The sequence below is a fragment of the Helianthus annuus genome, chromosome 16, assembly GCF_002127325.2.
Source record: "Helianthus annuus cultivar XRQ/B chromosome 16, HanXRQr2.0-SUNRISE, whole genome shotgun sequence".
NCBI lineage: Eukaryota > Viridiplantae > Streptophyta > Magnoliopsida > Asterales > Asteraceae > Helianthus > Helianthus annuus.
The window spans coordinates 133375298-133519476 of record NC_035448.2 but is presented as its reverse complement, the minus strand read 5'-3'; the positions used below and the strand labels follow the sequence as shown (position 1 = coordinate 133519476).

Genomic DNA, 144179 nt, shown 5'->3' with positions numbered 1-144179 from the left:
TTGGATATTCATTTCGAATAGGATTTTCAATTTGATGATGAAAAGACCAAATGAATATCATAGAATTTTAAATGAAAGAATCTTTAGAGGTACACAGGAATATAATATGAATTTGTGTACTCTTATCTTAACACATAATTGTATTAAGATTGTTTAAGATAATGAACCCACAGAAAATAAATAAATAAATCCGTACATCAGGTGTGAAAATGAGATTAGCTCAAGCTATAAATTTATTACGATGCCACAAGGTGTCGTAGTAATCGAAATAATAATAGCGGTGACTGAATGAGTTCACCATGCTTGAAACCAAATGAAAGTTCAATGAAGTAAATCCGAATGTTTGTTTTAAACAATTCTAATAGGATTTCTGATTGAAAATGAAACAATTGAATAATGTTTTTCGATCAAAAAGATCAAGAAATACTCGATCGATGTTGTAGGAATTGTTAAGAGATACACTGAGATATGACATGAATTTGTGTATCATTATCTTAGCACACGATTGTGTTAAGATTGCTTTTATAGAATAAACTAACAGAGCGGATTTAATATAAATAAATAAATAATTAAATCCGTATATGATGTGTGCAAACGAGATTAGCGCAAGCTTCAAATGTTGTGAGAGCATCACCGCAAGGTGATCGTGATCAAAGAAATAATTCCATGAAGTCGAAGGTCAAACAAGCATGTTATGGTTCAAGAGAATTGAAGTGCTTGTTGGTACTATTTTGAATATGATGGCCTCAATCCATCATATGGGACCTTGAATTGAATACGTATTGCGAGCAAGTTCAAACAATTGAACTTGGTTTAAATAAAACGAGTTCATGTATCAAATAAGAAAGTTTGGACATGGTCACAATAAAAACCATGTATACCATTCAAAAGAAAATCGAGTTTTTCATGAAATTCATCGATTAGATATCAAAGAGTCATCGTTTTGCAAAAAACGATTTACAATGCAAAGATCAAGTATAGCGGAACGATATGTGAATTTTAATAAAACAACAAATTGGAATGAAGCCCTCCTATGGTCTTCATAACTCAAACGAACCATATGCGCAACAAACAGTGCATGTGTAACGTGTGGATTTACCAAGAAATGAAATAGATCAATATTCGCTACTATGAAAGAAATCCTCATGGTATGATGACCATTAGGGGAAGTAGAAACGTGAAGGTCAACTCATTATATGCAGAAGTCAGGATTTCAACGAAAGAAATATAAGAACTTTATCTGGAATTCATGTGATAACCGTTGTTAAGTGATGTTATCATGGAATGTCGAATATGCATATTTTGTCGTCAATGAAATAGGGGAATTGTACCGATATGTGACTTCTTTTGTCGCGTCAATAATTATGACTCTGATTAGATTGTGCACCGATGGTTGTAAAAATCTTGTTCTATCGTACCTCAGCGAGATTCATGTTGTTTGTAGGATCATGTGGCAAAGCGCTGCTTTTTGATTAGTAGTTCTTCTACTGACGGGATTAGCATTGGTGTTGTCGTTCCCCATGATATTTTCCAAATGTCTTGCCTCGAAAGTCGTGTGTGATATACTTCGACGTCTGTGGTCGTATAGTTTAAGTTTTATGTGTTTTCTTGTGTACTAGCACAACTTTACATGCTTCTTACTTGCGATAATAGTTTATGGTAACACATTGGAATTTCTTATACTTTTGATGGTGTCCCAACTTAAAGGGTTTCCGTCGATTATTTTGTCACATGAGTTACGAGACAGATGATCAAACGAAATAATGTTTGATATTGGAATTAAAGATATAGGCAAGAGATTCTTGATAAAGAAATCTAGATTTATTATTGACACATATGCTTGTGCTTTATTACAAATTATCAATTGTTATAGTTTTTGGAATTCCTTATAGATATACATGTCTATATAATCATATATTTCACATGCTGTAATATACATACCCTTAGTAAGGTCCATGTATTTAACAAATTCTTATTTCCAAAAACAAGTCAGATTATTAGGTCATGATACTATTTAGGGAAATCTTGTCACTTGTTTTATATACCCTCTTACCCGGTTCTAGCCGGAGAGGTAACCCCGTTATATCCGGACAAGCTAGAGAATCTGCTACACCATACCCAGTCTTGCCAGAGAAGAATTTTGTATTTCCCATAAATAGTATTTTTCTTAAATCATGATTTGGAAAGTGCATTATGACTTTCAACAAAGACTAAGCAAATTAGTCTACACATGACGGATCATGTTCTAGAACAAAGTAGTACTAATAAATAAGAAATAACAGTGATCAAGTGTTATTGCTTATTTATTATACTTGCAACGTTCTAGTAATCATCCTCACGGTATACCAAAATCCCTCACACTTTATTTATACAAGTATTTAGCTTATCTTGGAGCTTATACTAAGGCATCTTTTCTTAAGTTCAAGTCTAATTGCTATCATGTGTGCTACCAGTTAATAGTAACTCCCTAACTCTTTTATTTAGGCTCAGGTATTATTATCACAACACCTATTGGCTTATATCAGTGGCTCTGATACTACCCTCTGTCACATCCCCCGACCCCACCCTGGACGGAAATCGGGAACCGCGAACAGCCAAGTGGTACCGGTGGTTACTTTGAAAGTATTGCAGCGGAAATTTCATCAGGACCATGAGTTAGGAAAAATATCAGAGTTTTAGAAATACCGGATTTTATTAATTAAATAGATGGGATAAAACCATGTTTTGAAAGGTAGCTTTAATATGGGATAAACCCGAATACATAAAATAACTTTTCTTAATTTAATTTAATTGCTAAATTAAGCCACTTCTGTAAGCCTTTTTGGTGCCGTATCCAACTCTTATTCCGTTCTACTGTAATTACCTGAAACGCGTTTTAAAAAGGTTTTGTCAGCAGGAAATACTGAGTGAATCATTCTTTTTGTCTAAAACGACGCATTGTTATAATTTACAGTATTAAGAGCGATTACAATGTTTATATCTATCAACCATCTACCCACGGTATTTGTCACTCGACCACCTATTGGCTATCTCGTTGTCCAATGGTGTCTGTGACTATGGTCATATCACCCCTTGGCTAACCCGTTGTCCAATGGTGACGGTTATCAAGTAATGTATACAAAACCCCACATACCGGCTGTAGTGGAAGACTACAAAGACTTAATCCCTGTAATTATAACTTTGAAAACAAACATGATTTTGAAAGCAAGTTTGGTAAAAAGAGAATGACTCACGGTATAAGCATGATTTAGCAAGCTTCTTGATTCTATTCCTTCTGATAATTAAGCGTATACTTTATTGTTCTGAATCTTCTGATGATTTAACAGCTTGTTTGATTGTAAGTGTGTAGTTGGAAGTATTCTGGTAGTTAAACATATAGTTTAACAGAATGGAATACGTATTGGTGTAAAACCCAAATCAAACCTAACGGTAGTCACGAGATTCGAACCTTCACAAAATTCACAAAGTATAACACTTTGGATTCCGTTACCGAAATTCACAAAGTATAGCACTTTGGCATTTGTTAGATGATTCCTGAATCGATCGGACAGAACATCGCATCGGTGACTATTGGTTAGAACACTAACGTATAGAGAGAAGAATAGAAGAAATGAACAAAGGAAATGAATTCCTAAGCTTCCTATTTATAGGTAAGAAGTATGAAACTTCTAGGAAGCTTCCTATAGCTTTTCTAGGAAGCTAGCTATACATTTTCTAGGAAGCTTCCTACTCACATATATCTATCCTCTTACACCTTCCTAACACCTTCCTTTGATATTATCTATTTTATATTTATATATATATATATATATATATATATTTCATGTATATCTATTTAGGTGTTTAATAAATCTTACTTAGCTGATTAATTAATCTTACTTGGTTTAATTAATCTTGCTTAATCTTAATTAATCGCACTTAGCTTAATTAATCTAGCTTAGCTTAATTAATTTCGCTTAGCTTAGCTTAATTAATCTTGCTTAAATAATTAATCATACTTAACTTAATTAACAGATTAATTAATCTACTCAGCTAACTTAACTGCTAAGTTTATTTAACTATTAAGTTTACTTAGCTATTAAGTATTCTAGCAGCTCCCTGCTTACGAGTTCTAATTTCTAGATACAATGGAACTCGTATCAGTGTATTAACTCAACTCAACTTTAACGACAATCACGAGATAGAAACCCTCACAACGAATGACAAAGTGCGATACTTAAACATCCATCGAATTCACGACGAATGACAAAGTATAACCCGAGTTTGAGCAGAACTTAAACATCCATCAGATAGTTTCAATCGATCGGATATTGAATCGTAGCAGCGATTAGAGTTATTACCCTAATAACGGGCAGAGTTTCGGGATTTTTAGAAGGTATAATCCTGAGCTACTATTTTCTGTAATAAAAGCTGAAGGAAAGAAAAGAATTGAACAGTTTGAAACGTAGCAGTGATCGAGTTAATACCCTGTAGTCGTAGCAGCGTTTCCCTATGAGGAAATTCGAATTTTGGCAGAAAGAAACGATTTTGAATGAAGTTTTCGAGCACAGAAGCAAAGTCCCATGTCCAGGCTATTTATAGCTGAAATTTGAGTTTTACGCGGCCCGCGTAAGCCTTAACAAGGCTTTTACGCGGCCCGCGAGAGAGTGTGGATCAGATCGGGGTTGGTGAGTCATCGAGGGTCTTGACGCGTGTAAAGACAAGTGGCCTTTATGTATATCCGGAGACCTTCAAGCTGTCGCGGCCCGCGTAGACTACCATTATGTCTTACGCGGCCCGCGTGGACTCCAAATTTCTTGATTTCTTGGTTTTTCACAAGGATTAGGGTTTCAGGGGTCTGGGTTTCCACTTATGGAGCGTTTTTTGGACATTCTTGTGCGAGTCGTTACAACACTACTCCTGCGTGTCTTGTTAATCTTCCAATCAGTAACCTCTACTGGTTCTTCGACAAAGTGGAGCGTGTCGTCAATATGAACTTCGTCGGCAGGAATGACAACTGTCTTTTGAGTTGGACTCTTTTTCAGGTTTGACACATGGAATGTATCATGAACGCCATTAAGTTCAGCAGGTAAGTCCAACTTGTATGCTACAAGCCTAATCCTTTGCAGGATTCTGAATGGGCCAATGTAGCATGGATTCAACTTCCCACGCTTTCCAAAGCGTGCCACACCCTTCCAGGGTGAAACCTTCAATAATACCATATCTCCCACCTCAAATTCCAAAGGTTTCCTTCTTCGGTCCGCATAACACTTTTGTCGATCGCGAGCCGCCTTGATGCGCTCTCGGATCTGTGCAATCTTGTCTGTCGTTTCCTGGACCAATTCCGGACCAACTAGTTGTCTATCACCCACGTCAGCCCAGCAAATCGGTGATTGACATTTGCATCCATAAAGAGGTTCGAACGGTGCGGCTTGTATACTTGCATGATAACTGTTATGTTCTGAAAATTCGACCAATGGTAGGTGAGTGTCCCAACTTCCACCTAAGTCCATTACGCAAGCTCGCAGCATGTCTTCTAACGTCTGAATCGTTCGTTCACTCTATCCGTCTGTCTGCGGGTGAAATGCTGTACTCAGATTCAACTGAGAACCAAATGCTTCTTGAAAGGACTGCCAAATCCTTGAGACAAACCTTCCATCTCTATCAGAGATGATTGAGAGAGGCCCTCCATGTCGTGCAACAATCTCCCTCATGTATATCCCAGCAAGCTAACTTGTGTTGTCTTTTTCCCTGATGGGCAAGAAGTGCGCAGATTTCGTTAAACGGTCTACTATTACCCAAATCGTATCGTGACCTTTGGGTGTCCTTGGCAGTTTCGTTATGAAATCCATTGAAATCTGTTCCCATTTCCATTTGGGTATTTCAGGTTGCTGTAGAAGACCTGAAGGCTTTTGGTATTCGACTTTTACCTTGGCGCATGTTAAACATTTGTTAACACATACTGCAACATCGCCTTTCATCCTGGGCCACCAGTAGAAATCCTTAAGGTCTTGGTACATCTTATCCGCACCGGGATGAATCGAGTACCGCGACTTGTGAGCTTCATCGAAAATGACCCTTTCTCAATCCACCAAACAGAGGAACCCAAATTCGTATCATGAAGCATAAAGTTCCTTCCTCGTTTGGTACCAACTGCTTCTCCATCCTACGGAGGTACTCGTCCTCAATATTCCTTTCTTTGAGAGCTTCTCTTTGCGCGGCACGAATGCGCAATGAGAGGTCTGTCTGGACAATCATTTCCAAAGCCCTAACCCTTATGGGCTTGATCCTTTCTTTCTGACTTAGGGCATCGGCGACCACATTCGCCTTCCCTAGATGATACTTGATTTCGTAGTCGTAGTCGTTCAACAGCTCTACCCAGCGTCTTTGCCTCATGTTAAGCTCCTTCTGGTCAAATATATGCTGCAGGCTCTTATGATCAGTGAAGATTGTACATCGCGTACCATACAAATAATGTCGCCAAATCTTCAACGCAAATACCACCGCGCCTAACTCCAAGTCATGCGTGGTATAATTTTTCTCGTGGACCTTTAACTGGCAAGAAGCATATGCTATAACTTTCTGTCGCTGCATCAACACGCAACCCAAACCTTGACGCGAGGCGTCACAATATACCACGAAATGGTCTGTTCCTTCGGGTAGCGATAAGATCGGTGCATTACAAAGTTTGTTCTTTAACAACTGAAACGCTTCTTCTTGTTTGTCTCCCCAATCAAACTTCTTGTCTTTCTGGGTAAGGGAAGTCAAAGGTTGAGCGATTTTTGAGAAATCCTCAATGAACCTTCGATAATAACCAGCCAAACCTAAGAACTGTTGGATCTCGGTTGGCGTCATTGGAGTCTCCCAGTTCTTTATCGCTTCGATCTTTGTGGGATCCACATGGATTCCATTTCCATTAACCACATGTCCAAGAAATTGGACTTCGCGTAACCAGAACTCGCACTTCGAGAACTTGGCATACCACTTCTCCTTTTTAAGTAGCTCCAAAATGGCTCTAAAATGCTGTTCGTGCTCGTCCTTCGTCTTCGAGTAGATCAAAATATCATCGATGAACACAATCACAAACTTGTCGAGGTACGGCTTACAAACTCAGTTCATCAAATCCATAAAAACGGCTGGCGCGTTTGTCAACCCAAACGGCATCACCAGAAACTCGTAATGTCCATATCGAGTTCTAAAAGCTGTCTTGGGAATACTTTCCTCTTGAATTCTCAACTGATGATATTCTGATAACAAATCGATCTTTGAGTAGAAACTTGATCCTTGCAGCTGAACAAATAGGTCATCAATTCTCGGCAGAGGATATCTATTCTTGATTGTCAACTTGTTCAGTTCCCGGTAGTCAATACACATGCGAAAACTACCATCCTTCTTCTTAACAAACAAAACTGGAGCTCCCCAAGGTGAGAAGCTTGGCCTGATGAATCATTTGTCTAACAACTCCTGAAGTTGCGCCGACAACTCCTGCATCTCTGAAGGCGCAAGTCGGTAGGGTGCCTTAGCCACAGGCGCGGCACCTGGAACTAAGTCAATGTGGAACTCGACTTGTCTTTGTGGCGGTAATCCTGGCAAGTCTTCTGGAAAGACTTCAGGATATTCCTTTATAACTGGGATGTCTTCGATCTTTGGCTCAGCGGCTGTTTTATCCACGATGTGTGCCAAGAAGGCAACACATCCCTTCTGTAAACACTTTCTAGCTTTCAGACAGCTAATGATTCTCAGAGGCGTATCGCGCTTTTCTCCATGGACTACAATCGTCTCTCCATCTGCCATTGGGATGCGGATGATCTTCTCGTGACAAACAATCTCAGCTTTGTTGCTTGACAACCAATCCATCCCTACCACCACGTCAAAACTCCCCAACTCAACTGGTAGTAGATCCAAAGTGAACTCGCGTTCTCCCAGCTCAATTACACATCCTCGGACGACTTCATTCGCTTCAACTAGCTTTCCATTAGCCAGTTCAATTGAGTACAGAATGTCTAATTTACTAGCAGTTAACCCAAGCATGTTCTTAAATTCTAATGATACGAAACTATAATCGGCACCAGTATCAAACAGAACAGATGCAAAACGTTGGTTTATAGGGAACGTACCAGTGACAACGTTTGGATCCTGGCACGCTTTCGTTGCGCCGATGTTGAATACCCTTCCACGGGCTTGATTCAGTTTGGGGCATTCCCTCTTAAAGTGCCCAACGTCTCCACAATTAAAACACCCCGGTCCTCGACCATTTCCATTTCCATTTCCACCTTGAGTGTTGTTTTGGTTGCGATTTCCACTCCCAGCTTGGTTCGCAACATTCCCACGGTTTCCACTTCCGCCATTTCCTCCCTGTTGGCAGTTTCCATTACCATTCCCATAACCTCGATTACCACCACGCCCAGCACCAGTTCCGACCCAACACGTATCCTTTGAGTGGCCAGTCTTTCCACATGACTCGCATTTCCTCAATCTGCATTGGCCAGAATGGTGGCGCTGGCACGTATCACACTTGGGCAGAGTGCCCATGTAACCCTTTCCTTTGTTTTCAACACCGGTTGTGGCTCTGGCCGGTGTTTGACTCACCCTTCTTGCTCACATTACTGGTACCTTGCTTGAAGTTGGAAAATTTTCGTTTGTTTTCACCAGACGACTCCACATGAGTCTCCTTCTTCTTCGGTTCAGAAACTGAAAACTTGTTCAATCTAATAGCTTCCTCAGTAAGTGCCACACTGAGATCAATGGCTTCCATGATCGTTGCAGGCTTGGACGTGGTAACCATACTCATGATCTGGGGTGCCAATCCCCAAATGAAGCGCTCAACACGTTTAAACTCGAGCGTGACCATGTACGACACCACATGGGACAAATCGTGAAACCTTTGAACATATTCAGCAATCTTAGAACCCTCCATTCTTAGGTGCCAGACTCAGTCTCTAGCTTCTGTATTTCAGCACGCGAACAATACTTCCTCCTCATGAGCTCCTCCAGCTCATTCCATGATAACGCATATGCTGCCGCTTCTCCTAAAGTTTGCACTTGCCGATTCCACCACGATAGGGCACCATCCAGAAACAGTCCTGAGATGTAGGTCACTTGTTGCTCGGCAGCACACTTGTTCATCCTTAGGACAGAGTCTGTCTTTTCAGCCCACCTGACAAACGCAACAGCACCTCCAGTGCCGTCAAAATTCACGGGCTTACAGTCGAGGAATTGCTTGTAGGTGCACCCTGCACATACGTTAGAATTTACAAATGGTATTAGCGGACGTGCTAGAAATATCTAAATGTATCGTAATATATCTCAAACGACTTAACATTACCATTGGGTGGATTGTTATTGCCGTTGTTGTTCGAGATATTTCCACTTGGCTCTGCATGGGAGGTTGCATACTGGGCTATAGCCGCGGCGATTATCCCTTGGAGTTCCGCCTCGGTAGTAGGCATGCGCGGGTCGCGTCATGGAGGCATCTTCTAAAAGATGATCATATCGGCCAGGTCATAGTAAATAATATGCATACGTAATAACATTCATCAATCACACAACATCACATGTTATAACATAAAGTAAATAACTCAACAAAGCATATAGTGAGAACGTTGCCATTGAGCTTTCAGTAATCACGACCACAATATTGTTTTCACAAGTTTTATAGTACATCATACATCCAAATGATATCATGGGGTCACATCACCCTCAAAATACAAGTCAAACTACACCTATCATATACAAAAAGTGTGATCTCTCAAAAGTCTTCGTAAGCTGGCTCAATCACGACTTTCTCACCAAAATGATCGACCTGCATCAAACCAAAAATATCTATGCTGATGGCGGAGGAGGAGGAGGAAAATGAGAGAAAAGCAAGCGATGCATGTGCATCTAATCCTCCTCTAAGGCACGACAGACGCGCAGCAAATATGCAATTTGCTGCTCAGATGTCAAGAAACGAACATCTGAATCGGGGGAAGGCGGACGGGGAGTGTGTGGTGCTGCAAAGGGGGTCTGACAGTGACAAGGCGGACATCGAGCTCTCTGTAACTCCTGTATACGACGGCTCAGTGCGTCCTGCTGTAGCTGCAGTGACGCAAGTATATCCTCCGTATTGTACCCCACATGAAATGGGTGGTACGGGTCAGATAATCGCATAACATGGGGCGTAGTCCACAAAAATGGCTCGCCTGTTGGTGCACTACATCTGTCGACTTCGTCTTGGATCGAGTCTTAGTCTTAGAGTGTTAGATCAGGGCACGTAATACGAGAAAACAGGAGTTTGTATGTATTATAGATCAGGGTTTCGCTTTTAGTGACATAGGTAGAGGTTCCGCTTATTTGTCACTTTATAGTTTCGCTTTTATGTCACTTGGAGGTTTCGCTCATACAGTATGTATGTTGGAGCGAAACCCCATACCCTATATATAGGGTCATTGGAGCGAAACCTAGTAACAGTCCCTTGTAACTCATATCGAAGTGCTGCCGGTTTGAGATTTGGATGTAAAACTATCATAAATCAATACAGAAAGGTGTTTAAAGTGATTTGCTAGCTGTTTCTAAGTCAGATACTTGTTTTCCGCACCTGTATCTGATCAAAACTCCTCTGAACGACTCATCCGGGTTGGAACCCGATCCTACAAGTGGTATCAGAGCTTCAGGAGGAGGAGTTCTGAAGAAAATAGCTGGAATTCATCGAAATTTCTTATTTCTACACATTCTTTCTTCAGCTCAGAAAGTTTCACCGGTCAAAATCAGCTCAAAATTTCATGGATTGTGCGTAATAGGATATAGACAAACTTTTCAGCAACAAAAAATGGGAAGAAACTTCAGTGCAATATTGTATTAAATCTTGAAAATGATCAAAATTATTCTGAGGAAGTTGCTAAAAACCACATGTCTTTATTAGGAATGGTTTTAGAGTCTTACAGTTGTTTTGTTGCAGGTCGTATTGGAAATCCAATGCTAACAAAGGAAGATTACGACGAGATAGATGCTGAAGAGATGGAGCTGATGGACATAAAGTGGTGTTTGGCTAGCGTGTTACGGAGAGCTGAGAAATTTAAGCAGATCACGGGGAGAGATGATCTTCGTGAGGCTAATGTTTCTACTTTAGGTTTTGACAAATCTAAGGTCACTTGTTTTCGTTGCAGGGAGAAAGGACACTTCAAGAAGGAGTGCACCAACCGCGAAGCAAGTGGGGCTCAGAATCCTTTCAACAACAGTAATGATTACTATCGAAAAGCCATCTACCATCAAGTTGCTCAATAACCATCTCAACAGAATCAACATCAAGCACAAATGGCACATGGAAGACCTATAATTGAAGATTCTGGAAAGAGAGCTTGTGTGGGTAATCAAGATTGTTTGAAGAGAAAGGATGGTAGTGCCTTAGTAATTGATCAGGATGATGAAAAGTTACCCGAGGGATTTAGCTGGGAAAATTTTTCTTGGGATAACTACATTCCTGATCAAGCTACAGCTTGCACAACTTTTGTTGCCAAAGTTGAAGATGAAAGTGATGATGATACTGAGTACTATGCTAAACAGATGGCAAAACATTTGAAGATGTTAGCAAAAAGTGACAGTGAGGATGAGAAGGCAAAGAAGAAAAAGAAGAAAGTAAAGACACCGGTTAGCAGTGATGATGAAACTGTACCAGTGGTGAGAAGAAAAGTGAAAGAAATTCCAAAGTTCGAGATTAATGAAGAAGTCATTGCAAAGAAAAGTCCAATAATTTGTGAAAATTGTGAATCTGTAAAGAAACAGAACAGTTCATTGATCCACAACATGAACAGATTAAAAGAATCATATGATGTGTTGAACAGGGCAATGAATATGTACAATGACATAAGTGAAGAGCAGGCTACAGCAATGAAAACACTTCAGGGAGCGTTCATGGTCAAGCAAAAAGTTGTGAACAACTATATTGAGAAGTGTGCTGAACTCGAACAGAAACTTGAACTTCAAAGAATTGAAACTGAAAGAGTTAACCGATTGTTGAAAAGTTACTCATGTTCATCTTATGTTATTGACAGGATTTATCCGACAGCTAAAAGTTTAAAGGCATTTGAGGACAATGATGTAACTGAAGAAAAGGAAGTTTCAAAAGAAAAGGTTGAAGAAAAGACTCCAGTGAAAAAGACTAAAAAGAAGAAAGACACTGAAAAGAAGTCATTTGGTAAGAACCAAGGTGTCAGTTACAACAAGTGTCCACCCCCTCTGGAAAATGGATATTTGGCTAGAAATCCAAATGATGAAAGACTCAAAAGGGCAACAAACTTACAGTGGGAGTCGGAGTCATCAGTCAATCTTCCAGAAAGTATTGATGTCATGTTTACATCATCTGACACTGATCAACAATCTCAATTGATGAAGATAGTGGTGGATCATATGTTAGAAAACGATGAAACAGAAGAGTCAAAGTCGGAGTCCGCGTCAGAGTCAAAGTCTGAGTCAAGCACTCCGGGTCAAAAAGATAAACAGGACAAAATAGTTTATGACAAAGAATTCCTGTTATCAAAATCTAATTTGGATGATGGGTTGTTTAAATTTGCTTACACTTTGAATGATTCTGACAAATTATATTCTGATGAGGAATTTCCAATAAGAGGTGTCAAAACTGAACTGATCAAAAAGGTTTTTAAACTCACAGAAATTAACATTTCTGAAATAAAAGACTTATGTCTTAATGAAAAACCTAAACCTTACACCTCAAAAGTACAACAAAGTTTAAATAAGAAAAAGAGTTACAGTCCCGATTCAGGTTTTCAAAAGAAATCTAACCATAACGGTAATTTTAAAAAGAAAGGTCTTGGTTTTACTCCTACAGAAAAACAAAAAAATGAAAAATATGTTCGTGATTTTAAATCAAAAATGACATTTGTTTCAGGAACTTCATCTGAAGAAGAAGAAAATAAAGATTTCTGGAGGCAGTCAAACAATGAATTCCTTGCAAAGAAGCAAGATGAGTTGAAGAAGATGGTTGAGCAGAAGAAAGATACGAGAACCTGTTTTCGTTGCAACACTGTTGGACATATTGCCAGAGATTATTCTAAGGCAATTCAATCAAAACAGGGAGTATCTCGTAAACTCAAAGAGAAAATGGTTGAGTTTGAACCACCAATTGATAGAGCAAAATTGTTTAAAAATTCTACATCTGAAATTGGTGAATGTTCAAACAAGTTTTATAAGAAAAAAGCTAAATCTGACAACCAGAAATGGGTTGTTAAGAAAGTTGTTGAAAGCTCTAGCGATGATTCTAATAGGTTAAAATCAGAGGAGCTATCTTCTGGCGATGAATCTGACTCCACAAAGTCAGATAAGCCACATGTTGTAACAAAAGATGAAGCTGGTTTGAAAAATGAAGAATCAGTTCCGACTGTGAATGATGAGGATTTTCCATCACTTGGGGCTGAGAATTATAAAAACAAAATTGGTAAAGTTGAAATTTCTAATCAATTTTATAATGATAAACAGGAATTTGATGCTGAGAAGGTCTTTAACCCCAAGGTAAAACATATCTTTGGTAAGATGATTGATTGAAAAGTCAAAGGGGTTAAAGAATTTTATGAGAAGAAGAGGAAAGGTAAGAAACCGAGTGATGGTGACTCGGTGACACCCAAGGCTGGTCAGGCTTGGGTGGATATTTTCTTCGACTAAAAACCTGACTTGCCGGAGCTCCCAGGTTGGTAAGCGAGGAGCAGGTATCGGCATCTTTCTTGAGAAGTTTTATTCGGTAATGTCAATCATACAAACGGTAAAGAGGTTTATTTGTGTTTGTTTTACAAGTGATTAGAAGATTTGGTTGTGCATAACTTGTGTATATGGTAAATCAAGGACATTAGTATGTACTTACATTTTCCTACAAGTGGTTGAAAGACAATATGATGAACCACATCCCCGAACCTTGTTTTGATCAACCTACAAGTGGTAAAATCAATCAAACTTATTTTCCGGAAAAACCATTTTTATTAAAACAAACTTAAGTGTTTTGAAATCTAAATGGGAAAATAGTTTGTTGATAGGGGGAGTTCTGATTGTTTATGTCAAATGAATGATGATTTGATGTGATTTGATATCAGTTATCATATTTCTGTACAGTTTGGTTTGAATTGTATTCTAGTGGGTCAAGAGCTTAGATAGTTTTCAAATTTCTGTAATGTGTTTGCATTTTAGGGGGAGTAGAAATTTTTTCAGAAAATACAAAAACATTAGAAAATTTGAAAAAGCCTAAAACATTAGAAAATCAAAAACGAGTTTTGTTGTAAAAAGAGGAAATGATAGTACATCAGTGGACAATCACAACACGCTAAAGATTTGAAAAGTTAAATGTGGTAAACAATCTTACTGCGGATGTGTCAGTAGATTTTTGCACATTTAGTAAATTGAGACGAGATATAAACCTAAATTTAAACTTGCTTAATTCGTGGGTAACTATTCTTGAATATATGGGTAACCCCCGAAATCTTGTTTGAAAGGTCCCTCTTTCTGAGATACTAGGTCTTTATACTCAGTGATATCTGGGGTATTATTCCGGGACTTCTGCTGTATGGAAGTACTGACCTAGTCCTCGAATAATACTTTCTGCAAAAGCTTTGAAATATAAGCTCGCCCTCAGCAATCTGATTAAACATTAAAATTGATAATCTTTGCTGTTGTAACAATAGATCCTCTAAAGGGGACCCACCAAAAGTCGAAGCCGTCATCTCTCTGCGTATACGGAAGTATCGACCTGAGCTCTCACGGCCCTCGCACATAACCCCTTTACAGATATCATTTGTGGTATACTCACCTGTAAGACTAAACATTGGGATCTGGATACGGGAGTATATTCAAGTGGAGTGCTACTCAATTAAGTTCAAGTTTCTAAAACATTAATATCGTATCTCGAATAAATTGAAATTTGTGTGAAAATTTAAAGTGGATCAATATACTGACAATCTAGGTAAATTGTTTAGAACTTAAAATGTTTAAAGCTTAACGGTGTTGGTGATTTGTCTCAAAACTGATATGATCCTCTTACACGAACTCACAAAAATAATGTTTATAAATAGTTCATTTCTGCATTTATTTTCTTTCAGAAAATCCAAAAAGATTTTTGGTGTGTTTTAGCATAAATTTTGATAAGTCAAAAAGATTTTCGACAACTGATATTGAAAAGCTGATTTTCAAAATTTTAAGTGCTAAACATGATGAACAGATGGTTTGGGAGAGCATGTTGGTTTGATAAGAAAAATGATATAGTTGAAAGTGGTTCATCAGAAATGAATTGATGTATTTCTTTGTGATAAGTTTCAAATGTTGTTTATATGCTTAAATGTTTATCATAAAACTTATGTTTGTGGTAGAGTTTTATGCAGGAGGAGTCAATATTTGAGGGGGAGTACATGTTAGTGATGATGAACTTAAAGATGTCAACATCTAAGAGAAGGAGTTTGTTGATGATAAAAGAGAAAGAGACGAAGATAGAGAGAGAGAAGCCCAGAGACTGATCAAGACTGAAGGTACGAAGACACGACATTGTCAAAGACTCGATGAACGACTCGTCAACATCTGAGGGGGAGTTTGTTGGTGCACTACATCTGTCGACTTCGTCTTGGATCGAGTCTTAGTCTTAGAGTGTTAGATCAGGGCACGTAATACGAGAAAACAGGAGTTTGTATGTATTATAGATCAGGGTTTCGCTTTTAGTGACATAGGTAGAGGTTCCGCTTATTTGTCACTTTATAGTTTCGCTTTTATGTCACTTGGAGGTTTCGCTCATATAGTATGTATGTTGGAGCGAAACCCCATACCCTATATATAGGGTCATTGGAGCGAAACCTAGTAACAGTCCCTTGTAACTCATACCGAAGTGCTGCCGGTTTGAGATTTGGATGTAAACTGTCATAAATCAATATAGAAAGGTGTTTAAAGTGATTTGCTAGCTGTTTCTAAGTCAGATACTTGTTTTCCGCACCTGTATCTGATCAAAACTCCTCTGAATGACTCGTTCGGGTCGGAACACGATCCTACATCGCCCGATGGTATGGGTGATGGTGCAGTATGGGGGAACTGGGACATAAAAGGTACTGATGACGGTATAGATGGAGCAAAAACAGGCGGCTGCCTCGATGAACCCTCCCCAGGACGACGTGGCGGTATGTCCTGGAGGAATGTGATGGGAAGATCAGTGCGGTGGACGTCAGTGGTGTGTGGGTGGAGTTGTGGAATCTCAGTGGGTGCAGAAACTGGTGCTACTGGAGGAGTGACAGGTAGCACAAACGGTGGGTAATCATCATCCTCGATCCACCCGTTACGGGTGTCAGCATAACGAGGATCTATGAGAGCGGCGAAAGGTGCACGGTCAACCAATGCCGGCACGGGGTCAGGTAAAGGTGCATCAACAATAGGATCATCCACCAATGGTGGTGCAACAATGTGAAGATCAGCAATGGGTGGTACAAAGGCTGGTGCATCATCAGGAATAGGGTCATGCTCCGGTGCATGATCAGGAGCAACAACATGCTCTGGGACCATGACAGGCTCAGGGTCAACAAGGTCCATATCAAAGTCAGCAGGGATGTCAAACAATGGATCAATAGGAGCCACTGGCGCCTCTAAGGGCTGGTCCATATGAATAAACTCGATATCATGATCAGGATCGAAATCAGGAGGAAAAACTGGATCAAAATCATCATCGACCTCATGGTCAAACTCAAACTCGTGTGCCGGACCAGGTGCAGCTAACATCGCTACGTCAGGGTTAGCGTTAGGAGAGTGATGCTGCACACCCTGGTCGTGCAAAGAAGCAGATGCTACAGACTCCAACGAGTCTGGAACAGGCGAACCAAGAGGAGCCTCCTCTACAGGGGCCTCAGCAACAGGAAGGATAGCATCAGCATCAATCGGGGCCCCGCCCTCATAGTCGTCCTCAGGGGGACCCTCCTCGAACAGATCAATGTCGTCATCAGATACGACATCGAGTGGCATATCCGCCACGGGGAAAACAGCAAGCGGAACGGGAGCAAGGATCACCGCAAGAGGGAGATCCCCAGCAGGAATGCCATCAGCAGGCTGAATCTCAACTCCGATGTCTGGCAGAGCGAACGGCTGAAAATCATCGTCATCTGTACTCGTGGTGTCTGACGTATACACGTCTCCCTCTGATGGTATCTCATCGTCTGACACAATCGCCATGAGGTCCACTGTGTCTGATACTCCTGTATCTGAAGATGATGGCATGGTGTCTGTAACACAACCACACATATGCACATATATCAACATGAAATCAAATAAACATGTAAGTCACAATAAAGCAAACAAGTAATCCTCCTAGTCTCCCTAGACTACCCTCCCAGTCTCTCAGACTGAACTCCCTAGCCTCTCAGACTAACTCCTTAGTCTCTAAGACCAACTCCCAGTCTCTAAGACTAAACCTCCCCAATCTCTAAGATTGAACCCTTCAGTCTCTAAGACTGAACCTCCATCAGTCTCTAAGACTGAACCTCCCCAGCCTCTAAGGCTGAAATCCCTCAGTCTCTAAGACTGAACCATGAATTTTGAAAAAAAGTATATTTGTGCCTTTTTGTTTGTAAAAATATTTTGTACCCTGGATCTGGACGTTTTAGTGTATGCAATGTAAAAATGTTTTCGTGAGAGCCCTAGTGATCATAGTCTAGACTCGAGAAAGAGTCCTAGTTCGCTATGATCGAAGCTCTGATACCAAGCTGTCACACCCTGGCTTTTCCGGAAGCGTGGGTTTATTTGGTGTGACTTCTTAATACCATAGCAACAATCATAACAATGCTATATGAAAATAAAACACATGATAGTCATCCATTCATTAAGTTTTAAAAGTTACCACAACATCATTGTTTTAAAAGTCGACACATAAAACAAAATACAACCACGACATAATTAAAACATGTTCACATGACACCACAAAAGACTTGACTAAAAACATGGTTTAAGACTTGTAACCCATCCAGGCAAGGGTCACACCTCCTAAACCTGGATGACATCATTATTCTCTACGTAGCTTGATACGATTGCACACTTCACCAGATCAACTAATTTCCTGAAAGACATGTAGTTTGAAAAATCAACAAAAGTTGAGCGAGTTCATGTAAAAGTGAGTATGTATAAACCTTTCATGTATGAATAAAAGTCCCTGGTATATAGCAATAAGGAAAAAGAGATCACCAATAGGTTGCAAAGCCACTGGTATGTGTGAAGAGGTGCAGGAAAACTAAAACCTAGCAAACTTGTTATCGGGCTTCGGCTGTAAGACACAGTCACCTCTATGGGCCGCCCCGGCCTCACGGGTGTGGGCTCGCTACACCCAAATAGATCTATCACTCTTGTGTCCCTCGGTCCTAACAACGAGGATTAATGGTCTTAAGTGTTGTACTCACCCCTCACATGATCTAGTAGTAAACCCTCCCTACGCTAACCATACCATGTAAATAAATGTTTGTAATAATTTTCGCATGTATTTCACCCCCGAGGTATAAAACTGAAAACAGTAACGAGAAAAGGGGGAACATGAACTCACAGAAGCGCGTATCCTGTAACGTCAATCTCAAACTCGATCAGCTACCTGGCGACCTACAACGTACTAATGTCTATTAGACGAACGGGCCGTGCCTTGGCTTAGGGTTTAGTGTTTTGAGTTGCGTTACTTTTATATTATTCTTGTTAAAATAATAATAATTATTTTAACTTAACTTTTGTTTTTAGGAAAAATAGTTAGGCAACTATTTCGTATCCACACTTCTCAAACATTTTATATGTGTATTTCCTTCCCAAGGATGGGGGTATTTATACATGTATACTTGTAATTCCGAAAAAATATATTTTAAGTCCCACTTAGAAAAATATATTTAAATTACTTGTCTTAAAACATCTTAATTCAAAATATATATTTTTTCCCAAAAATATTATATTTTACTTCATAAATTTTCCAAAATAATATTCTACCAAAAATATACGTATAAGAGTTTTTTTTCCGAAATATTACATAAGTGACGGTTTTAGCGTTTCGCGTTGCAATAATAAATGCGTAACTTCAATATTTATTCCGTGAGAATTTTAGTATTATTTTGGAGTCGTAATTTTTATGGTATACAATACTTATATTATTTTATCCTAAAAATAATATATCTAGTGCACAGAATAAACAAACAATCACACAAGCGTTCTAGTATAAAATATATATTCTACATATATATTTATCAAATTTTATTTACGAAAATCAACCTCCGGCATTTAGTATTTTTGTAACAAAAATCATGGCGAAGTTTATTTTGAAAACCAAGTTAAAAATATATTTGTAACACTTGCTTAGGAAAATACTTTCTAAGTGTTGAAATTTTAGAAAAATTTCGCCAAAGTTTCCTTTGTAAATGGAGGCGTCCATGCTTACTAGCATATCATTTTCTTTTGTAAAATCATTCAATCAATTCTCAATCATCAACATACAACCTCTATTTACTAAACTTATCAAAAACAAGCATAAACTATAAACTCATGAACTTGAATATTTATAAAAACATGTAGTAACTTACTAGCATTCTTAGTAAGTCTTGTTACCTTCCAAAATGTGATTAGTTCTTTAAAAACTTCATTTTTAAAGAGTTTGTATTTTCACAACTTCTAGTCATATTTTCTGAAAATATTTCTTTGTGAAATTTTCTAATTACACAAGTGTTTCTACACTTGTTTACTCACCAAAAATGTGATTAGTTTATGTAAGATCCAAGTTTTAACAAAACTCATACCTTTCACTTGGTTCTTTCGAAAAACCACTCATGGATCTTTAGATCGACAAGTTTACAACCTACTTTGATCTTTATTTTTTCAAGATAACATTTATTTATTCAAGTTCATAGTTTATGTGTGGATGTTTCCATCATCCTACACATCTCTAACTTTCACATCTTGCTAGATCATGCTTTTAATCATGATCTAGCAAGTCCATATGATGATCCATATAATTTCTACTAACAAATAACATTCAACAAGCATCATAACACAAGAATAACATGATTTCATCAACATTTTAACCATACTTCATCACAAGTTAGTTTATGTTCCAAGACTTTGTTTATGGTTCTTTAGAGTTCTTATCATTTCATCATTCTTTTACTATTAACCATCAATAACATGAAGAGGATGAAGATCTAAGACACTTAGCACTAGCACAAGGCTAGGGGAGTTCAAGAGTGTAAAAGTGATGGATAAAAGAAGATGAAAGAGGTCCTTGAGCTTCCGAACACACCAAGCTTGCTTGTATGATCTCTTGCACCTTTGGATGTATGTGGATTGCTTTGAATGAAACTTGAAGGTGGTGATGGTGGTGTGTGTGGTTTCAGCCGAACAAGAGGAGAAGGAGGGAGAGATAGTTGCAAGTGTTGTGTGTTTGATGGTGATAAGAATGAAGATCCTCAAGTCCTTCTTATAATCCTCCAACCCTTATTAACCCATGTATAATATGCCTCATTATCCAACTACATAATCTAATATAATAATCAAAGAAATCCATGGGTGGGGACACCCATGGTGACCGTCTCCAATGGGGGGGGGGGTATAGGGTTGGGTTTCAATGGACGGTTACTAATCTAGTTAGGATTCAATGATATAGTTAGTGTGTTATGGTGTGTTATCAAATATATAGTGTGTTAGGGTGTTCGGGGACCCTAACTAGCTCAGAAAAATAAAAACAATGTGTTTGTCAATATTTTTGTGTTCCGGGTAACGTCCGGTTGTTTGGTTGGGTATTGTCCGTTAAAGTGCTAAATTAATCCATAAGGTGTCTTTTATATTACTTTTAGTGACACATTTAATTCCCAACACTTTGGAAAGTATCTAGGACTATTTTGCTAAGTTTTTGCACTTTACTAGCATAGTTAAATGCTGAATTTTGTTTATTAAGTGCAGAATTCTGCATTTAAAGTGTGTTATAGGCACTTCCCGACACTATAACTATCACCTAGTGACGCAATTTTATGGTCCTCACTTCCCTACACTCCCTACTAGTGTAGTACCCTGTCTCTGGCTCATACTGGCCTCAAAACATTGTCTGTCTAGGAGCTGGTATTGTCAGCATGTCTCTGGGTTATCCGCTCACTGTCTTAACTGTGCTCTGTGCATCAAGTTTGTCACTAATGTTTGTATGAAATAAATGAAGTGACAGTATGAAATGTGATGCATATGTATGTATGTAACAGAAAACAGAAAGCAGTTTAATCACAGTTGTAATCAAGCACAGTCAATAAGCACAAATTAAATATTAATTAAGTGTACGGATACCTGTAAATGTGAGGGTTGTCACACACTAAGAGACGTTTGAAAGCACGTGCAGTGGTGGGTGTAGAAGCCAAAGCGGCGATATCACAGACCTTTTCTGTAGTGCCGTTTAGTTTTGCTCAGTTTTGCGATTTTATGGTTGGCGATTTAGTCTTGTGGCTCTCACTCAGGTTAGACATTCACATCCTCGTTTGTTGAATAGGGAACTAGGGTGTATTTGCCAATTTGAATCTCTTGTTTAGGGATTATGCTTATTTCATTATTTGCTGATTTTAAGTTGTTGAATTAGGGCTAATATGTTGATTTTAAGTTGTTGAATTAGGGCTAATTTGTTGATTTCATTTTGTTATTTAGGCCTTTAGGGCTTATTTGATTATTTTAAATTGTTGAATTAGGATTGATTTTAAGTTGTCGAATTAGGGCTAATTGGTTGAATTAGGGCTAATTACAATAATTTCATCAAACAATTTGTCTCGGTTAAAGCTAGAAAAGTAGATTTTATTTAAAGATATACTATAATTATAGAAAACATATGACTTTCAAAAAAAAATTTAACTACGCGAATTATAAACTTTTTAGTTTGTAATTGCTGGTCCCAAGGCCGGATAAAGGAGTAGGGTTTTGTTACTAAATATGTTGAAAATGATAATTTTGCAAAAGGGCCACCACTTCGTAGTTCGATTAGGGCCTCCGAAAACGTAGGAACGGCACTGTTACTTAGAATATAAAATTATATTTATTCAACCCGTGTAATGCATGTGGTTTCAACTAGGGGTGTTCATCGGTTCGGTTTATGGTTTATTTGGTTTATTCGGTTCGGTTTATTTGGTATTCAAAATTTTGTACCCCAAACCAAAAACCAAACCAAATAAGGAATATGCAAACCGATCCAAACCAAACCGAATTCAATTCGGTTTGTTTTCGGTTTGAAACCAAATAAACCAAATCTAACCGAATTGTACCTAAATACTTGTTTTTCCTAATTTATATTTATGTTTGTGTTCCAACTTTCGAACATCACAACTAATTTACACCTAACAATATATGATTACAAGAAAGTTTCATTGCGAAATAAAACAAACACATCCATAAAGTATTCGTAAACACAACCACAAAGTTAAACCTTCAAAACATAGATCGTAGAAACTATAAATAGTTAATAAGTCTAATGGCACAAAAAATAAATAATCTTTAAACATGAGTGTTTCTCCAAGAAAATGTAGAAATCCTAAACCTTAGTCTTTATAGGTCTGAAGTTCTATTATTTAAAAAATGAGTGGGTTTGAGTTGGGCCTTTAAATTTACATTTGGTATTTTGGGTTGCATAAAAAAACAACTATTTTGGGCTAATAAATTGTATATGATTTTATTATTTTTATTTAATAATTAATTAAGTTAAATGGTTTGTTCGGTTATTCAAATAAACCGAATAAACCAAATAAAATAAAATGTGAATCCATAAACCGAACCAAAAACCATATTCACAATTCGGTTTCGGTTAGAAACCAAACCAAAAACTGAATTTGTTATTCGGATCGGTTTATTTGGTTACGGTTACGGTTTTTTTGGTTACGGTTTTTTCTGAACACTCCTAGTTTCAACCTAGTATATTATAATTGCATATATGTATTATACTAGGTTAGATCCCCGTGTGCTACACGGGTTGAACAATTTAAACTATATAGTATAGATATTTTCTGTAAATGCAAAACAAAGACAGAGACATTTACATAACATATTGACATAAATGAGTTCATATAAATGTAATCCATCAACTCGTACATATTAATTAATGTCGCAGAGTTCGATAAGACGGCTCTAATGTCGGTTGAATGAGGTCAATCAGAGTCTATTTGATACCTTTTGTACGACTTCTTATTTTTCGAATCTTTGTATTTGATTCTAAACCTATTATTAATATTATTGATAATAATTTTAGTTATATATATCAATAATATATTTAGTCTAACATATTAATATTATTATGAATTTCGAAACTTGTTTAGCTAGGATTTAAGATTCTTTTTTTTTTTGAACGGCAAATTTGGATCACTGACGGACCACTAGAGTATTATCGTGCTACCAGAGGAACCACCCGATCATATCCATCTCCACTAGGCATAATGCCACACCAATTCAGGAGGAAACCCAATAAACATGGGAAAACCCCCTTGTGGGAATCGAACCCAGGACCTGTTGGTCCCAAAGTCTTATCCCACCACCAAGATGCCACTAGGCTATAAAGCCATGGTTATTGAATTAATAATAGGTTATATCCATCTCCACTAGGCATAAGATTCTATTGAAGTTTTAGTTTAACAATAGGTTATTGAATTAATAATAAGAATTTGTATTAGATTAGATTAAATATTATTATTATTATTTGTATTAGATTAGATTAAATATTATTATTAGAGTGAATTGCAAGTTTTGTCCTTTATCTTTAGGCCATTTTGCAAGTTTTGTCCTTTATGTTTAAATTTGACGAGTTTTGTCCTTTATGTTTAAAAATCAAGCACGTTTTACCCTTTGGGCCTTAAAAATCAAGCACGTTTTGTCCTTTATGTTTAAAAATCAAGCACGTTTTGTCCTTTATGTTTAAAAAATCAAGCACGTTTTGTCCTTAAAAATCAAGCATGTTTTACCCCAAAGGGTAAAACGTGCTTGATTTTCAAACATAAAGGATAAAACTCGTCTAATTTAAACATAAAGGACAAAACTTGCAAAATGGCTTAAAGATAAAGGACAAAACTTGCAATTCACTCAATAGTTAGTATTATTAATAATTTTAATCAATTAAATGAGAGAATGACAAGTGTTCAAAAACAGGTTTCTTTTATTATATAGTACAGATATGTTTTTCGTATCCAAAACCATAAGAAAATCTTCCAAAACTAGAAGATATATTTGCTCATTTCCCACAGGTACCATATTTCTCATGTCTTTTAAACAACGACCCTTTTGGATATGCACACACCAAAATTTAAAGATTGGCTCAACTCAAGACACCTATACATTAAGAATTCAAAATTTGTATAATATCAGTTTTATTGCACCACCTTTTCCGCCCTAAATTCAGAATTCCTTCGTTTAGCCCACTAATTTCTCATCTACACGTTTATTTCATTACAATCTCTACACGAGTATCTCATTATTAAACCGAAATAAATGGATCCTGTTCATATCATTACTAAAACTAATTTCTTATCCATATTTTCCTAAACCAAAATCAACAGAAAAAAACATTATACAATCCAGTAAGTTCTTCAAATGGGGTTGTTTTAATTGATTTCAATGCAAGATAATTTACTTTCTTGAATTGTTTATATACAAAAATATTTATTTTGCATGATATTAATGAAATAATTGATGCTAAAGTTTTTTAATCTTGATGGATTTCTTGATCAAAAATCATTCATGTATTCATGTTGTAATATTAATTTAGAATTTGATTTTTTTTCAGGGAACATTAATTTCATAAGAAGAACAATATCAAGTATATTTTGTTTGATTATATCAAGAGATTTGAATCCACAAAACATGTCGAAAACACCTTGCTCTAGCTGTCCGGACCTTCCAATAAAGCGTAAACGTGGTCGTCCAAGGAAGGATGAGAGCATGGCAAGAAACGAAAAGAGGCAGATACAAGCATCCATACCATCGTCACAACCACCACCTATGGCCGCGGTCACCACCCTCCAACCGCCGCCAATGGTTGCCATGAACCCTATTGGTGACAACCATAACATCATGGGACAAGTGGTTACCGGTGTGATAGATGGTGTCTTTGATGCAGGATATCTTATTTCCATTCGTGTAGGTCCTAACAACACCATTCTCCGGGGTCTTGTGTTTCAACAAGGGCATTATTGTCCAATCACACCCACGAATGACGTCACTCCACACCTAAAGATGTGTAGGAGAGAAAACTTTCAAATTCCTCAAGTTGCATGCATGAAACAACCATCACAAGTAGCCATGCACGTAAGCATGCAAAATTACCAAACTACCCCTATTGTGGCCGGAGGAAGTGGTAATGTTGCTCGGCCACCACCGGAGCGTTTGAGGATGGTGGAACAAGATGAGCTTATGCACGCCTTTGAGGTATCCAATATGGTAGAAGAGCAGGTAAAGAATGATGAGTGTGGCCATGGGTTGAAAAATGATCAATTGTTATCTGATTGTGATCTAATGGCCGAGAGTTTGCCAAGAAATGAAGTTGTGAACCACCCGCAACTTCCTTGCAATGCACGTCTCGTCCAAGATGTTGATCATGAGTCTGCAATTGATGAAGCGGATAAGCGAGAACAACAAGAAGGAGAAAACGCGGTGCTTGTAACTCGAGTAGAGACGGGCATGGAAGAGCCACCATTGTTTGAAAAGGATGAAAGTGTAAAACAAGAAGGTATGTAATCACACTAGTATGTTTGCGCTTATATTTTGGGTGTTGATATACATACACCCCTCAAAAAGGGGCTTCACTGAATGTAGACCATCTATCTTGTCATATCAGTCATTCCATCGGCTATATGTCATATAAACCATGGAGTCATTTATATACAGTCGTTTAACCTTGGGCATTTCCTTGTATACGAACACATAGCGCTATAAATCAGTCCCGTCGATAGAGAGTGTTGATTAGTCTTTTTAAAGGGTGTATGTATTGCCTTACCCTTATTTTTCACAATATTGTTTTTTAGCTTTTGATAAGGACCCTAGTTTGGGACAAAATAAAAATGGATCGGTTCCTATGAACTGATATTTTACTGCTGATGTGATGAATTCTAACAGGTGAAGTGAACAAGATTGATGTTAATGAAGATCCAAATCAAGGGGTTGATTTGGTGGCAACCGATCTTATTCCAAATCAAGATTGACATATTGTAATGTTACATTTCTGTATATATATAAATAAAGGATGAGAAAAGAAAATGAATCTTATTTCATTTCATGTTCATTATTTAGTGTTTTGAGGATTTCCATCGGTATATATATAAAAGGTAGACAAAAGATCAAATACAAATACTCTTATCATACAAAACATACGAAAGACATGAAAAAACCAAAAAAACGCGGTGACATTTTCGTAGTTATTTACTCGTAGAGTAATTATCAAAATTACTCTACAAATGATCTTGTAGAGTAATTTTAATCTTGTAAGTAATTTTGTAAAATGTTCTTGTAGGGTAATTTTAATATTATAGAGTAATTTTGATTTTGTATGGTAATTATCAAAATTACTTTACAAGTGTATCAAAATTACTCTATAAATGTATCAAAATTACTCTGCAAGTTTTTCAAACAACATAAAATTCAAAATTACTCTACAAAATCATTTATAGAGTAATTATGATACTCTACAAAATTACCTTACAAGATTAAAATTACCTTACAAGATCAGTTGTAGAGTAATTATGATACTCTACAAGATCAAAATTACCTTAAAAAAAACATTTTACAAAATTACTCTACAAGATCAAAATTACCCTACAAGATCATTTGTAAAATAATTTTGATAATTACTCTATGAGTAAATAATTAAGAAAATGTCATCGCGTTTTTTTGCCTTTTTTATGTCTTTCGTACGTTTTGTACGATAAAACACTTTATACGTTAACTCATAAAAAGTAAAACAAGGGTATTCATCGTGGGCCTACGAGTCCATAACGAAATATAATACTGTACGATATTACTTTTCATCTATCTATACTTTCTATAAAAGGAGAAATCCAAGTGACATAAGAAAAGCTGATGTGTCAGCAGGAGAGGGTGTCCAACAAGGCTTTTCTTATCTCATTATTACATCATAAAGCCTAATATTAAAAGACTTTAAAATTCAAAGTTGGCCCACATTTAGATTCCAAAGGTCGGCCCATTCAAAATCTCATACGAACCACTGTCCATTCAAGCCACTGTAATCAAAACCATTGCCCATTCAAACGTCTGCTCATTCAAACGAATGTAATCAAACCACTGTAACCAAACCACTAATGATTAAAAATTCAAACTTCAAAACCTCTGACGATTCAATATTATGGCTCCAAATTCAAAATTCAAAATTTCAGTGGCTCCAGATATATAATATATCATCTTCTTCAATCAATTACTCTTTCTAATCAACATCTTCTCCAATTCAAATTCTGGCTCCACATTCAAAATTCAAAGTTCAAACCATATTCAAATTCTATAAATATAAGACATAATTATCTGGCTGCACATTCAAATCTCTCTCGCTGATATCTGCAAGCGTGTGTCTCTCTCTCTCTCTCTCTCAAATGCATCTTTCTCGACTCTCGTGATTTAGTCGCTATTCTTCGATTACACAATTTTGTTCGAATGTTTGATGATTCTGTTTACATGTTATCGTTCCGGTATCATTGTTCCAACATCGTCGTATCAATGATGTTGGCCATCACACATCAACCTTTCAATGTCGATGTTGCAATATAATTGTTGCAACATCATGAAAAGTTGCATGTGTTACATTCTTTGATGGGAGAGTTGCAACTTCAACCGACGATATGTATCTTCTATCGTGAAAAAGTCAGTTGTGCTACACCAGTTGAGAAGAGACCTTTGCATTTTAGGTTTGTTTCTTATTTTTTATTAACTGTTAAGATGCATGTTTATATTATTAAAATGAACTACTACAGAGAAAAATATTGAATTTAATGAAATATTTATAAAGTATTACACGCTAGGGTTAACTGTGACAACCCGAAACTTGGAACCTTTCTTGTGCCTTGATGTAACATGCTTGAACACTATGCGACTAGTTAACTTGTTAACTTAATAATAAATGTGAAGCTTTTATGTGATTATGTGTTGTATTCGTATACATATATGTATGTGTAAATGCGAGCCGAGAACCCGACTCGAGACCATGAGGTCTCGAGTAAACAGTATAGCCGGTTGGGCCTTTGGGCCGTAAACCCCTTCTATCGACTTCTAAGCCCACTAGGGTGCACCAAGTCCACTATATAAACCACACCTATGGCAAACCTTGCCATTTTCTTGAACAACACACACATCCACACTCTCACACTTTCCCTCTCTAAAGACCCTTGAACCAAACACCACCCCTATCTCTCTCTCGGATTCTAATCGGAACCAACAAGAGCCCGGAACTATCGGACATTCCATCCATCTTCTCGGTACCCCTTTCATAACCGGTTAGTGTTTATGATGTTTATTGTCGATGCTAGTATGTTAGAATGTTTATTGTGTTTGTGGTGTTAAATGATAGTATGAATGACATGATTTAACTAAGTATAGTTGTAAGTGTATTGATGCTCTTGTGATTCGGATATGTATGATGAAGTTTTGATTTGAGTTGTTTGTTACTATACTTGTCTAAGAAATGAAAACCAAGATTTATAAGTTATGTGTACACATGAATAACATTTCGGTTCAATGATGATATGTATGATGAAAGTATCGATTACATGCTTGTCTCATGAATTGTTGCATATGTTGTTGCTTGGAAAATGGGTTTGATGTTAGCTTAGAAACTATAGTTTTGTCCGAATATGCATAAGGTTGAATGAAGGTTATTTATGCTTTGAATGTTTGAAGAACATGAAGAACAATATGAATACCATATGAGTGTGTGTTGAATATTTGAATTCTGCAATGTTTGATCCGATTTGGTTAGTTTTTAGACAAAGAAACATGTTTAAGTGGATAGTACACGAATAGGGTGCATGCAATTGGAATTCTATTGGATAGTACAACTGTGCAGAATCAGCAACTGTTGGGGAGTCGAGACCCCCGGTTGCGACTCGAAACCTCCACGTTGCGACACCAGTTGCGAGTCGAGAACACCTGGTTACGACTCGCAACCATAACATGACAAGCCGAGACCACAGGTTGCGACACAGGTTACGAGTCCCGTTACGACTCGAAACCTTAGCATGATCAGCCGAAACCATGGTTGCGACATAGGTTGCGACTCGCAACCACCCATGATCAGCACAAACAGCATGACTCGAAACCATGCTTGCGAGTCCGGTTGCGACTCGAGATCTCTAGTCTCGACTCGAGACTGCAGGCTGGACTTACATGATTTGGGCCTAAGTTAGTGGGCCGAATATGTGGACTTCTGTGAACTGAAATTGTGTATACATGTACTGTCTGGGCTGGCCTGCTACTACGAGCCCAACTGTTAGGGCCTCACACTTAGACTTTGGGTTGTATTTGATTGTTAACGGTGAAAATTGTTGTGAACTATCGATGAACTACCATACTAGAACTTGTATGCCATGACTACTACTTGCACGTGCACTGCTTGGTTTGAATCTGATTATAAGTGGTATCCATGTTAGGACGTAACTGACTACTTGCGACTTGATTGACCTTCTGTGTGACTACCGAGCAAACCAAGGTGAGTTCACACCCTTTTCAAAGCATGGGATTCCCTGGGTTGGGAACGGGGTTAAGGAACGTGGGTTCCTCGTCCTCCTTGGGTAGGACAGCTATGATTCAGGAATGTGATTCCTCGTCCGGATGGACGGATAACTCGTACTAGACTAAAACTCTATCACGAAGTCCCTCCTTTTTGTATCGACTTAATCGTCGGGCCAATGGCGAGCGGGTCATTAGTTAGATAGCGCTATTTAGGTCTGACAAACCTCACACCGTGCCGCAGAGGACGGGCGTGAACTAATGGATCTGGGGCACGTCAATGATGATAGACATTGATGTTTTCAGGGCACATAAACATGACTACAGTCAGCAGTCGATATGGTAACGAGTCTAGTGTACGCATGGGGTAGCCCCCACGGCCGAAATGCCTGATAACTATCATGGGGTAGCCCCCACGGCTGGAATGCCAGAGTAACTGGGAATGAACAAGTCACGTTTTCAAACTATGGGGTAACCCCCACGGCAGGATGCCAGATAAAGGAAACTGTTTTCGAAACAATTAAAACGAACACCCAACTGTGAACTCACTCAACTAGTTGTTGACTCGTTACTACATGCTTTGCAGGACCATAGGTACTCCGCTGGAGCTTGCATGGAGGAGTTTCGTTGTGGGACACGGATTGCTGCGTACTATGTTGAACTTGAAACCATTTGAACTTATGTTTTAAATTTTATGACTTATGCTTCCGCTTGCAACTTAAACTTTGCTTGTTTGAAACACCAATCGTATTGGTTAAACTTTTATAACTGTTTATATGCTTGTTCAGTATGATTGGTGGCTGGATCCTGGTCAGTCACGCCTCCAAGCGGTAGTACTCCGCGGGTGGATTTTGGGGGTGTGACAGATTGGTATCAGAGCCATTGGTTATAGTGAACTTGGTTTTAATAAAGGGGAAACGTTTTTGTTAAAACCAGACTATAACCGGTATAGTGCTCAACGGTCCACAACGACGCTCCACTCCGCATGCAAGGCTCGACATTCTAGGTGATATGAAATGTGAATATTGCCTACTTGTTAGTTGCATAGTACATTGCTCATGGTATACTTGATTAGTATAACTACTGTTGTTTGAACACGTGCGTGCTTACTCTGTCCTACTATCGTACTTTCGCGAACCTCTCTCACTCGTATTACTCTTGATATGAAGAATCATGTCTGGACGCGTTAACATGACACAAGCCCAGTTGACGGCTTTGATCAACGAACGAGTTGCCGCAGCACTTGCAGCTGCACACGCAGGAGGTATATCCTGCAGCCCGAACTTATCCTAGGATCTTTAGGATCCTACTCTCGTGAACCAACCTTTGTGTTAAACTCTGTCTTTCTTTCACCTACCTTAGGTCAATATGCTCAGGCACCGGTGTGCACTTTTAAGACCTTTATGGACTGTCGACCCACTACTTTTAGCGGAACTGAAGGAGCAGTAGGTCTCCTACACTGGTTTGAGAAACTAGAATCTGTGTTCGAAATGTGTGAATGCCCTGAAGCGCGCAGGGTAAAGTATGCTACTGGTACTCTCGAGGGTTTGGCCCTCACGTGGTGGAATGCTCAAGTGCAAATGCTGGGGTTGGTTGCTGCCAACGCCACCCCATGGGAAACTTTCAAGGAAATGATCAGGGAGGAATACTGCAGTCGCGATGACATTCATAAGCTGGAAGATGAGTTCTACAATCTCAAGATGACGGGGTCAGAGATTGAAGCATACACTAAGAGATCGCATGAGCTTGCCCTGTTGTGTCCTACTATGGTGGACCCTCCCTATAAGCGAATTGAACTATATCTCAAGGGCTTGGTGCCAGAGATCCAAAGTCATGTGACTTCAGCAAACTTGACTACTATCCAGCAGGTTGTTCAGTTGGCTCACCGTCTTACTGATCAGGCGGTGGAGCAGAACAAGTTACCAAAGCGTATAGGTGCTGCAACTACTTCTGGTACCTCTAGTGAGAACAAACGGAAATGGGATGGAACTTCAAGCAAGGGTTCAACTTCGGTGCAATCTCAGCCTCAGCAGAGAAAGACTGACGACCACAAGAGCCCCAGTCAGCAGTCGTCTGGTGGTCAAAGTCATGGTGGGTACAAGGGGAATCACCCCAAATGCAATCGTTGCAACCTACACCACAGTGGGCCATGCACCAGGGGCAACTGTCATCGGTGCAACAAGTCTGGTCATGTTGCAAAGGATTGTAGGAGCGCATACCCCGCCAATCAGAATCGTCAGCAACCTCAACAGAATCAGCGGCAGCAGCAGGGTAACAACAAAGGATGCTTTCAGTGTGGAGCTGAAGTCCACTTCAAGAAAGATTGTCCCCAACTGAACCAGAACAACAACAACAACAACAATCAGGGGAATGGTAACAATGGAAACAACAACAATGGTGCTAGGGGACGAGTGTTCGTGATTGGTCAAGGTGAAGCAAGGAATGATCCCAACGTGGTGACGGGTAAGTTCCTTCTCGACGACTTTTATGTTACAACTTTATTTGATTCGGGTGCCGATACTAGCTATGTGTCACTAGAAGTTAGTAAAATGCTTAAGCGTATTCCAACACCCCTGAGCGACAAGCACACTGTAGAGCTAGCAAATGGTAAGAGCTTGGAAGCCTCGCACGTAGTCAAAGGTTGCAAACTTATCCTCGCTAACCAGACCTTCTTTATTGACCTTATCCCTATCGTCTTGGGTAGTTTCGACGTTGTCATTGGGATGGATTAGTTATCCCAACACCGAGCAGAGATTCTTTGCAACGAGAAGATCGTTCGTATTCCTGGTTTAGGTAGTGAACCCCTCATGATTCGTGGCGACAAGAGAAGTGCTGTTGAGAACATCATCTCTCTTCTCAAGGCCCAGAAGTGCTTACGAAAGGGCCACACTGCGATTTTGGCTCTAGTTACTGATACCACAGAGAAAGAGAAGAAGCTAGAAGATTTTCCAGTTGTACGTGACTACCCTGAGGTATTCCTCGAGGAATTACCTGGTCTTCCGCCCCATCGACAAGTCGAGTTTCAGATCGAATTAGCTCCTGGAGCTGCGCCTGTAGCACGTGCACCTTATCGTTTAGCTCCATCCGAGTTGGAAGAACTCTCCACGCAACTACAAGAACTCTTGGATAAGGGTTTTATTCGTCCTAGTTCATCGCCTTGGGGAGCTCCAGTACTATTTGTGAAGAAGAAGGACGGTACCTTCAGAATGTGTATCGACTATCGTGAACTCAACAAGGTGACTGTGAAGAACCGTTATCCTCTACCGCGCATTGACGACTTGTTCGACCAGTTGCAGGGGTCGAGCTACTATTCAAAGATCGATCTGAGATCGGGATATCACCAGCTGAGAGTTCGAGAAGAGGATGTCTCTAAGACAGCCTTTAGAACCCGTTATGGGCACTATGAGTTTTTGGTCATGCCGTTTGGGCTGACAAACGCACCCGCGGTCTTCATGGATTTGATGAACCGAGTGTGCAAGCCTTACCTGGACAAGTTTGTTATAGTCTTCATCGACGACATCCTGATCTATTCTAAGAGTAAAGAGGAGCACGAACAGCATCTACGACTTATTTTGGAACTCCTTCGAACAGAACAGCTTTACGCGAAATTCTCGAAATGCGACTTCTGGCTTCGTGAAGTCCATTTCCTAGGACACGTGGTGAACAAGGATGGGATTCACGTTGATCCATCCAAAGTGGACTCTATTAAGAACTGGCCTGCACCTCGCACACCAAAGGAAATTCGCCAATTCTTGGGATTGGCAGGTTACTACAGGAGATTCATTAAGGATTTTTCTAAGATCGCGCAGCCTCTCACCTTGTTAACGCAGAAAGGCGTTGTCTATCATTGGGGAAATGCACAAGAGTTAGCTTTTCAGCATCTAAAGGATAGACTGTGTAGTGCACCTATCCTTTCACTGCCAGAGGGCACAGACGATTTTGTGGTTTACTGTGATGCATCAATTCAAGGTCTTGGTTGTGTATTGATGCAACGAGATAAAGTCATAGCTTACGCCTCACGACAACTCAAAGCTCACGAGAAGAACTACACTACGCATGATTTAGAACTGGGAGCTGTTGTTTTCGCACTTAAGTTATGGCGGCATTACCTGTACGGAACCAAGTGCGCAATCTACACCGACCACAGGAGCCTAGAGCACATATTCAAGCAGAAGGAACTGAATATGCGGCAACGACGATGGGTCGAATTACTGAATGACTACGAGTGCTCTATCAGGTATCACCCGGGCAAGGCCAATGTTGTGGCCGACGCCCTAAGTCGAAAAGACACTGCGCCTAAGCGCGTAAGAGCTCTACAACTCACTATACATTCAAGTCTACCTTCGCAAATACGAGCTGCTCAGATAGAAGCACTGAAACCAGAAAACGTAAGGGCCGAAGCCCTACGCGGGTCAAGGCAACGCTTAGAGCAGAAGGAAGACGGTGCTTACTACGTAACAGGACGCATTTGGGTCCCACTCTATGGCGACTTACGAGAACTTGTGATGGATGAAGCGCACAAATCTCGCTACTCGGTACACCCTGGTTCGGACAAGATGTACCACGATATTAAAACTACGTATTGGTGGCCTAGCATGAAGGCCCACATAGCAACTTACGTCAGCAAGTGTTTGACCTGTGCGCGAGTCAAGACAGAATACCAGAAACCCTCAGGCCTACTCCAACAACCAGAGATACCACAATGGAAATGGGAGCAAATTTCCATGGATTTCGTTACTGGCCTACCTAGATCACAACGCGGAAACGATACTATCTGGGTGATCGTGGATCGACTCACAAAATCCGCACACTTTTTGGCAATTAAGGAGACGGATAAATTCTCCACTTTAGCGGAAATATACCTCAAGGAAGTTGTTTCGAGGCACGGGGTGCCCACCTCTATCATCTCTGACCGAGATGCACGTTTTACTTCAGAGCTGTGGCAGGCAATGCACAAGTCCTTTGGCTCACGATTAGATATGAGCACAGCGTATCACCCACAGACGGACGGGCAGTCCGAGCGCACTATCCAGACATTAGAAGACATGCTTCGTGCTTGTGTAATCGACTTTGGCAACAGCTGGGAAAGGCATCTGCCACTCGTGGAATTCTCGTATAATAACAGCTACCACACCAGCATTAAAGCTGCTCCGTTCGAGGCATTGTACGGACGTAAATGCCGGTCACCTCTCTGTTGGGCAGAGGTGGGGGATAGTCAAATCACTGGTCCAGAACATGTGGTAGACACCACTGAGCGGATTGCTCAAATACGACAACGCATGGCGGCCGCTCGTGACCGTCAGAAAGCCTACGCCGATAAGGGCAGGAAACCACTTGAACTCCAGGTTGGGGAGCGGGTATTACTCAAAGTTTCACCCTGGAAGGGTGTGGTTCGTTTTGGTAAACGAGGCAAACTCAACCCACGATACGTTGGACCTTTCGAAATCATTGAGAAAATAGGCAAGGTAGCCTACAGACTGAACCTACCAGCAGAACTCGGTGCAGTTCACAACGTTTTCCATGTGTCGAATCTGAAGAAGTGTCTGTCAGATGAGACCCACGTAGTTCCTCTGAAGGAACTCACGATCGACGAACAGTTGAAATTCGTCGAGGAACCAGTCGAAATCACGGACCGGGATGTTAAGGTCCTCAAGAGCACTAGAATACCTCTTGTTCGAGTTCGTTGGAACTCACGTCGCGGCCCAGAGTTCACCTGGGAGCGCGAAGATCGGATGAAACAAAAGTATCCCCAACTGTTTGCAAACGATACAACCACTACTGAGGCTGAAGCTACGGAATTTCGGGACGAAATTCCAGATCAACGGGGGGAGGATGTGACACCCCAGGATAACCGGGAAAACCATGCAACTTAACTAGCTTCCTCAGTGAGTGCCATCAAATTTCGGGACGAAATTTCTTTCAACTTGGGGATGATGTGACAACCCGAAACTTGGAACCTTTCTTGTGCCTTGATGTAACATGCTTGAACACTATGCGACTAGTTAACTTGTTAACTTAATAATAAATGTGAAGCTTTTATGTGATTATGTGTTGTATTCGTATACATATATGTATGTGTAAATGCGAGCCGAGAACCCGACTCGAGACCATGAGGTCTCGAGTAAACAGTATAGCCGGTTGGGCCTTTGGGCCGTAAACCCCTTCTATCGACTTCTAAGCCCACTAGGGTGCACCAAGTCCACTATATAAACCACACCTATGGCAAACTTGCCATTTTCTTGAACAACACACACATCCACACTCTCACACTTTCCCTCTCTAAAGACCCTTGAACCAAACACCACCCCTATCTCTCTCTCGGATTCTAATCGGAACCAACAAGAGCCCGGAACTATCGGACATTCCATCCATCTTCTCGGTACCCCTTTCATAACCGGTTAGTGTTTATGATGTTTATTGTCGATGCTAGTATGTTAGAATGTTTATTGTGTTTGTGGTGTTAAATGATAGTATGAATGACATGATTTAACTAAGTATAGTTGTAAGTGTATTGATGCTCTTGTGATTCGGATATGTATGATGAAGTTTTGATTTGAGTTGTTTGTTACTATACTTGTCTAAGAAATGAAAACCAAGATTTATAAGTTATGTGTACACATGAATAACATTTCGGTTCAATGATGATATGTATGATGAAAGTATCGATTACATGCTTGTCTCATGAATTGTTGCATATGTTGTTGCTTGGAAAATGGGTTTGATGTTAGCTTAGAAACTATAGTTTTGTCCGAATATGCATAAGGTTGAATGAAGGTTATTTATGCTTTGAATGTTTGAAGAACATGAAGAACAATATGAATACCATATGAGTGTGTGTTGAATATTTGAATTCTGCAATGTTTGATCCGATTTGGTTAGTTTTTAGACAAAGAAACATGTTTAAGTGGATAGTACACGAATAGGGTGCATGCAATTGGAATTCTATTGGATAGTACAACTGTGCAGAATCAGCAACTGTTGGGGAGTCGAGACCCCCGGTTGCGACTCGAAACCTCCACGTTGCGACACCAGTTGCGAGTCGAGAACACCTGGTTACGACTCGCAACCATAACATGACAAGCCGAGACCACAGGTTGCGACACAGGTTACGAGTCCCGTTACGACTCGAAACCTTAGCATGATCAGCCGAAACCATGGTTGCGACATAGGTTGCGACTCGCAACCACCCATGATCAGCACAAACAGCATGACTCGAAACCATGCTTGCGAGTCCGGTTGCGACTCGAGATCTCTAGTCTCGACTCGAGACTGCAGGCTGGACTTACATGATTTGGGCCTAAGTTAGTGGGCCGAATATGTGGACTTCTGTGAACTGAAATTGTGTATACATGTACTGTCTGGGCTGGCCTGCTACTACGAGCCCAACTGTTAGGGCCTCACACTTAGACTTTGGGTTGTATTTGATTGTTAACGGTGAAAATTGTTGTGAACTATCGATGAACTACCATACTAGAACTTGTATGCCATGACTACTACTTGCACGTGCACTGCTTGGTTTGAATCTGATTATAAGTGGTATCCATGTTAGGACGTAACTGACTACTTGCGACTTGATTGACCTTCTGTGTGACTACCGAGCAAACCAAGGTGAGTTCACACCCTTTTCAAAGCATGGGATTCCCTGGGTTGGGAACGGGGTTAAGGAACGTGGGTTCCTCGTCCTCCTTGGGTAGGACAGCTATGATTCAGGAATGTGATTCCTCATCCGGATGGACGGATAACTCGTACTAGACTAAAACTCTATCACGAAGTCCCTCCTTTTTGTATCGACTTAATCGCCGGGCCAATGGCGAGCGGGTCATTAGTTAGATAGCGCTATTTAGGTCTGACAAACCTCACACCGTGCCGCAGAGGACGGGCGTGAACTAATGGATCTGGGGTACGTCAATGATGATAGACATTGATGTTTTCAGGGCACATAAACATGACTACAGTCAGCAGTCGATATGGTAACGAGTCTAGTGTACGCATGGGGTAGCCCCCACGGCCGAAATGCCTGATAACTATCATGGGGTAGCCCCCACGGCTGGAATGCCAGAGTAACTGGGAATGAACAAGTCACGTTTTCAAACTATGGGGTAACCCCCACGGCAGGATGCCAGATAAAGGAAACTGTTTTCGAAACAATTAAAACAAACACCCAACTGTGAACTCACTCAACTAGTTGTTGACTCGTTACTACATGCTTTGCAGGACCATAGGTACTCCGCTGGAGCTTGCATGGAGGAGAGTCGTTGTGGGACACGGATTGCTGCGTACTATGTTGAACTTGAAACCATTTGAACTTATGTTTTAAATTTTATGACTTATGCTTCCGCTTGCAACTTAAACTTTGCTTGTTTGAAACACCAATCGTATTGGTTAAACTTTTATAACTGTTTATATGCTTGTTCAGTATGATTGGTGGCTGGATCCTGGTCAGTCACGCCTCCAAGCGGTAGTACTCCGCGGGTGGATTTTGGGGGTGTGACATTAACACTTGCTAAGATTTCGTAGACTCTAGCCTTTCTCCATGTGATTTCATGCTCTCTTTTTAATTTCAGGTCAGTTAGCATGTTGCAAATTTTCTGATCCTGTTCTAGAAGTTGTGTAAGAAACTCTTCTGCATTCTTCTGGAAGTCTGATGGAGGAGAGTGGAGGACTTCATCGAGCAATGCTATGATGTTCTAGGTTTTGTTGTTATTAGTGCTGTTGATTATGTCGACTTTCCTGTTTACTTCTTGGTTTGTTCTTTGTTCTTTGAGTGACCACATCGAGAATTGTGTTTTAAGATCGCTGGTGTCTGACTAGTGGTAGAAACTGAACTTTGCCATGTAGATTTTTTGTAGGTTTTCCGATTTGGAACTATTTTTGACAGAAATTGATTTGTAGGACGAGTTGTTGATGTTTTGAATCAAAACTAATAATCGGTTTTTTATAGAGTTTAAAAAACGCGTTTACATGGAAAATGAAGCGTTTAATTGTAATTTTCATAATCTGCTTTTGTTCTTTGAATTTCGATATTTTATCCCTTGGGTTTCTTGGTATTTAATTTTACGGTTTTCCCATAAAAGTTGGGGTTTTGAAAAGGTTTTTGCATTAAAAGACTGCTGTTTTGAAAAGGTTTTTGAAAACGTTTTCATAATTACAAAGTTCAGTATATAAACTCATAGTCACTTCACCTGTTTTTTTATCACGTTTTCCTAAGAAGATATCATACTTTCAGGAAAGTCGAGTTATATAGTTTATTCAAATAGCCTCATTCACAGATGCAAAATCGGATGATTTCAAGCAGCGTTTTGTAAGGCAAATCGAGGAACAGGTGTATGAAGACAGGGCTACTCTTCAAGAGTTGAAGAGATGTTTTGATGGATTGCAGGTTGGCCTGTTCACTAGAGAGCAGGTTTCCAGTAATCTTATGTGCATGCCTTCAACTTCCATTCGTGAGCGTTGTGTTGTTAGTAATATAGAGTGCGGTGATAGAGACGTGGAGTTCATGGCGATGCTCAAGGACATACATCGAGAGGTTCAGCAATCGATGGAGTTGAAGCTAAAGTTTCTTCATTCTTGCTGTTATTGTTAGATTTGAACTTTAATGTTGTTCAGTATGTGATGTAATTATTGGACTTTTAATGTCATGAATAAATGAATAAATTTTAAACTTATGAATCTATGTTGCCTTTTAGTTTTACTTATTTAGTTTTTTAGTTTGATTTAGTTTAATTATTGGTAAGTCAACAGAAGTTTAATAATATGAAGTGTTGGTTTGATGGCGAAGAGATAATGTTGATGTTGTATTGTGTCTGAACATCTGTTTGGTAAGTCAACAGAGGTTTAATAGTATCAACGGTTGGTTTGATGGTTAACAGATTATGTTGATGTTGAATTCTGTCTGAACATCTTCTTGGTAAGTCAACAGATGTTTAATAGCATCAGGGTTTGGTTTGATGGTGAACAGATGAGTGCAAAGATAAAACAAATGTTCAGAATTTGCTCATTGATAGTAGTTTTTTGAAGAATCCGCTGATGATGAAACAACTGTGTATGCTAACGACTGTTTGATTTACCACTGTTGACTAAATGACATAAATTTAAATAGTATTAATCTTTGTTGTCGCATCTTCATTTTAATTATTTCAGTCATTCCTAACAGTGGTTGCGCTAATAGCAGATGTTAGACTTACCACTGTTGAGTTACACTGATTGAAAACAACTGTTTTTGAAACTTATGCTTGCCTAAAAACACATCAACTGCTAAATGATACCGTCTGTTATCATAATTTCTGTTTTTCCTAATGACTGTTCATTTACTATAGTGCTGACTGCTGACTGTCATGCATTATGATAACAGAGGTTCTGACGTGGACAGATGTTAGCTAAAAATAAAACAACTGTTGAAAGTCTTCATATGTTGTCATAACTTCTGTTTATCTAACAACTGTTTGACTTACACTGTTTCCAACGACCAACAGAGGTTTCCAAACACATTTTGTTAGCCATCTTTTATTAAGTTTGTAAATGTAAATAACAAATTCAATAAGGGATCTATGTGTAAATATTTTTCATTTGTTGAAAATATGGGAAAACGAAAACACAACTGTCATTATTTCTTTAGCATTATTACACATCAAACATCTATCATCTGACTTCTTTCAAAAATCTCTTCTTCCCAGTCATTTTCTAGGGTTTCAACTTTCTTATTCTCCGTCTTCTACACTTGAATCACTGGAGGTTTTGTTGTTTATTCTTCAACAACTGGTATGTAAATTCATATTGTAATACTTTATATTGTTTAACCGATTTTAATTCAAAAAAAATTCAAATCCTATCTTGCTACAAATACGATTTTAAGTTTATTGCTATACATTCAAGAAGGGTTTAGTTAGGTGTTTGAATCATTTGTTGATAACATATTAAAATAGTTATTAGAGTAAAATGCACGGATAGTCCCTGTGGTTTTGTAAAATAACACCTATAGTTCCTAACTTTTGGAAATTACACCGGTGCTCCCTGTGGTTTGACAGTTTGTTACTTGAATAGTCCTTGGAGTAGATGTCCGTTAGTTTCTCCGTTAAATCTATGCGAAATGACAAAATTACCCCTTGCTTTTATTAAAATGGGTCCTGCAAATAATGCCTAATCATCTTCTTCAAACTAAATCACAGTCTTCATCTACTAAAACCCACACATCCCTGTAAATCCAAATGCCCCTGTTCTCTATTCACCACCCATCATCATCTTAAACAGCCATCGGCAATATCTCTCCATTGTTCATGCTCCATTGCCCTTGTTTTTCCCCAAATAGTGATTTCTCTGAGCATAACACCCTTGTTTCCCCCAATTTTGACAGCGACTTTACGATTCCAAACACGTAACACCGAACTAGCGAAACATGGAGTATAGTCGGCGACAACATCATCCCTACCGTCTCCAAACAGGTAACGCCGGTCGGACCAAACGCCGCTGTTAAATCTCTACTGGTCCACCGGCGGAAAGAGATACAGTGATGGTTTGTGAAGATATGTTATGGTTGGGTTCGGGTCTTTGTCTACTGAAAAAACGGGTTATGGTGGTGGTTTGTGAAAGCGGTGGTTGTGGTGGTGGTGTGTAAAGGTGGAGGTGGTGGTTGCAAGGTTGAAGGTGGCGGTTGAGGTGGTGGTGGGTTGAAGGTGAAAGTGGTGGTGGTGGTGGTGGTGGGTTTAAAGAGAGAGAGAGAGAGGGTGAGGAAAAAGATGAGGGGGTGGAGCATGAACAATGGAGAGGAAGAAGAAGAAGAAGGTGAGGGGGTGGAGATAGACTGTTATTTAGTTTGAAGAAGATGGTTAGCCATTATTCGCGGGACCCATTTTAATAAAAGCAATAGGTAATTTTGTCATTTTACATAGATTTAACGGAGAAAACTAACAGACATCCACACCAGGGACTATTCGAGTAACAAACTGTCAAACCACGGGGAGCACCGATGTAATTTTCAAAAGTTGGGGACTATAGGTGTTATTTTATAAAACCACAGGGACTATCCGTGCATTTTACTCTAGTTATTATTTGCAGAAATTTTTTAACTCATACTCTGTTTCTATGATTAATTTCAGTAGATACTCTGTTAATACAAAAAGTTAATGTTCATCTTCGAAGCCAACTTTTTAATTTCAATGTTTTAACATCTTTACTGGTTCAGGTTTTGTCATGTATACTACATTTGTCAAGTTTCTTATTAACCCAGAATCTTTGAAACTGGTATGACATGTTTTTATATACATAATTTATTTTTATTGAGATATATATTTAACAGTTGTTATGGTTTATATTTTCTTACACTACTTAAAAGTTATATACAGGATGTACCTATAGCCTTTGCTAATCAAAAGTGGGGAGATTGTTGGCAAAAAAAAAGTTGTGAATCTATCATGAGTCTGGTAAAAAATGGGTTATGAGGGTCAGAACAGAAAATTCAACACCAATAATAACTGACGGTTGGGACAATGTTGTTAAAGATCTCAATCTGCCGAGGGATACTTTGTTGGTTTTCAAAGCGTTAGGTGATTTTGGGTTTGAACTTTCATGTTTTGTTGATGGGATGTGTGGTGAATCTTATTTCACGTTTAATCGTTATGCAAGATTTGGTTTTACGGTATGACTATTGATCTTAACTCCAATCCTTTTGCATCTTAAACGTGTCAACACTTATTCTCATAAGTTACATACTTCACATATAGTATTCATTATTTTTAATTTTATGCAGGTAATCGAAGACTGCTTCATTAAACAATTTTATGTAAACAACCCACCAAGTGGCAAATTTCAAATCTGTTATAAGGGTTCCTATTAGAATGTTGAGGTGTCTAAGGTTGATACAAACTTTGTATTTGCTAGAGGATGGCCTGAAATGTGCAAGGATGTTGGGATACTTGAGGATGATTTGCTTGTGTTTAGCAGAATTGATGATGTCGTTTTTGAGGTAGTAGTTTATAGAGATGAGACTGAGATTTGCTTTTCGAAGAAAGCTGAATCTGACGATGATAGTGTACTTGAGATATCGAAGGCTGATTATGTTGAGAATGCATTCAAGGTACGTATATATTTAGCATTAGCAGTAAAAGTTTTAATTATTTTAGCATTATATTAATTATTTCATTAATGTTGACCAGGACATCTATGAGGATGAAGAAGTTGTGTCTGTAGGTGAAGGAAGAACCGTTACTCAGGTACTTACTAAATTATTAAAATTATTTATTTTTAATTTAACACATATAAGAATTTAATGTTTTTACAACTATTAGTAATGCTGTTTACTGATGTTACATTTATCCAATAATGTATTATTTAGAAGAAGTTACGAACGAATGCCGAATGCACGTCGAAGAGACGCATGTCTTCACGATTGAATAAAACACAAGATGTAAGTTTACTGTGTTAAAGATTGTTATATTACTATGGTTATTAAAGTCACTCTATGACAACAGGTTAAGAAGAAAGGTGAAGTTACTTCTGAGAGAAAGGAGACGGTCAAGAATATGACTAAGGGAAATGCTGCCTTACCTGTCGACACAAGTGGTCATATTGGATGTTCTTCATCTGCTCACAAAGTTAAGGTATCTATACTTGCCACTTAATCAGTATATTTTATATAAATTGTTTTTTTTTTTTTGTTCATATATTCAACATTCCTTTAATTCACATGTATATGTTTACTTTTTCATCAAGGGGAAGAGAGCCGCCAACGTTCAGAAAAAGCTTATCTGTAGAAATAAGATTATAAAGACTGCAAAAAAACATTCTGGACATCTTCTCGACCCTGAGTTCTTTCATTTTGACCGCAAAGGAGACTATAGGCTGGTATACCGTTTTTTATAACAAACTAATGATTTATGTTTATTTGTCTGACTATTATTTTTTTCCACACAATACATGTAGCGTCTTCCTGTTGAAGTTGCCAGACGAGCAGGTCTTTCTGTTGATCTTCATCCTTTGAAAGTTCAAAATATGGTTGGAGTTGTGGAGGTTTATGATGTTAAGTCGGAGTTAAATGATTTGAAGCCACGTTATGCGTTGGACGGTTGGCGAAAGTTTATGACTGAGAATAAGTTGAGATTTGGTGATATATTGCACTTCACATACGTGTCTTCGGAACAGAAGATCATATTAAATCAAGTTACCTCAGTTTAATAACGACATTTAAGTATGTTCTGATATCAGATATTATAATTATGAATTTTTTGATGGTGAAATTGTATATTATTAACTTGATGTTTTGCTGCTATGTATAGCTAACATGATAAAACACTGTTATTAGCACTTTATATTTTATATATAGATGATATCATGCTTCTTTTTGCTAATAGTAACTGCAATTAGTAGAAACTTGGTTTATTAATCGCAAATGTGACATTCTTCTGCATTTATGGGTTCATGAATTCAGAATAATGGATGGATGTATATGACTGTATTTGGCATGATGATGTTGTGTTTCATGTTGTCAAAACCAGGGTTTGAACATCTGTTTGACTTTTGGTCAATAGTTAATGGAAATATAATAACAAACAGTGGTTTGAACATCTGTTTGACTTTTGGTCAATAGTGAATGGAAACCCATGTTAGGTTCAACAGTGTTTTGAAGAGGAAAACAGTGTGAGAAGACAGTAGATCTAATTAAGTTAAACATCTGTTCAGATTTAAACAGATGTTTGGCCTTTAACAGATGTTTGGCCTTTTATATCAGAGGTTTGGACTTAAACAGATGATTGTGCTTAAACGGATGTTTGGTCATAAACAAATGTTTCACCTTAAACAGATGTTTTGCCTTAAACAGATGTTTGGCCTTCTATATCAGATATTTCGACTTAAACAGATGTTTGGCCATAAACAGATCTGTGGCGTTAAACCAAACATCTGTTTAGGTCAACATCTGTTTGACTATTGGTCAACATCTGATTGACTTTTGGTCAACATCTGTTTTAATTTTGGTCAACATCTCATTTAGTATTCAACAGAACTTTGAATAACTCAATATCTGTTTAATTTGTTGTTTCGTTTTCTTGAATTCTATGTAATTTTGTAAAGTAGTACAAAAACAAACATTTTAAAAAAATCCCAAGTCACCTTATCATTAAAGTAATTTTGTAAAGTAGTTTGTTCTCAACATAATGGAATTGCTGTTGAATAAAGCTATTAATCATTAATTTATATCAATTTTGTAAGTCTGCAGTAATTAATTTTTTACTCTCTGTCAATATATGTTATACATGGTTTTCTAAGAAACGACCCGTTTTTGCACACGGGTCTTACCGCTAGTCTACTATAATAAAAGAAACCAAGTTTTAGACACGTGTCATTCATAGAAGGTATCCTCAAATTTATACTTATCTTATATTAACTAAATAAATAAATAATATATTAATATTAAATCTTATCATACTTTAATAAAATATTATCCTCAAATCTACCTTGTTAATTTAATATATTTTAAAAACAAATACCTCTCTTTCCTACTTATCTTATATTAAATATATAAATATTAAATTAATATTAAACGTTATCCTAATTTATTAAAAATATAACTTTTTTATTAATTGGTATATAAAATTATATTTATTCAACTCGTGTAAAACGCGAGGTTTTTAAAAATATAACTTTTTTTATTATTTACTATACAAAGTTACATTTATACAACACGTGTAATACACGAAGTTTTTAAAGATATAACTTTTTATCATTTGCTATGTAAAATTAGTTTTATTCAACACGTGTAATACACGGGTTTTTTAATGATACGACATTTTTAGTATTTAATATATAAAATTACATTTATTTAATATGTGTAATACACATAGTTTTTAAAGATATAACTCTTTTTTAGATCTATTCAACACGTGTAACATACGGGGTTTTTAAGGATGTAATATTTTTGTTATTTAATATATAAAATTACATTTATTTAACCCGTACAATATACGTGGTTCATAAAGATATAACTTTTTATTATTAAATATATAAAATTACATTTATTCGCCCCGTGTAATACACGGGGTTTTAACCTAGTTTGTACATAAACAAACGCATTAACAAGATCCGCCAATATCTAGTCAACTATTTCGGCCTTCCCTTTATCTAGAAAATTAGGACCCTCAATTGAAACATACATCAGTTAACCCCAATTTTTTAAAACCCATTTTTTATTCATATCGGGTTAGTCTCTGAATTGGTTTAACCGGTTGAACCGGGTTGTATCGGACAGTTTAACCGGGTTACTAGTTAACACTGTAATTCCATAAAATATAAATTCATCAAAAAAAAATAAAATAATTCAACCTCAATTAAGATTTATATAATTGATTATGGTTTATCTAAACATAACTATTTGCTTGTAAAATGTTATGTATTTTAAGAGAATTTTTATTACTTATAAACAATATTACATTGGACGATGTGGGTAACAGTTTCAATAGCGATCAAATATTATAATGGAAGACACTAGGTTAATTACCAACAATGGAAGGTCAGTGTTAACTTAATATCGTATTTTATTATAATTAAAAATCAAATTTTAATATAATGCAAATCGGTTCAATGGTTTGAACCAGTAAAACCAGATTTACCCGCGCTACATAAGATATACTGTGTTTCAGTTTTACTGACCTTTATCGTACCAGGCATATGTCCGGTATCCGGTTTAACTGGTATAATCGATCGGCAGTGGCGGATTCAAAAATTTTTTTTACCGGGTTTCTTTTGGTAGATTTTCACAAATTCTCAATATTTTTTTCCAAATCATACAAGATTTCCACTAATTTTTTTATTTTTTTCCCGAACAGAGGGGTTTTATGGAACCCCCAAAACACCGCTGTATCTGTCCCTGCCGATCGGTTTATACGGGCATTTAAAATATTGATTACCCAAAACAAAAATACCATAGTTTAAGAACCAATAAGAAAGTTTTCAAAAACTTAAAAAAAGAATGTCAATAAAAGTGAACTTATGACCACACACACTACATATTTTAAGCAGGACAAGTAAAAAACAACCTAATCCACCATAGAATTTTAAGTACAATAGGAGAAGTAAAATACAACCTAATCCACCATACAATTATTATATTACTAATTTATAGTCCTGTGTCTTACATATATTACCCTAATATGAACTATCCATACCAAGTTAAAGACAATATAACATTACTCACTATAAATGACGCGTTTAAGCAAATACTTTATATTTATTTGTTACTTTAGTGATAATAATTAGATATACATAAAATATATATTTATATAACAATTAAATTTCTATATTATGTTATGATATGATACGTAAAGAATGTGAAGAAAATTCTTAAATCTCATCCTTATCTTGGGGAATGAGACGAAGTAGAAAAAAACCGATGAACACATAAAGGTTTCTTTAAAATTTTGGGATGATAACGAGAAAAATCTTAAATCTTAATTGAGATAGAGTTGGTAGCTGAAAATGGTGTTGATGGAGATGGATTGTGATGGGTAATGGTATATCTAATTCTAATAAAAAATTTCAGTTAATGTCATATAATATTCTATCTTTCAGTTCATTAATATTATTATTAATTAATTAATTTTTGTTTTAATTAATAGATAAATTCATCACAAAATATTTAGTTAAAATAATCACTTCAGTATATTATTTCTAATATATAAACTCAAATCCGAGTGTTATTATTTTACATATTTTTTTGTGATGATAGCGTAACACCATATTTTTTAGATAATAGCAATTATTTCTTCTCAAACTTGATTTACGAAAAACAGATAATGCAAACTAAAACATATGCTTATCCATTTTAAGAAATAATAAAATCATAGGTTTTAGAACTATAGATAATTTATATATTTTTTAATCATAAATTAGAATTAGATATTAACTAATAATATCATTAATATTAATGAATTGATGGAGAAATGTCATGTGGGATTATGCTTATCCATTTTAAGAGTAATAAAATCAAATGTTTTAAAATTATAGATAATTTATATAATTTTTAATTATAAATTAGAATTAGATATTAATTACTTAATAATATCATTAATATTAATGAATTGGTGGAGAAAATGTCACGTGACATTATTGAGAGTCTTTTATTAGAATTAGATAAATAGTGCTGATACCCGTGAATTTCGCGGGTTTAACAAAATAATATATTTTTAAAACTTTAAAATACTTCTTAGTATACATAAAAACTGAAAGTTTATCTGTATACTTGTTAATCACTATCTAAAACTGAAAGTAATATGGCGTTTGCATTGTATTTAATTTATTATCATATTACTTACATATTTTATGTCAAGTGGGAGTGGGGCTAGCCCACTTGATCTTAGGAGGTATCAGGTTCAAACCTGGACAAAGAGACTAGAGTAACATTTGCCATTAAAAAAAACTTACATTTGTATAATTTTATACAAATTTAGAATTTTTTAGTTTCGTGAAATATATATATTGAAACTATATAATCATGTATGAAAATGTTTCTTAGAGTGCATATGCTATGCTCTTTTCAAATAATCTATAAATTTATGTTTCTAAATTAAAAAAAAAACATATAGTCCAAAACTTCTTATTCACTTTCATCAAGTAAAAGTACAAAGAGTAATTTAGGTTAATAATAATAGCAATAGAAAACTACATTAAATACACCCAAAATACACTAACTCACTGACCCTATAACATACCATCTCCTAAAATTCCTACACTCATCTCATATATGTTTGACTCACTACTTACATAAACAAAAGTAACTCATATAACATGTGACTAAATAAATAAACTTCCTACAGACCCATTTATTGACCTGTTTTGCAATCAGTTCTGACTCAGTGACACGTATCAAATTATCCAACTTTAACTCATACCCATCAAGATTAATCTACAATAACTCCATAATTAATAACATCTTTCAAATATCAAATACAATATCCCAATCTTTACAACAACAAACAAACCATATAGCATCTAATATGCCCAACCAAATCAAACAGTCAACTACTTCAACAACTATCCAAAACACCAAATCACTCGTTACCTATATCAAATTTTGTTCAAAAACAAAAAAAGTCAAACAACAATGAATAATCAATCAATTACCCTCGGCAGCAAACGCTTTGATAACATTTAGTCGCTTTCGAGCAGTAATTGGCGGCCATTGAACAGCCAAGCAAAGTAATCAAACTCCCGTTGTTCAGCAATAGTCACCACCAATTCAATTGCGCTCTTGTCGATGACCTTTATGGCGGTCAACAATTTTTGCAACCGGAACTCATGCAAGAATCATGGAGCTCTAGTGTGACGCTGTTGTTGCTTTTTGGACCTAATTGTTTGGGATAAGAGTGTAATGAAGATGAAGATAATCTTTGGTAGTTATGTAAACAGGAAAGTAAAGTGGAAAAAATATTGTTAAAAGAATGGATAAATTTAAAAGGATTTATTCTGATGAAAGTTAATGAAGAGTCTGTAAACATGTTTCACCAAAAAAAAAAAAAAAAAACATTCTAAGATACTAACTAAAGTCATACCATTAAAAACCAAAACATACACAAATTGTTTTTTGGATCAATCTTAGACTTGACCAACACCCTTGTAGACTCGATCAAGTAAAGTAAAGAGCATCACCTTCCATGAAATCATTCGCATGTATGAATTCACGCCGTACTGTCAACGCATAACTTTGCTTTCTCCTTACTTTACATACCTCCCAAAAGTAATTCTTTTTCCTTTAGATTCCGGATTAGCAATGACTGAAAGTTATCTTCAAATGCATCCATTCTTGAAACTTGAACTGGGTCTCTACCTGTTAAGTTACTAACTATAAGGCAGTTTATATAAACTGGTTTATCAAATAAGAGCATTAACTATTAGTAATATTCAAGAAAGAAACTGATGAATAGGATGAATGAATCAAAAAGACAAAATCAAAATCCAAGATATAAACTGATGTCGCTGGCTTTACCTTAACGGAATCCTAATAGGGCCATGACGTTGTTGTCATCACTTACTGTTGTTGTCGAAATAGTCGCTCGGCTCCAAAAACCGCATCGACTCACTTCAATTTGCTGAATGTACTCGCAAACACATGTTGAATGTAAAAACGATTGACCGAATTAAACCATTAATACTGTAAAGAGCTCCTCGAGTGGGCCTCAAATACATCAATAAGTTCTCAAAGTTTAAAAAGGTGTTCGCCTCTTTATTGCTAATTTGATGAATTATAGTGAGTAATATGTTTCAAAAACTAATGCAGCTCATCAGGCTTAGCAAATTAGTATACCTAGCATAATATACAGTCAATCAACACACAAAAACCTTCATGTATACTCATATTCATAAACCTAATTCCATCAAAACCATGTGTAACCTGTCAATCAAACCTCAAACACAAAGCACATTCGAATCTCGCGAATTCAGCTATAACCAAAACCCTAACACTCAAGCCACTAGCCAAAAGTATGCTAAAAGGAAAATCATTGGTACATTATATAACAATAAAAAAATCCAATAAATTGTTAAAAAGAAAATAAACAACATAACAATTTATACTATCTATAATGATATATAAACATCATAACAGTGAAACAAAAAACCCTAATAACCAAAATTTCATTCAAACTAAAGAATAAAATATTAACATTAAAATAATATATACTTCTACGAATATATTATGCGACACAAAGTAAGATTAAGTCATAATAAAAGAAAAAATATCAAAAGAATTAACAAAATCCTGAAAAATTGCAAAAATTATATCTGGGAAAAAAAACTAAACATAAGATCATGTAAAACAACATGAATGATAAAAATCCGTAAATACGATATAATCGGTCACTCTATTTCGATAATATATAAACAAAATCTATTAGATGAACATAAAAATCTGAAAAGTAGAACGATATCGGAATCATACCTTGGTGTGGATGACATTCATTTGCAGAAGAAACATGCTTGTTCCTACGATTGTGATTTAGAGTAACTAAAAAGTATCAATTTGTCAGCAAAAACTCCTCATATCTAAACTAATTTGATTCATGACAGAAGCCAATTCAAATAGAAATTTGACATTAAATAATCATTTGATAGCTATCATCTTAATCTCAAGAAACAAATGATTATTCATCATATTGCAGCTTTGTTGTGATAATGACGACGTTCTGGGGAGATCAGCTTCAACTTCACCATGCACCTAAAATACAAATATTATTCATCATTATATACTGGAACGCGTTTGAAGCTCGTATCAGAAAGTACAATTTGAATGTTACAAAGACTTCAACTTTTTTATTTAGAATAAAGTATCACATTATAAGTATTGTAATACGTAAAACATCTATCTTCAAAATACAAAAAAAAAACTTGTGGTACACCAGCACAATTTTGATCAGACCCGTTCTAAACTAACACTCATAATTGTTAGATCTAACCTTGTATTCATCAATGTCGACCACCGGAAGACTGAACCCTGGTACTGTTGTTATATTCTTGAACGTGAACCTGCATCATGAAAGCTAAAAAGTGCATCAAAGTTTCAAGCTATCAGTTACACTTCCGACGATGACGACCAACAACAACAAATCTAACAGAAAAAAAAAACAAACTCTAAACATCAAGAAACAAATCCAAAACACAAACCGAAGAACAAAAATGATTGTTTGGCAAAATTTTGTAGAGAATTAGAGAATATGAATAGGTTAAGAGTATCCTAAACATAAAAAACACCAGAAGAAGGCTAAATCGAAATACAGAACATTAGTAACCCTAAAAAACCTTATGAATGAATAAGACTGAACTGAATCAATGAGGCAGATGTATTTGATGGAAGAACGACAATTATCAATAAACCCTAGGTGAGTGTATGATTCCCACTTTAGTTGATTAAAATCGTTTTGACTTAGGTGGCTATTTATCTAGATAATAAAATCAAAAGGAATGCAAAGAAAAAGAAAGAAAATCAAGAATGATTGATAGATAAAAGAGGGAGTGGTACCTTGTTGATGAAGATTTGAGATCTTGAGTGATGTGATTTAGGGATGGAGGAGAGACAGAAATACGATTGAAGTTGTAGGAGATTGAGATTGGAAGCTTGGAGAAGACACTGAAACCCTAGAGCGAGATGAAAAGTGAACTTGTGTCGGGTTATAACAAATATATTGTTATAACAACCCTCAAAAATACTCTAAAACGCTTCGTAATCGCAAAACCGAACCCGTATGACATTTATTTAATTGAAAAACGAAAAAAATAATAATATTACGTCAGTCGCGGGTCGCGACAAACTTCTTCAAAGCTCTCGCGGGGCGCGAGAGACCCATGGCTTGTCGGACACTGCTGGTGACACGTGTCACCCACGTGTCAAGACTACATGCATGACCAGCCTAGCTAGAGTGCCCTCGCGGGCCGCGACAGGGGGACGCTGTGCCGGTCGCGGGGCGCGACTGGGTCCGTTTTCACCTATAAACTGAGCAGTTGCTGCACTTTCAATTCTCGTTCAATTCTCTTACTCTCTCAACATATGTATTACGAAACTATAGCCAAATACCTCTCTAAAACACGAAGCTCTGCCCCGTTGTAAGTATTTTAACCCCTTGATCACTAAGTCGATACTCTGTCCGATTGATCTAGGACCCACCAACGCATGTCAAGACTCTGCCTGACTAAGTACGTTGGGGTTCTGTCTCGGATGTATCGATAAGTTGAAATTAAGTTATTATACTAACACGCATGCATTGTATATTTTTAATAGGAACTCAAGAAAATTGTCAGAAAATACCACTAGGAAGCCTGTATAAAAACCCAAGTTTACAATGTGAGTTATTCTCTTTTTCTCACAGTTTGTGAGCCATTTTATTTAAAATGCTTTATAAAACCCTAAATGTTTTCAAGTTATATTTACAGTGATTAAGTCTTTGTATTCTACAATTACTGCCAGTATGTGGGGTTTTGTATATACTACTTGATAAGCTTCACCATTGGACAACGGGTTAGCCAATGTGTGATATGACCATAGTCACAGATCCGGTCGAGTGACAAATACTGAATGAATAATTGGGAAGATATAAACATTGTAATTGCTCTTAATACTGTAAAGTTATAAAAGCTTATTTTTGTAAACTGGAATGTACTCGCCAGTATTTCTTGCTGATAAAATATTTCTAAAACGCGTTACAGGTAACTTGATGTGAAGATATTAGAAGTCAGCTATGGAGCACTGAAGGCTTAAATAAAGTAGCTATAAGTTACCTAAATAAAAAGAAGAAATTTATGTTTTCAGCAAAAGGGTTTATCTTTATAAATTCATTATAAATGGAATATGTATTTTATCCCATTTGTTTAATACAAAAGTTGGTGTTTTGAAACTCTGAAATTAATTTCCTAACTACGATCCTGATGAAAATCTTTCTGTTGCGTAATTAACAAACACCGGTACCACTTGACTGGTTCAAGGCTCACGCTCCCAGGGTGGGGTCGGGGGTTGTGACAATTGTGGAGGCTAGAAAAGTGACATGTGTCATAGTGTAGCCTAAAAAATCCCATGTGTGAAATGTAAACTAGAAAAATGTCATACGACACCCTAGGTATGTTCTTTATTAGGATGTATAGATCAAGTAAATCCTTACCTAAAGGAAAAAAAAACTATATTGAATTTTGGGTGAGTCACAAATGCAATCGTATCATATCTTTCAGAAAAAAGAAATCCCATAAATTATACGTTTTTTTTATATAGAAATGGGCTTTAAGATTTTGGACCGATAATTTTTTTTTTATTTTGTAATTCCATAAATTCCACGAGCGTCCTTTTAAAAAAATGAGCAAATCTATACTATATAATAAAAGAAACCAACTTTGGGACACTTGTCATCATGTTAGGCCATGTCTTATAGATAATTATTATTTAAGTTTAATTTAAGTTTAATCTCTTTTTATTAATTATAAATAATCTCCTACGAAATATTATTTAGTTTAATATCTTATAGATAATTATTATTTAATTTAATCTCTTCTAAATAATTATAGATAATTCTTCTACTAAATATTATTTTGTTTAATCTCTTCTACTTAACTATAGATTATTAGTATTTAATTTAAATTTAATCTATACTTCTCATTTATAATATTATTTTTTTAATTTTCTATAAACAAGGAATATACTAACAAATTACTAAAAGATTTTTTTTAAATAAATACGTTAGAAGGTTATAGATAGTTGAATACATTTCAATTAAAGTTCAACTCTTTGGCCATCTATTTGACTTGGATAGTTTGTAGTGATTTTTGTTTGTTTAATCACTTATTGTTAAATACAACATGCATCCACTATGTCATCTTTAATTATAATTGATAATAACTAACCATATTTAATTAAAGTATGATAATATTTAATATTAATTTATTATTTATTTAATTAATAAAAGATAAGTATAGATTTGAAGATACCTTTAATAAATGACACGTATCTAAAAGTTGGTTTCTTTTATTATAGTAAAAAAATAGATTTAGTATATAAATTAGATTTTTTACTATTATTAGTATTTTTATTATTTATCAAATATATTGATTACTTAAAATTTATATATAAGACTTTATCCAAAATTATATTTATTTGATACACTATTAATCCAAAATTATATTTATTTAATATACCATCAATCTAAAATTACATTTATTCAACTCATGTAATACGTAGAGTTTTTAAAAATTTAACATTTTTATTATTTGGTATGTAGATTACAATTTCTTAAAAATATAATATTTTTTTATTATTATAAAATTACATTTATTTAACCCGTGCAATAAATGAGGTTTTTAAAGATATATTGTTTTATTATTTAGTATTTAAAATTACATTTTTTCAACCCGTGTGATACACGGAGTTCTAACCTAGTTGTTGTATATAGTTTTTTTTATCTTTTGTAGTATAAAGGTTTTTTTCTAAGAAAATATTTCTAATTTTTATTTTTATTCTAATATAAATTAGCGACTTACATGAATAGTAAATTTGACTTTTGACTTTTTTTTATTTACTTTGAGACTTATTTAGACCGTTTTGATTTTTAATAAGTTAAATATTTGGTCCCTTAACTTTAACAAAGTTATATTTTTCTTTTTTTATCACCTCCACTTTAGTTTAATTTTTGTTTACACCTCTTGCAGTTTACTTGGTTTTTTTTTTTCCCGCCTACACGTTAGTTTAATTTTGTTTACACCCCCGCAATTTATTTCGTTCCTTTTTCCTTTCCTTTTAACCGATTTACATTACAACCCCTGAACTTAAATAAATGTATCATTTTGAATTTTTAACGAATTTTTTGTTACGTGATTTTTTTATGGTTTTCATTTTTTATGTCAACGCTCCGTGCGACTTTTGCTTTTACTTTTCCCTTTTTTTCCCTGGAAAAGTAAATTTCACTAACTTTGAATTTTTTAAGATCGATATTGACCGAATTCTCGCTGCCACACACGGGTAATTTTACTAGTAAAATTAAAATCTAACTTCTTTTACATCTACCATTTCAATAATAGCAAAACGCTACTTTTTAATTTGTGAAATAATAATAAAGGTTCCTGTAAAAAATACCAAAAGTGGGAGAAATGTAAGAAAGAATCTACACCATTAGATCTTTGATCTAATGGTTGAGACTAATAGGGACCAAATTGTAAAATTCGTTTTATTTTTTGGACTGAATTGAAAATTATAGGGGTAATAAAGTCTTTATATCCATTCAAAATAGGAAACTGTAAATCAAAATCCCTACAATTTCGATCTCTCTCTCTCTACATCGCACGATCAGATGATCTCTCTCTCTACAATTTCTCTATCTCTCTCTCTACATCGTAGTGGAGCGGCGGTTCCAGCAGCACCAGTTCATCATCTCCGGCAGTGCACCGGTTAGCGCAAGGTCGTTCTGGCGGTGGTTTGGGTGTCCGAAGGTGCAGGGGTTCCGGCAAGGTGGTTTCTGGTGGTTTGGTACGAGCGACTAAAAGACATCCAGCAAGGTGGTGTCGGGTGGTTGCCTAGCTCTACACGACAGCGGCGGCAGTGGTGGTGCCGGAAGTAGAGAAGATGACACGGAGATGAAATGATTATTGAATGGTGTTATATATGTGTTGAATGGTGTTATATTCTTTTATTGAATGGTGTTATATATGTGCTGAATGATGTTATATACTTTATTGAATGGTGTTATATATTTACTGAATGGTGTACTTGCTGAATGGTGTTATATACTTGTTGAATGGTGTTATATACTTACTAAATGATGTTATATACTTGCTGAATGCTGTTATATACTTACTGAATGGTGTTATATACTTGCTGAATGGTGTTTGTAGAGATCTTTTAAAAAAAATCCAGTTCCTATAATTAAGGTGGCGGTTATGGGAAGTTTTTAATTAATTGAATTAATGATAAAATTACTTGTTTACCTTTTTGAATTAATTTAGATTTAGGACACATGTCATCTCCACAATATTTCTCACATTTCTCACACTTTTAAACTTTTTTACAATAACCTTACCCGTGAAATAATTTATCATTTATTATAATTACAATTTTATAAGGTTATATATTATTTAACATATATTTAATAATTTACAAAAGTAACCGCCATTTGTTTTTATTTTTGATACACATTAATAGTGATATCGATATTATTCGAAGCGGTACATGTATTTTTTATGATTTTTGGTCGATATAAAACGCGTGTAAATATTCTTTTGAGTATATCACAACTTCTTTTTTATTATTTTCTCTTTTGATTGATGTACACTAGTGTTGGTTTGGTACAGGTTACCAATCGAACCAATACGATCCCAGTACCCGTGGTGTAGTATGAGCAATCCCGCTATTTATGATAAAACATTGCAAGTGTATGGTGGTAACTGGTAACAAATGATCATACGTTAGCCCAAATCTTCACATTACAATATTCCTGACTTAGCTTTCTGGCTCAAATTCATTTCATGTAAACGGCATAAAAACTTTCTACAACTAATCTAAACTCGAATACATATGTTCTTCCCCATTTTTGTCCATTTGACTAATTTCCAAACAAAAAAATATTGACACATTTAATATGTGTGTATACATTTCATAATCAAAATATACTTTTCACGAGTTCCATTGTACGGCTTGAGTTAATTAGCTATGGATCCATCAATTGTCTTTAAGACATTTAATTTGTTTACTTATCAATATATGTGTACCAATATGACAATATCTAAATCCATATATAGGATCGTGTTTTACTCAATTCTATTAGTTTTGTTAAATTTCAAAATTACACATATCTAATACGTTTTAAACACAACCCATGCAACTTTAAGTTATTTATAATATGAACTTATGTCAAACACGCTATAGTATCTTGTAACCTTTCCATTAAGGCACTTTTAACAACTAGTAGTATACCCATTCCAATCCGGGTAATAAATCGAAATAATACAAAATACAAATACGTACCCATGAAGTTTAATAAACACTGGTTTTAATGACAAGCGATGCGCCGAACCATCGTTCTAGCCGTAATATCATATTCTTCTTCTTTGGTTCAAAATAAACTCATGAAGTTTATGTACGGATCATGTTGAACTGAAATCTAGACTTGAGCTCTTATGTTGAACCTTTGCATCATAGACTACAAACAATAAGATTAAGATTAAACCATCCCAAAGCATTAAAATAGGCCTGGAGTTAGGGGTGTCGTATGGGTTTGTAGATTGGGTTTCGGGTTCCTCGGGTCAGGTTTATAGGGTTTTGGGATGTGGAATTCATAGCCGAAACCCGACCCTAATAAGGTTCGGTTTATTCTGTACTTGGTATTCAGTAATCGGGTTTTGGGTTTTTAATTTGGGCTAGTAAAATGGTGTCAACAGGTTTCTAGTTGGGGTTGCTTTGGATCTGGTTCGATAATCGGATTTTGGTTAAAACCTACACCCCTACCTGGACCTAGTACAACCCGATTCTCAAGTTCTTGATCATCATTATACTTACAAAAGCCGATCTTCTGAGTTGTTAGTTGTTACTATGCCATTCACATGTCTTAGACAACTGCTTCAGCTAGCCCAAAAATTTAGGGGTATCCTAATTTTTTTTTTTTTTTGGATTAGGGATATCCTTCGTATAAAAAGATAAAAAATTTACACTGCGTAGATAGAGTTGAAGGGTATTTTTACACTACGAAGACGGAGTTGAAGGGTAGCCCGGGCTATCCCTTCTTATACATTGCCTCCGCCACTGGCTTTAGCCCACAAAGACTACACTGAGGCGTGCATTGTAACTAATCAACAGGTGCACCATGTTCTCGTTGATGTTGAATTGTTGGCTCATATAGTCTTGTGAAACAAAGCTACAATTTTGCAAAAGAAAAATAGAATTAGACTCATTCAGTCATTTTTTTTAAATCAAGCTAAAGTTAACATTTAATCCAAAATTAACTTTAAAACAATAAAACATTCATTTGTCGACTAATATTAGACCATTGGGTGTGGTTTGGTTAGTCCCCAAAGAGACTACCCACCACATAGGCGTCACCTCACCAAGGGTGGAGGATCACCCCCTTAGGTTATACGTAGTGGGGCGGTATGCCCCCACATACCGCCGCCAAAACGCCCGGAACACGAAAACAATCGGCGCTATGTTTCAAAAATAGGGGGAGGGCGCGAGATATTTCACGGCGTTTTGATTGTTCTGCATTTTCCACTTTGGTCCCTGCATTTTACACTTTGGTCCCTGCATTTTACACTTTGGTTATGATGAGGTAGGGGCTTTATGACTACGGGCTCTAGTGGCATAACGCCCCATAAAGCCCATGTGTGACGTGGCACGACACATGTCGCATAACGCCCACAAAGGGGCTTTATAACTACACATGGCCTTAGGAACTACCCAAGGATGTGGAGGATAGTCTTCCCCCCTTTTTTTATTAATTTTTTTGATTTAGTTAAATAATTAAAACAATAAATAAAAATAAAAAAAGTTACATTTAAATAAAATCCTAAAGCTACATTAAAAAAAACCTAAAGTTACATTAAATAAAAGCTAAAGTTACATTTAAAAAAAAACTAAACATTTAGAAAAAATACAACACAAATAATTAAAAAACTACTCGTTGTTTTCTTCGAGATTCCAAATGTGTTCGATCAAGTCTGATTGAAGATTAGCATGTGTGAAATCGTTATGTAATGAGAACCTGTCTAAATCTTGTTGTTCTTCGCTAACCGGAACATTATTCTGCTCCACCGCATTCTCGTCATACCCACAAATTGCGTGGCCTTCGTCTTCGATGATCATGTTATGCAACAAAATACAAGCATACATACAGTATCGCAACTTTTTGGGTGTAAAAGCGCGTGTCGGATTTTCAATAATATGTCATCTTTGTTGGAGAACACCAAAACACCGTTCAATATCTTTTATCGTCGCTTCTTGAAACTTGACAAATTTCTTTCTTTTTTCATCTGGCGGATGTCTAACAGTTTTAACAATTGTAGAGTACTGTGGCTTCCGATCAGTCAACAACTCCAACATCACCACTCCAAAGCCATAAACAACACTTTTTATAGTGTATATGCTGGACAACACAAATTCAGGAGCACTATAACTAAATGAGCCGACCAACTGTGTCGCCACCTGTACAAAGTTTAACAAACTTATTCAAATCCCAACATCACTACTCAAAAAATATGAAATCAAATTACCTCTAGCTCCGCGTTTGGAGTGAGGGCAGCTAAACCACAGTATGATAAATGAGGATTGAGTTCTTCATCAAGTAAAATATTTGCTGATTTTATGTTTCTATGTACAACAGAAGGTAGGCAAACTTCATGCAAGTACCTACTAAGAAAAAGGGCTTCGGTTAAACCAACAAAAATAAGAAATGTTTTTAGTTTTTATATTTGTATCAACGGGTGACGTACTCTAGAGCTCGAGTAGTGCCAAAAGCTACCTTAACATGTGCATTTCACGTTTTTGCTCCTATCATCAGCAAAATGCAACAAATCTTGCAAGCTACCATTTGCAATGTAACCAAAAGACGGTGCCCATGCTCTACACAATATCCAGCTAATGAAACTACGGATCCTGTACCACTAATTTAAAGAGTAAAACCTTGCTGCTAGATCGTTACTTTTGTTAAGCGACCTTTAATCTCACTAATTTCACCAATATTCCCGTTGCTACCTGGCTGAAAAGGAAAGAAAATACAAATATATTATGGGTAAATATTTAAAAATAATCAAAACATGCTACTGTGAAGGCAATTTTGTTTATGTAAAACCATTACTTTTACTAAAATCTTACCTTTATTCACTCCTTATATCAACACCTCTTCCGTTGCGGCTTGCTACTGCTGCAGATGTCTCAGTCTTAGTTTTAGTCTGCAAGTATAAAAAGGGGAATCAGGCTCATTACATTACAATAAAGATATAAAGCGTAATAAGATGTGATGATGGTTTGATTTAAATAGCAAAAGTTTATTTAAAATAACGTGATGAGATCAAACAATTGAAATGTTTAGTAATCAGTAGTAATTGAGTTACCCCAGTTTTGATACAAATCTCATCCTTTCTATTAAGTTCAAAATAGACAGTTTGTAAAATATGATAAAGATAATAACTGAAAAAAAAGTGCCCTGGACAATTATACAAACTTGATCTTAGGTTAACTGATGTGCGTGAAGTGTGTTATAATTTTTGATATATATTTAAGCCCTTTTTACACTTTTAGCCAAGTTTTAAATTTATAAAACACGATATTCACTAACACTAAACACACATATGGGCAAGTGCACCCATCGTGGACGTAGTATAGTGTTGGTAAGATACCGAGGTCGTCCAAGGACACAAGAGCTTTTAATACCGGTTTATCCTCAACGTCTAACCAAATCAAAAAGTTAGAAAAATGTTTTAAACTAAGAAAAATAAAAACTAACTAAATGCTGAAAAATAAAAATAAAATAAAAACAGATAGACAAGATGAATCACTTGGATCCGACACATGTATTAGTATAACCTTTGATTATTTTCGCACTTTTGCACTTGTTTAAGAGATTATCTTAGTTATTGTAGTAGGCCCCTCTTTTGAAGGCGACGTTACCCTCAACCCAGTAGTTTGAGTCAGCAAGGATACAATCCTAAAGGGTCGGATTATTGAAAGATAATGAATTAAGTTATTAATGCAAATTGTGGTAGGCCCCGCTTTTGGCGGTGACGTTACCCTCGGCTAAGTAGTCTGAGTCAGCAGGGATACAGTCCTAAATAGCCGGGTTATAGTATTAATAGTAGTTAACTTATGAGGGGGTCAAAGAGTTTGGATCCCCGCCATCCAATACCTATGGGCATTGAAGGAGATCCTACTAAATTTGACCCAGGTCCCAAGCAGGACCTCTAAACGCTGAACAAGGGCAAGACCCTTACCAAACCGTTCCCTTAACCCCCGACCAGGTAGCCAACATACCTCCATATAGACCGTGGAGATATGAATGGTGAAAATCTTTTATTTTATATAGACAGTAAAATAATGCCAAGACACCACGGACAAACGATAAGGAAAGATCACCTTCAACATAAGTAACTAGTTATTAAAGTCATTAATACAAAACCAAATAAAAAGTGCAAAAGATTAAAAATAAAAAGTATTATACTAAACACTTGTCTTCACCAAGTGATGTAAGAGACTTAGGCAAACATGGCCTTGATTGTCAAGAACTCTTACGATCAATCTTGGATCCCGAGACGACTCACACACTCTACGATGGACAATGGATGATGGTGGTGGATGATGGTGTTATGGTGGTGGTGGGTGGTGGATGAAGTGTGAGAGAGGTGGTGTGCCAAGGGATGAGAGAGAATGAAGCCAAGCTCCTCTATTTATAGGCTGAACAGAAGGCTGGACACGGCCCCGTGCCCGTCTGACACTCTCTCTCTTCATTAATTGTAATTGCGAATTACAATTAATGCGCCTGCTGTACTTTCACCACGCCCCCGTGCCCGCTGGACACGGCCCCGTGGTGGGCAATGGAAGCTTCTACTGGTTTGTCTTTTCTGCTGCTTCCTGGGCACGCCCCCGTGTTCGCTGGACACGGGGCGTGTTCAGACTCTGTTTCTTCTCCTTTGCCTTGGGAGGTGCCGTTGAGGGTCCGGGCAGTCTACTTTTGTTCCTTTTCTTGTAATTATGGTAGAATTAGTTGTCTTTTTGCTTCTTTTGTGATTTTGAGCTCATTTCATCCTGAAAATACAAAAGGAAGACAAAAACACTCTTTTTCCAACATTAGTACTTAAAAAGGGTTAGTTTTATGCCTTAATTGATGTGATTTATATGTTGCATTTTACACACATCATTAACAAATTGCTTACCAAAACTCCTCTTGAAAATGAATATTTAAGCTTCTAAATCTTGATTTGCAACTACAAATTGAATCGACTGATCTTTTACACTTTTCTATAAAAAACAACAATAACAAATCATAACTGGATGAACTCTGATGGCAATAATCAAATCTATTGACACATTTACACACCTCAATAAATAGTTAAAGAACTTTGTAGTCATTTAGTTTTATTACCTGAACCCGAAACTCTGTTCTTTGACAAAAAAAAAACTCCATAAAAAGAAGAAACCCAATACTCACATTGTTCAATAATAATGTTATCTCCATCTGTAAAGAACTTACAATCAACAATAAAAATGAAAATTAGGACCAATGATTGAGAGAGAATAAGAAATACAAACCTTAAAATCCCCAAATCACTCAACGTCACATAATCAAGAGTTAAACACGTCTGCTTTCAAGAAGCATATGATTCTACACTATGTGCTTGACTGATTTAACCGGTGGTGTGAAGACTCTGAAAACTTTGATGACACATCGGCAGTGGGAAAGTAAATTTGGGCGAGTGTTTGCAAAATCCAGAATCAATGACCACGTATAATTGCCACTGTTGTAGAACATCATCAACCCCAATTTGAAACCCTAATTTGCAATTTGAATAGGTATTCACAGAAGTGAGTGACAAGGTAACTGAGTAGTGAGCATGGTGAACACCATGGCTGCAAAATCACGGTTGCTTCCATGGTAGAAACTATCAACTTCCACCATGATTCTTCAGGAGTATGAGAAGGGAAGGCAATTTAAATGGGATACATTTAAGGGAGCGGTTTGAGGAGTGTGTAGGAGAAGTAAGAAACGAAAAATGCAATTGAACAGATCTTATATCGGAGGAGAAGACGCTTCTCTGCGTGGATCGTGGGAGAGAACCGCTCTAACTTCTCTAGACAAAAACCTGCCAAATTTTAAGGGTTATCACGGCTGAGATTTAATCTCAGAAATAACTGCCGTGTTTGGACCGCCAGATCATCTCAAAAGTAGTTTTTTGTCAAATTGGATGGAGGGCTGATGGTGGGAGAGAACTATATCTCAACCACCATAGAAGTCGACAACATGGGCAGAATAATATGGAGCAAAACCACCAGCTTTGGAAACTGTCATGAACCGTCATGAGGGCAGTTTTTTTTGAGTTTAAAGGGCTAAGATTTAATCTCAGCATGATTCGACGGTGGAGATGGATTTCAAAAGTAGTTAGATTTAATGGAATCCATAGATATATATAATTTGTATAAAAACCTTACCAGTTCAACATCTTATCTTGACTTTTATTCCATCATGTTTTACCTTCCAGCAAGACGCTGACCACAAAAGTTTGCCTTGCCTGAATGATATAAGATATCACAAATATGTTATTTACAATTTCCAACCATCTTATTTATCTCATATTCAGTTTTTTTAAAGGTGGTCAAAACTTTTATGATTCATACAAATATATACAAGTAAAATCACCATATTTTCTATACGAACACGACAATAGTTAGTCGAATTGATTTGGGATGAACAATCGATATTGGGTAGTGGGTATCTAAAAATATTGGTACTGAACCGTATGGTACCAATCGAATTTCGGTACCTATTTTTGGCGTTTTTTAGAATCGATACTTTCGGTTCTATACAATACGATACAATATTTTATTCACTTTTTACCTTTGATACCGTACCGTGCTGAACACTTTTGGTACCGATACCAAGGCCCATTTTTAACGATTTTTATGATCGATACTTTCAACAGGGGTATACTACCGAGCTCATCCCTAACCTTCATAGTTAAAAAACTACTACACTGAAAAAACAAGGATAAAATTTAACACAAAATTAAACTCCAAGGATTAAACCACAACACAACAAACTTATATCCACCACACATTAAGCCAACTTGGCAAACACGCGCGCTCTTATTGGTCCATGTCATCCAGTCGGTGTTATACCCATGCTTACGTACACAAATCAACAATCACATCCATCAAACACTTGTACATTATGCATCTCCACTTGTACATATCTCCTTCTCTCTATATCTAACATTCACATATTATTTTCTCTCTCTAGATTCTTCTTCAGGTTCTTCCTGTTCTCACATTTCCGATCGCACAAAACTGAAGTTATTCGAGCTGTTTGTTATTCCGATCGTTGTTGTTTCAAAATTAGGGTTAGGGTTTTCTGATTGCAGAAAAATGGCACAAGTTGTGGAAGAATGGTACAAACAGATGCCTGTGATTACTCGTTCGTATCTTACGGCTGCTGTTCTTACCACCGTTGGATGCTCTCTTGAGGTAATTGATTGCTCGATCGTACGGTTTAGATTATATGATTGTTAGGTTTTATATCTTTATTATGCAATTGATTTTGTGATAGGATGTGTTAGGGCATATACGTATGCCAGATTTTTATTATTTTGATTGTTCGTTGTTTGTGCATTTTTTGGTGGAGATTGATGATATGATAAAATTCCTGAACCGAAATTTAGCTAAAACCAAAACTGAATAGCGTAACGTATATGTTCGGTCGGTACCAGTGTGGTACGGTGTTTTTAAAAGTACCATACCGTACTGTGTATGTTTGGTTCGGTCAGTTTCGGTATGGTACGGTGCTGCTAAAAGTCCTGAACCAGGACCGTACCGCATGGTACTGATACTGATATTGAGCTAAATTCAAAACTGAATGTCATACCGTATATGTTCCTTTGGCACCAGTATGGAATCATTACGGTACCGGTATTTGGTATGATATTTCTCATCGTGAATTTTGAAATTCATCGGATTTGTTTTCTATTGGTTTTTTTATTTAGTTTTGAAGCTTCAGACAATTCAGTATTATCTATAGGGTTTTTTTTATAGGTTTTATTTGTTTAATATGCTTTGTTAGTTTGATTTATTGTGTATGTTTTTTTCAGTTTTATTGAGTTTGTTTGAAGGACCAGTAAAGTAGTTTGAATTTGATACATATTATGTTACTGTAATAGCTGTTGAACTTGGTTATTTTGTGTGTTTTGGCAGATAATTTCGCCCTACAACTTGTATCTGAACCCGAGGCTTGTTGTTAAGCAATACCAAATCTGGCGGCTTATTACTAATTTTCTCTATTTCCGCAAGATGGGTAAGACTTTATAAGTGTTTGGTAAATTCTGGTTATTAAAGAATTTGATTGGTAAAACGGCCAAAATGACATTGTTACAAGAATAATCAGAATTTTGGGTTGCAGATTTGGATTTCCTTTTTCACATGTTCTTTCTGGCTCGATACTGCAAGCTTCTAGAAGAAAATTCGTTCAGGGGAAGAACCGCAGATTTCTTTTACATGCTTTTATTCGGTGCAACTGTTTTGACAAGTATTGTACTTGTTGGAGGGATGATACCTTATGTCTCAGAATCTTTTGCCAAAATCATCTTTCTTAGCAATTCGTTGACGTTTATGATGGTAAGTAATTGTGTTGTATTTGTCTAAGATTTTGTATTTTCAATGGCAATATCAATATATCTAAATTGTAATGTTTTGATTTGATCTTTTATATTTTTCAGGTTTATGTTTGGAGCAAGCGAAATCCATATATTCATATGAGCTTCTTGGGTCTCTTTACCTTTACCGCAGCTTATCTTCCATGGGTTAGTTCACGTCACCAATTCATACCTATAACTAACGAGTCAACGGGTCAAAAATGAGTGTTTTTTAGTGTGGATCAGTTTGGTAAACTTGAAACATCTTTTCCTATTATTTTTATTTTATTACAGTAACGTGATAAATGATCACAGAAAATTATATTGGTACAATATTCATCCAAGTTTTTTTTAACAAAGCGATTTAAGCGTTTGCATGCATCAAAGTACACTTGCGCCAGATTTTGACCCGTTTGACATATTTCATTCTTCACTGTAATCTTTTATCTGACGCTATTGTGATCCAAGTTAACCCAAACAGGCCATTTTATAACTAAATGGGTCCAAACAGCATAGTTGTCAATAGCGGTCACTATGGTCGCTATAGCGAACAGCGTAGTGTATAGGTCGAAGGTTGCTACAGGGTATGTAGCCATAAATGGTGGGATTTCAGTTTTATTTTTTATTAATTTTTTTAAATATAAATAGCGATTAAATATAGCTATAAAATAGCATATATACAAGGGGGTTTTGATATAATATACATATAAAAAAAATTTAAAACTTTTTTCAAGTGTATCGCTATTTATAAATAGTGCCCGCTATTCATCGATATTCGCTATGTAGCATATAGGTACCTTGTCGCTATTCGCCGTTAACAACTATGAAACAGGCACCTCTAAATCTCCTTAATCTGTTACTTCTCTAAATTCCCTTTATCACTTACTTCATGTTCTTAATGTCTTGTTTTCACTACAGGTTTTGTTGGGCTTCTCTGTTCTTGTTGGTGCAAGTGCTTGGGCCGATCTACTTGTAAGTCCGAGTTTTATAAAAAATCACTATGCGGTTCTCGCAATTTTCTACTTAAAACTGCTTGTATTGAAGGAGCCCCTGTATATATTCTATATGTATTAAAAAGCATGTGATGTGACAGGGAATGGTGGCGGGTCATGTTTACTATTTTCTTGAAGATGTGTATCCAAGAATGACGGGTAGGCGCCCTCTAAAAACACCGTCATTTATCAAGTCACTTTTTGCTGATGAACCTGTCGTAGTGGCACGTGCTGCAGAAGTGAGATTTGCAGCTCCAGCCATAGATGAAATGAGACGATGATGAGTTGCTATGGAGGACTAAATAGTAATATGCATGTTTATGGTCATGAAGCTTAAATGTGCACATATTGTGGTATGGTTTAAGATGTCAGTTATGTAGGATGTTTATGTAAGTGAAGGGGTTGCTAACAACTAGTATAGGTTTACAATTTTATATAACTTTCATCCATGTGCAAAGATTTAACAACTTTTTGGTTTATCCAAAAATAATGGTGCAGTTGTGGTGTTCATTTAGCGTTTTTATTTTGTTTGCCGGTGTTTTTTTAGTAAAGTTGCGAGTGATAATAACTTTTGATCAGGAGGTTGGGGCTATTTTTGTTTTACCCAAACACTCGGGTTTAGCCCTAGACTAAACCAAACCTATAAATTTCGTGTTAAGTTGTTTAATGTTAACTTAAATGTGCACATGATGTCGTTTTTTAGTAAAGTTGTGAGTGATAATAACTTTAGTTTTAACGCTTTAGCTTTAACGGCTAACAAAACCCTCGAAAAATCTACTCATAAAATTCATTTATTTGTTCACATCGTAAAACTTGAAACCCCGTCACTTTAGTAATTATGCACTTTCTTGAATTGCCTTTAATTAAATAACTGGGGTTTTCACTTGTCTAAACGTTATTTTCACTTATTGGCTTGAAAAAGCCAATAAGTTTCAAAAAGCTAAGCCAAACACCCCCTTATTAGGGCCAAATGACATAACGTGCAGAATTTTTTAACATTAGGTACAAAACAAAGCTAAAGACAAAGGACGTCGCTTGAAATTTGGTATAAAGATAAAAGACAAACTTTGTAATTCACTCTTATGTTTTATTAAGGATATGGGTTTTGGACCCCTGGATTAAATTATTTAGGAAAGATAATATATAAAACGGACATTCGTGTTACGTGATGTCTTTTAATTAATCTTACCCACACTTTGGGTTTAGAACAACAACGACATAACCAAAACGACGTCAGAGCAGTACTCTAATTTGAGGAGAAAGTGATTGTTGCCACCCCATCTTATGTTTTCTTAAATAAACTAGAGGGATGTCTACATTGATTGTCTTGTTGAAAATAATATTTTATGTAAATTAATGGTCCGTTTAGGCCCGTGACTCAAACTAAGTATGATAAAGTCGGCTCGATTTGAGCTTTTAGTGAACATAAGAGATTAATCACCGGAGTCACGCTCATCAGACTTACTTACCCTGAGGTTCTCTTTTCTACCGGCTACAACTAGATGATCCACATATATATATATAACAAGTGATATGGTTCAGTTTTTGATAGAATTTTTCTGAAGCAGATAAAAATAAACAAGTCGTAACTGATTATTGCAACTGCAAGTCACAAAAGAATGTTTCGAAAAGCGAATCCCAAACAATAACAATTTTTTGTTGTTAGGTTTGCATCTGGGTGCTTCTAAAAGTTCCAGGACTACTATTCTTTTCGACGTATACTCTCCTCGTCATACATATAGCCAGGCTAGAAGTTTGCCAACAGATAAACTCAAGACTACCTACACGTCGGTTAATGTGGGAGTTTATGTCGTTCAGGTTAGCTACGTATACACATTCATGTTTATTTATTTGAGGTGACAATTTTGACCCATTTACTTATTACTCGGTTAACTCTAATATGTTATAATACTTAAACGGGTCAAACAGGATAAAAATAGCTCAAATGGAAATGGGTCAAATGTGAATGAAACATATGTTTTCAAAGCATAAAGCCTCCTAGATTACTATATTCATAAAATCTAGATGATTGAAATAATTTGATTTTGGTATTATTCTATTTTAAAAATTATAATTTTTTTAACAGTTAATTTTTTTTAACAAAATGTGTTTCTTGCCAACCCAACCCGACCTGACTGGAACTGTTTTGACCTCTTACTCAACGTGTCTATTTTGCCACCCATGGAAAGATCTTTTGAGGTATTATATGGTTTATAGTAGATTATTTATATCTAACATACGTGTTTATTATAGGCTTGTATCTGGATATACCGCTGGGTATATGACAGCAGCGCGGTTCATTTTGTGGGAAAACTATTTATTGCAGGTTTTGGTCATGTTTTATAACTGATTTTCTGATTAATATGACTTGTAGCCCAAATAACGCCTTTAGACTATTTTTCATGTTGCGACGTTTCCCTGGAGAATCCAAAGGGAAAAAGAGGAAACTTCATGAGGCTGGTGCTTCCGTGCTTGTTTATACCAGTTTATTCGTTATATGAAGGATTTCTCCTTTATGTATGTTTTTTTTTATCTAAATTTCAACTTCATTATGAGTTGTGCTCCTTTTGCAGGTTGGATCTGTGGCCACAACATGTTCTACTTGTTTTGTTATAAGATACTTTGTGGTGAGTTTCTGCATACTTCCTCGCCTATAACATCACAAGTTAGTGTTGGAAATATGGACGGGCCAGGCGGGTTTGGGTAACAAGTAACCTTTTGGTGTTGGTTGAGACAGATACCCGAGACACTTTATAAAAAATAGATTTTTTATAGTACATTAATGTGTCAAATATAATTGGGTTATTGGATTTTATCACCCCAAACTATTGGCTATTGGCCTCTGTCACCACATCGTTAACTAATCACTAACTTTAGACCCCGTTACTATACTTTTGGGGGTGTCATAGGGATCTTAAGACACCCCAAATGTATAGTAACAGGATCAAAAGTTAGTGATCAGTTAACGACGTGGTGACAGAACACACTAAGTGTTAAGTTGGGGGTGATAAAATCTAATAACCCAATATAATTATAATTATTACACATTTCAATAATAATAATAATAATATAGTTTCTTCAACGAAAATGATTTAAGAGAATTTGTAATGTGCATTAGGTGTTTGTCGTTCGTTCATCGATGTACTCTCTTTTTGGGTTTTTACAGCATATATTGGCCCTATTCTATAAACCAAAGAATTCCACCGTTCAAAAAAAGATTAAAAACTAAATTTTGTTAACTTTCAATCCGTTTGACCTTTCCCTTTTAAGCTGTTATTTCAAAAGATGTTTATTTGTTTGAAGCATTAGAGATAAAACCAACTCAATCAATCCATATATATCTATGGCACCTATAGTTTGTTGAGAAAAGTTGGGTGGGATGACCCAAAACAATTTTAATGATATTATGAATTTGTATTAATAGCTAGTGTCAAATATAATTATATTATTTCAATAGTAATCAAGTTTTTTTTTAACAAAAATGATTTACGAGGATTTGTGAATCATAAATTAATTACTTTTGGTTCAACCCGTTTGACATCTTTTCTTTTAAATTTTTTCCTGTTTCACCCATTGGAGATCAAAACAAAACTCGAATGCATCAACGGAATTGGTCACGCCACCTCTAGCAATTCAGAAGCATTATTAAACTTAATACTGGTAACCGCAGGATGTTTTTGTTGGAATTCCTTGCAGTAAGCGATATAGAATGAGGGTTCTGCAGATCTTGTTTGTTCATAAATGAATTGATAGAAAACATAATAGAATACATCCGAGTATATATGTTCGAGGCATACATGAGATAACCGCCCCAAATAAAATAATGAATAATACATACTAACCTAACATACAGTTTAATCTAATATGTAACATAATTATACGATTAATCTAGCTTATATGTATATATATTAATTATACTTGTCTAACACCCTCCCGTAAGCTAGATCATATGAGCATCATTCGTAGTAGAGTCTTTAACCGTAGGAAGTCCTTTGGCTGCAATGCTTTAGTCATGATATCAGCTAATTGATCCTTAGTTGGGCAGAACAGAATTGTTACATCTTCTCTTCGGATTAGGTCTCTTATGAAGTGATATTTGACCCGAATATGCTTGCTCTTGCCATGATATACCGGATCTTTGGCTAGACATATAGTGGACTTATTATCACAGTAAATAGGTATTGAATAATTGTCCTTCCCTTGTAACTCATCTAAGATCCCTTTTAACCATATTGCTTGACATCCAGCCAAGGTAAGAGCCATGTATTCTGCCTCTGTTGAAGAGAGAGCAACTACCTTTTGTTTCTTTGATTGCCATGATATAGGTCCCGATCCCAGATGAAAGATGTATCCTGAAGTACTCTTACTGTCATCCACATTTCCTGCATAGTCACTATCACTAAAGCCTACAAGTTTCTGTTTTCCACCCTTAGAGTATGTAATTCCTTGATCAAGAGTTCCTTTAACATACTTGAGTATGCGTTTAGCTGCCTCCCAATGGCTTCGTTTGGGAGATTCCATGAACCTGCTCACCTTACTTACAGCGAACATTATATCTGGTCTAGTATTTGTCAAATACATTAGACTTCCTACTAGACTTCTATACATGCTTTCATCTTTGAACTCTTCTGGATCATCCTTTGATAACTTTATCCCATATTCCATCGGTGTTGATACCGTGATACAATGATTCATTCTGTATTTTTCGAGTAAATTTCTCATGTATTTCTTTTGTGATAAGATTATATTCCCATCTTCATAGGAAACTTCCATGCCGAGAAAGTAATGCAGTTTTCCCATGTCTGTCATCTCAAACTCCTTTTTCATTTCATCTTTAAACTCAGAAATTAACTTCATAGAGTTACTGGCTATGATTAGATCATCCACATACAAGCATATTACCAATTTTCCGTCTTTCGTGCTTTTAATGTACAGTGTATGTTCATATGTACACTTCCTGAAGTTGTGATATATGAAGTATGTATCTATTCTGCTGTACCAGGCTCTTGGTGCCTGTTTTAAACCATACAGGGCTCGTTTTAGATGACATACCTTGGTTTCTTCTCCAGATTTGATATATCCTTGCGGTTGATCTATAAAGACTTGTTCTTTCAGTTTTCCATTTAAGAATGCGGTTTTTACATCCATTTGGTGTAAATGCCAGTCATTTTGAGCCGCGAGTGCCAATACTAAGCGAACTGTTTCGAACCTAATTACTGGAGCAAACACTTCTTGGTAATCTATTCCGAACTTTTGTTTATACCCCTTTACCACCAATCTTGCTTTGTATTTATCTACATTTCCTTTCTCATCATACTTTGTCTTGTAAATCCACTTGACCCCTATTGGTTTTTGATTCTTTGGGGGATCAACTAGATCCCATGTTTCATTCTTGTAGATTGACTCCATTTCTTTGTTCATTGCATCAATCCATTTCCCATCCTTACTAGCTTCTTCATAGGTGGTAGGATCCATGCTAGCATAGAGCACAAAATTTATCACTTGATTCTCATTATATTTCTGTAATACTTCTTCATTAGTCAGCGCCCTTGTGTTTCTATAAACACTATTAACACTTCTTGTACGTATTGTTTCATTTTCAGAATCTGAGGATGAGGAGGCTTCCTCATTCTGTTGACTTTGACTTGATGTGGTGTTTAGCTCGCTGTCATCATTATTCTGTTGCATATGTTCAGATTCCGTTGGACTTGAGTTTACCTCCATGTTATCCGGTATGTTTTCTTGTTGAATAGGGTTCAGTTCTTGTTGAATATCGGTAGGATTCCGGTCCTCTATGCTTTGATCCGTCGATACTGCACCATCTTCTAATATCATGTGTGGAGTTTCATTTAATTCATTATTGACGACCCACCTTTTACTTTCGTCAAAAATCACATCTCTACTTATAGTGATCTTGTTAGTCAAAGGATTAAATAACTTATATCCTTTGCTATTATCACTATACCCGACGAATATCATCTTTTCCGTTTTATCATCCAATTTATTCCATTTCTGTTTAGGTATGTGGACATAGGCTACGCTACCGAAAACTTTTAAGTGTTCCACATTTGGTTTTCTTCCATTCCATGCTTCGAATGGAGTTACATTTGGTCTAGTCTTTGTAACCGTACGATTTAGTATGTATGTAGTGCATGCTATTGCTTCTGCCCAGAACTTGTTTGGTAATTTTTTCATGCTCAACATACTTCTACTTAACTCCATTAATGTCCTATTCTTCCTTTCCGCTACCCCGTTTTGTTGAGGTGAGTAACTGTTTGTAAGTTGATGATGAATTCCATTTTCTTTCAAGTAATCTTGAAATGATTTTCCACAATATTCCCCTCCGCGATCTGTTCTTAACGTTTTAACCGTGTGATCGGATTGATTTTCGGATAATGCTTTAAATACCTTGAAGTAATTTAATGCCTCGGACTTGAGTTTAAGAAAATACACCCAAGTTTTCCTAGAATAATCGTCAATGAAGGTAATGAAGTACCTGCATCCGCCAATGGACTCCGTTCTCATCGGACCACATATATCAGAATGAATAAGTTGGAGTGGTTTTGTTGCCTGCCACTTTGTTTTATTTGGAAAAACTTTCCTTGCTTGTTTGCCCGATACACACCCCTCACATATGCTTGTGTCTCTTGAAATCTTTGGTAATCCATGCACTATATCTTTGTTTCCCATATCTGCTAGTGTATCAAGATTTACATGTCCATACCTCTTATGCCATAGGACGGAGGTTTCCTTGGTGGTCATGGTTAATGCTAGTGTTAAATCCCTTTCAGGATGAAGAGGAAACATCTTGTTGTGTGTCATTTTTATTACACCCAATGTTCCATTTCTAACATCCTTTATAATGCATCTGTTTCCTTGAAACGTAATCATATAACCCCTTTTTATAAGTTGACCGACGCTTAACAGATTGTGCCTTAAGCCTTTGACATAGAACACGTCTTTTATCTTTTTGTTTTGTCCTTGTATAGCGATTTTGATCTCCCCACTGCCTAAAACTTCTAACTTTTTGTCATCACCGGTTCTTACCTCTTTTCTTATTGACTCATCCAATGATGTGAACAAGTTCCGATTTCCTGTCATGTGGTTGCTGCAACCACTGTCTAAATACCAATGATCATTGTCATCTGTTTCTTCCATATTCAGAATCATAAACATAGAATCATCCGTTTCCTTTTCCTCCGGTTCACCATCTTGATGAATCAACATATTGTCTGTTACATTTTCATCTTTCTGTTTGCAAAACTTGGCGGTGTGGCCAAGTTTTTGACAATTGTAACATCTAATAGAACTCAGATAACGATCCCTAGTTCTACCGCGTCCTCTTCCCATTCCACCGTTCCGGTTTTGTCTAAATCTGTCTTGATTGGCGTTCTGAACTTGGAACGCATGTTCGATTGGTGGATCTTCGTATCTTTTCATTCGTAATTCATGGGATTGCAGAATTCCCATTAACTCTTCGGTGGAAACATCCTCTAGATTCTTTGTTTCCTCTATAGTGATCACAACCGACTCAAAGTTTCGAGTCATACTACGTAGAATTTTTTCTACAATACGTTGTTCACTAATTTTCTCTTCGTTCATTCTTAATTGGTTTACTATTAGGGTTATTCTATTGAAATAATCTTCAACAGATTCCCCATCTTTCATTTTTAACGCATCAAATTCACATCTAAGGGTTTGAAGTCTTACAGTTTTCACCCGATTTTCTCCCTTGTACGATTTGTGTAATATATTCCAGGCCTCCTTTGATGAATTCGTCATGGCAATCCTCTCGAATACAGTATCGTTCACTGATTGAAATATTATGTGTAGAGCACGTTTGTCCCTTTTTAACGATTCTCGGTATGCAGTATTTGCTTCATTTGTTGGATTGTTTCCCAACTCTTGATATCCATCTTCGACGATGCTCCATAATTCTTGTGATTCAAGTAACACTTTCATTTGAATGTGCCAGTGATAGTAATTTTGCCCTGTAAGTTTGGGAATTTGGGTTTGAATTCCCTGCGATTGATTCATCTTTGTCTATTCCTTCCTGAACACGATTGATTTGATTTGAATGATGTTCGGATCGTTATGGCTCTGATACCACTATGTTGGAATTCCTTGCAGTAAGCGATATAGAATGAGGGTTCTGCAGATCTTGTTTGTTCATAAATGAATTGATAGAAAACATAATAGAATACATCCGAGTATATATGTTCGAGGCATACATGAGATAACCGCCCCAAATAAAATAATGAATAATACATACTAACCTAACATACAGTTTAATCTAATATGTAACATAATTATACGATTAATCTAGCTTATATGTATATATATTAATTATACTTGTCTAACAGTTTTATCAGCTTTTGATTCAGAGGTGTCATTAGATGTTCTTGGTCATCCTGTTCTTAACTTGATCTTTTCATAATATATATAGGTTTCCCATTTGACTTTGAATTTTTTCTGTGGTCGTAGCGGAGATCCTCCCTTCGGCTCTGGTGTTGTTCATTCTAAGGAAGCTGCCACCCAAGAGAGTTTCGGCATAGTATCAGCCAATTCGTTAGGCATCAAATTTTTTTGTATAATACATGGACATGGAAACATAAGTCATTTGGTTTGGGGATTGCACAATCAGAAACCTAAGCTTGTTGCAATATTTTGTGGGAAATAACAATGCATGTATTAATTGCACTTGATTATTGGTTGGTGTGTTCGTGGATAACTTTGGTTTTAAAGTTATAGTTAAGTTTTTTTATTTACCTCGATCAAACATTTTTCTATATTGTCAAATTTCTTCATTAAAGTTACAGTTAATTAGTTTTTCTATTTACCTTGTGTCATCATGATCGATGATATTCACTCATGAGGATTGGTGCCATATATAAAGTTGGAAGACACACTACACTCATCACACTTTAATATAGCTTTAGTTCAAGACTTCAAGTTTTGAACTCACAGTCTCATATTTATCAAGCCATCGATCTAATTTGAGAGATATGCAAATAATAAGGACATGGTAATCAATACACATGATATACCCCAACCCAACAGACAAATCCGAAACCTGAAACATTTAGAACGGAATCAATCCTAGCACAAAAGAAGAGGGCAATCAAGAACTTATATGTTCTAGACCCAACTATAGATATATGGGCAGATTTTCATCCATAACACAATGGTATATGACCCTAAACTCTCATGTTTTATTATGAAATTAAGGCATGAATTTTGATTATGGAGTTCTCCTACTTGATGTTGGGTTAATTGATTCTATTTATAACTACTTCTGTAATAACCTAGAAGAGTAAATATATTTTACTTTTCAACACATTTTCTCTTGCTATTTTGTGAACTTATTTTTAATGAAAAGTGTTTAAGAGTTAGAGATCACTTATAAATCACTGAAGTTTTCAGCTTTGGTGTATAATCGGGCCCCAGTTGTGTTGGTTAAGAAAAAAGATGGGGAATGGCGGATGTGCAGGGATTATCGCAGGCTCAACGAGGCAACAATTAAAGATGACTTTCCAATTCCATTAATTGAAGAATTGTTAGATGAGCTGGGTGTGGCCACATTTTTTAAACCCGGGTATCATCAAGTTCGTATGGCACCCGAAGACATTTATAAAACAACGTTTCGAACCATTATGAATTTCTTGTTATGAAGGAAAACAAGTTGTTTGCTAAAGAATCAAAATGTGTGTTCGAGGGACATGTGGTCGAGTATTTGGGCCATATTATATTCGGTGAAGGGGTGGTTAGGATTAGTCGGGTATTACATGTGTTTCATCGGGTTCTTTGGGATAATTTTTAAACCAGTTACCGACTTGTTAAAAAAATATGCATTCCGATGGGGAGAGGAGGCACATGACGCTTTTGACCGGCTCAAAGGAGCTTTGTCCTCAACCCCAGTTTTGTCATTGCCCGATCCTACTAAACAATTCTTGGTGGAAACAGATGATGCTTCGGCGAGTGGGCTAGGGGCGGTTCTAATGCAAGAGCACGACCGGGTTTCATTTTAAAGCGAGGCTCTCTCCCCGAAAACAAATGTGTTATCAGTATACGAGAATGATTTGCTCGCGATCATAGTGGCACTATTATCTCATCACGGACCCGTTTATTATTCGCACTGATTAGAGAAGTCTCAAACATCTTTTGGCCCAAAAGGTGACAACTCTATTGCAACACAAATGGCTCGTGAAACTCATGGGCTATGATTACAACATCGAGTACAAAAAGGGTCTAGAGAATGTTGTGGCTGACACCTTATCACGGGTTCAGGGTGCCACATTATTCACTACTGCCATCTCACAAATAGAACCTTTATTATTGCAAAAGGCTACGGACAGTCAAGCCCATGATATTGAGGTAAAAAACATTATACAAAAGCTTAAAAGTGGTGAAATTTTGGCTAGATTTAAATGGAATGGGAGGTGATTAACCAAAGGGAATCGTATAGTGGTTGGGGGAGACGTTCGCTTGCGGGATCATGAGATTGCTAAGACTATTTTCACAGGTGGGTGGTCACTCAGGAGTTAGGCCACGGTTCAACGAGTGAAGGGTCTTTTTTAGGGAGTTTCAAAGATGGTGCGAAAAATTGTCCGTCAGTGTGACGTGTGTATGCGAGCTAAGCATGAAAATGTTTCCTCGTCGGATCTGTTACAACCTTTACTAGATCCTGACACTATTTTCACATATATCTCAAGGGATTTTATAGCGAAGGTCAAGGGTAAAGATGCTATATTTGTGGTGATTGATCGACTCACAAAATACAGTCACTTCATGACATTGGATCACGTACCGGTTCTCTCCCAAGGAGGTAGCACATGTGTTTCTTGATAATGCCTATAAGTTACATGGGTGTCCTAACTCTATAATTTCTGATCGCGATCCTATCTTTTTGAGGTTGTTTGGACGGAGTTTTTAAGGGGTGTCTGCCAACTTGTCCATGGCTTACCACCCATAGACGGATGGCCAGATGGAGGTGGTTAACAGGTGTTTAGAGGGTTACTTGACGTGCATGGTGATGGAGCGGCCTCATTCGTGGGTTAAATGTAGGCTTGTAAACGAACCGAACGTTCAGTGAACCGTTCATGTATCGTTCGGTGGGAAATTCGTTTATGTTCGTTTATATAGTAAACGAACAAACATGAACAATTTTTTCCGTGCATTTAATTAAATGAACGAACACGAACAATGTTTCGTTCGTTCATTTACGTTCATGAACGGTCGTTTATGTTCGTTTGAATTCGATCGTTTATGTTCGTTTATATTCGTTCGTTTATTTAATTCTTTAACTTTATATATTACTAATATTAAGTTTAAAACAAATACTAAATTTAAAATGTAGAAGATTTTCTTTACTATTTTGACTTTCCAATTTCATAACAATCTTTATATGATATTAGTATTTGATTTCTAAATTCCAATTTAAAAAGATCTTTTCTCATATGTATCGTTGATTAAGGTTTTCATTGTATTTAGTCTTTTTTTTCCTCTACTACACATACATCTTTGAGAATAGTTCCATCGCATTGCAAGTAAGTAGTTTCTTACAACCAAGAAGGTGAGTACAATTGGGTTTCAATATTGTCTGCTGCTACTTGGTATACTAGACTTTTAAGATGATTGAAATCATTTTTTTTTATCTCAGGTATACTAGACTTTTAAGATGACTGAAATCATTTTTTTTATCTAAAAAATATTGGTATATTAGTTGTGGAAATTGGTCCTTGTATAGAAAGAATAGTAAGGTTCTCCTTGTTTGGTGATTAATTCTGATGGTTTTTTTTTTTTTTTGTTATTTTGTTTAGAGATGTATTTTTTATATAGGTGTTGATTTTGGGTAAATTACTTGTTCTTTGTTGCTTCCTTGAAATCCTTATTAGCCTTATATAGGTGTTTAAAAAAATAAATAATATGATTGACTCAAAGAATTGCAACAACCCACAGGTCCATGATTAATTGTTGAAAACTACAAAATACATATGGTTTTAATTTATATATTACACTGTTGAAAGGTTTTGATATATTCATTTGTACATCTATACTATATAATAAAAGAAACCAATAAGAAGACACATGTCATTCATTGAAGCCATCTATTTTTTATAGATAATTAATATCAATTAAAATATAATTATAAAATTAAATTTAAAATAAATTTAAACAGAGATAATATAATATTTTAAAATAATTATTAGATTTCAAAATTATTTATCCTGAAAATAACAAAAGATATACACTAAATATAAATTAATATAATGTAAATGATTTATTTATTTTATTAAACTAAAGTAGTTAAGGATAGAACATATTTCAAATTTTTTTATAAGGGGTAACCAAAAATATTAATCAATGTTTATTGGTTCTATACTTTTATTTTCGTGTTCAACTCTCAACTCAAATATGGTAATCACGATATTTACGTGACATTTATAAGAACCATCACCGTAATCACCTCATCCATCGTATATCGAGTATAATCGTTAGTTTTTTTAAAGATATAAATTTTTATTAGATTCATTCAATCCATGTAATAAACGAGGTTTTTTAAAGATATAACATTTTAATTTTTTACTATACAAAATTACATTTATGCAACTCGTGTAATACACAGGGTTTTTAAAAATATAACTTTTTTTATTATGTAGTAAATAAAATTAGATTTATTCAATCCATATAATACATAGGGTTTATAAAGATATAACTTTTAATTGTTTGGTATTATTTTGTATATAAAATTATATTTATTCAACTCGTGTAATACACGAGGTTCTAACCTAGTTTAGTTATAAAATTATTGAACAAGTGACCTATAAATGTTGACATTTAGAAAAAATATATTTTGGTTTTGGATTTCGATTTTTTAGAATGAATACAATTTAAAAAAAAAAACTATTTTTTCTTCTTTAGGTTATCAAGCAAGATGTCTGATTATCAACTCCCTTATGATGATATAGAATTCCAAAGAAGCAAAGATACTTCAACTATGGAAGAGATGCCCAATATTGATGATGTCATTGTAGTTAATGATGAAGAAGAGAATGCACATGTAAATGAAATAACTAATAGAGTTGAACAACAAAACAATGATGAAGAAGATGCCCCATACACTAAAAGGAAAAGAAAGAAGACATCAAATGCTTGGGTACATTTTCATACAATAAGTAATGCAAGTGGAAGCGAAGCCCCGCAATGTATACATTGTGGAGAGAAATTAAAGAAGCTCAAAGATGGAACCACCACACCATTACTCAGGCATATTAACACTAATTGCCCGAAACTAAAAGCCGTCAGTAAAGGTCAGTTAAAGTTAAATGCTGGCTTTGGAAATTCAACAGAATCTTCATCATTGGTTCAAAATTGGAAGTTTAGCAATGCTAGGATGAGTGAGGTTATTTCTCATATGATCATGGTTCATGAATTGCCATTTAATTTTGTTGAGTATGAATTGTTTAATGTGCTGATGAAAGAAGCTAATCCGGCTTTTAACAAGATATCGCGTGCATCAATTCAACAAGATTGTATTTCTAGTTACGAAATTGGAAAGAAAAGAACCCAGAAGCTGTTAAACACCGTCAATCATGTGAGCATTACAACTGATATGTGGACATCAATTCAAAATATCCATTACATGGTAGTGACATGCCACTTTGTAGACTCGGAGTTTAATCTTCACAAATCCATATTAAGTTTTGTTGATGTTCCGCCACCGTATTCTAGAGTACGTATCTATGATTGTTTGTTCAAGTGTTTAAAAGATTGGAATATTGAGACGAAAGTGGCCACTTTGACTGTTGACAATGCTAGAACTAATGACGTGGTAGCTCGGAGGTTAATGGAAAATTTAAATCTTCAAAAGAAACTTGCTATTGATGGACGTTTGTTTCACGTGCGATGTTGTGCGCATATTCTTAACTTGTTCGCCTTCCACAAACCTAAAATAACCCGTAAAGCCAAGGTCAAAGGCGAGTGTGTGAAACAGAGCTACCATGAAACAACGATGTTGGAACAATGATACTGGAACAATGACACTGGAACAAAGAACTGTATCTGAAGATTAACCGGCTCAATCATGAGAGCTATGCATTTGAGTAGAGAGATAAATTGAAATTTGAATGTGGAGCCAAATTCATATGTAGATATGAGCGAGAGAGATTTGAATGTGGAGCCAGATAATTATATCTTATTTATAGGATTAGAATTAAAATATATATGGTTTGAATTTTGAATATGGAGCCAGAATTTTGAATTTTGAACGTGAGAAGAGGTTTTTTGAATTTTCAATTAACATCAGTACTTTAATATAAACGATCAGGGCAGACCTTTGAGTATAAGGCAGACCAAGGCAGTGGTTTGATGTGGGCCAACTTTGAATTTTAAAGTCCTTTAATATTAGGCTTTATAATGTAATAATGAGATAAGAAAAGCCTTGTTGGACACCCTCTCCTGCTGACACATCAGCTTTTCTTCTGTCACTTGGATTTCTCCTTTTATAGAAAGTATAGATAGATTGCTAATATTTATGTAAATATTAAAAAAAATGCACTTATTAGGTGTTGTGTCTTATAATTTTTGTATAAATATTGAAAATTAAGAATATACGTGAGATAACTAAATAATATATAAATATCGAGACTATTTCGTAGTTACTTTTTTCTTTTCAACCAAATCGAACACATGTAGATATTGTTTTGGTTTATTATCACTTTTTGTTTTGTTTTTTATTTCGTTTGCTATAGCATGTACTGATACTGTGACAAATCGAACTGATACCGACTTAATTCCTTTCACTTCTCTGTTGTAACACGAGAGGGAAAACATCCATATTAGACAAAAGGCATTTTGTGAATGGTGGGAAGCATGTACCTCAAATTTTTATCTTGCTTATTTAATTGTTTAATTATTATAATATTTTATTATTATAGTTACTTTTAAGCATTTTGTTTTTCGCTTGTAAATTTTTAAGTGTCTTATAAAATTACGAGTGTGCTATTGCAAAACACTTATTTTGAATATACCGATGGGACAAGCATATTCTTTATCTATGATTTGATAAAGGAGAAAAGGACTATGTCGAATGGGTCAAATATAGTTAGTTATTTTTTTGTTCTTTACCGTGATGAACAGAACCTATATACACTCCAAACAACATCAGGACCAATACATTATGTGTTTTTATGGTTTTCTTGACGTATCGCACTAGAGTATTTTTTTGTATCGTAAGCAATACAAATGTCAATAACCGAATTGATAATAGCCGAACAACATCGGTACCAGTACTTGTATTCGCTTTTTGGTTTTAGACAAATGTATGATATCCCGGACCCCTGTGGACATATCTTTTTTGGTTGCTATACCGTGTGTCGGAATCGTACCTGAAGTGTAATGAACCAAACGTGGGATGACCTACTAGTATATAACTAAAGTTACTTGGTGTTGCTACACTTAATTATTTGTTGTATTTATGTTATTCTCAAAGGGCTCCTTTTGTAAATTATCATTGTATTTATACATGCTTCTGCTGCCCTATTTGGCAGGCAAACAATTAACAATTATGCTTGGCATGCAAGCCTTTCAATAAGGACTCCTAAACCGACTCAAAGACAAATCCCTTTTAATAAAGGTATATCTAAATTTTAATAAAATACTTCAATAAATGTCATATGGCATTTTCTCCTTCAACCTAAGAGTTTCTTTTTATTTTATTTTATCTTTTATTTTTTTCAGTTTATTTTATCTTTTAAATAATTAGTCTTGTGCTTAATCTTATATATAATTATTTATCTATACCTTTATTTATTCTAATATTATTGGTTATAACCAAACCATAGATCCATGTTTTAACATAGCATGATCGGAGGATAGCATAGGTTTATCATGGATAGTTTAGGATTATTATTATTATTATTATTATTATTATTATTATTATTATTATTATTATTATTATAAACAAATAAATTCTACATGGTACATATATAAGATCCGAATATATAATGAAAGTATGATTTCATTAATATTAAAATGTTTCTTTTCCCACGATGTCTTAATTCACATTACTATATGTAAAAGTCTGTTCTTTAATTAAATATTTAAGGCAGTGTATATATACATGGACATACACTACAAAATCTAGAAAGATGTTTAGAATGAAGGGATCAGATGAAAATTTTAAGCATATACCCTTTACTACCAGTATTATAAATTGGATTATGCATAAATAATCAATGTTTTGGTAGCCAGAATATAAAATTGGAGCCTTACTTAGGGTCTTGGTATCTGTGACGGCTAACATGTTTAGTTGTGGTTAATGATCGGTTGTTGTTACTGTTTCGTGCCGAAGAAAAAAAGTACCTAAGTTTTTTATTTGTCATATTTTCTATGCTATTTGTGGATAATATTCGTATATCATCTTATTATATTTTTTTCTTTAAAAAACATTGCTTATCATATCATTATCTACATTAACAAAAAGGGTGGCCGGCAATAGTGTTTTCATGGGATTGGTGGAGTGGGGCAGCACATGGCATCCACAAAATCTTTTTTTCTTTTTTCTAAATTACGATTTTACATCGTTTAAATTTATACTTTTACTATTGGTTTTATTCTTTTTTCCTTTCAGACAAATTACAATTTTGTCCTCCGTTCAGATTTACAGCTTCGCCATCATTTTTTTTTATTTCTGTCAAATTACTATTTTGCTTCAATGTAATATAGCCATGCCATTGGTTTAGTTTTTTTATACACAAATATGTTAGTGTTTCGTTTTGTTTTATTTTACTTTTTTTATGAAATTATGGTAATGCTTTTTTTTAATTTGTTGACTTGGTGTAATTTTTTTTCGTGCCAGACAGCTGCCTAACATACGCTCATTTGTCATGAAAAATAACAATTTTGCCCACAGTTTAAAATTATAGTATTTTCATCATTTTAGTTTTTTTAGCAAAAATATGGTAGTGTTTTTTTAATTGTTTGACTGGACATAATTTTTTTTGACCGTGTTATGAGTAGGATGTACAAATAACTGAAACAAACACAGATATAAATGTTAATGTTATGAGAGAAAATTATTCGGCTTAATTGGCACGCAAGCCTTTCAATTTGAATAGTCAATATTAAACATTCAATTAAATTCAAGCAATAAACAAATTAATAAACTAAAGTTCCTGCCCAAGTTATATTATCAACATATTATTATTATTATTAGCTTCTTCCCTCTTAGGATTTTCTGAACCATCCGTGGGCCAATACGTGATCAGTTTATCTAAGAAAGCTTCATCACCTTCTGAAAAGTGTCGTCATCTTTAAACGACACACACGCTTATATTCCGCAAAGAGTTCTGGATCAAATCAAGAAGAGGCTGCAGCAATGCTAGTATCCCGAAAGCAGAAGAATTACAAACTGTTGCCTGATGTTAAGTCTGATAAAAAAGCCAAATTATCCAATGCTTTCAAGGCAGAACTAGACAACATTGAAGCTATAAGGATTTTAAGAAAAGAGAGCACAAGAAACTAGAGGAAATCAGAGATGATATTGCAGATGAAGAGTATCTATTTGGCGGTTCCGAAATTGAACACCGTCACTACAGTTATAAAAAGCAAATATATGAGGTCGTGACACGATAACATAAACATGTATCGGATGCCTGATGCTTATGATCAACAAGGTGGTGTTGTTAATCAAGAGAAAAGATTTGCTCTAGCGCTCGAAAGATGGAGATAAGATGAACCCATCTGCTGAACAGGATCATCAGATTAGAAAAGCAACAATAAAGTTTGGGTCAAAGAACAAAAGGCAGCCTGAAAACTACGGTTTTGTGTTTGAGGACCCGAACGAGTTCATAAAGGGTCAATGTGTTGATGATGAACCGTATCAAGAAAAATCTATGGCAAAATCAGCACACAAGAAGAGGCTTTTGGCGGACAGAAAAACATTACCTATATATTCCTATCGGGATTCATTGCTCAAAGCTGTCGAAGATCATCAGGTTCTTGTCATTGTTGGTGAGACTGGCTCTGGGAAGACAACTCAAATACCACAATATCTCCATGAAGCTGGATACACAAAACGTGGGATGATAGGGTGCACACAACCGAGACGGGTTGCTACTATGAGTATTGCTGCTAGAGTTTCTCAAGAAATGGGAGTCAAACTTGGGCATGAGGTTGGCTATTCGATACGTTTTGAAGATTGTACTTCTGACAAAACGGTGCTTAAATATATGACTAATGGCATGTTACTACGAGAAATTCTTAGTGAACCTGATCTTGCAAGTTATAGTGTAGTGATGGTGGATGAGGCTCATGAGAGGACATTGTCAACTGATATCTTGTTCGGTTTAGTTAAGCATATAGCTCGCTTTCGCCCCGACCTCAAGTTGCTTATTTCAAGTGCCACCCTTGATGCAGAGAAATTTAGTGACTATTTTGATTCTGCCTGGATTTTTAAAATTCCCGGAAGGCAATTTCCCGTAGAAATAAATTACGCTAAAGCACCAGAAGCCGATTACTTGGATGCTGCAGTTGTGACAACTCTTCAGATTCATGTTACTCAGCCACCTGGCGATGGTGACATCCTTGTCTTTCTCATTGGTCAGGAAGATATTGAAACAGCCGAAGAGATTCTTAAACGCCGGACATGAGGATTAGGGAGTAAAATAGCGGAACTGATAATATGCCCGATTTATGCAAATCTCCCTACTGAACTTCAGGCTAAAATATTTGTACCTACTCCTGTAGGGGCCCGCAAGGTGGTCCTCGCCACTAATATTGCAGAAACATCATTAACAATTGATGGTATTAAATACGTGATTGATCCGGGTTATGTTAAGCTGAAATCTTACAACACTCGTACGGGAACAGAATCATTACGCGTTACACCTATCTCAAAAGCATCTGCAAAACAACGGGCGGGTCGATCAGGATGAACAGGGCCTGGTAAGTGCTTTAGACTGTATACTGCTTACAACTATTTTAATGATTTAGATAATAACACGGTCCCAGAGATCCAACGAACCAACCTCGCCAATGTCGTCCTCAATCTAAAGAGCCTCGGGATCCGTGACTTGTTAGATTTTGATTTTGTGGACCGACGACCAACTAAGGCATTACTGAAAGCTTTGGAACTATTGTATGCCTTAGGTGCACTCAATAAACACGGTGAGTTGACAAGAGTGGGTAGAAAGATGGCGGAATTTCCACTTGATCCAATGTTGTCCAAGATGATTGTTGCATCGGACAAATACCAGTGCTCAGATGAGATCATTTCAATTGCTGCCATGCTATCGACGGGAAGCTCCATATTTTATGGTCCAAAAGATAAACGAGTTCATGCAGACAATGCGCATTTGAATTTTCATATGGGTAATGTTGGAGATCACGTAGCACTGCTTAAGGTTTACAATTCGTGGAAAGAGACAAGCTTTTCTACTCAATGGTGCTATGAGAATTACATCCAGGTGAGGAGTATGAAGCGTGCCCGAGACATAAGGGATCAATTGAAGGGGCTTTTAGAAAGAGTTGAAATCGAGTTAACATCAAACTCTGGCAATTTGGAAGCAATTAAGAAGGCCATAGCTTCAGGATACTTCCCTAACTCAGCAAAGTTGCAAATGTATGGTTCTTACAGGAGCGTTAAACATCCTCAGACTGTTTATATTCACCCCAGCTCGGGTTTAGCTCAGGTACTTCCAAGGTAGGTGGTATACCATGAGGTAGTGGAAACAAGTAAGGGGTACATGAGACAGGTGAGTGAAATAAAACCCGAGTGGCTTGTGGAAATTGCACCTCATTATTATCAACTCAAGGATGTTGAAGATTTCGCATCAAAGAAAATGCCACGTGGACGAGGTCGGGTTGGCATGAAATGTGCTGCTGTCATCTACCCATAGGTATATCCAGATACAAGCCTGATATAAACAAGAATGTTAGATATAAAATGATCTTTTCAACGGGTCGGGTCGGGTTGGCATGAAACACATTTTGTTAAAAAAAAAAAAAAGTTAATAGTTTCTAAATTAAAGACTTGTTTTTTTAGATATGATACCAAAGTTATATTATGATCTGATATGGGAAGCTTTTTGCTTTGAAAATATATATGTTCTGGTCAACGTTTGACCCAGTTTCTTTTGAGCTAATTTTTTACGTGATTGACCGGTTAAAGTAACACATAGCCGATCGATCAGGTGATTAATAAGTAAATGAGTCAAAATTGCCACCTCAAACAAACATGAATGTACAGGGGGCTAACCTGAATGACATAACTCCCACGTTAACTCACGCGTAATTAGTCTTGAGTTTATCTGTTGGCAAACATATATCAAGAAATTATACGTTAGATTAAGGAAGATAAGATAAATTTCACATTTTCACATGCCTGGTAATATATTATATATCCCAGCCCAAAATAGGACAAAGATGGTATACGTCGTCCCAGAACTTCTAAAAGAACCCGGTTGCAAACCTAACAGAAAAAAATTGTAAATACCATGTTAGTGTTTTGTAATTCGCGTTTTGAAACAAATATTTGTGACTTGTCTAATGTGCGCTTTTTGAACAAAAATCACTTCCATGCATTTCAGCGAATGTCTAATGTGCGCTTTTTGAACAAGTGATTTGTTTAAAGATTCTAAAAATTAATGAGGTCCAAAAATAAATAGATCTATAATCAAACATTAATTTTGTAAGGTCTTTCGCATGCAATTTTCTTCATCTCCATTCCTTTTTTAACTGCATTGATGAAGAAGCCGATGACGTGCAGTCTGCAGATGGGAACTATCGGAGTTTAGCCGCTGGCAGTGGTGGAGAAGAGGGAAGTAGAAGACAAGTTATTGACACTACGAAGATTTACTATAGAAGTGTACAAATTTGTTTAAAAAAAATAATGTTCTACACCAAGAGAAAATTACAATAACATGTATACCAAACAAAAACAATCCAAATAACTTATGTTTCCATGTCCATGGAATAAACAAAGATTCTCGTGCCTAATGATCTCGCTTAGACTGTGCCGAAACTCTCTTGGGTGGCAGCTTTCTTAGAATGAACAGCACCATAGCCGAAGGGAGGATCTCCGTTAGCTGTTGACCAACCGACACAATTAGCGTAGAAAAAAATTCAAAATCAAGAAGTCAAATGGGAAACCTGTAATTTTTTTTTTTTTAAATTATTATGGCTTACCATGTAAAAGATCAAGTTAAGAACAGGATGACCAAGAGCATCTAATGACACCTCTGAATTAGAAGCTGATAAAACATTCTGCAGTTACCAAAATTAATATAATGCTTATCAATAGATAAAACAATATAGAGGTGGCAATTTCGACCCGTTTAGTTATAAACGAATCCATTTAAATTTTAGTGATGTCATTGACTTTTAGAAATGCTTATATAGAACAGATTAGATTAGATTAGAAATTAATTCATGTTACAAATCCTCCTAAATCATTTTTTGTTGGAGAAACTATAATATTATTAAAATACGTAATAATTGTAATTAACGATCTATGAAAATCATATACTTTTACGAAAGTGTTTCAAGATCACCCAACACGCCCTGTCTCAACCAACACCAAAAGTATACCCATTTTGATCCATTACCCAAACCCAAAAGGGTATCCATTTTGACCCGTTATCAAACACTAACTTGAGAAGTTATAGGTGAGGAAAGTATACAGAAACTCACCACAAAGCATCTTGCAATGAAAAAGGTACAACATATTGTTGTCACGGATCCAACCTACAAAATTAGCACATTTGAAATTAAATATTTAGACAACTGTATTAAAAATATTTTATTTGCCCATTGTTCATATGATTTATATACAATATTATGCTATATAAAAAATAAAGCATACATATAAAGTATAAACTGGTATAAGCAACCACCAACCTCATGAAGTTTGTTCCTTCTCCCTTTAGAGTCTATAGGGAAACCTCGCAGCATGTTATATAATCTAAAGGCGTTGAATATAAAAATAATCTATGAGGTTGACAAGACGAAGAAAGAAACTTGTAACAGATTAATTAATAATACATGTTAATATAAGCCTGCAAGATTCACCTTCCTCCATATGATAAGAATCCCACTGCTGCCACGAATGACACAACTGCAGAATACAGCAGAAATGAGCTACAAACCAAAGTTGTAATATATTTAGGGTGGTGTACCTATTTGCACACCCATTTGCCTATTGGCACACCAAAAAAGTGTTTTTTGTCTTATATGAACACCCTGCAGTGTCGAGCTGTGGCCAAAGCACGGCGTTTTGGTCCGGTCAACCAGACAAAGACTGACGGGTCTGTTGACCGGACCAAAACGCCGAGCTTTGGCCGCGTTTTGGTCCTGTCAACCAGACAAAAGACTGACACCCGGTCTGGTTGACAGGACCAAAACGCGGCCAAAGCTCGGCGTTTTGGTCCGGTCAACAAACCCGTCAGTCTTTGTCTGGTTGATCGGACCAAAACGCCGCGCTTTGGCTACAGCTCGACACTGCAGGGTATCCACATAGGACAAAAAACACCTTTTTAGGTTGGCTATCTACACACCAAGTGTGTAGATAGTTTGAGCCTATATTTAAACATAATCGATGATGTATATCGACACAATTTTTTCATTTAAGTAACTCGGTTTGTATGAGCTTGAAAAAAGAGTCAAGTGTCGATCTCTAAAACACAAGTTTGTGATATTAAACAATGAGTCGATAACTACACTAACCTGCAATAAATAGCTTTCCCGCATAACGAATCGAGCTGCTGTCATCTACCCAGAGATATATCCAGATACAAGCCTGATATAAACAAGTATGTTAGATATAAAACCAAAATGATACTCAAATGGTCTTTAGTTAAACATGAATGTGTACAGTGTACGTGTAGCTAACCTGTATGACATAAACTCCCACATTAACACACACGTAAGTCGTCCTCAGTTTATCTGTAGGCCAACTTCTAGCCTGCTTATTATAAAAACAAAACAAGATTATATCAATAAATTATATTATAAGAAGACTGATGAAGATAAGATAAATTTAACAGTTTCACATGCCTGATGATATATCTCAGCCCAGTATTGGACAAGGAGAGTATACGTTGAGAAAAAAAGTAGTCCCGGAACCTCTAGAAGCACCCAGACGCAAACCTAGCAACAAAAATTTGTAACTATCACGTTATTGTTTGGTGTTCGCGTTTTAAAACAATTTTTTTGTGACTTGTAGTTGCATTTTATAAGTTTTTATTGTTTCGATAAACTAATTATCAGATTCAACATGCTCGCTCACCTTGGGATGCAAATGTAACACTTGAATATGAAATCCAAACACAGCCGCACGCACTGCAGAAATAATAGTGACATACATACATGTTACACGATGAAGATGGTAACCTAAAAAAAATAATAGTTTGATGAACTAACTCTATGGATTGGATTATACCTCCATACACGATGAAATGCATGAGGTGGAAAGCCTTCTGTGTTGTCCAACCGTATTCAGGCACTCTGATTTGAATCCTTATTAACTGAATCTGTAATGACAAACCTATATATTTAAACCGATGCGTTCAACCCAAAAAGCAAACGTTTATTTTTGTTATTATTCCAACAGGTGAAAGTCGTCAACAGACACAAATTCAACAACTAAAAAATGTTTTCAATCACTTGATGATGCTCGTAAAGATTAATCGCTTAAAATTCGCAAAGAACATTTGACTAACTACGTGTTTAACTACCTAACTCCTTTTTTTCATATGTAACATTTGTATTCCTAAATAGACCATGTGACTTGATCATAACATATTATATATAACGGATCGTAATCTCTATTTAGCAGAACCCAAACCTATATATGTAGAGTTAGATGACGTACAAGAGCTATGGCGGATACGAGGGCATAAAAACCACAGAGAGTGAGGAAGATTCCATCCTGCCAATTCTTCGATCCGTCTATTTCTTGCCACCAACTTGACGATGACCACACATTGATCTTCATCGAAGACGGGCCTATTGGTTGATCCAACTACAAACACACTGATTTCTCTTTCACGGACAACCGACAAACACACACTTTTGGAATTCCAATCCTGTTTCTGATGAGTAAACTATTAGTAGGAAATATTTTGAATGAGAAAAGTGCATAACAAACAGAGTGATGTGCTAACCACCTTCTTCTTCTATGTCAACGGTCTACTTGCCCTTACCTTAGCATATTCAAATATAATAAAACAAATTAAAATAAAGAGTGAAAAGTCAATGAAAATGAGATCCCGTATATTGTGTTATCTGAAATCCGAAAATGAAAAGAAAATTTAACTTATAATAAAAACTACAAATAATATAATGCCATATAACATTCTCTTCTTTAATCCTCATAATTCTTTTATTGATAAATTTTTTAAAGAGAAAAATGCTCGGATAGTCCCTGTGGTTTCGCCTATTTTCACCTTTAGTCCCTAACTTTCTAAAATTACTTGAATAGTCCCCAACTTTTTATTTTTTGTTCCCGGATAGTCCCTGAGTCTAACTTCACTTTGTTTTCTCTGTTAAGAGGGTGTGAAATGACAAAAATACCCTTTCCTTAAAAAGGCGAAACCGCAGGGACTATCCGGGCATCTTCTTCATTTTTATTTATAAAACCCCACCATCACACTTCATCTTCAACCTCAACTCGGTGGTGGGTCGAGTGACGGCAGTGGCGGTGGTTCTGCGCGGCAGAGAACTAAAGGTGATTGGAGAACTAAAGGTGACCGGAAAAGATGATGGATGTGGCAGTTCAGTGGTGGTGGGAGATGCTCATTGGTGAGGTTATCGGAAGGGTCAGAAAGTCAGTCACGATATAAGAGATGTTTCAAAAAAGTTTCAATGGTGGTTGTGGGGAGCATCGGAGGTGATGAAGGGTCCGATGGATTTTTGGAGGTGGTGATTATGGTTTAACAGGGGTGTGACGGTAGGTGAGGAGGTGGCAGAGTAATGGTGGTTGCCGCTTTTGTCGGCCCGGTGTTGCTGTCTGAGACTGTGAACGGTAAAATTGTTTGTAAAAATTTTGTGGTCGGTGATGTTGTTCCTGATGGTGGCTTTAACTTCAACCGATTCAAGGTCGGTCTTGTTGAAGTAGGGGGAGATTTATGTACGGCAATCAAAATATGTTTAATTTATGTAGTGTTGCAGGCATCAATCTGTTTTCGTAAGGTTCATTATTGTAGTGTGGTTGAATTGAATGAATGATTTGGGGGTAGCAGGGTGGCGAAGGTGCAGATCTGGTGATGTAACGGTGGGTGAAGGTTGAAGATGAAGTGTGGTGGTAGGGTTTTATAAATAAAAATGAAGATGCCTGGATAGTCCGTGTGGTTTGGCCTTTTTAAGGAAAATGGTATTTTTGTCATTTCACACCCTCTTAACAGAGAAAACAAACTGAAGTTAGACCCAGGGACTATCCGGGAACAAAAAATGAAAAGTTGGGAACTATTCAAGTAATTTTAGAAAGTTAGGGACTAAAGGTGAAAATAGGTGAAACCACAGGGACTATCCGAGCATTTTTCTCTTTTTTAAATTTAATAAACTATAAATTGATATTATTTATTCTTATCATTATTTGTATTCTAATAATATTTTATTAACTTACCAACAATATTATTCTGTAGAGACTAAACACATTATATTTTTTAAGTTTTCTAAAATTCTAATTTTGATGTTAATCAATTATTACGTAATTTTTTTTAACTTAATAATATTGGCTTAGAAATAAGACTATGAGTATATGTAATATATTAAGGTGTTAGAAATAAGACTATAATTATATGTGATATATTAAGGTGTAAAGAATGTATTACGTTATGTAGTATATTTTCCTAAGTATTACATGTTAGATTTTAGATTTTAGAATGTCATATAATATTAACTGATTATGTATTATTAATTTTTACTATAGTAAATTAACTAGGTTATAACCCCGTGTATTACACGGGTCGAATAAATGAATTTTATATAATAAATAATAAAACAATATATCTTTAACAACCTGTTTTATTGCACGAGTTGAAGAAATATAATTTTATATTTTTAAATAATAAAAAGTTATATCTATAAGAACCATATTGTACGGGTTGAATAAATATAATTTTATATACCAAATAAAAAGTTATATCTTTAAAACCGCTTGCTTTACACGAGTTGACACTAGTACACAAGTAACCATTGACGGGGTTCAATTTTGTTTTTAGACGCGGTAATGCACATAACCCCGTCTAAATATACACACACAATCAGGATCCTAACAAAATATCCTTTACACACTAATAAAATTCGAGTCTTTTGATACGAACCCTGACTTAAAATATGCTTACATAGCTTTAGATGGTGTTTTACAAACCCTGACTTAAAATATAATTTAACACTAATAAAAATCACGTCTTTCGATACGAACCCCGACTTAAAATATGCTTACATAGCTTTAGACGGTGTTTACAAACCCCTGACTTAAAATATAATTAAAAAAACCCATTTTAAGAATGATACGATGGAGATATATATTATTTAAATTTTTTAAGTATGATATGGATAGAGATAAAAGGCCATGTGTCCTAGTTGTAGTAAGTTTGTAATTAATTAGGATAGTAGCTTAGGTTTATAAATATGCAAGGTTGAGTTTTGAATAAGAAAAAAAGTTTGTTTCCTTTTGGTGCTATAACGTTTATTCTCTTTGATCAAAGGCTGTAAGCAAGAGTATTAATTGGAGTTGTGCGTCACTTGTGTAAACGACCTCAGGTTTAACAATCATCTCCATCAAAATTCTACATTTTTTTAACCCATCATTGATAACCATCAAGAGTTAAAAGGTTAGTAATTTTGTAATGATATTAATGTCCTGTTTAATTGTAGAATCATAGTAATATATTTTTTCTTGCTTTTACAAAATTATTATATATGTGTTTTATGTGGTGGATGATGAATCTACATTGATGTGATATAATTGTTTTATTGTCGTCTGTTATGATTTTATTGTGGTAAATTTGATTATTGAGATTTAACTGTTTTATTGTACATAATAGTTGGTGTTACTTTGTAAATGGTAGGTTCTAGCCCCGTGAAAGAAAAGAATAAGGTTTAATAGTGGACATATAACTTATGTATTTTAGGTCAAAATGATTTAGCTCTTCCCCATTAATACATCATATAGGATCAAAACAAACAAACCTTTTGAGATTAATATCAAAGATAGATTTTATATGGAATGAAGGCTTGCCAGCCACCTTTACTACATTCACACCGCCCCTGCGAGTTGCACTTGAGCGAAGAATATACATACATATATAATAATAATAATCTTTTGTTCACACAGTTTGTAACCAATTTGACTTTGCTACCATATATGAATTGGGTACCCTCCTGGGTTTTCGTGATCCAACTATCATTTCGTTATCTACCAACATCAGGTGTCAACGTTAATCCATATTTATTTATTTATTTTATTATTATTATTATTATCATTATTATTATTATTATTATTATTATTATTATTATTATTATTATCAATGTAGATAAGCCCAAACTTTTATTTATTTTATCTAAAAACGGCATTATCTCTTAGTGGTATATTGTGGTAGGATAAGACTTAGAGACCATTAGGTCTTGGATTCGATCAAATTTCATAGACAATTCATAAAATCGAAAAACATGCAAGTTATTTATTAGTTTTTGGTCGAAACATATATAGACTTTTGTTTCTATTAGTCGTTTATGTGTATGTATGTGTTTGTTTTTATATTTTGGATGGACACATGTTTTAAAAAGTAGCAACAACTGAAATTTTAATTTCCGAACTAAAATCATTTAGTCACTGCTAATTTAATAAAAATTTAAAACTAAAAGTGGTTGAAACAAAAATTGGCCACTCGATTTATTTGTAAATTTTGATTTCAGATGGATCGTGACGATTGGATGTACAAACAAAGTCCTGTAAGTGCAAAATATATACTGGGTGTTCAAAGTTTTCTTAAGGCCGCCGAAGCTCATCGGGTTCGGGTGAATGCCGAAGATCAGCTCATTTTTTGTCCTTGTGCATCGTGTAAAAATTTTCAGAAACATGATATTAAAGAAATAAAGTTTCATTTGTTGAGAGATGGTTTTGTGCCTGGATATACTTGTTGGTCAAAGCATGGGGAATCGCTTTCAAATCGTGGCACGTCGTCGTTCAATGAAGACAATGATCAAACATATAACAACGAACAAGATACTGATCAAGAAAATGACGCTTTAAATGAAGACAATGACAACTTCAATGAAATGTATGATGATTTAGAGACTAATGTTGGTGATAATGGGCAAGAAAAATTAAGGAAATTACTTGAAGATGAGTTAAAACCATTATATGTGGGTTGTAATAAATATTCCAAACTTCGTGCGGTTTTAAGGTTGTCTATCTTGAAGTCAACACATGGATGGAGTGATAAGAGTTTCACAGATCTATTAGTGCTATTAAATGACATGCTTCCGGAAGGTAACGAGTTACCACTTTCATCATACCAAGCAAAAAAAATGATGTGCCCAATGGGATTGGAAGTTGAAAGAATACATGCATGTCCAAATGACTGTATGTTGTATAGAAATGAGTTCAAAAATCATCATAAATGTCTTAAGTGTAACGCATCTAGGTATAAGCGTAAAAGTGAAACAGATGAAGTTGACGATGATGTGACGAAAAATGGACCACCGGCTAAAAGTTTGGTTTTGAACATCAATCGTGTCGTGATGAATTACGTTATCTACTTTTATTATTAAATGCAGTGTTCGATATGATTGGTGGCTTGATCCTGGTCAGTCACGCTCTCAAGCGGTGGTATTCAGCAGGTGGATTTTGGGGGTGTGACAGATTGGCATCATCTCTTTCTTGAAGGCTCAGAAATGTTTACGAAAGGGTCATACTGCCATTTTGGCACTCGTTACTGATGCATCGGCGAAAGAGAAAAGGATAGAGGATATTCCAGTTGTACGCGAGTTTCCTCAAGTGTTTCCTGAAGATTTACCTGGTTTACCGCCTCATCGTCAAGTCGAGTTTCAAGTCGAGCTAGCTCCAGGAGCAGCACCTATAGCCCGCGCACCGTACCGTTTGGCTCCAACTGAACTGGAAGAATTGTCAAAGCAACTACAAGAGCTCTTGGATAAGGGCTTTATTCGTCCAAGCTCTTCGCCTTGGGGAGCTCCAGTATTATTCGTGAAAAAGAAGGATGGCACTTTCAGGATGTGCATCGATTACCGCGAACTGAACAAGGTCACAGTGAAGAACCGATATCCTCTTCCACGCATTGACGACTTATTCGACCAGTTGCAAGGGTCGAGTTACTACTCCAAGATTGATCTAAGGTCTGGTTATCATCAGCTGAGAGTCCGCGAGGAGGACGTCTCCAAGACAGCATTCAGAACTCGCTACGGTCACTACGAGTTTCTAGTCATGCCATTTGGGCTTACGAACGCGCCTGCAGTTTTCATGGATCTTATGAACAGGGTGTGCAAACCTTATCTTGACAAGTTCGTCATTGTCTTCATCGACGACATTCTGATCTACTCCAAGAGTCAGGAGGAACACGAGCAGCACTTACGTCTTATCTTGGAACTTCTTCGAAAGGAACAACTGTACGCCAAGTTTTCAAAATGCGACTTCTGGCTTCGTGAAGTCCACTTCTTAGGCCATGTGGTGAACCGGGATGGGATTCATGTCGATCCATCCAAGGTAGATTCGATCAGGAACTGGCCTGCACCGCGTACACCAACGGAAATACGCCAATTCTTGGGTTTGGCGGGGTACTACAGACGATTCATTAAAGACTTCTCCAAGATCGCGCAGCCGCTTACTATGTTGACACAGAAAGGTGTTACCTATCGTTGGGGTAATACACAGGAAACGACTTTTCAGTACTTAAAGGATAGGCTTTGCAGCGCACCTATTCTCTCATTGCCAGAGGGCACGGATGATTTTGTAGTCTATTGTGACGCATCGATACAGGGGCTTGGTTGTGTATTGATGCAGCTGTCACACCCCGATCTCCACGTGTCACCGGTGGGCCCGGTGTGGGGTACGTGACGTGATTGGCATCGTCATAGACAATCAACACAATATAATAATGCACAGCGGAAGCAGAATAGATACATTTCAACTTTAATTAAAATGACATAATAAACATCATAAGTAGTTGAAACGGATCCACAGGCGGATCAAATAAAAATAAGAATAAATTGTTCAACAGTTATTTGTCGTCCGAGCTTGCGAGACTATAGTGGACGCTCTTAGGAAACAGCCAGCCTATTTCGTATAGTACCTGCACTTAACCTTTTTGGGAAAAATACGTCAGTTTACACTGGTAAATACAAGTCGACTGACTCATTTTGAAAATGATTGAAAATTGATTTAAATGCACAAGGCATAAATATTTTTATTAACTTGGGATATTTATGCAATATAAACTTGTGAACGATTTACATGTACCCGTACTTATGGTGGCCCGGGATCTGCTGTCCGGGCTAAAGATTAAATGACACACCACATTAAAGAGTTATACACGCCGGGTGTACGCCTACACCCCGTGCTCTGGTCGTGGCCATCTCGTAAGATAATGCCAAGGATATCCGGGACACGGTCAATAACCCCCCAAAGCCTAAAGTAAGACAAGACTGTTTAAACGAGTCGCACAAGCTATTCAAGACTGTACACCCATAAGGTGCAGGACTTGTGCGCCCGATCAAGCGGTATTTTAAATACCGTACCCCAAGCCCGTATAGGGAAAATAAGTCAAAAATGTATTTACCTGAGCAAGTATGAATCACAAACAGTAAGTGTAGGTAGCTTTTACTGGGCCTCCTAATCTGGAACAAAGGTTTATAATAACCTATTAGATTCCTAACGGGTCTTTTATTTAAGCTTAAGCTTTGACCGGTTAGTTTTAAGGGTGATACGGTACAAGCGCACGATTAAGCGAAAGACCGGATGGAATGCGATTTAGACCCGACAAGTTTGAATACTTGTATAATATGGGTATACTAAATACATTCTGGATTTTGAGTTAAAAATGATAACGTTTGACCCGTTTCGGTCAATTTACGCAAACTAGTTACGTAAACCGAACCGAACGCTAAAAGGGCGTTACGGGTAGGCAAAAGAGTCAAATGCAAGTTCCCTGAGATAATATGCTTTAAATATGATATAACATCAGTAAGTTATGTTCTATATTGCCCGAAATAATTTTAAACTCAATTTATGCCTTAGAAGGGCATTTTGGTCATTTAAAAGATTATAAAAGAGTCATATTAGAAATCTGAGTTTCGGGTCTGGTTTATACAGTAAATATACTCCATTTAACATATCATAACAGTAGGGTATGATCCATATACCAAACTTAACATTTAAAAATCAAACTATGCACCGTAGGGGTATTTTAGTAATTTCACAAGGGCTAAAAATGCCAAAACTGGAAATCTGGGTTCATATACTTATACTTACTGTTATTATATGAAAATATACCAATTACATCAGTAGGTATGAGTCTTATATGTTTAAAATGAGTATAACGCTTACTATGCGTTAAAAACGCTTAAAATACGATTTAGAGCCGTTTCCGGGTTTTCAAAAGAAAGCTGAGATTTTTATATTTCCAGAATGCTCAAAATAATTTATTTAACATATAAAATCAGTGGAAAAAGGTTTCGGGTCAAAAGAATGTATAAAACTCATTTTATGGCTTAAACGGTCAAAACCGGCATAAACCGAAATAACTTAGCGATCTAAGATATGATCAGCCAAAAATTAAATAAAAATCATCTAAAATCCCAAAATATTATATAACATCAGTGGGTAAAAAGTTTTGTATCAAAACGTGGCTTGAAATGGGTTATATGCGAAATACGCCGTTTATTAAACATAAAGCTTTATTTTTACGCTATTGGCCATAAGTCAAAATCTGGACCACCAACTGATCCGAAATTTTCGGTGCAAGTTTATATATTAGTAAAAAAGATTTCTACTCTTTCATTTTTCCAAAAATCATGTTTTATATCAAAAAGGGCAAAATAGTCAACTTTTAAGCATAATCGGAAACATGCAAATGAATCGGCTAAGTATAGACTCAAGCAACAAAAATTCCAGAGAGTCCTACCAAAATAAAAATGGTTCAAAATACTCTCCAATACAGATCTCAAACATGCATGTACGAATCCGAATCGATAGTCTACGAAAAAGTCGTTTTACAAGACTTTCGGTTCCGATTCGTATTTATACTAAAGATTGTCGAGTTGATGATGATAAAACACATTCTTATATATATCATAAGTTATTTATGATGATCAAACAGATTGCATGTCCTATATATTACCATTTAAGCTTATTTTTGCAAAAACAACTTCTGTTGACTTTTTAGAAACAAGTTTGACTCGACAATTAGCATGCATAAAGTGGGAATCAGTGAATACCCTTTTGAGGGTTTGTTTCCCACATAAATACCAACATATATGTGGTTTCAATTTGAGAAATGACTGAGTAAAACTCGTTTAATCAGAAAGTCAAAGTATAAGAACAATCAGTTTGACTTTTAGCAATAATCAAAGCATGAACGAATTTGAGACTGATATAGAAGCTTACAAAGGTCCTATTGATGCTTAGTTAACACTAGGATGTTGCCTTGACGTTCAGAAATGCTCCAGAAGTCTTGAGAGTGTTCTTGCAAGTTGAGAGCTCTTGTTCACAAATGCAAATGCCAAGGAATGGAACTTTTGATCTGATTTATGGAGGAAATCAGAGATTGAGGATAGGTTACTGTTGCCATAGGCATGCAAGGGATTTAATTGGAGCATTTGGAGGTGCTACCAGCTGTTACACACTTCAAATTCGGACCAAATTTGCAATTTTCGCGAATTTCTGTTACTGGGCAGGCCATGCGGCCCGCTTAAGGCAGCCCAGGCGGGCCGCCTGGGGTTCTACAGGTCCAAACATTTTCAAATGTTGGCAGTTTTGGTCCCTGTCTTCGCACGCGAGGTTTTGGCTGCTTATCTTGACTCGTAAACCCTAAATCTTGGTTTTTAAGAACCTTGGGACATTTACCAACATGGTAATGTCCTCGGATAACTTTGCGCTCAACCGAAAAGCCATGAAATTCAACGTTGACGCTTTTAGCCCCTCAAGTACGGTTTTGGCCATAACTTTCTCATACGTTATCGAAACTTCACGAAATTTTTACCACATATTCTAGTGAGTATATTTTAGCATTATAAAGCTTCGGGTCTGCCAAAAGTTCACTCAGAGGTATAAATTCAACATGTTGACACTTTTGGCCCCTATAGTTTGTAATTCCTCACTTTTGGGCATTTTCCGCTTCGTATGATCCATGAACCATCCGTTTAAGGTTATAAACATTATGTAGGGTTATCATAGAGTCTATTTATCCATTGTTGACACTTTGGACCCTTACGTTCCATAGTTTTCACCGCTTGTCACTTTTAGTCCCTCTAAAGTTTGTTTTCACATACCGGAACCTTATGACACGTGTCAAGACATTATTGGACGAAATTTTTCGAGGTGTTATATCCTCACCCCCTTAAAAGAAATCTCGTCCTCGAGATTTATTGAAACAAATGGGGATATTTCTCTTGCATCGTGGATTCCACTTCCCACGTGTATTCGGGGCCTCTACGGGCATCCCATTTGACCTTTACAACAGGTATGTGCTTCCTTCGAAGCTTTTTCACCTGTCGATCCTCAATCGACAAAGGTTTTTCTACGAACTTCAAACTCTCATCTATGTGTATGTCTGTATGCGGTATAACCAGTGATTCGTCAGCGAAACACTTCTTCAAATTACAGATGTGGAACACATTATGAATAGCGCTAAGCTCTTCAGGCAAGTTTAACTTGTAGGCGACTGACCCGACACGTTCGATAATCTCGAAAGGTCCTATATATCTCGGGCTTAGCTTGCCTTTCTTTCCAAATCGCATCACACCCTTCCAGGGCGATACTTTAAGCAATACTTTATCACCTACATCGAAGTGAAAATCTTTGCGCTTAGGATCCGCATAACTTTTCTGCCTATCCCTGGCAGCTTTCAAACGATCGCGAATCTGCACGATCTTGTCTGTCGTTTCAAAAACGATATCTGGTCCAGACAACTGGACATCCCCAACTTCTGCCCAACAAATGGGCGATCTACACTTTCTACCGTATAGGGCCTCAAAAGGCGCAGCCTTTATGCTGGAATGGTAGCTATTGTTGTAGGAGAATTCAATCAGTGGTAGGTTCTTATCCCAACTACCACCCAAGTCGATCGCACATGCACGAAGCATGTCTTCCAAAGTTTGAATAGTACGCTCACTCTGACCATCAGTCTGAGGATGATAAGCCGTACTAAAATTCAAACGAGTGCCCAACGATTGCTGGAAACTCTTCCAAAAATGCGACGTATATCTAGTATCTCTATCGGAGATAATAGATATAGGTATACCATGTAGCGCTACAATCTTATCGACGTATAATTGAGCCAACATATCGGAGCTATACGTCTCCTTGATGGGTAGAAAATGAGCTGACTTAGTCAGTCTATCTACTATAACCCATATGGTATCATTTCCCTTTTTCGTCTTTGGCAACTTGGTGATGAAATCCATTGTCACCATTTCCCATTTCCACTTGGGAATTTCAGGTTGTTGAAGCAAACCTGACGGCTTCTGATGCTCAGCCTTGACTTGCGCACAAGTCAAACATTTAGCTACATGCTCAGCTACTGACTTTTTCAAACCAATCCACCAGTAGTTTGCTTTCAAATCCTGGTACATCTTATCAGCTCCAGGATGAACGGAATATTTAGAGCTGTGGGCTTCCTGGAGGATAACATCCCGAAGTCCTCCATAAACTGGAACCCATATTCGTCCGTTTAGTCGTAGCATTCCATCTTTGTCGTAGGATAACTGCTCCTCAGTTACTCCTAACTTCTCTGCAGGATAGTTAGCTTCCAACACAGCTTCCTTCTGTGCAGCTAACACCCTTTCATTCAAATTATTTCTTATTTCAATGCGCTTGGCATTGATTCTGATTGGTTTCACCCTTTCCTTTCTGCTTAAGGCGTCGGCAACTACATTTGCCTTGCCTGGATGGTATCTTATCTCGCAGTCATAATCATTTAAAGTTTCCATCCATCGCCTTTGACGCATGTTCAATTCCTTCTGATTGAACAAGTGTTGAAGACTCTTGTGATCCGAATAAATTATACACTTGGTTCCGTACAAGTAATGTCTCCATAGCTTCAAAGCAAATACCACTGCACCCAATTCCAAATCGTGGGTGGTGTAGTTCTTCTCGTGCACCTTGAGCTGTCGAGAAGCGTAGGCAATGACTTTGCCTTTCTGCATGAGTACACAGCCCATGCCAGTATGTGATGCGTCACAATACACCACAAATTCTTCTACGCCATCGGGCAATGTCAACACTGGAGCATTGCTCAACTTCTTCTTCAAAATATCGAAGGATTCCTGCTGCTTAGGGCCCCAATCGAACTTAATCTTCTTACGAGTCAACGAAGTTAGGGGCGCAGCAATTCTTGAAAAGTTCTCGATAAATCGCCTATAATATCCTGCCAATCCGAGGAAACTGCGAATCTCGGTAGGAGTCTTCGGCTCCTGCCAGTTCATGACTGCTTCTACTTTAGCGGGATCTACTTGGATACCACGCTCGCTTACTACATGTCCAAGGAATTGGACTTCTCGAAGCCAAAATTCACACTTCGAAAATTTGGCATAAAGCTTCTCTTGATGCAGAAGTTTGAGAATACAACGAAGGTGTTTCTCATGGTCAGCTTGGCTCTTCGAGTAGATAAGGATGTCGTCAATAAAGACGATAACGAATTTATCTAGATAGGGCTTGCAGACACGATTCATGAGATCCATGAATGCGGCTGGTGCGTTAGTGAGCCCAAACGGCATCACTAGGAACTCGTAATGTCCATAACGAGTCCTAAACGCTGTCTTGTGTACGTCTTCCTCCTTGACCTTCAACTGGTGATAACCTGACCTCAGGTCGATTTTTGAGAAATAGCTTGCTCCTTGCAACTGATCGAACAGATCGTCGATCCTGGGTAACGGATATCTATTCTTAATAGTGACCTTGTTAAGCTCACGGTAATCGATGCACAGACGCATCGACCCATCCTTCTTTTTAACGAACAAGATTGGCGCTCCCCAAGGAGACGAGCTAGGTCTAATAAAACCTTTAGCTAACAAATCATCCAACTGCGTCCTCAACTCCTTCATCTCCGTTGGTGCCAATCTATATGGTGCTCTTGCTACAGGCGCAGCGCCTGGAATGATGTCTATCCGAAACTCCACTTGCCTATCTGGTGGCAAACCGGGTAGTTCTTCAGGGAATACCTCAGGATATTCCGAGATGACAGGGATATCTTCAATATTTGGCTTCGGCTCATCAATAGTAACTTGTGCCATATAAATGACACATCCTTTCTGCATGCATCTGGATGCTTTGAGCATGGACACTTGCTCCGGCAATCCATGCTGGGTATCTCCTTGAATAGTAAGTGACTCACCAGACGGAGTCTTAACTATTACTTGCTTTCTGTTGCACACAATCTGGGCTTGGTTTTGCGCTAACCAATCCATGCCTATCACTATATCGAATCCAGCTAGCTTAAAGGGAAGCAAGGATAACGGGAAAGAATGATTCCTAATGGATATAACACATCCATCTAGAACAGTCGAGGCGGTTTCTATGGTTCCATCGGCTAATTCCACCTCATATTTCACACTTAGGGTCTTAACAGGAAGGTTCAACAATTTACAGAACTTATCATCTACAAACGACTTATCAGCTCCTGAATCAAATAGGACTCTAGCAAAAACATCATTTACAAGGAACGTACCTGTAATGACGTTGTCGTCAAGAACTGCCTCCTTGGCGTCCATTCTGAAGACTCTCGCATTAGTCTTCTTTCCTTCATCGGCTTTCTTCGCATCCTTTGGGCAATTTGGCCGGATGTGCCCTTTCTCGTTGCAACCAAAACAAGTTGCATCCTTAATCTTCTTGCAATCCAATGCCTTATGGTCTGTGGACTTGCAGATTCCACATCGCTTTTCTTGAGACTGGGATTTCGTCTCCAAACGACATTTCCCAAAATGGTGTCTCTTGCAGGTCTTGCATCTGGGTCTCTCACCCGATTGATGATCTCCTTTCTTAGATCCCGACCCTTTCCTATGGTCGTTGTTTCCTCTGTGTCGTTTCTCAGATCTTCGTGAGGTGTCATCCTCACGTTTCCTTTTGTTTTCCTCTGAGCTCTTCATAGCTCTCAATCTGACTACATCTTGAGTGAGGGAGAGGGATAGATCAGCTACGGATCTAAATGTCGTAGGCCTTGAAGCCTTGACGCTTGCCTTTATCTCCGGTGCCAGACCCCCAATAAATCGAGCAATCCTTCGCGGCTCCGGGGTCACCAGATAAGGCACTAACCGAGATAAAGTGTTGAACGTAGTAAGATACGCTTGACAATCGAGGTTCTTCATAACCAGAGATACGAAATCCGATTCGATTCTATCGACCTCATGCTGCGGGCAGAAATTCTCTTTGATCAGGGCCACAAACTGTTCCCATGACAAACCGTACAGTGTGGCCTTACCGGCAGCTTGTAGGAGTGACTTCCACCATGCTAACGCATCTCCCTTGAACGACTGGGACACGTACTTCACGACGTCCCTATCAGCACACCCGCTGATATCAACCACAGTATCCATCTCATCCAGCCATGTCATGCAGTCAACTGCTCCTTTTTCCCCAGTAAAATCTCTGGGTTTGCAAGATACGAAATATTTGTACGTACAGGACTTGCTGTGCGTATCATGTTTCAGCTTGACTTCTTGCTTTGGGATGCTGTTGTGGTTGGAGGAGTGATTATCCTCCTCATCCTTCTTCGGCTCACTCTTTTTAGAAGGTGGCTTACTATGAGCCTCAGAATGAGTCTTGGGCTTTACGTGCGATACCGTTCGGGTCCTACTCCGAGTACCGCTAGATTCCCTGAATTGCCTATCCATAGCTTTGGCAACAGCGTTATCTATCAGTGCTTGCAATTCTTCACCAGTGACGTGAATCCTGGTATTATCTGGGTGTTCTCCAGAATGACTGTTGGTCTCCTCCGATTTGGCCATGTAGCTTTAAGCTACATAAAAGGACAAGGTCTATTTAGAAACCTAACAGTATTATCGTTCTAGACGATTTATTAACCATGGTATTAATAACCATAATAGTTAATTTAATTAATTTCATTCAAGGCTTTTATTAGCAACTATATTATGGAATGAAATATATATATTGGCACAATAGGCCTAGTCACTTCGGACAACTTACTAAATTATAAATTTAGATTTTTATAGGGTTAGCATTGTATAATTAAACAATTAATCCTTTACTAGGCAGGGAGTCATAAACCACAACTGCCACTATATGACATAGTCATAACCCGTAGGTATCTAGTCATAAACAGACTTGTGTACAGATATAATCTGTAGATAATTTATTAAAAAGGGTGGCTTGTGTGATTTTACAGATCACGCTTGGCCAGGAATGTTAACATGTTTTCAGATGTTAACAGAGATTTGAATCTTTTCAACCAGGTTTTACCATATTGGCTAGGCCTGTAAATAAGGCATTCAAGCTAGGTTCTACCTTACTAAGATTCTTATTAAAATGGCAAATCAAATAAAAATTGATATTTTCCATTTATTTTAATATTATTTTCATGCACATAAATAAAATGAGAAATTTAATTTAACCATTTCAAATTTTTAATAAAGTAACTAGTACATTTTTGCCCTAAACGGGACTTTAATTCAAATAACATGAATAACATGCCCGCGCAGGGGCTAAACCAATAACAACAACAACAAATAAAACAAAACAAACCCACGCAGGGGTTAACAGAATAACATAACCACGCAGGGGTAGAATAAGAGAAATATACCCACGCAGAGGTAGAATACAGGAATAAATGTCCACGCAGGGACATGAGTAAAAGAGCTAACAACAAAGGATTTAATAATCCTTCTTACTCTTACCCTTAATCAAGTCAACCATCTTCTTGAACATACCGCGGTTGTGTCGGCGATCATTTTGTAATTCCCGTCGCACGTCGTGTATCCCTTGCAGGATTTCTTGGACTTGCGGTGGCGACATCATCGGCGCCGGTGGCGGTGGCTGATACTGCTGTGGCTGTGGAGGCTGCGGCTGCTGGTATCCCTGCGGTGGGAATCCAAAAGCTGATGGTCCCGTAGCCCAGGGACCTCCAAAAGTACTCTCCTGATTGAGAGGGTTGTAGCCTGAAGCTAACCAGTAGGGATCTCCCGTATAATCATAACCGGGAGGAAAAGTCGGCTCAAAAGGGTTGAACTGCGCTGCGCTAGCATACGCAGGGATGGGCTCTCCAAAGTTCTGCGGCGGTAGTGGTGCAATAGTCGCAGAAGTAACCTCTGAGAGGGGATGCTGAGACTCTCCCATCTCTGACTCCTCGTGGAGCGGCGAGTAGCGGCCGCTACCTGAATGTCGAGGGGTGGCAACGCGAATCCCTCCTCGCGTAGACATACGCGCGTTCCTCCTTGGCCTCTGAGGCAGAGGAGGCAAAACCGGTGGTGGTGGTGGCGACGGAGTGATCACGTCGCGCCAAAAGGCCTCAGATGGGTCCTGCTGCAAAGGCGGCTGCTGAAGCTGCTGCTGCTGAGAGTGGCGCTGAGAGTGCACGGGAGAACCGTGGTAAGACTGGTGCATGGGAGAGTTGTGCTGGCTGGGGGTGTAAAACCAATCATGCTGCTTAAACCTCTCCTCGTAGTTGTCAACACCATTAAATGGTGATCCCCTGTATGGTGACCCATCCGATATCTCAATGGGATGGTTAGGCGTGCCGGACGGTAGCAGGGAAGGGTCAGTGTCCTCGTCGACCTCCATCTCGTTACCACCAGAGAAGTGGTCTTCAGGTCCTAGTGGGTTATGACCCACTGGTTCATCCAAGTAAGCATCAGGGTTGTATAGGCCCTGATAAGCTGGTGCTGGGTAGTGGTGAGGTGACTGGTATAATGGAATGAAAGATCCATGGGAGTCATGGGGCCCATTTTCAGAGTGGGGCCCAAATGAGTGAGGTAGGGATGGCGAGGTGCTCAAAGATACCGAGTGCCTGGCTGGCTCGGCGAATGATCTCCAGAGATCATGAGCTGCAGTGTTGTGCGAAGCTGATGGAGCTCGCCTGTGTGAGGGTCCTGCCTCGTGGTCGTGCGATGTAGCGAATCCTCCTCGTCCTCGCATACGTGGCGGCATGATGAACCTGTCAAAAATTAAACAAGTTGCACAACAAGATATATAAGACAAAGCTAATAATAAAAATAAAATAAACGAAATGTCGAACATTTCCTAAGTTCTTTGTCTAGACTCGAAAATCGAGGATTGTGCAATTGTGTAACTGAGATTAAACACAAAGGACTAGTGTTTAATTCACTCAGCGTTAGCTCTGATACCAACCTGTCACACCCCGATCTCCACGTGTCACCGGTGGGCCCGGTGTGGGGTACGTGACGTGATTGGCATCGTCATAGACAATCAACACAATATAATAATGCACAGCGGAAGCAGAATAGATACATTTCAAGTTTAATTAAAATGACATAATAAACATCATAAGTAGTTGAAACGGATCCACAGGCGGATCAAATAAAAATAAGAATAAATTGTTCAACAGTTATTTGTCGTCCGAGCTTGCGAGACTATAGTGGACGCTCTTAGGAAACAGCCAGCCTATTTCGTATAGTACCTGCACTTAACCTTTTTGGGAAAAATACGTCAGTTTACACTGGTAAATACAAGTCGACTGACTCATTTTGAAAATGATTGAAAATTGATTTAAATGCACAAGGCATAAATATTTTTATTAACTTGGGATATTTATGCAATATAAACTTGTGAACGATTTACATGTACCCGTACTTATGGTGGCCCGGGATCTGCTGTCCGGGCTAAAGATTAAATGACACACCACATTAAAGAGTTATACACGCCGGGTGTACGCCTACACCCCGTGCTCTGGTCGTGGCCATCTCGTAAGATAATGCCAAGGATATCCGGGACACGGTCAATAACCCCCCAAAGCCTAAAGTAAGACAAGACTGTTTAAACGAGTCGCACAAGCTATTCAAGACTGTACACCCATAAGGTGCAGGACTTGTGCGCCCGATCAAGCGGTATTTTAAATACCGTACCCCAAGCCCGTATAGGGAAAATAAGTCAAAAATGTATTTACCTGAGCAAGTATGAATCACAAACAGTAAGTGTAGGTAGCTTTTACTGGGCCTCCTAATCTGGAACAAAGGTTTATAATAACCTATTAGATTCCTAACGGGTCTTTTATTTAAGCTTAAGCTTTGACCGGTTAGTTTTAAGGGTGATACGGTACAAGCGCACGATTAAGCGAAAGACCGGATGGAATGTGATTTAGACCCGACAAGTTTGAATACTTGTATAATATGGGTATACTAAATACATTCTGGATTTTGAGTTAAAAATGATAACGTTTGACCCGTTTCGGTCAATTTACGCAAACTAGTTACGTAAACCGAACCGAACGCTAAAAGGGCGTTACGGGTAGGCAAAAGAGTCAAATGAAAGTTCCCTGAGATAATATGCTTTAAATATGATATAACATCAGTAAGTTATGTTCTATATTGCCCGAAATAATTTTAAACTCAATTTATGCCTTAGAAGGGCATTTTGGTCATTTAAAAGATTATAAAAGAGTCATATTAGAAATCTGAGTTTCGGGTCTGGTTTATACAGTAAATATACTCCATTTAACATATCATAACAGTAGGGTATGATCCATATACCAAACTTAACATTTAAAAATCAAACTATGCACCGTATGGGTATTTTAGTAATTTCACAAGGGCTAAAAATGCCAAAACTGGAAATCTGGGTTCATATACTTATACTTACTGTTATTATATGAAAATATACCAATTACATCAGTAGGTATGAGTCTTATATGTTTAAAATGAGTATAACGCTTACTATGCGTTAAAAACGCTTAAAATACGATTTAGAGCCGTTTCCGGGTTTTCAAAAGAAAGCTGAGATTTTTATATTTCCAGAATGCTCAAAATAATTTATTTAACATATAAAATCAGTGGAAAAAGGTTTCGGGTCAAAAGAATGTATAAAACTCATTTTATGGCTTAAACGGTCAAAACCGGCATAAACCGAAATAACTTAGCGATCTAAGATATGATCAGCCAAAAATTAAATAAAAATCATCTAAAATCCCAAAATATTATATAACATCAGTGGGTAAAAAGTTTTGTATCAAAACGTGGCTTGAAATGGGTTATATGCGAAATACGCCGTTTATTAAACATAAAGCTTTATTTTTACGCTATTGGCCATAAGTCAAAATCTGGACCACCAACTGATCCGAAATTTTCGGTGCAAGTTTATATATTAGTAATAAAGATTTCTACTCTTTCACTTTTCCAAAAATCATGTTTTATATCAAAAAGGGCAAAATAGTCAACTTTTAAGCATAATCGGAAACATGCAAATGAATCGGCTAACTATAGACTCAAGCAACAAAAATTCCAGAGAGTCCTACCAAAATAAAAATGGTTCAAAATACTCTCCAATACAGATCTCAAACATGCATGTACGAATCCGAATCGATAGTCTACGAAAAAGTCGTTTTACAAGACTTTCGGTTCCGATTCGTATTTATACTAAAGATTGTCGAGTTGATGATGATAAAACACATTCTTATATATATCATAAGTTATTTATGATGATCAAACAGATTGCATGTCCTATACATTACCATTTAAGCTTATTTTTGCAAAAACAACTTCTGTTGACTTTTTAGAAACAAGTTTGACTCGACAATTAGCATGCATAAAGTGGGAATCAGTGAATACCCTTTTGAGGGTTTGTTTCCCACATAAATACCAACATATATGTGGTTTCAATTTGAGAAATGACTGAGTAAAACTCGTTTAATCAGAAAGTCAAAGTATAAGAACAATCAGTTTGACTTTTAGCAATAATCAAAGCATGAACGAATTTGAGACTGATATAGAAGCTTACAAAGGTCCTATTGATGCTTAGTTAACACTAGGATGTTGCCTTGACGTTCAGAAATGCTCCAGAAGTCTTGAGAGTGTTCTTGCAAGTTGAGAGCTCTTGTTCACAAATGCAAATTCCAAGGAATGGAACTTTTGATCTGATTTATGGAGGAAATCAGAGATTGAGGATAGGTTACTGTTGCCATAGGCATGCAAGGGATTTAATTGGAGCATTTGGAGGTGCTACCAACTGTTACACACTTCAAATTCGGACCAAATTTGCAATTTTCGCGAATCTCTGTTACTGGGCAGGCCATGCGGCCCGCTTAAGGCAGCCCAGGCGGGCCGCCTGGGGTTCTGCAGGTCCAAACATTTTCAAATGTTGGCAGTTTTGGTCCCTGTCTTCGCACGCGAGGTTTTGGCTGCTTATCTTGACTCGTAAACCCTAAATCTTGGTTTTTAAGAACCTTGGGACATTTACCAACATGGTAATGTCCTTGGATAACTTTGCGCTCAACCGAAAAGCCATGAAATTCGACGTTGACGCTTTTAGCCCCTCAAGTACGGTTTTGGCCATAACTTTCTCATACGTTATCGAAACTTCACGAAATTTTTACCACATATTCTAGTGAGTATATTTTAGCATTATAAAGCTTCGGGTCTGCCAAAAGTTCACTCAGAGGTATAAATTCAACATGTTGACACTTTTGGCCCCTATAGTTTGTAATTCCTCACTTTTGGGCATTTTCCGCTTCGTATGATCCATGAACCATCCGTTTAAGGTTATAAACATTATGTAGGGTTATCATAGAGTCTATTTATCCATTGTTGACACTTTGGACCCTTACGTTCCATAGTTTTCACCGCTTGTCACTTTTAGTCCCTCTAAAGTTTGTTTTCACATACCGGAACCTTATGACACGTGTCAAGACATTATTGGACGAAATTTTTCGAGGTGTTACAGCAGCGGGATAAAGTTATTGCCTACGCCTCTCGTCAGCTCAAGGTTCACGAACGGAACTACACGACGCACGATTTAGAGCTGGGAGCTGTTGTTTTTGCACTTAAGATATGGCGACACTACTTGTACGGTACCAAGTGCACTATTTACACCGATCACAGGAGTCTCGAGCATATCTTCAAGCAGAAGGAATTGAATATGCGTCAACGACGATGGGTCGAGTTACTTAATGATTACGAATGTGCCATCAAGTACCATCCAGGCAAAGCCAATGTTGTGGCTGACGCCCTCAGTCGGAAAGATACCTTGCCTAGGCGTGTACGAGCTTTACAGCTCACCATCCAGTCTAGTCTTCCTGCACAGATACGAGATGCTCAGGTGGAAGCATTGAAACCAGAAAACGTCAAGGCTGAAGCCTTACTGTCACACCCCGATCTCCACGTGTCACCGGTGGGCCCGGTGTGGGGTACGTGACGTGATTGGCATCGTCATAGACAATCAACACAATATAATAATGCACAGCGGAAGCAGAATAGATACATTTCAACTTTAATTAAAATGACATAATAAACATCATAAGTAGTTGAAACGGATCCACAGGCGGATCAAATAAAAATAAGAATAAATTGTTCAACAGTTATTTGTCGTCCGAGCTTGCGAGACTATAGTGGACGCTCTTAGGAAACAGCCAGCCTATTTCGTATAGTACCTGCACTTAACCTTTTTGGGAAAAATACGTCAGTTTACACTGGTAAATACAAGTCGACTGACTCATTTTGAAAATGATTGAAAATTGATTTAAATGCACAAGGCATAAATATTTTTATTAACTTGGGATATTTATGCAATATAAACTTGTGAACGATTTACATGTACCCGTACTTATGGTTGCCCGGGATCTGCTGTCCGGGCTAAAGATTAAATGACACACCACATTAAAGAGTTATACACGCCGGGTGTACGCCTACACCCCGTGCTCTGGTCGTGGCCATCTCGTAAGATAATGCCAAGGATATCCGGGACACGGTCAATAACCCCCCAAAGCCTAAAGTAAGACAAGACTGTTTAAACGAGTCGCACAAGCTATTCAAGACTGTACACCCATAAGGTGCAGGACTTGTGCGCCCGATCAAGCGGTATTTTAAATACCGTACCCCAAGCCCGTATAGGGAAAATAAGTCAAAAATGTATTTACCTGAGCAAGTATGAATCACAAACAGTAAGTGTAGGTAGCTTTTACTGGGCCTCCTAATCTGGAACAAAGGTTTATAATAACCTATTAGATTCCTAACGGGTCTTTTATTTAAGCTTAAGCTTTGACCGGTTAGTTTTAAGGGTGATACGGTACAAGCGCACGATTAAGCGAAAGACCGGATGGAATGTGATTTAGACCCGACAAGTTTGAATACTTGTATAATATGGGTATACTAAATACATTCTGGATTTTGAGTTAAAAATGATAACGTTTGACCCGTTTCGGTCAATTTACGCAAACTAGTTACGTAAACCGAACCGAACGCTAAAAGGGCGTTACGGGTAGGCAAAAGAGTCAAATGCACGTTCCCTGAGATAATGCTTTAAATATGATATAACATCAGTAAGTTATGTTCTATATTGCCCGAAATAATTTTAAACTCAATTTATGCCTTAGAAGGGCATTTTGGTCATTTAAAAGATTATAAAAGAGTCATATTAGAAATCTGAGTTTCGGGTCTGGTTTATACAGTAAATATACTCCATTTAACATATCATAACAGTAGGGTATGATCCATATACCAAACTTAACATTTAAAAATCAAACTATGCACCGTAGGGGTATTTTAGTAATTTCACAAGGGCTAAAAATGCCAAAACTGGAAATCTGGGTTCATATACTTATACTTACTGTTATTATATGAAAGAGTTAATTACTGTTTTCGTCCCTGTGGTTTGTCAAAAATCACTATTTCAGTCCATTAGTTTAAAAATTGCGATTTCAGTCCCTGTGGTTTCACTTTCGTAACCATTTCAGTCCCTGTGGTTTCACTTTCATAACCATTTCAATCCATTATTCTGTCAAGTACAGGGACTGAAATGGTTACAAGGTGGACTGAAATGGTTACGAAAGTGAAACCACAGGGACTGAAATCGCAATTTTTTAAACTAATGGACTGAAATAGTGATTTTTGACAAACCACAGGGACGAAAACAGTAATTAACTCTATATGAAAATATACCAATTACATCAGTAGGTATGAGTCTTATATGTTTAAAATGAGTATAACGCTTACTATGCGTTAAAAACGCTTAAAATACGATTTAGAGCCGTTTCCGGGTTTTCAAAAGAAAGCTGAGATTTTTATATTTCCAGAATGCTCAAAATAATTTATTTAACATATAAAATCAGTGGAAAAAGGTTTCGGGTCAAAAGAATGTATAAAACTCATTTTATGGCTTAAACGGTCAAAACCGGCATAAACCGAAATAACTTAGCGATCTAAGATATGATCAGCCAAAAATTAAATAAAAATCATCTAAAATCCCAAAATATTATATAACATCAGTGGGTAAAAAGTTTTGTATCAAAACGTGGCTTGAAATGGGTTATATGCGAAATACGCCGTTTATTAAACATAAAGCTTTATTTTTACGCTATTGGCCATAAGTCAAAATCTGGACCACCAACTGATCCGAAATTTTCGGTGCAAGTTTATATATTAGTAATAAAGATTTCTACTCTTTCACTTTTCCAAAAATCATGTTTTATATTAAAAAGGGCAAAATAGTCAATTTTTAAGCATAATCGGAAACATGCAAATGAATCGGCTAAATATAGACTCAAGCAACAAAAATTCCAGAGAGTCCTACCAAAATAAAAATGGTTCAAAATACTCTCCAATACAGATCTCAAACATGCATGTATGAATCCGAATCGATAGTCTACGAAAAAGTCGTTTTACAAGACTTTCGGTTCCGATTCGTATTTATACTAAAGATTGTCGAGTTGATGATGATAAAACACATTCTTATATATATCATAAGTTATTTATGATGATCAAACAGATTGCATGTCCTATACATTACCATTTAAGCTTATTTTTGCAAAAACAACTTCTGTTGACTTTTTAGAAACAAGTTTGACTCGACAATTAGCATGCATAAAGTGGGAATCAGTGAATACCCTTTTGAGGGTTTGTTTCCCACATAAATACCAACATATATGTGGTTTCAATTTGAGAAATGACTGAGTAAAACTCGTTTAATCAGAAAGTCAAAGTATAAGAACAATCAGTTTGACTTTTAGCAATAATCAAAGCATGAACGAATTTGAGACTGATATAGAAGCTTACAAAGGTCCTATTGATGCTTAGTTAACACTAGGATGTTGCCTTGACGTTCAGAAATGCTCCAGAAGTCTTGAGAGTGTTCTTGCAAGTTGAGAGCTCTTGTTCACAAATGCAAATGCCAAGGAATGGAACTTTTGATCTGATTTATGGAGGAAATCAGAGATTGAGGATAGGTTACTGTTGCCATAGGCATGCAAGGGATTTAATTGGAGCATTTGGAGGTGCTACCAGCTGTTACACACTTCAAATTCGGACCAAATTTGCAATTTTTGCGAATTTCTGTTACTGGGCAGGCCATGCGGCCCGCTTAAGGCAGCCCAGGCGGGCCGCCTGGGGTTCTGCAGGTCCAAACATTTTCAAATGTTGGCAGTTTTGGTCCCTGTCTTCGCACGCGAGGTTTTGGCTGCTTATCTTGACTCGTAAACCCTAAACCTTGGTTTTTAAGAACCTTGGGACATTTACCAACATGGTAATGTCCTCGGATAACTTTGCGCTCAACCGAAAAGCCATGAAATTCGACGTTGACGCTTTTAGCCCCTCAAGTACGGTTTTGGCCATAACTTTCTCATACGTTATCGAAACTTCACGAAATTTTTACCACATATTCTAGTGAGTATATTTTAGCATTATAAAGCTTCGGGTCTGCCAAAAGTTCACTCAGAGGTATAAATTCAACATGTTGACACTTTTGGCCCCTATAGTTTGTAATTCCTCACTTTTGGGCATTTTCCGCTTCGTATGATCCATGAACCATCCGTTTAAGGTTATAAACATTATGTAGGGTTATCATAGAGTCTATTTATCCATTGTTGACACTTTGGACCCTTACGTTCCATAGTTTTCACCGCTTGTCACTTTTAGTCCCTCTAAAGTTTGTTTTCACATACCGGAACCTTATGACACGTGTCAAGACATTATTGGACGAAATTTTTCGAGGTGTTATATCCTCACCCCCTTAAAAGAAATCTCGTCCTCGAGATTTATTGAAACAAATGGGGATATTTCTCTTGCATCGTGGATTCCACTTCCCACGTGTATTCGGGGCCTCTACGGGCATCCCATTTGACCTTTACAACAGGTATGTGCTTCCTTCGAAGCTTTTTCACCTGTCGATCCTCAATCGACAAAGGTTTTTCTACGAACTTCAAACTCTCATCTATGTGTATGTCTGTATGCGGTATAACCAGTGATTCGTCAGCGAAACACTTCTTCAAATTACAGATGTGGAACACATTATGAATAGCGCTAAGCTCTTCAGGCAAGTTTAACTTGTAGGCGACTGACCCGACACGTTCGATAATCTCGAAAGGTCCTATATATCTCGGGCTTAGCTTGCCTTTCTTTCCAAATCGCATCACACCCTTCCAGGGCGATACTTTAAGCAATACTTTATCACCTACATCGAAGTGAAAATCTTTGCGCTTAGGATCCGCATAACTTTTCTGCCTATCCCTGGCAGCTTTCAAACGATCGCGAATCTGCACGATCTTGTCTGTCGTTTCAAAAACGATATCTGGTCCAGACAACTGGACATCCCCAACTTCTGCCCAACAAATGGGCGATCTACACTTTCTACCGTATAGGGCCTCAAAAGGCGCAGCCTTTATGCTGGAATGGTAGCTATTGTTGTAGGAGAATTCAATCAGTGGTAGGTTCTTATCCCAACTACCACCCAAGTCGATCGCACATGCACGAAGCATGTCTTCCAAAGTTTGAATAGTACGCTCACTCTGACCATCAGTCTGAGGATGATAAGCCGTACTAAAATTCAAACGAGTGCCCAACGATTGCTGGAAACTCTTCCAAAAATGCGACGTATATCTAGTATCTCTATCGGAGATAATAGATATAGGTATACCATGTAGCGCTACAATCTTATCGACGTATAATTGAGCCAACATATCGGAGCTATACGTCTCCTTGATGGGTAGAAAATGAGCTGACTTAGTCAGTCTATCTACTATAACCCATATGGTATCATTTCCCTTTTTCGTCTTTGGCAACTTGGTGATGAAATCCATTGTCACCATTTCCCATTTCCACTTGGGAATTTCAGGTTGTTGAAGCAAACCTGACGGCTTCTGATGCTCAGCCTTGACTTGCGCACAAGTCAAACATTTAGCTACATGCTCAGCTACTGACTTTTTCAAACCAATCCACCAGTAGTTTGCTTTCAAATCCTGGTACATCTTATCAGCTCCAGGATGAACGGAATATTTAGAGCTGTGGGCTTCCTGGAGGATAACATCCCGAAGTCCTCCATAAACTGGAACCCATATTCGTCCGTTTAGTCGTAGCATTCCATCTTTGTCGTAGGATAACTGCTCCTCAGTTACTCCTAACTTCTCTGCAGGATAGTTAGCTTCCAACACAGCTTCCTTCTGTGCAGCTAACACCCTTTCATTCAAATTATTTCTTATTTCAATGCGCTTGGCATTGATTCTGATTGGTTTCACCCTTTCCTTTCTGCTTAAGGCGTCGGCAACTACATTTGCCTTGCCTGGATGGTATCTTATCTCGCAGTCATAATCATTTAAAGTTTCCATCCATCGCCTTTGACGCATGTTCAATTCCTTCTGATTGAACAAGTGTTGAAGACTCTTGTGATCCGAATAAATTATACACTTGGTTCCGTACAAGTAATGTCTCCATAGCTTCAAAGCAAATACCACTGCACCCAATTCCAAATCGTGGGTGGTGTAGTTCTTCTCGTGCACCTTGAGCTGTCGAGAAGCTATGCAATGACTTTGCCTTTCTGCATGAGTACACAGCCCATGCCAGTATGTGATGCGTCACAATACACCACAAATTCTTCTACGCCATCGGGCAATGTCAACACTGGAGCATTGCTCAACTTCTTCTTCAAAATATCGAAGGATTCCTGCTGCTTAGGGCCCCAATCGAACTTAATCTTCTTACGAGTCAACGAAGTTAGGGGCGCAGCAATTCTTGAAAAGTTCTCGATAAATCGCCTATAATATCCTGCCAATCCGAGGAAACTGCGAATCTCGGTAGGAGTCTTCGGCTCCTGCCAGTTCATGACTGCTTCTACTTTAGCGGGATCTACTTGGATACCACGCTCGCTTACTACATGTCCAAGGAATTGGACTTCTCGAAGCCAAAATTCACACTTCGAAAATTTGGCATAAAGCTTCTCTTGATGCAGAAGTTTGAGAATACAACGAAGGTGTTTCTCATGGTCAGCTTGGCTCTTCGAGTAGATAAGGATGTCGTCAATAAAGACGATAACGAATTTATCTAGATAGGGCTTGCAGACACGATTCATGAGATCCATGAATGCGGCTGGTGCGTTAGTGAGCCCAAACGGCATCACTAGGAACTCGTAATGTCCATAACGAGTCCTAAACGCTGTCTTGTGTACGTCTTCCTCCTTGACCTTCAACTGGTGATAACCTGACCTCAGGTCGATTTTTGAGAAATAGCTTGCTCCTTGCAACTGATCGAACAGATCGTCGATCCTGGGTAACGGATATCTATTCTTAATAGTGACCTTGTTAAGCTCACGGTAATCGACGCACAGACGCATCGACCCATCCTTCTTTTTAACGAACAAGATTGGCGCTCCCCAAGGAGACGAGCTAGGTCTAATAAAACCTTTAGCTAACAAATCATCCAACTGCGTCCTCAACTCCTTCATCTCCGTTGGTGCCAATCTATATGGTGCTCTTGCTACAGGCGCAGCGCCTGGAATGATGTCTATCCGAAACTCCACTTGCCTATCTGGTGGCAAACCGGGTAGTTCTTCAGGGAATACCTCAGGATATTCCGAGATGACAGGGATATCTTCAATATTTGGCTTCGGCTCATCAATAGTAACTTGTGCCATATAAATGACACATCCTTTCTGCATGCATCTGGATGCTTTGAGCATGGACACTTGCTCCGGCAATCCATGCTGGGTATCTCCTTGAATAGTAAGTGACTCACCAGACGGAGTCTTAACTATTACTTGCTTTCTGTTGCACACAATCTGGGCTTGGTTTTGCGCTAACCAATCCATGCCTATCACTATATCGAATCCAGCTAGCTTAAAGGGAAGCAAGGATAACGGGAAAGAATGATTCCTAATGGATATAACACATCCATCTAGAACAGTCGAGGCGGTTTCTATGGTTCCATCGGCTAATTCCACCTCATATTTCACACTTAGGGTCTTAACAGGAAGGTTCAACAATTTACAGAACTTATCATCTACAAACGACTTATCAGCTCCTGAATCAAATAGGACTCTAGCAAAAACATCATTTACAAGGAACGTACCTGTAATGACGTTGTCGTCAAGAACTGCCTCCTTGGCGTCCATTCTGAAGACTCTCGCATTAGTCTTCTTTCCTTCATCGGCTTTCTTCGCATTCTTTGGGCAATTTGGCCGGATGTGCCCTTTCTCGTTGCAACCAAAACAAGTTGCATCCTTAATCTTCTTGCAATCCAATGCCTTATGGTCTGTGGACTTGCAGATTCCACATCGCTTTTCTTGAGACTGGGATTTCGTCTCCAAACGACATTTCCCAAAATGGTGTCTCTTGCAGGTCTTGCATCTGGTCTCTCACCCGATTGATGATCTCCTTTCTTAGATCCCGACCCTTTCCTATGGTCGTTGTTTCCTCTGTGTCGTTTCTCAGATCTTCGTGAGGTGTCATCCTCACGTTTCCTTTTGTTTTCCTCTGAGCTCTTCATAGCTCTCAATCTGACTACATCTTGAGTGAGGGAGAGGGATAGATCAGCTACGGATCTAAATGTCATAGGCCTTGAAGCCTTGACGCTTGCCTTTATCTCCGGTGCCAGACCCCCAATAAATCGAGCAATCCTTCGCGGCTCCGGGGTCACCAGATAAGGCACTAACCGAGATAAAGTGTTGAACGTAGTAAGATACGCTTGACAATCGAGGTTCTTCATAACCAGAGATACGAAATCCGATTCGATTCTTTCGACCTCATGCTGCGGGCAGAAATTCTCTTTGATCAGGGCCACAAACTGTTCCCATGACAAACCGTACAGTGTGGCCTTACCGGCAGCTTGTAGGAGTGACTTCCACCATGCTAACGCATCTCCCTTGAACGACTGGGACACGTACTTCACGACGTCCCTATCAGCACACCCGCTGATATCAACCACAGTATCCATCTCATCCAGCCATGTCATGCAGTCAACTGCTCCTTTTTCCCCAGTAAAATCTCTGGGTTTGCAAGATACGAAATATTTGTACGTACAGGACTTGCTGTGCGTATCATGTTTCAGCTTGACTTCTTGCTTTGGGATGCTGCTGTGGTTGGAGGAGTGATTATCCTCCTCATCCTTCTTCGGCTCACTCTTTTTAGAAGGTGGCTTACTATGAGCCTCAGAATAAGTCTTGGGCTTTACGTGCGATACTGTTCGGGTCCTACTCCGAGTACCGCTAGATTCCCTGAATTGCCTATCCATAGCTTTGGCAACAGCGTTATCTATCAGTGCTTGCAATTCTTCACCAGTGACGTGAATCCTGGTATTATCTGGGTGTTCTCTAGAATGACTGTTGGTCTCCTCCGATTTGGCCATGTAGCTTTAAGCTACATAAAAGGACAAGGTCTATTTAGAAACCTAACAGTATTATCGTTCTAGACGATTTATTAACCATGGTATTAATAACCATAATAGTTAATTTAATTAATTTCATTCAAGGCTTTTATTAGCAACTATATTTTGGAATGAAATATATATATTGGCACAATAGGCCTAGTCACTTCGGACAACTTACTAAATTATAAATTTAGATTTTTATAGGGTTAGCATTGTATAATTAAACAATTAATCCTTTACTAGGCAGGGAGTCATAAACCACAACTGCCACTATATGACATAGTCATAACCCGTAGGTATCAAGTCATAAACAGACTTGCGTACAGATATAATCTGTAGATAATTTATTAAAAAGGGTGGCTTGTGTGATTTTACAGATCACGCTTGGCCAGGAATGTTAACATGTTTTCAGATGTTAACAGAGATTTGAATCTTTTCAACCAGGTTTTACCATATTGGTTAGGCCTGTAAATAAGGCATTCAAGCTAGGTTCTACCTTACTAAGATTCTTATTAAAATGGCAAATCAAATAAAAATTGATATTTTCCATTTATTTTAATATTAATTTCATGTATATAAATAAAATGAGAAATTCAAATTAACCATTTCAAATTTTAAATAAAGTAACTAGTACATCTTTGCCCTAAACGGGACTTTAATTCAAATAACATGAATAACATGCCCGCGCAGGGGCTAAACCAATAACAACAACAACAAATAAAACAAAACAAACCCACGCAGGGGTTAACAGAACAACATACCCACGCAGGGGTAGAATAAGAGAAATATACCCACGCAGGGGTAGAATACAGGAATAAATGTCCACGCTGGGACATGAGTAAAAGAGCGGACAACAAAGGATTTAATAATCCCTCTTACTCTTACCCTTAATCAAGTCAACCATCTTCTTGAACATACCGCGGTTGTGTCGGCGATCATTTTGTAATTCCCGTCGCACGTCGTGTATCCCTTGCAGGATTTCTTGGACTTGCGGTGGCGACATCATCGGCGCCGGCGGCGGTGGCTGATACTGCTGTGGCTGTGGAGGCTGCGGCTGCTGGTATCCCTGCGGTGGGAATCCAAAAGCTGATGGTCCCGTAGCCCAGGGACCTCCAAAAGTACTCTCCTGATTGAGAGGGTTGTAGCCTGAAGCTAACCAGTAGGGATCTCCCGTATAATCATAACCGGGAGGAAAAGTCGGCTCAAAAGGGTTGAACTGCGCTGCGCTAGCATACGCAGGGATGGGCTCTCCAAAGTTCTGCGGCTCTCCCATCTCTGACTCCTCGTGGAGCGGCGAGTAGCGGCCGCTACCTGAATGTCGAGGGGTGGCAACGCGAATCCCTCCTCGCGTAGACATACGCGCGTTCCTCCTTGGCCTCTGAGGCAGAGGAGGCAAAACCGGTGGTGGTGGTGGCGACGGAGTGATCACGTCGCGCCAAAAGGCCTCAGATGGGTCCTGCTGCAAAGGCGGCTGCTGAAGCTGCTGCTGCTGAGAGTGGCGCTGAGGGTGCACGGGAGAACCGTGGTAAGACTGGTGCATGGGAGAGTTGTGCTGGCTGGGGGTGTAAAACCAATCATACCGTACCCCAAGCCCGTATAGGGAAAATAAGTCAAAAATGTATTTACCTGAGCAAGTATGAATCACAAACAGTAAGTGTAGGTAGCTTTTACTGGGCCTCCTAATCTGGAACAAAGGTTTATAATAACCTATTAGATTCCTAACGGGTCTTTTATTTAAGCTTAAGCTTTGACCGGTTAGTTTTAAGGGTGATACGGTACAAGCGCACGATTAAGCGAAAGACCGGATGGAATGTGATTTAGACCCGACAAGTTTGAATACTTGTATAATATGGGTATACTAAATACATTCTGGATTTTGAGTTAAAAATGATAACGTTTGACCCGTTTCGGTCAATTTACGCAAACTAGTTACGTAAACCGAACCGAACGCTAAAAGGGCGTTACGGGTAGGCAAAAGAGTCAAATGCAAGTTCCCTGAGATAATATGCTTTAAATATGATATAACATCAGTAAGTTATGTTCTATATTGCCCGAAATAATTTTAAACTCAATTTATGCCTTAGAAGGGCATTTTGGTCATTTAAAAGATTATAAAAGAGTCATATTAGAAATCTGAGTTTCGGGTCTGGTTTATACAGTAAATATACTCCATTTAACATATCATAACAGTAGGGTATGATCCATATACCAAACTTAACATTTAAAAATCAAACTATGCACCGTAGGGGTATTTTAGTAATTTCACAAGGGCTAAAAATGCCAAAACTGGAAATCTGGGTTCATATACTTATACTTACTGTTATTATATGAAAGAGTTAATTACTGTTTTCGTCCCTGTGGTTTGTCAAAAATCACTATTTCAGTCCATTAGTTTAAAAATTGCGATTTCAGTCCCTGTGGTTTCACTTTCGTAACCATTTCAGTCCCTGTGGTTTCACTTTCATAACCATTTCAATCCATTATTCTGTCAAGTACAGGGACTGAAATGGTTACAAGGTGGACTGAAATGGTTACGAAAGTGAAACCACAGGGACTGAAATCGCAATTTTTTAAACTAATGGACTGAAATAGTGATTTTTGACAAACCACAGGGACGAAAACAGTAATTAACTCTATATGAAAATATACCAATTACATCAGTAGGTATGAGTCTTATATGTTTAAAATGAGTATAACGCTTACTATGCGTTAAAAACGCTTAAAATACGATTTAGAGCCGTTTCCGGGTTTTCAAAAGAAAGCTGAGATTTTTATATTTCCAGAATGCTCAAAATAATTTATTTAACATATAAAATCAGTGGAAAAAGGTTTCGGGTCAAAAGAATGTATAAAACTCATTTTATGGCTTAAACGGTCAAAACCGGCATAAACCGAAATAACTTAGCGATCTAAGATATGATCAGCCAAAAATTAAATAAAAATCATCTAAAATCCCAAAATATTATATAACATCAGTGGGTAAAAAGTTTTGTATCAAAACGTGGCTTGAAATGGGTTATATGCGAAATACGCCGTTTATTAAACATAAAGCTTTATTTTTACGCTATTGGCCATAAGTCAAAATCTGGACCACCAACTGATCCGAAATTTTCGGTGCAAGTTTATATATTAGTAATAAAGATTTCTACTCTTTCACTTTTCCAAAAATCATGTTTTATATCAAAAAGGGCAAAATAGTCAATTTTTAAGCATAATCGGAAACATGCAAATGAATCGGCTAAATATAGACTCAAGCAACAAAAATTCCAGAGAGTCCTACCAAAATAAAAATGGTTCAAAATACTCTCCAATACAGATCTCAAACATGCATGTACGAATCCGAATCGATAGTCTACGAAAAAGTCGTTTTACAAGACTTTCGGTTCCGATTCGTATTTATACTAAAGATTGTCGAGTTGATGATGATAAAACACATTCTTATATATATCATAAGTTATTTATGATGATCAAACAGATTGCATGTCCTATACATTACCATTTAAGCTTATTTTTGCAAAAACAACTTCTGTTGACTTTTTAGAAACAAGTTTGACTCGACAATTAGCATGCATAAAGTGGGAATCAGTGAATACCCTTTTGAGGGTTTGTTTCCCACATAAATACCAACATATATGTGGTTTCAATTTGAGAAATGACTGAGTAAAACTCGTTTAATCAGAAAGTCAAAGTATAAGAACAATCAGTTTGACTTTTAGCAATAATCAAAGCATGAACGAATTTGAGACTGATATAGAAGCTTACAAAGGTCCTATTGATGCTTAGTTAACACTAGGATGTTGCCTTGACGTTCAGAAATGCTCCAGAAGTCTTGAGAGTGTTCTTGCAAGTTGAGAGCTCTTGTTCACAAATGCAAATGCCAAGGAATGGAACTTTTGATCTGATTTATGGAGGAAATCAGAGATTGAGGATAGGTTACTGTTGCCATAGGCATGCAAGGGATTTAATTGGAGCATTTGGAGGTGCTACCAGCTGTTACACACTTCAAATTCGGACCAAATTTGCAATTTTCGCGAATTTCTGTTACTGGGCAGGCCATGCGGCCCGCTTAAGGCAGCCCAGGCGGGCCGCCTGGGGTTCTGCAGGTCCAAACATTTTCAAATGTTGGCAGTTTTGGTCCCTGTCTTCGCACGCGAGGTTTTGGCTGCTTATCTTGACTCGTAAACCCTAAATCTTGGTTTTTAAGAACCTTGGGACATTTACCAACATGGTAATGTCCTCGGATAACTTTGCGCTCAACCGAAAAGCCATGAAATTCGACGTTGACGCTTTTACCCTCAAGTACGGTTTTGGCCATAACTTTCTCATACGTTATCGAAACTTCACGAAATTTTTACCACATATTCTAGTGAGTATATTTTAGCATTATAAAGCTTCGGGTCTGCCAAAAGTTCACTCAGAGGTATAAATTCAACATGTTGACACTTTTGGCCCCTATAGTTTGTAATTCCTCACTTTTGGGCATTTTCCGCTTCGTATGATCCATGAACCATCCGTTTAAGGTTATAAACATTATGTAGGGTTATCATAGAGTCTATTTATCCATTGTTGACACTTTGGACCCTTACGTTCCATAGTTTTCACCGCTTGTCACTTTTAGTCCCTTTAAAGTTTGTTTTCACATACCGGAACCTTATGACACGTGTCAAGACATTATTGGACGAAATTTTTCGAGGTGTTACACTTACGCAGCTCAAGGCATCGAATGGAACAAAAGGAAGACGGCGCCTACTATGTAACAGGGCGTATTTGGGTACCACTATATGGCGGTTTACGAGAACTTGTGATGGATGAAGCGCACAAGTCTCGCTACTCGGTACATCCAGGGTCGGATAAAATGTACCACGATCTCAAAACAACATACTGGTGGCCTGGCATGAAAGGCCACATAGCGACTTACGTTGGCAAGTGTTTGACATGTGCAAAAGTCAAAGTGGAGTATCAGAAACCAGCGGGCCTACTACAGCAACCCAAGATACCGCAATGGAAATGGGAAGAAATTTCCATGGATTTCGTTACAGGCCTACCCAGATCCCAGCATGGGAATGATACCATATGGGTGATCGTGGATCGACTCACCAAGTCTGCACACTTCCTGGCTATAAAGGAAACGGATAAGTTCTCCACCCTCGCAGACGTTTATCTTAAGGAAGTTGTTTCGAGGCACGGGGTGCCCACCTCCATTATTTCGGATCGGGATGCACGATTCACGTCAGAGCTATGGCAAGCAATGCACAAATCTTTCGGCTCACGGTTAGACATGAGCACAGCGTATCATCCTCAGACGGATGGGCAGTCTGAGCGAATGATTCAAACTCTAGAAGACATGCTTCGGGCATGTGTTATAGACTTCGGCAACGGCTGGGAAAAGCACCTCCCTTTGGTGGAGTTCTCATACAATAACAGCTATCACACCAGCATACAAGCCGCTCCATTCGAGGCATTGTACGGGCGTAAATGCCGGTCACCTCTCTGTTGGGCAGAGGTGGGGGATAGTCAGACCACGGGTCCGGAGATTGTAGTGGATGCCACAGAAAAGATTGCACAAATACGACAACGCATGGCGGCAGCACGCGACCGTCAGAAAGCATACGCGGATAAGCGTAGGAAACCGTTGGAATTTCAGGTCGGGGACCGGGTTTTACTAAAAGTCTCACCCTGGAAGGGTGTGGTTCGTTTTGGCAAACGGGGTAAACTAAATCCGCGGTATGTCGGACCGTTCGAGATCATTGAGAAAATAGGCAAAGTGGCCTACAAGCTAAACCTACCAGCTGAACTCGGTGCAGTTCACAATGTATTTCACGTGTCGAATCTGAAGAAGTGCCTGTCAGATGAGACCCTCATAGTTCCTTTTAAGGAACTCACTATTGACGAGCGGTTGCAGTTCGTCGAGGAACCTGTTGAAATCACGGACCAGGATGTTAAGGTCCTCAAGAACACGAAAATCCCTCTTGTTCGAGTTCGTTGGAACTCCCGTCGCGGCCCACAGTTCACCTGGGAGCGTGAAGATCAAATGAAACTCAAGTATCCCCAGTTATTCGGAACCAATGCAACCACTACTGAGGCGGAAGCTACTACTGCAGAATTTCGGGACGAAATTCCAAATCAACGGGGGGATGATGTGACACCGCAGGAAAACCAGTAAACGATACAACTCACCTAGCTTCCTCAGTAACCGCATGCTAAATTTCGGGACGAAATTTCTTTCAAGTTGGGGATAATGTGACAACTCGAGTTTCCAAGATTTCCACCTTCGCATTTATTGCACGTTAATCGTTTAGGCGGTTTGTTTACACGACTTGTTTGTTTCACAACTGTGCACGTTGTAATATGTTAAACTGTATTGTGATTGATATGTTACATATGGTGTGTATTAAGTGTTTATGCGAGATATGTTTCATATTATTATTGTGTGATTAAAAGTGGAACTTTTGCCAAACAACCTCCCACTCAAAAACACCCCACCCGAAAACACCCTCCCCACGAAAACAACCAAGTGTTTTCGTCCAAGATGAAGCCGACGAAAACAGCTTGGGCTTTGGCCCAGCAATGTTCGGTTATAATACTTTCCTCTACGCAAAAGTTAATCGGCAAACCCTAACTACTTCTCACATTCTCTCTCGCTCTCCTATGAAACCCGACGGCTGCCCTTCTCTTATTCGAAGTTAGATCCTTTTTTGTTTGATTGTTCTTTATTCGGTTAGTATGATCCTTTCCTGTTGGTAATAATTTATTATGTTATAGCCTATGTGTTTTCATGTGAAAGTATGGATCTAGAACTTTTATTATGAATCGCATGTGATCTATAATAAAAATTGATGTAGCAGTTGAGTTAGAGGTCCAATAGGATTGAGATCTAAGGTTGCATGTGAATAATGTGGCAGTCCCTTTACATATTTTGGTCCAATAATACCATTAGAACATTCAACAATTGTCGGCCATGTTGGAATTTATGAAGTTATGATGATGAACATGTGATTTTGAAATGTATTGAAAGTGCAGCCAATGTGGATAGATATCACTATACATTGTCGGTCATAGCATTTATATTTATACATGGAATAGTCAGAAAGCATGTGATGGGTAATTTGTTTTCAACCTTTATTCTTGTTTAGCATGATGATGATGATGATCCGACAACTTGTCATATGCCGTTGACTATTTAGTGAATGATTTTGATATTTTGAGGATACAATGATAAATGACTGGCAAATTATGGCCTATATTAAGACATATGTCGAATATTTGCTGATGTCGAATGATGATCATGGCCGTATGATGATTTAGCAATTCATAAGTCTTCATGAATTGGTTGATTAAATGAGTACATGATGTAATCGATGTAGTTGTTAGAATTATTTAGGGTTTTGGGAAACTTGTAACTGTTAGTGATGATGATCAGTAAACAAGACGAAAACACAAGCTGGACGAAAACACTTAAGTGTTTTCGTCACACTCCAAGCCGACGAAAACCAAAAAGGGTTTTCGGCCCAAAAGGGTTTTCGTCCAAAAATGATTTTCGCCAAACCTTTGTTTTCGCCACTAAGTGATTTCGTACAACAAGTGTTTTCGGCCTATATGCTATTGTACTCTAACACTGTTAGTTAATTAAACTCTGTTAGTTTGTAACTCTGCTAGTTTGATAAACCTGTTATGTGATTAACTTAGTTAAGCATGCTAACTGTATTAACTCAACTAAGCTTATCATGTCTGTAAATTGATAACTCATGTTAGATTAGATTAAGAATCCAAATACGGGGAGCACCAGTTGTATGAAATTGAATAATTGTTTACGTGTTACTTGATGTTAACTACCCTGTACACTTAGCGACTGGGATTGAATGTTAAACTTCACCAACATGAACTGACTGTATACATATGCATACTCTAGGCTTTGATTGATTGTATACGAGCACAAAGTTTAGCATACCGAGCAAACCAAGGTGAGTTCACACTCTTACTAAGGCATGGGATTCCCGGGGGATAGGGAATGGGTTGAATGATAGAATCGAACAATTACGCGTACATACTCGGTTACTAGACTATCTACCATGGTCCTCGGGTTAAGCAGGACACTTACGTAAAACCTACGTAAACAGGAAATATGCTACTGTCTTCCGGAGTCAGGAAGGACACTTACGTAAAACCTACGTAAACAATAACATGCTACTGTCTTCCGGAGTCAGGAAGAACACTTACGTAAAACCTACGTAAATCCCACGCGTACCACTGTCCTCGAGTACAGAAGGACACTTACGTAAAACCTACGTAAAGCTTGTACGTACTACTGTTCTCGGTTGTGAAGAACACTTATGGTTACGAATAGTCTAGTGGATATACATGGGAAGCCCCCACCAATAGAACGTACTACCGGCCCAGTAGAGCCACATGTTACAAACGAACTTACTATTACGCATTTACTTCCTGTGAACTCGCTCAACTAGTTGTTGATCCTCTGTTACATGCCTTGCAGGTCGTTAGATACATGGAGCTTGCACAGGGAGGAGCAGGTCGTTGTGGAGCATGGATCATGAATGCTTAATTAAACACTTATGACATTTCATATATTCTTATTATGTTGGGTTTATTTACATGCTTCCGCTACTTAAACAAAGTTTGGTTTTGAACATCAATCGTGTCGTGATGAATTACGTTATCTACTTTTATTATTAAATGCTGTGTTCGATATGATTGGTGGCTTGATCCTGGTCAGTCACGCTCTCAAGCGGTGGTATTCAGCAGGTGGATTTTGGGGGTGTGACAGTATCTCCCGATTATACCGAGACTGAAACGGTTATTTGCAAACGAAAAGGAAGCAGAATTGTTACGTTGGCATTCAGATGACCGTATAAATGATGGAAAATAAAGACATGTGGCAGATTCACCCCAATGGAGAACTATTAATAATAGGTATCCAGAATTTGGCAAAGAGATTAAAACATACGATTTGGACTTAGCTCAGACGGGATCAACCCTTTCAGAAACATGAGCAGTCGCCACAGTACATGGCCGGTTCTTCTTTGCATCTACAACCTTCCACCGTGGTTATGCATGAAAAAAAAATACATAATGATGTCGTTGTTGATTCAGGGTCCGAAGCAACCTGGTAATGACATTGATGTTTATTTGGCTCCATTGATAGATGACCTTAAAACCCTATGGAGTCCAGGTGTCAACGTGTATGATTCTTATAAGAAAGAATATTTTGATTTGCATGCCATGATTTTTTGCACCATAAGTGATTTTCCAGCATACGGTAATTTGTCAGGATATAGTACCAAAGGTAAACTTGCTTGTCCTGTTTGTGAAGATGACAGGAGTTCAATGTGGTTAAGTAATTGCAAAAAAAAAACCGTATACATGGGACATCGAAGATTCCTTCCAATCAATCACATTTACTGGAACAAAGCTCTAGAGTTTGATGGAAAACCAGAGCACGGAAAAGTAAGGAAACAATTTGATGCGTTCTCAAAAGTCAGAAATTTAAACGTCGAGTTGGGGAAAAATCTCGTTTGGAGCCAGGCATTTGGAAAAAAAGTCTATCTTTTGGGATTTGCCTTACTGGAAGCATTTACAAGTTAGACATTGCTTAGATGTTATGCATATCGAGAAAAATGTATGTGAGAGTTTGCTTGGCTTGTTGTTAAACATTCCCGGTAAAACTAAAGATGGGATCAATATCCGTAAAGATATGCAAGAAATGGGAATACGTGAAGGGCTCTATCCTGTTGCGCAACCTAAGGGTTTTTTTCTGCCACCGGCGTGCTACACAATGTCAACAAAGGAAAAAAAATGTTTTGTGAATGTTTACACGGTATTAAAGTTCCATCCAACTATTCTGCAAACATAAAAAGGTTGGTGTCATTGAAAGACTATAAATTGCTTGGTATGAAGTCTCATGATTGTCATGTTTTGATAACACATATGATTCCTACTGCAATCCGTGGATCGTTACCGGAAAAGATCCGACGTACAATCACAAAACTTTGTCTGTTCTTCAACACGATTCATTCGAAAATAATAAATCCTCAGTCACTAGAAAGTTTGCAAACAGAAATTATCGTCACACTCTGTGAACTTGAGATGTATTTTCCACCATCCTTTTTTGATGTGATGGTTCACCTGGTGATCCATGTCGTAAGAGAAATTCAGTCTTGCGGTCCTGTGTTTCTACGCTACATGTACCCCTTTGAAAGATACATGGGTTTCTTAAAAGGTTATGTAAAAAATCGTAATCGACCCGAGGGTAGTATTGTTGAAGGATATACTTCTGAAGAAGTGAATGAGTTCTGCACAGGTATGATATCATAACTTTTACAATATTTTAGTTTTGTTAAATTTAATTAATAATGCAATGCTTACCTTATTCACAGGTTATTTCGATAGTGTCAAAAGTATTGGTGTTCCTCAATCTCGTCACTCGAGTAGACTTCAAGGGAAAGGGGTTATTGGTATGAGAACAATAACCCCAAGTTACGATTCTTTACAACTTGCACATTTTGTTGTATTACAACACATGACATGTATTGCTCCTTACGTTAATGAACACAAGGAAATACTACGATCGACATACCGGGGTAGTACATTTTCTTTTGGGAAAAATTACACTTTTCGTCCTTTATGTTTGTATCAAATTGCAATGGATAGCCTTTAACTTCAATAATTACAGTCACAGTCCTTTTTTTGTAAAACCAATTACACCCTACGTCCTTTACCACTAACTTAGTTAAAATTTTCAGTTAAATCCTATCAAATAAAGGTAGTTTAGTCTTTTTACCAATTAAATTAAACTAAATTTAGAAAAAAAAGCTTTAATATTTACCCTCAACCCCTCCATTTCTCTCTCAACTCACACTATCCCCTCAACCCTCTTTAAATCATCTGAAATAAAACCACCTACAAAATTTTCAGTTAAATCCTCTGATGACCTACAAAATCAAGACTTCCACAACCCCTTCATTCTCATTCTTAACCTTCATCCCCTCACAATCTCACTAATATCAAATACTCTTCATCTGTTAACAACCGATCAAGAGAGAGAGGGCGTGGTGGTGGTAGGTTGGGTCGCAGGTCAAGAGAGATAGGGTGAATGTGATGGGGCGGTGATGGCGGCAGATCCGGTGGTGGTGGTGGTGGTTAGGTCACGGGTCAAGAGATAGAGAGGATGAAGGTGATGAGGTGGTGATGGCGGCAGATCTGGTTGTCACACCCCAACCGATGGCGGAATCATCGGGGCGCGGCACTGAGCGAAACAGATTGTCCAGAAGTTTCCACAACAACTATAATATAAATTTAGTTTAAATGACACGTCCCATACCGTATCCCAAATAAATAACAAGTTATCATAGAAGCAACAAGACAAGTAATTCCGTTCCGACAACTCAGATTTAATTATTGCAGACAAATGTTTATTATTTCTAGACTCCCTAGCCTCGATTTCACAGCAGGGAAAGCAAGTAAGCATCCTAAACACCTGTCACATACGTTAAAATAAAGTCAATACATATAATGTAAAGGTGAGCATACAAGTTTGATAATAGCATATAGAGTTCGAATAGTTTACGCATAACCAGCACGTGCACAGAGGGCAATGATGCATGTAAATTATCGACATGGACCTATCAATACCAATGACTGCGGGTTGACTGTCTGAGACAGTTCGCAATACATGATCACCACCGTAAATCATGCAAGTAAATTGTCCTTAACAACCCCCGTGTGAACGGGTGCTGAGTCCAAACTATAGTACTACGTTGCTAAGGCAGGTAGACAGCTTTCCACGTGTAAACATAATAACAAGCATACATTCAATCACGTAATACATGTAATCGGTTAGCGTTCAAATAGTTTGAATAGTGTGTTCGATTGTGATTTTGATAAGTAACGTATGTAACACCCAAAAGTGCTAAAGCAAAAAGGGTTCGAGTATACTCACAGTGATTGATTATGGATTGAAGGGAGCGCTGGGAGTAGGGTTAGCCTGAATAGTTTGATAGCACAACAATGAATAACGTGGAAAGTAACAAGTGTGAATGGATCGAATAGGCTGGTCGATCGAACGGCAGGTTCGATCGGACGGCCTGTTCGATCGGCTGGTATATCCGATTGGACAGTCCTGTTCGATCGGCCGGTAGCCTCGATCGGCTGGACCATTCGAGTGGATTGTTTCTTCCTCTGGTGTGTTTGTGTTTGAGGATTTGAACTTTTGAAGTTTTCGTTGCAGCATTTGAGAACACTGAGGTGTTCCTACCTTTCAAGTCGATCGATCGAACGGTTCGTTCGATCGGCTAGCTCACTCGATCGGCTAGCTCACTCGATCGGCTGGAATCTTCAGAATTAGTCCTCAACTGAATGTCACTTGATCGAACAGTCTGTTCCATCGGCTGGCATTCCCTACTACGAACGAGTTGTGAAAACGATTAAGTGTTGAAGAGTAGTATCTCATGATCCGAAGAGTAATGTTCACCAAACACAGTTCGATCGAGCATCTCTTCCTCAATACTATACTTCATGAAATTTTATAAGGTGTGGGACCATGTGCTAGCCGATCGGCTGGCCCGGTCGATCGGCTGGCATGTCCGATTCGTTTGGCTGTTCGAACAGCCTAGCCGTTCGGCCAGCATTTCTGACCTGGTCGGCCTTTCGTCTAACACTTGGCTGTTTGTTTATTTGTTATTCTTTCAAGGTATCTTGACAACGTGTTGAACTATGATAACCTCCGTTCCTACTTGTTTCTTTAGCTCGAACAGGAATCACCCAAGTCCGGCCGGTGAACGGTTCGGAATGTCGGTTTGGAGTTTAACCCGAAATCGGTGAACCTTGTTTATAGAACCTGAATCTTGAACCTTTTAACCGTTTGAATGATTAGTTAGCCGGTTCAAGCTCCGTTTCTATCGGTTTGAAGGCATTGAGTGTAAAAGAGTTGAAAGAAAGTTGGAAATCCTTCTTTCAATCCTTCACATCGTGAAAATGTTTAGATCTATGATAGATCTTAACTTGTTTATGTGGAAATCGGTTAGATCTAAGCTATTCATGGTTGAATGATGCCAAAGTTTGATGTTCTTCAAGAACACCATGATGACATCACCCAAGAACACTTAGATCTTGGTGATTTGTAACACCTCGGAAATTTACGTCCAATAATGCAATAACGGGGCATAGGCTTTGGATATGTGAAAACATACTTTAGAGGGACTAAAGTTGACAAACAGTGAAACTATGGAAATATAAGGGTCCAAAGTGTCAACAATGGAAAGATAGGCTCTACAATAACCCTACATGGTGTTTATAATCTCAAACGGATAAATCATGGATCATACGAAGCGGAAAATGTAAGAAAGTGAGGAATTACAAACTACAGGGGCTAAACATGTCAACATGTTGAATTTATACCTCTGAGGGATCTTTTGGCAAACCCGAAGCTTTGTAATGATAAAATATACTTACTAGAATATGTGGTAAAAATTTCATGAAGTTTCGTTATCGTATGAGAAAGTTATGATCAAAACCGTGCACGAAGGGTTAAATGCGTCAACGTGAATTTCGTGACTTTTCGGGTGAGCGCAAAGTTAACCAAGGACTTTACCATGTTTGTAAATGTCCCAAGGTCCTTAAAAATCATGTTTGAGGGTTTAATGAGCAAGATAGATAGCCAAAACCTCGTAACAAAGGACCAAGGACCAAAACGCAAACTTTAAAAAGGTTTTTTTGTGGATCAGATGAAGCCAGGCGGCCCGCCTGGCACCCTTAAGCGGGCCGCATGACCTGCCCAGCGACAGAAAACAGCCAACTGCCAGTTCCAGGTCTGTTTTGCGAGTTGTATCCAGCTGTAACCGACTCCAGGTCCTCACCAATGGGATTTCATGCATGTAAGGGCACTTGTAACCATCTTGCAACCTCCCTAGACTATTGTGGCAGCCTCACAACACATTAAAATCTGCATAAAAGGGTCTTGAAGTAGTAAACCAAGAACACTTGCATTCTCAAATATTCACAAGAGCAATTCTGGAGCTCTCTGGTCATCATCAAGGGTTCATAGGGCTTCCTACTTGTCATTAGGACTCTTGTAAGTGTTCATACCCTTCTCTAATTCGTTCTAGCTTAGTTATTCAACCGAAAGTCAATCTGTCGTAAATTTAGTTTGACTTTACGATTAAACGAAAATGGCTCAGTCATTTCTCGAATTGAAAGTACCTACAAGTTGGTATTTATGTAGGTAACAAACCCTCAAAAGGGTATTTTTAGATTCTCACTCTAAGCATGACGATTGTCGAGTCAAAGCTTTTCTTAAAAAGTCAACAGAATGTGTTTTTGCAAAATTTAGCATAAATAGTAATGTAGATCACATGCAACCTGTTTGATCATCAAAATAACTTTGGAATTAATGTAAGAACATGTTTCATCATGATCAACTCGACAATTTTTAGTTAAACCCGGATCGGAACCGAAAGTCTCATAAAATGACTTTTTCTTTGACTCTCGATTAGGATCCGTGCATGCATGTTTGAGATCTGCCTTAGGGCTTAATTTGGACCATTTTTATATATGTACAATTCTCTGAGATTTTACAACTTGGTTCAACACTTATCCGATTCATATGCATGTTACCGGTTTATGCTTAAATAGGACTATTTTGCCCTTTTTGCTATAAAACGCGATTTTTGAAAAAGTGAGAGAGTAGAAATGGTTGTTGCTGATTTATAAACTTGCACAAAAATTTGATATCAGTTTGAGGTCCAGATTTAGAGTTATGCTCAATATCGTAATTTGAAAGCTTTATGTTAAGTAAACGGCGTAATTAACGGATAGCCTATTTAAACCCACTTTTTAATATCAAACTTGTTACCCACTGATGTTATATAATATTTTGGGATTTTTGGAGATTTTTATTTAATTTTTGGCTGATCGTATCATAGGTCTCTAAGTTTAATTCGGTAAATACCGAATTTACCCTTTTAAGCCATAAAATGAGTTTTATAAATCTTTTTGACCCCAAACCTTTTTCCACTGATTTCATTTGTTAAATAAATTATTTTGAGCATTCTGGAAATATAAAAATATCAGCTTTCTTTTGAAAATCCGTAAACGGCTCTAAATCGCCTATTTAAGCGTTTTTAACGCCTAGTATGCGCTATAACCATATTAAACATATAAGGTTGATACCTACTGATATTCTTAGTATATTTTTATAAAATAACAGTAAGTATAAGTTTTTGAACTCAGGTTTCCAGTTTTGACACTTTTAGCCCTTGTGAAATTACCAAAATACCCCTAAGGTGCATAGTTTGATTTTAAATGATAAATTTCATATATGGGTCATACCCTACTATTATAATAGGTTAAATTAAGTATTTTTACTGTATGAATCAGACCTACAACTCAGATTACAAATTAACTCTTTTATAATCTTTTAAATGACTAAAATGCCCTTATAAGGCATAAGTTGAGTTTAAATTCATTCGGGGCATAATAGAACATAACTTACTGATATTATGACATATTTAGAGCATATTATCTCAGGGAACTTGCATATGACTCTTATGGAGACCCGTAACGCACTTTTAGCGTTCGGTTCGGTTTATGTAACTAGTTTGCATAAATTGACCGAAACGGGTCAAACATTATCATTTTTGTCTCAAAATCCAGAATGTATTTAGCATACCCATATTATACAAGTATTCAAACTTGTCGGGTCTAAATCACGTTCTACCCGGTCTTTGCTTAATCGTGCGTTTGAACCGTATCGTCCTTAAAACTAACCGGTCTAAGCTTAGGCTTAAATAAAGATCCGTTAGGAATCTAATAGGTTATTATAAACCTTTGTTCCAGAATAGAAGAACCAGTAAAAGCTACCTTCACTTGCTAGTTGTGATTTATACTTACCAAGGTAAATACTTTAACTTATTTCCCTATACGGGCTTGGGATACGGTATATAAAATACCGCTTGGTCCGGCATCGAATTCTTTAATCGAATAGAGGTTAAATTTATTGAGATGCCTTGTTTTGAATGTGTTTTATTGCTTAAAGCCTTTGGGGGGTTAATGACCATGTCCCGGATATCCTTGGCATCATCTTACGAGATGGCCACGACCTGAGCACGGGGTGTAGGCGTACACCCGTCAGTGTATAACTCTATATTGTGGTGTGTCTATTAATCTTTAACCCGGTCTACGGATCGGGCTACTGAACGCATAAGTAACATGTAAATCCCTTACAAGATTATATTGCATAATTATTCCAAGTTATAAAAATATTTTTATGCTATGTGCATTTAAATCAATTTTCAACCTTTTTAAAATGAGTCAGTTAAATTGTATTTACCAGTGTAAACTGACGTATTTTCCCAAAAGGTTAAGTGCAGGTACTACACGAAATAGGCTGGCTATCTTCTAGAGCGTCCACAATAAGTCTCGCAAGCTTGGATGACAATAAATCTGTTGAACAATATCTTATTTTTATTTTGATCCGCCTGTGGATCCGTTTCAACTATTAGTGATAATTAATATTACACTCTATTAAAGTTGAAATGAATCTATCTTTGCTTCCGCTGTGCATTTATATATTGTGTTGTTTGTCTATGATGATGCCAACTACGTCACTATACTACCCACCGGGCCCACCGGTGACACGTGGAAATTAGGGGTGTGACAGGTTGGTATCAGAGCCAACTCTGAGTGAATTAAACACTAGCCTTTTGTGTTTAATCTCAGTTACACAATTGCACATTCCTCGATTCTTGAGTCTAGACAAAGACTTTAGGAAATATCCAAAATTTGTCTTATTTTCTAACTTTGTCTTATATATATTTTGTTGTGTCACTTGTTTGATTTTTGACAGGTTCACCAAAATGCCGCCACGTATGAGAGGAAGAGGAAGGGGACAAGGAGCATATGCAGCCCCAAACGACCATGAAGCCGGACCTTCGCACAGGCGAACACCTTCAGGCTCCCATAACACAGATGCTCAAAATCTGTGGAGGTCTTTTACTGAACCCGCAAGGCACTCGGTTTCACTGAGTACCTCGCCTTCTATCCCACACTCCTTTGGGCCTCAATCCGAAAATGAGCCCCACAACTCTCACCAGTCCTATATTCCTCTCCAAGGACACCAATCACCCTTTGACCAACCATCACCTGTTTTCCAAGGCCTGTTCAACCCTGCTGACTACCTTGATGTACCTATGGGTTTTAACCCACTTGGACCAGAAGACCATTTCCCTGGCGACAATGCAATGGAGGTCGATGAAGATACCGATCCCTCAATGCCACCATCTGGAACTCCGAACCACCCTATCGAGATTTCTGATGGGTCACCATTTGTGGGATCACCATACAATGGTCCCCACAGATTTGAGGTGAGATTCAGGCAGCATGACTGGGTATTTACCCCTAGTTACCATAACTCTCCCCTGCACCAGCCGCAACACAGCTCTCCCTTGCACCCCCAGCAGCAGCAGCAGCCACAGCAGCAGCAAAATCCTTCTGAGGATTTCCGGCGTGATGTAGTCACTCCACCGCCGCCACCACCTCCGATTTTGCCTCCTCCGCCTCCAAGGCGAAGACGAACGAACGCACGGGTGTCCACACGAGGGGGAATACGCATCGACACCCCTCCACATTCAGGTAGCAGCCGGTACTCGCCACTTCACGAAGAACCAGAGATGGGAGAGTCTTCACATCCCGTCTCAGAAGTAACGTCAGCGCCAATCGCGCCACCACCACCACAGGATTTCGGGAACCCAATCCCTGCTTATACTAGCGCGGCAGCATATAATCCCTTCGAGCAGACGTTTCCCCCAGGTTATAACTTTACAGAGGATCCCTACTGGGTAGTTGCGAACTACAACTCTCTACATCCGGAAGGTACTTTTGGAGGTCCCTGGGCTACGGGACAATCGACCTATGGATACCCATCATATGGATATCAGCAGCCGCAGCCTCCTCAACCATCGCAATATCCGCTACCACCGCCGGCACCGATGATGTCGCCGCCACAAGTTCAAGAAATCCTTCAAGGGATAAATGATGTGCGACGTGAGATGCGGCATGAGTTACGGGAAGAGCGTCGGCATAATCGTGGGATGTTTAAGAAGATGGTGGATTTAATCAAGGGAAAAAAGCAAGAAGGACTACTAAATCCTTTGTTTGCTAGTTATTTAATCATGTCCCTACGAGGACATTTATTTCTGTACTCTGCCCCTGCGTGGGCATATTTTTTCCTTTCTGTTCTACCCCTGCGTGGGTTTGTTTGTTTCTGTTTGACCCCTGCGTGGGTTTGTTTATTAGTTTAGCCCCTGCGTGGGTATGTTATTTGTGTAAAAGTCCCGTTTAGGGCAAACTCTTGTTAGTTAATTTTATTTGAAATGGTTAATTTAAGTTTTGCATTTTTAAATTATATGCATAAATATAATATACGAATAAATGAAAAATAGCAATTATTATTTAATTACCATTTTAATAATAAGAATCTTAAAAAGGTAAAACCTAGCTCGAATGTCATATTAAAGACCTGGCCAATATGGTAGAACCTGTTAAAAAGATTCAAATCTCTGTTAACATCTGTAAACATGTTAACGTTCTTGGCTAGTGTGATCCGTAAAAATCACACATGTCACCCTTTTAATAAATGATCCAAAATCCATATTCTATATAGATATATTTGATTGTGACATAATGCCTACGGGTTATAATTAATGTCATATAAAACAAAAAGGCAGCCGTGATTTCTAGACCCCCTGCCAAGAAAAAGGATTGATTTGTTTTAACTATTCAAATTTTAATCCTATAGAATCTAGATTCAAATTTAGAAATTTGTCCAAGTGACTAGGCCTATTGTGCCAATATATAATTCATTCTAGGGTAAAGTAGCTAATAAAAAGTCCTGAATGAAACTAATTAACTAATCTGGCTCTTATTTACCATGGTTAATAAATCGTCAAGAACGATAATACTGTTTAGGCTTCTAAATAGACCTTGTCCTTACTTTTATGTAGCACCTAAAGCCACATGGCTAAGTCCGAAGAAGTAAACAGTCACCCAGAGGAAGGCCCAGATAACACTAGAATACATATAACTGGTGCGGAGCTACAAGCATTAGTAGAAAATGTTGTTGCCAAAGCCATTGAAAGGCAATATAGTGAACCAAGTAGGACCCGAAGTAGGGCCCGGTCCGCGCCACATTCCAAGACCAAGGGTCATTCGGAGGCTCATACCAAACCACTCTCTAAGAAGGATGCATCTAAGAAAGATGAGCTCAAGAAGGATGATGAGCGACATTCATCCAACCAAAACAGTGTTCCCTCAAGGGAAGTTGAGCATAAGTCAGAACCGCATGGTAAGTCATGTACATACAAATACTTCGTCTCATGTAAACCCCGGGACTTTACTGGGGAGAAGGGAGCGGTTGACTGCATGACCTGGTTGGACGAAATGGATACAGTGGTAGATATCAGCGGGTGTGCTGATCGGGATGTAGTGAAGTACGTATCCCAATCGTTCAAAGGGGACGCACTAGCGTGGTGGAAATCTCTCTTACAAGCTGCCGGAAAGGCCACACTTTACAGTATGTCATGGGATCAGTTCGTAGCCCTTATTAAAGAGAATTTTTGCCCACAACATGAAGTTGAAAGGATCGAGTCAGACTTCGTATCTTTGGTGATGAAAAATCTAGACTGCCAGGCATACCTCACCACTTTCAATACTCTATCTCGATTGGTTCCATACTTGGTAACCCCAGAGCCGAGAAGGATTGCCCGTTTCATTAGGGGTTTGGCCCCTGAGATTAAGGCAAGTGTTAAGGCATCGAGGCCTACAACGTTCAGATCAGTAGCTGATCTATCTCTCTCTCTCACCCAAGACGTGGTCAGGTTGAGAGCACTTAGGAACTCGGAAGAGAATAAGAGGAAGCATGAGGACGATACCTCACGAAGATCAGAGAAGAGACACCGAGGGAATAACGACCATAGGAAAGGGTCGGGATTTAAGAGAGATGGGCAACAATCGGGGGATAAGCCCAAATGCAAAACCTGCAAGAAGAATCATTTTGGGAAATGTCGCTTAGAGTCGAAATCGCAGTCCCACACGAGACCTTGTGGAATCTGCAAATCAACTGATCATACGACTTTGAAGTGTAAGGGTCTGAAGGATGCAACATGTTACGGTTGCAACAAGAAAGGGCACATAAAGTCTAATTGCCCAAAGAACGCTAAGAAAGCCGATGATGGGAAGAAGACCAATGCAAGAGTCTTCAAGATGGACGCTAAGGAAGCAGTTCAAGATGACAACGTTATTACAGGTACTTTTCTTGTAAACGATGTTTTTGCTAGAGTCTTGTTTGATTCTGGAGCAGATAAGTCTTTTGTAGATAATAAGTTCTGTGAATTGTTAAAATTGCCTGTAAAGGCCTTAAGTGTGAAGTATGAGGTGGAATTAGCTGATGGAACCATAGAAACCGCCTCAACTGTTTTAGATGGATGTGTTATATCCATTAGGAATCACTCTTTTCCATTATCCTTACTTCCCTTTAAGCTAGCTGGTTTTGACGTAGTGATAGGTATGGATTGTTTGTCACATAACCAAGCCCAGATTGTGTGCAACAGAAAGCAAGTAGTAGTTAAAACTCCGTCCGGTGAGTCACTCACTATCCAAGGAGATACCCAGCATGGATTGCCTGAGCAAGTGTCCATGCTCAAGGAATCCAGATGTCTGCAGAAAGGTTGTGTCATTTACATGGCACAAGTTACTGTTGATGAGCCAAAGCCAAAGGTTGAGGATATCCCTGTCATTTCGGATTACCCTGAAGTTTTCCCGGACGAACTACCTGGCTTACCGCCGGATAGGCAAGTGGAGTTTCGAATTGACATCATTCCGGGTGCGGCGCCAGTAGCGAGAGCACCATATAGGTTGGCACCAACGGAGATGAAGGAGTTAAGGACGCAGTTAGATGATCTGTTAGCTGAAGGTTTTATTAGAACTAGCTCGTCTCCTTGGGGAGCGCCGATTTTGTTTGTCAAGAAGAAGGACGGATCGATGCGTCTGTGCATCGATTACCGCGAGCTTAATAAAGTCACCATCAAGAATAGGTATCCTTTGCCTAGGATTGACGACCTGTTCGATCAATTACAAGGGGCAAGCTACTTTTCAAAGATCGACTTGAGGTCAGGCTATCACCAGTTGAGGGTCAAGGATGAAGATGTACACAAGACAGCGTTTAGGACTCGTTATGGACATTACGAGTTCCTAGTGATGCCTTTTGGGCTCACTAACGCACCAGCCGCATTCATGGATCTCATGAATCGCGTCTGCAAGCCTTATTTGGATAAATTCGTCATCGTCTTTATTGACGACATCCTTATCTACTCTAAGAACCAAGCTGACCACGAGAAACACCTTCGTTGTATTCTCAAACTTCTACATCATGAGAAGCTCTATGCCAAATTTTCAAAGTGCGAATTTTGGCTTCGAGAGGTCCAATTCCTTGGACATGTGGTAAGTGAGCGTGGTATCCAAGTAGATCCCGCTAAGGTAGAAGCAGTTATGAATTGGCAAGAGCCAAGGACACCTACCGAGATTCGCAGTTTTCTAGGATTAGCAGGATACTATAGGCGATTCATCGAAAATTTTTCAATGATTGCTGCGCCCCTAACTTCGTTGACACGTAAGAAGATCAAGTTTGATTGGGGCCCTAAGCAGCAGGAATCCTTTGACGTTCTGAAGAAGAAGTTGAGCAATGCACCAGTTTTAACATTACCCGATGGTATAGAAGAATTCGTGGTGTATTGCGACGCGTCACACACTGGCATGGGTTGTGTACTCATGCAAAGAGGCAAGGTCATTGCCTACGCTTCACGACAACTAAAGGTGCACGAGAAAAACTACACCACCCACGACTTGGAACTGGGTGTCGTTGTATTTGCATTGAAACTTTGGAGACACTACTTGTATGGAACCAAGTGTGTAATCTATTCGGATCACAAGAGCCTTCAACATTTGTTCAATCAGAAGGAATTGAACATGCGACAAAGACGATGGATGGAAACTTTAAATGATTACGACTGTGAGATAAGATACCATCCAGGCAAGGCGAATGTAGTTGCTGACGCCTTAAGCAGAAAAGAAAGAGTGAAGCCAATAAGAATCAATGCCAAGCGCATAGAAATAAGGAATAGTTTGAACGAAAGGGTGTTAGCTGCACAGAAGGAAGCTGTGTTGGAAGCTAACTATCCTGAAGAAAAGCTAGGAGTAACTGAGGAGCAGTTATCCTATGACAAGGATGGAATGCTAAGACTGAATGGGCGAATATGGGTTCCTGTTTATGGAGGACTTCGAGATGTTATCCTCCAGGAAGCCCACAGCTCCAAATATTCCGTTCATCCTGGTGCTGATAAGATGTACCAGGATCTAAAGGCAAACTACTGGTGGATTGGTTTGAAGAAGTCTGTAGCTGCGTATGTAGCTAAATGTCTGACTTGTGCGCAAGTCAAAGCTGAGCATCAGAAGCTGTCAGGTTTGCTTCAACAACCTGAAATTCCCACGTGGAAGTGGGAAATGGTGACAATGGATTTTATCACCAAATTGCCCAAGACAAGGAAGGGAAACGATACTATATGGGTTATAGTAGATAGGCTAACCAAGTCAGCACATTTCCTTCCCATTAAGGAAACTTACAGCTCTGACATGTTAGCTCAATTGTATGTGGATAAGATCGTAGCTCTACATGGTGTACCAGTGTCGATTATCTCTGACCGAGATACGAGATACACCTCTCATTTTTGGAAGAGTTTCCAACAGTCTTTGGGCACGCGCTTAAACTTTAGTACGGCTTACCATCCGCAGACAGACGGACAGAGTGAGCGTACCATCCAAACATTGGAAGACATGCTTCGAGCATGTGTGATTGATTTAGGTGGCAGTTGGGATAACCACCTACCATTGATAGAGTTCTCCTATAACAACAGCTACCATACTAGTATTAAGGCTGCGCCTTTCGAGGCATTATATGGTAGAAAATGCAGAACACCCATCTGTTGGGCAGAAGTAGGGGAAGTTCAGTTATCAGGACCAGATTTGGTTTTTGAAACAACGGACAAAATTGTCCAGATTCGCGATCGCTTGAAAGCTGCCCAAGATAGGCAGAAAAGCTACGCTGATCCAAAGCGTAAGCCTTTTCACTTCGAAGTAGGTGACAAAGTATTGCTTAAGGTATCACCCTGGAAGGGGGTGATGCGATTTGGTAAGAAAGGTAAGCTGAGCCCGAGATACATAGGACCTTTTGAGGTTATCGAACGCGTCGGATCAGTTGCCTATAAGCTAAACTTACCTGAAGAGCTTAGTAGTATACATAATGTGTTCCACATCTGTAATCTGAAGAAGTGTTTCGCTGACGAATCATTGGTCATACCGCATACAGATATACACATTGATGAAAGTTTGAAGTTTGTGGAAAAACCATTGTTGATTGAGGATCGACAGGTGAAGAAGCTCCGAAGGAAGTATATACCTATTGTTAAGGTCAAATGGGATGCCCATAGAGGTCCCGAATACACATGGGAGGTAGAATCCACAATGAAAGAAAAATACCCTCATCTGTTCCAGTAAATCTCGAGGTCGAGATTTCTTTTAAGGGGGTGAGGATGTAACACCTCGGAAATTTACGTCCAATAATGCACTGACACGGGGCATAGGCTTTGGATATGTGAAAACATACTTTAGAGGGACTAAAGTTGACAAACAGTGAAACTATGGAAATATAAGGGTCCAAAGTGTTAACAATGGAAAGATAGGCTCTACAATAACCCTACATGGTGTTTATAATCTCAAACGGATAAATCATGGATCATACGAAGCGGAAAATGTAAGAAAGTGAGGAATTACAAACTACAGGGGCTAAACGTGTCAACATGTTGAATTTATACCTCTGAGTGATCTTTTGGCAAACCCGAAGCTTTGTAATGATAAAATATACTCACTAGAATATGTGGTAAAAATTTCATGAAGTTTCGTTATCGTATGAGAAAGTTATGATCAAAACCGTGCACGAAGGGTTAAATGCGTCAACGTGAATTTCGTGACTTTTCGGGTGAGCGCAAAGTTAACCAAGGACTTTACCATGTTTGTAAATGTCCCAAGGTCCTTAAAAATCATGTTTGAGGGTTTAATGAGCAAGATAGATAGCCAAAACCTCGTAACAAAGGACCAAGGACCAAAACGCAAACTTTAAAAAGGTTTTTTTTGTGGATCAGATGAAGCCAGGCGGCCCGCCTGGCACCCTTAAGCGGGCCGCATGACCTGCCCAGCGACAGAAAACAGCTAACTGCCAGTTCCAGGTCTGTTTTGCGAGTTGTATCCAGCTGTAACCGACTACAGGGCCTCACCAATGGGATTTCATGCATGTAAGGGGACTTGTAACCATCTTGCAACCTCCCTAGACTATTGTGGCAGCCTCACAACACATTAAAATCTGCATAAAAGGGTCTTGAAGTAGTAAACCAAGAACACTTGCATTCTCAAATATTCACAAGAGCAATTCTGGAGCTCTCTGGTCATCATCAAGGGTTCATAGGGCTTCCTACTTGTCATTAGGACTCTTGTAAGTGTTCATACCCTTCTTGTCACGGCCCCCGACCCGGTTTGACCCGTTTCAGGAGCCGCGGAACAGAAATTCCGCGGTATTTAATTTAGGCGACAGCGGAAGTCTTTTTAAAACAG

The 144179-nt window shown here is 37.7% G+C and overlaps 5 protein-coding genes, 1 long non-coding RNA gene and 2 pseudogenes across 13 annotated transcripts; 5 read left to right on the top strand and 3 right to left on the bottom strand.

Moving 5' to 3' along the window:
* Positions 1-48545: 48545 nt before the first annotated feature.
* On the bottom strand, positions 48546-51816 carry LOC110916047. Of its 3 annotated transcripts, XR_002579447.2 has the most exons (6): positions 51659-51816; positions 51096-51179; positions 50582-50857; positions 49631-49733; positions 49294-49471; positions 48546-48991 (listed from the first exon to the last, which is right to left on the bottom strand). It is a non-coding gene; the product is annotated as an uncharacterized LOC110916047 (long non-coding RNA). The 3 variants fall into 3 exon arrangements; XR_002579446.2 differs by having other exon boundaries at positions 49631-50857; XR_002579448.2 differs by having other exon boundaries at positions 49631-50857; positions 51096-51165; positions 51659-51813.
* A 7225-nt stretch (positions 51817-59041) lies between these two features.
* On the bottom strand, positions 59042-59629 carry LOC110919625 (protein STRUBBELIG-RECEPTOR FAMILY 8-like). The gene is made up of 3 exons (XM_022163892.2): positions 59616-59629; positions 59368-59503; positions 59042-59299 (listed from the first exon to the last, which is right to left on the bottom strand). The coding sequence occupies exons 1-3, from the start codon at positions 59627-59629 to the stop codon at positions 59042-59044; spliced, it is 408 nt and encodes a 135-aa protein (XP_022019584.2).
* Positions 59630-64073: 4444 nt separating this feature from the next.
* LOC110915334 (derlin-2.2) lies at positions 64074-67000 on the top strand. Its single transcript, XM_022160015.2, has 6 exons — positions 64074-64327; positions 65051-65150; positions 65256-65470; positions 65572-65655; positions 66406-66459; positions 66581-67000. The coding sequence occupies exons 1-6, from the start codon at positions 64229-64231 to the stop codon at positions 66758-66760; spliced, it is 732 nt and encodes a 243-aa protein (XP_022015707.1). The 5' UTR covers positions 64074-64228; the 3' UTR covers positions 66761-67000.
* Positions 67001-67168: 168 nt separating this feature from the next.
* On the top strand, positions 67169-75052 carry LOC110919626 (annotated as a pseudogene).
* Positions 75053-76691: 1639 nt separating this feature from the next.
* LOC110919627 lies at positions 76692-86388 on the top strand (annotated as a pseudogene).
* A 943-nt stretch (positions 86389-87331) lies between these two features.
* Positions 87332-91707, bottom strand: LOC110916906 (tobamovirus multiplication protein 1). Of its 6 annotated transcripts, XM_022161556.2 has the most exons (13): positions 91121-91707; positions 90644-90679; positions 90349-90568; positions 89917-90007; positions 89764-89816; positions 89532-89624; positions 89368-89439; positions 89202-89274; positions 88548-88593; positions 88377-88440; positions 88170-88223; positions 87666-87743; positions 87332-87565 (listed from the first exon to the last, which is right to left on the bottom strand). In XM_022161556.2, the coding sequence occupies exons 3-13, from the start codon at positions 90469-90471 to the stop codon at positions 87473-87475; spliced, it is 840 nt and encodes a 279-aa protein (XP_022017248.1). In that variant the 5' UTR covers positions 90472-90568; positions 90644-90679; positions 91121-91707; the 3' UTR covers positions 87332-87472. The 6 variants fall into 6 exon arrangements, with proteins under 6 accessions (XP_022017248.1, XP_022017247.1, XP_022017249.1 ...); XM_022161555.2 differs by lacking the exon at positions 90644-90679; XM_022161557.2 differs by lacking the exon at positions 90644-90679 and having other exon boundaries at positions 90349-90562.
* Positions 91449-129056, top strand: LOC118488249. The gene is made up of 3 exons (XM_035985507.1): positions 91449-91574; positions 94398-95201; positions 128565-129056. Exons 1-3 carry the CDS (start codon positions 91449-91451, stop codon positions 129054-129056), a joined length of 1422 nt encoding a protein of 473 aa, XP_035841400.1.
* A 7277-nt stretch (positions 129057-136333) lies between these two features.
* LOC118488248 (extensin-like) lies at positions 136334-138268 on the top strand. The gene is made up of 2 exons (XM_035985506.1): positions 136334-137616; positions 138262-138268. Exons 1-2 carry the CDS (start codon positions 136334-136336, stop codon positions 138266-138268), a joined length of 1290 nt encoding a protein of 429 aa, XP_035841399.1.
* The last annotated feature ends 5911 nt before the right edge of the window (positions 138269-144179 follow it).

Bases quoted from the DNA above. Each gene is read 5' to 3' on its own strand.
- LOC118488248 (XM_035985506.1), top strand. From the start codon at position 136,334: ATGAGAGGAAGAGGAAGGGGACAAGGAGCATATGCAGCCCCAAACGAC.
- LOC110915334 (XM_022160015.2), top strand. From the start codon at position 64,229: ATGGCACAAGTTGTGGAAGAATGGTACAAACAGATGCCTGTGATTACT. The intron at 65,656-66,405 runs GTTAGTTCACGT...TTTTCACTACAG, and splicing joins CCGCAGCTTATCTTCCATGG to GTTTTGTTGGGCTTCTCTGT. The intron at 66,460-66,580 runs GTAAGTCCGAGT...GTGATGTGACAG, and splicing joins GTGCTTGGGCCGATCTACTT to GGAATGGTGGCGGGTCATGT.
- LOC118488249 (XM_035985507.1), top strand. From the start codon at position 91,449: ATGGTGGTTGCCGCTTTTGTCGGCCCGGTGTTGCTGTCTGAGACTGTG. The intron at 91,575-94,397 runs GTCGGTCTTGTT...TTTTGATTTCAG, and splicing joins TTAACTTCAACCGATTCAAG to ATGGATCGTGACGATTGGAT. The intron at 95,202-128,564 runs GTTTTGAACATC...TTGTTGATTCAG, and splicing joins GACCACCGGCTAAAAGTTTG to GGTCCGAAGCAACCTGGTAA.
- LOC110916906 (XM_022161556.2), bottom strand. From the start codon at position 90,471: ATGAAGATCAATGTGTGGTCATCGTCAAGTTGGTGGCAAGAAATAGAC. The intron at 89,817-89,916 runs GTATAATCCAAT...TTATTTCTGCAG, and splicing joins GCATTTCATCGTGTATGGAG to TGCGTGCGGCTGTGTTTGGA. The intron at 88,594-89,201 runs GTTAGTGTAGTT...TGTATTCTGCAG, and splicing joins GGGAAAGCTATTTATTGCAG to TTGTGTCATTCGTGGCAGCA.
- LOC110919625 (XM_022163892.2), bottom strand. The intron at 59,300-59,367 runs GTAATTTGATTT...AACTTTGTACAG, and splicing joins CTCCAAACGCGGAGCTAGAG to GTGGCGACACAGTTGGTCGG.